This window comes from Epinephelus fuscoguttatus, linkage group LG7, assembly GCF_011397635.1.
Source record: "Epinephelus fuscoguttatus linkage group LG7, E.fuscoguttatus.final_Chr_v1".
In the NCBI taxonomy this organism is placed as follows: Eukaryota; Metazoa; Chordata; class Actinopteri; order Perciformes; family Serranidae; genus Epinephelus; species Epinephelus fuscoguttatus.
Window position 1 is genome coordinate 43,683,112 of NC_064758.1, and position 121,896 is coordinate 43,805,007.

Below are 121,896 nucleotides of genomic sequence, written 5' to 3' on the forward strand. Positions count from 1 at the left end.
TGTGGGGGGGGGCAGCAGGAGAAATTTAGCTCGAGTTTGGCCCACTTGACATGCTGCTGTGTTGTGCTATGGTCTGTTCAAGTACTGGAATTTGTTATTTACGTGACAACACCTGAACGCAACACAGGCTCCGCTCCAATTGACTGTGTTCAGTGCTGCGCTGCTGTGCGAACAGCGTGTTACACACTGTCCATAACAATAACTATGTCAGGTAACAAACTGCGTCGGACTCAGGTCGGGTTCGGTCAGGAAAATGCGCACTCACCTCTAAGTGCGTGCACGTGTCTGTGTGTGAGTTTACAGATACAACAAAGAGACGAACCATCGACTCAAAAACTGATTACAAACTTCACAATGGTTGTTTTTTTTAGGGATTTTTATTTAATACCTTAAAAACACAAGATACTGTGTGATTGGTAGTAAATGTGTGTGTGAACAATGCTTATTTTCCCCTTAAATGTCTTTTCTTCTGAACTGTATTAGTCTCTATTTTATTCCCTCAGTCGCTCTTTTCTATTCCTCCTCAGTTAGTGTGTCCCTCCTGGAGTCTCACTAAAAGCTCACACACAGTCAGAAATAGTTGTGAGCTGTAGGCAGTCTGTTTTCTGAAAGCAACATGTGCCAGTGAACTTCTGACAAGTGAACTTCAAAAACCTTCACAGGAGTTCACAGAGATCACAGCCTTTGCTCGCTGTTTGTCAAACAGACTCAGCTTTTTCCTTTTAAGAGTTTAGTTCATTTTATCTTGCACGCATGAAACAACTCAGCCTGTCAAACATGTCATCAGTCACAGTGTGAACATCACAGCCAACGCTGGATTATCAGCTTTGAATGTGTGTGTCGCGACATGACCCACCAATAGCAGCTCTATAAAACAGATAAACAGAAAGATCATGGGTTGTTCTGCCGGCTCTGAGCTGTAGAAATTCACGGGATGTGTGATTTTCATGTTGATAGTCAAGAAGAAAACAACACAAATGCAGTGGCGCCCCCCAAGGGGGAGCTGGGGGGCTATGGCCTCCCTGATACAATCATTCCCCCTGTTAAAAATATTGGAGGCTGATATTTAAGAAGCTGTGACGCCCTCATTTTTTAAGCTTGGAAAATAATGGTATCTTGGTAGCGACCATCTCGGAAAAGTTTGTTGAGAAGGCAGCTAAATAACGTTCCAAAGTTAGGCTAAATTTTGGCAAAAATTGAATGCTGATTTTTAAAGGTCCTCTTAAACTCACCGCAAGATACCTCAATGAAATGAAAATGGGTTCTCTGGGTACCCACGGGTCTCCCCTAAACTAGGGAAGACGAGACTAAATGTTTCGTTCCTCACAGTCAGGGTAACAGAGTACTGGAATTCAAGTAACAGTGTTGTGTTACAAAAAACATTTTAGAGCTAATATCCAGTAATCTGTAGCGTATACGTTTTGAAAGTTACCTTCCCAACACTACTTGCAATCAATGCTCCTTCAAATTAAGGGGGCGATCACACCTATAAGGAGCGCTAGAAACGAGACGCCAGCAAAACAATTGATTCCCTATGATACGGCACGTCTGACTGGTTTTCAAGCATTTTTATGACAAGCGTCTTTCTGGCGTCTTTTTAGATGCACGTTCTTTTTCTTTTGTTTGTAGACACTGAGGGCTCTAGTTTCCCGGCGCGGCGCACGGTGGTGCAGGGTGGCGAACCCCGCGCAGAGCTAGTTTCGAGCAGCGCAACCTGAGGCGTGCTCAGTTTGGTAGTTTGGCAGACCGAGGTGCACTGAGATGGGTGTGGCGGCGCAGCAGGGGGAGGTGTCGACAGATCCAGCTTGGCGCAGTGACAGTTTCGTGCCAAAAGGCTTCGCTGAAAGTGCGCTTAAAGCTCGCCAGCTGAAATCAGCCAGTGTAGCCGAAGTTTGGCTGATCGGTGGACAGTGCGCACGTCACCAAAACCTCACAGGCAGGTTTCCAGAATATCAGGCACATTAACAATGCAATAAATACCCACAAAAACCCTATTCAATGCAACTATCTGCAGTCAGCACATAAATGTATCTCTATATCAACTGTCCCGTCACATCTGATGTCAGATCAAAGGGGATTGGCACCATTTGGCAGGTTTGGCACGCGTAATGGAAACCCAACCTGATTTGATTAACACAGCTGCAAACTAATGAGTTCACATCCCTCTCAGCCAGCCACAAACAGCCACAGCATCAGATAGGGAGTATATATTCAAACTGTGTGCCAAACTTGCAAAATCCGCCTGGCCACACCCAGTTGGCGAAGCGCAGGTGCGCTGCGCCCCCACCTCGCCTGGTCTGCGAAATTAGAGGCCCTGAAAGTTGAAATAATCTCAACTTCTGGGCATCAGGCGCCAGTAGCACCATAGCTCCATCTTGGGTCCATTTTCAATGTTTTGATCGCCCGGTTGCACACACACCCCCACTCTACAGGCGCTCCTCGTAAGGAACGCTCATTGAAAGGGTCTTTGAAGCCTCCGTGTTTCTAGCACCATCTGTAGGTGTGATCAGCCCTCAATGTTAGAATGGTCCTCTGGATCATACATGACTCGGTCCAGTGTTTTGTTGCCTCTAAAAGTCCCTCATGCTTTCTCTGACCTTGGGAAATTAGCTTTCTCCTTTGATGCCCCCAATTCTTGGAATGTTCTTCAACATTCTTTAAAGTTGGAGACTCTTCCTTCCCTTGCTAAATTTAAATGGATCCTATCTGATCACTGTGTTTCAATTTGTAATTGTTTTAGCTGACTATCATTTTACTAATTTTATCGATTCTATTTGTTTTAATTATTTCATGTTATGCCTGTTGTGTGTAATCTCTCTGTTATTGTTTTTTGTTTGTAAACTCGTCTTCGCTGCAAATGAGGGAAACCTCAGAGATCAACGAGTGTAAATAAAGGTTGAAAGAAAAGCTGTAACTTTGTCTTTTTACGGAAAAGGACAACCAGCCTATTTGTAGAACAAAGAATCATCTACATGTATAGATATATAACACATACATATACTTAAACAGCATTATCAAATTCCTGAAATTCAGTTAAGGCTTTTGGTTTTGGTGTGCCATCCCAAAATTTTCAGTGACTCCATTTGGACACCCATATGAAAACTTTCAGTGACATCCGGCGTCAGACACTGACAAAAAAGTCACATCAGCATGATATGCAGTGGCGTTAGGAGCAAACACACTGGGACAATAACAAAAGTTAAGGTGGTGACAGTCAGAATAGGGCGGACGGGCGGGAGGGGTGCTGGAGGCCGGTGTTAGCGTCCCGTAAGATTGTAAAGCCAAACCCTGTTCTTTTTCCCCAGAACGTCAGCAACCAACAGGGTAAAGTCCACAACCAAACGCTGATATGTGATGAGGTCAGAGTGAGAATGTGTTGACTGCATATATGACTTGCAAAGTAAAGCTGACCCTCACATAAATCAGCTCGCATGCACGTGAACAGCAAAGACGGCCAAGCGAGCTCCGACAGCAATGCAGCAATTTAGACTGATGGGAGCTCAGAACAAAAGCAAAAGGCACAGATGCCCATATTTTTCTGCTCTGTTGTCTTTAATGTCATTGTTGGGAGGCTTGTGTGTTGATCTGACAGACATATTATCAGCCTCATGCAGGTGAAGTCCCTCCTCAGCCAACAGAAGCCAAAATAAATTCACAATAACAGAGGGGTTTACTCCGTCCTGAGCTCAAACTTTTGCTGGATGTTATTTGCTGGTCCACGTTGTTGCTTCTTGTGTAGTGATGACTTATTCAGTTGCTGATTAAACTTGACACTGATGTATTATTCTGTGGCTGAGTGAGTGCTTTGGGATGTTCCCGTTGTTATTATTTTTTCATATTCTATTTGATTGACCTCAAAGACCCAAATGACCATGAAATTCAATTCAGTCCTTTTTAGCTCCCAAAAGAGAACTCAGGCAATTTATTATTGTGTTCCCAGCTGCACTTTCAAAATTGGGAGGACTCAAAAGAGACGGCAAATGGTAAAAATCAATATATCTTGACTTTTAGCTCTTAGATTGGGTCAAGAGTGGATACTGTGCTTCCCATAATACAGATATGTGGTTTCTTTTTGTTAGACAGTTTCATCTGGTAAAAGCTCCTGTCTTTAAAACTCCAAGCCCACAGTTTGTAATGAAGGTCTGCTGTTGTGAGCGCGTGGTCTCCGAGCTCAAGCCTCATTTCATCCTGTTGGGTCCCATTGGGCTGAGTCAGGAACGATCATGTTGGAAATTCAGCCCAGTAACCCAAGGGATCCATAGCGGAAAACTTTCACAATATCCATCCACTGCCAACATTGAGCGTCAGTGCAGGAAGTATTTTATCTTTTCTGTAGCAAGGTGGACGTTCAGGATGTGCAGGTCGGGGTGATGGCGAGGATGGACATAATTTTCAAGCAGGACACCAGAATCTTGTTTGTACATAACCATGATGTTTCCGCAACTGTAACCAAGAGTATCAGTGCGAAAAACCTGACCATCCCAAATCCGTCCTTTACCTTTACCCAGGGGTCGACAACCTTTACTATCAACAGACATTTTTGGCCCCAAAACAAAAACTTTACCATAAAGGTAACTAAGTCAACATTACTCATAGGTCTTAAGTGAGTTAGTCATGAATGTTTGGTACTTTGACTTTGCAGCATTGGCAGTGAAAGCAAACAGATCTCCACTTCTCTATTTTCCTCTGAGGCTTTTCTTTTTTTGGATTTGGAGTCCATAGTGTACCCAGCCAGGGAGACTCAAGACAAGACTCAAGACAAGCCACGTCTGCTGAGGTTCAGCTAAAATTCAGATGGAAAGGAGCCATGCAGTGGCGTAATGTAGTTACGATGGGCCCCAGTGCACACTTTGTCTTTTTTGAGGGCATATATAGCAAATGACACAATCTTTAATTTAATGAGAGTCTGTCTTTTAACACCATAACCTCCTGCTATTAAGTCTGGGGGCGGGGTTGTGTGTGGAGTTCTCTGCGGTGCTGAACGGCTCTCGGCGGGCATATTTCTGCCTTGATGGTGCACCGCGACCAGCTCTGGGTCAGCTGGGAAAGGCTTGAGGCGAAGCAGGCTCACGGCTTATGTGTTTGTCACTTTCTTTTTCATTTTAACCCACACCATGATCTTTTCCTGACCCTAACCAAGTGGTTTTTGTGCCTAAACCTAACCAGACCTTAACCACAGGGGATCATGATGATTTCGGAACAACGGGACTTCTGAACAATGGGTTTAATATGGTCGGAACAATGGGCTGTCGGACCAATGGGCTGTCACAGACAGCCCACTCTCTTTATGGACCCCCGCACCTAAAGAGCCCCAATGCAACCTCATCCCTGCACTGCCTATATTTACTCCCCTGGCTCCAGGCCGTAGAGGTATGGCGCATATTTTAGTTGACAAAATGTGCATGTTTTTTATGTGGAATATGGGCCATAAACTTTTAACAATTGGAATGTCAGAATCACTTAATTAAATTATTAAACAATAACTGTCAGTCATTCCCACAGACTGGATTATTTTTGGTTAAAGTCACAGGGAGACACTTGAGGTGGTCTAAAGAGCTGTTTGTGTCTCTGGAGCCTCAGCTTGCCTACCTATGCCTCAACCATACAGTAATTGTCATGCACAGCTAATGGACTTGTTTTCTGCCTGTGCTGCTCTCCTGTCCTCCGACACCAAAAAATAAGGCCAGTAAAGTCTGCCTCCATGTCTCCAGCTCATTATCCCTCATTACTATCAGACAGCGTGTGAGAGTAAATCTGAGTAACTCAGCCACACGCTTTTAAGAATGTTGACAAAGTTTTTACCAAAATCGTCCTTCTGCTCTGCTCGCTGCTGTGAGCCGCTAGTTAAGTTTTAGAAGATGGGCAGGATAGCACATTCATGTTAATCCCTTTTCAGTCAAACAACTTACGTTTAAATGTTTATTTCAACAGCAGACATAGTTAAAGTTTGGTGTCTTGATCCCGGCCTCATCGTTCCCTCAGAGATGTTTACGAGAGACACTGGGGAGTTGGGATTGGGAGATGATTAAATATTTCTCCCTTAACTGGAGCCTGCAGGCGGATGTTGGGGTGGAGGATGGGCTCAAAGAGCGAGCAGCAGTATGAGATTTGCTGATATAGACCGCCAAATTGGGAGGATCTAGATGACATATGGAGAATGATGTATGAGGTGTGGGTATGAATCAGTGCAGCTCGAGCTGACTGCCTAAATTAGCTCACAGGCATCTTTCTATTTATTTGCGTTGTCAAAACTACTTTAACGTTTTCCAGCACATGAAAAAGGAGAGACTCAAAGAATATCACAACACAACAAAGAAATATTGGAACTGCACAGGGACACGTGACTAGAACTTGTGTCTAGTGCGAACCCCAATGCATTGTTTATACCCACCATCGTGTCCCCAGCATGAGGTTCGTGCACCAGAAAATGACGTAATCACCCCTCTCGTCGAGCGGGAAGGCTCTGAAAGTCGTCACAGCTTTTGTGCACGCTGTGCTTTTCAGTTCAACAGGAAGGACTGGTCGAGCAGGTTCGCCTGTACAGACGTCTCTACGATTCTTCATTCAGAAACCACAGGGATGGTCAAATGGCCTTAAATTATTGGACAAAAATAGCCAGCACACTGGAGGATAGAAGAGGCTTTTTGCCACAGGGTGTGGAAGAACATAAGAGGTTACTATAAAAGCTAAAAAGCGATTGTGGAAAGAGTGGCAACCCTAGAAAATAAAGTGGTTTAAAATAATATTAGTGATAATAACAGTAAGCAAATGCAATGTTTGGCGGTATGTTGGTGTTCACAACTGTTGCCGGGCAACGTTCCTCCTGTTGTTGCTTCTCCACAAAATATTTTGTGTACACTCCCTGGGGTTCCAGAGCTTATTGCAAAAAGCAACACACTGAGTATAAATGCCTCTGTGCATGCTCTTAGCTTGGGCGCCATTTACAGAGGCCCACGCCACGGTGGCTTGCACGACTGTCAACAAAGCTGAAAGGGAACTGAATGGATCTCTCAGCCTCGGCCCTGAGTGTTGTAACTGAACTTCAGGTGTGAACACCTGTAGAACTCAGTGGAAGTACATGAGCAGAACCAGGTTGCTCTGGGCAGTGTGCGTCAAAGAGAGGTGTGGACAGGTGTTTGTGAATTCTTCCCCTCACCCTGTGCTCACTGTGGGGGCAGAACATCCACTGGGGATTTCTGACTGGTATCATGACAAATACTGTAGAATCCCCCGAATAAGAAGAGAAGAAGACACAGTGCTGCTTCCTCATGCAAATAGATTAAGCACAAGCATGGCGGAATAACCTCCTTAAAGTCAAGGAAACATCACCAGTGTTTGATTGATTTTCCTCTAGGAACTGTTAACATTCTCCCAAAATAAAAAAATGCATCAAAGTATTGACTCTTTCACTCTGTGTGTTATGTTTGAGTGCATTCTCTACAATCTCAATACATAAATGTGAATTTGATCTGTTTCCAAAAACAAAAAAACGTGCAATGAGAAAAACAAGTGTGCGAGAGCTCAGAGATGAAACAAGAACTGTCGCCAAGTCAACAACCCAGAAAGAAGACGAGAGTCAGGTCTGTGTGTGTGACATGAAGGTTGTGATCTGCTGCTAGAAACAGGATTGATTTTTGTTTTGATGTGTGATGACACAAGTGTGAGTGTGTGACGGTAATATGACGTGTTAAAGCACCACAGGAGTGCGAAGGTCTTTCCAGATGTTTGAGGTGTTTACATGAATGTGCTTTGTGTGTGATGTGTTTATTCTGTCTTCGTTCTCTTCTTCCATCTGCATGCTCTTGAAAACTGTTTTTTTCTTCCTGTGTGTTTTTGTGTTTTGAATGTGTGAGCCTGAAATAGTGCAGTGTGTGTTGGTCTCTTACCCACCTGTCAGTGAAAGAGCCAATTAGAGACATAATCAGTGCAGCTCCAGCTGCGGCTCCCAATCAGTACACCCATTCAGAGTAACAAATAAATGCACATTCACTTTCAATGGTTCCTCTGGTTCCTGGCTTTGACACCTGTTTGACCACAATCACGTGTGCTCTTATGACCAGGGATATTTATGTGTCTGCTCACATTTTTAGCTTTAAAATGTTTCCATTTAATATCCTGATTACATGTGTTTTGTGTCTGAATCATGGTTTTCACCATTACCAACCTCAGGGCTGAAAAATGAAGCCAATATGCCAAAAGCTGCAGTTCCTCTATGTCGGTGAATATTCTCAGTCGTCCAGGTCATGGTAATCCTAAGTGCTACATCATAGGCAACTGGACTTGCTTGAGTTTCTTGAAGACGTTTCACCTCTCATCCAAGAAGCTTCTTCAGCTCCAACGGACTGGTGCGGAGTCGCAGGCTTTAAACTCTGTGTGGGTGTGAACCCTTACAGAGTTGTTGAGGTCACATGTGACTCTGCACCAGTCAGTTAGAACTGAAGAAGCCTCTTGGATGAGAGGTGATAGCAGGTCCAGTTGCCTACTGTATAGCACTTAAGATTGCAGTTCCTCTAACGGCCACTTGAGGCTGACTCCAAAACAGAGTCAATCCCCATAAAGTGTCCTCCCTTAAAACATGGTGGTGAATGTTTTATGACCACTAATCTGCTGCTGCTCCTGTGCTGAGATTTTTCTCCAGGATGAGGATGTTTAGCAAAACAAATATAAAAACTTTTATTGACCAGGCTCAGATGAAATAACTGTTTTATGGCATCAATGGACGATAAAACAGCAAGCAGGTTATTACTGTGGGCATCACAGTGACTTGATGATTATATTTCTGGTCGAAATTTCTTGCAAAAATGATTTTGTAATTTTCCAATAATAAGGCTGAGGTGTTTGGCCGCAAGGGGAATGTTATATGGAGAAAAAGACCGTAGCTTCCTTACTGTACAGTGACTGTGCTTAGTAGAGGGTGCTTAACATGTTCTGCTGATGGATGTTTCCCTGCTGACTGCTGCTCTGCTTGAGGCAAACTCTTTGCTCTTCATACAGGAGTCCATGTCTGTACAAACACAACAATAAACCCAAGATGTGTCCGTTCATGCAGAGAGCTGCATAAACTCACATACCATCCTGCATAACCAGCAAAATGCACACCCGCTAACACCAAACAGTCATAACACACACAGAATATCTGTCTAATATCATTACGGTCAGACTGTGTTGAAGCCATGAAACGTCTTCTCATATTCGTAATGTCTCTTTTCATTAGGAAGCAGCCGAGGATATCTGGAAGCAACGCCAAGGCCAGTTTAATGAAAAGCCTTTTGGTGTCCAGGAGTAAAATGATCACATTATGGAGGCAGTGTGAGAGGTGGAGAGGAGGATGGTGGATGGAGGTTTAAGAGGGGAAGAGACAGGCGCAGCGTGGAAAGTCTTCACAATGCAATCTCACTAGTAATGTTAAGATGTGGTAATGAGGCCAAACAGGTTCGACGAAGAGCGTCCCTGTGTCAGATGGAATTTATTGCATTTATTACCTCCGCCAAGGAAGTGAGGTTTTCTGCACTGTTTGTGTGTTTGTCTGTTTGTGAGCAGGGTCATGGAAAAGTACTGGGCTGATTTTAACGACACTTGGCAGAAGGGTGTGGCATTGGTCAACGGAGCTATCTGGCTCTGTCAGTAATTCAAAAGCAGATGTCCAAAATATATTTTCAGTCAGTAAAACTATTATAAATAAAACATAGTAATAATAAATATATAATAAATATGATCTCACGGCAGCCTTTGACACGGCTGACCATACAGTCCTCCTATCATGCCTGAACCACTATGCTGGCATTCATGACACTGGACTTAAGTGGTTTATGTCTTATTTATCTGATCTCTAGTGCCCCCCTCTCCTGTGGGGTGCCACAGGGTTTTATTCTTGGCCCTATGCTTTTTTCATTATATATGTTACCACTTGGGTCAGTTATAGCCAGATACATAGCCAGATCTCAATCTTTTCACTGCTATGCAGATGACTTGCAAATCTATCTGCCACTGAAGCCAAAAGATAATAATGCACTAAGTTCCTTACTTGACTGTATTGTTGATATCAAGAATTGGTTAACTCAAAATTTTCTTCATTTAAATGAGGATATGACAGAGTGCATTGTGTTTGGGGATACTGGGACGACCGGCTTGGGCACCTTGCCTTCTACATGTAGCCCTACAGTCAGAAATCTGGGGGTAATTTTTGACAACCATTTGAAATTTGATGAACGAATTGACAATGTTGTTAAGACAAGCTTTTCCAACTACGTCTTTTAGCCAGAGTTAAAACATTTTTAAGCCATCATGACCTTGAAAAAGCTATTCATGCTTTTATTAGTTCTAGACACGACTACTGCAATGCACTGTATATTGGTGTCTCCCAGTCTGCTCTTAGCCACCTTCAACTTGTGCAAAAATGCAGCTGCCCACCTTTTAACTAACACTAACAGACGAGAGCACATTAGTCCCATCCTTTATTCCCTCCACTGGCTCCCAGTTCGTTTCAGAATTGATTTTAAACTTTTAATGTTTGTTTTTAAAGGTCTTAATGGCCTCGCCCCATCTTATTTATCTGAGACGCTAACTGTCCGTGAGCGTGGCAGGGCTCTGAGGTCCTCTAACCAACTCTTGTTGGAAGAGCCCAGGTCTAAACACAAACACTGGGATGACCGAGCTTTTTCTGTTGCCACACCCGGGCTCTGGAATAAACTCCCACTGACATACATCTTGCCTCTGACCTGAGCCTCTTCAAATCCAAACTTAAAACTTATTTATTTAGGATGGCTTTTAATACTCAGTAATGTGGTGACACTCCTATTTTATATTATTTTATTGCTTTATCCTTTTATTTGTTGTTTTTTATTCATGACTCTGTTGTGTGTTGTGTTTTTTAATCTCTTGTGAAGCACTTTGATTCACCTGTGGTCGTTGTAAAGTGCTATATAAATAAAGTACATTACATTTACATTACATAAACAATAAAAATAACAGACCGGAATGAGCACTTGTTGCCCTTGTTGTGTCTATTTCTCTGGTGTCCACTGCAAATCCACTAAATACATACAGTCTATGGGCGAGACACGTGTGAGATGCTTCAAGAAGTGCAATGTAGGGCGGGTCTTGCCAAAGAAAACCAATAGCAAAGCAGCAAGCAGAATAAACTGAAGGATAAGTATGTGATGTCATACAGAAGCGCTTCCCTCGTCTACATGCCTCAGTGTGGCGCTGGCGTCAGTCACATGACTCATCCTCAGTTTCATTATCAGAAAGAGCTTTTCCTGGGAAAAAGAGCTGTAACTTTTATGGACGCTCCTGCGCTACTCTGTCAATTAATCAACTTATTAAAAGTTATACACTGAGTATGACCCACCCTACTCTCGCTCTGATTGGCTTGTTCTCATTGCCTTTGTTGGTTGGATTGGTTGGGTTTAGGTAAGAGGAGAGAAGGTTAGAGTAAGAATATCAGGGGAAGCCAATCAGAGGCAGAGTAGGGCCAGTCATGCCTTCGCAATCGCCTTTGGCCTGGGGGGTCTGCTCTCTCTTTGTCTGTTTTATGTTTTCACCCAACAAAAGAGATTACGACACACATTAAACATAAAAACAACATGAACACAAGAACAAATAAAAGGATCCCATTCTCTCCACAACCATGTATCCAAAGTAAAAACATATAACTGTTTAAATACAGGTATCAAGATGTAGCTCAATAAATAAATAAGCGAGAGAACTTTTATATTTGAGAAGAGAGGTGATGCCCTGAGGCAGCTTTAGCAGGAGACATTCATAAACCAGAATAACAGTGTGCTGTGGGTATGACATTTATCTCCTATGATGAAACACAGGGTACAGTGGTAAACTGCATCAAGATGTTTGGAGGGAGCGGTGTGATATCTCCAGAGTAAAGTACAGACACAGTGGTCACAAAGTGAGAGGAAAATGCGCTTAATTCCAAAATAACAAACTCATTTTTTATTTTCAGATTCTGCACCAGACAATTCATAAATTTCCCATTCTTAAAATAGATGTTTGTGCCGTGTCTGAAAGGGCCCTATTAACTAGGGTTTCTAGTTAACACCGCATGGTTGAAGTCTAATCGTTCATCCATGGTTTTCGTACATTGCAGTAAAAGAGCAGTTGGCAATGTATCCACAGCAGATGCAGCTAGTTATCGACAAGTCATGGTTCATGCGTGACTGTATAAAATAATGGATGTAGCCACCATGACGCCACCCACTGATTTGTGGACTGTTGTTTTGAAGCCTCGAGTTTGGCATTTTGGCCGTCACCATCTTGGCTTTTTGGAGCCAGGATTCAAGGTTCAAGGTCTAGAAGCACTTGTCCATGGCGATCAAAGGCATAAAAGCACAAGAAACACTCATAAAATCGCTCAAACACAGGACGTAGGACGCTGAGAAACCCTCAGCCGGTCGCAGGGTGCAACGTCAACAATCAACGCACCCAGGGTACCTTGCACGTCATATGTCGACGTGGAAACTCCATGACACACAATGTCCCAGAATGTCAACAACCAACAGAAAAAGCCATCCTTTTATGTTGGCATGATACGTGGCCAGCCTGGTGGCAGCAGGGGGAAAGTGGCAGGACAACAATGAAAGTTAGGGTGGCGGAAGTCCAAGTACGACGGGTGGGAAAGGTTTTGGATGGGTCCAACAACCACCAATTTTCACCCTGGAGACTGCTGTTTGCCTTGTGTGAGATTCTAAGGTCAGACCCTGTTTCTTTTGTCCTAAACCCAACCACATGCGTGTGTTGGTAAAATGTAACCACCTGTGTTTGTTGTTAAAGAAAGTCAGTTGGTGGTACATTTCCTGTGAAAACAGAAGTGTATTTTAAAAACAGACAATGCATGTAACAGGCAGAAGTTGACATGGCGTCTCAAAACATCAACAATCAACACACCCAGGGTACCTTGCACGTCATATGTGGACGTGGAAAGTCCATGACCAAACGTCAATATGTGACAAGGTTGGAGTGAGAATGTGTTGCTCCCTCTCTCTGTGAATTTCTGAAATTATGAATGAAGGGCTTGATATTACAGTAACAAGGTAGGGTCCAGGACCGTGGGTTTCATCTGATTTTAAAAAATAAAGACAGAGCCTTTGAGTTCGGATATTAAAACTATCTGAAAAGTTAGAAAACTTTAGACCAAGGTTTTTGTACATCAATGGTGTAATCTCCTTCTGCTGCCTCAAAATAGCTAAATTGCCATTGCTTTACCGAAACTAGCCATGGTAGTTGCACTGTGCTGTGCGCCGCTCTGCACCAGGTGTAAGATTGTAACAGGAATGTGATCAAACCAGAACGTCTCCATCTAAAGAGTTTTTATTAATACCGGGTGTACACGTAAAAACCGAGAGATTATTAATTGAATTGAATAAGGAAATGTGATTAGAGAGAGTTTTTGAGATGGGGACTCAAACAGCAGGTGATAAAACCCCCCAGAAGCATCAGTCATCAGTCAGATGATGTTTTGCAGACAGTGACAGTTAAAGAAAGACTGAACAGAAATGAGGAGAGAGAGCAGAGCTTGTAGAAGGATGAGGCTTGAGAGGATAAATGAGGAATATAGAGGAAGAAGGAAGGATGAAAGGATTGTTCATCGATGAGGGGAGTGTGGTGGGCGGAATGAGAGCACAAACAAGGATCAGACAGACAGAGAGACAGACAGAGTGAGATGGGAGCACAAAAGAGGTATGCAGAGGCAGAGAGAAAGAGATCTGTGCAGGTAGAGACTGCAGGATAGAGGCGACAGCGAGGAAGAGGAGAACTGAGGATGACGGAGCAGGATAAAGAGGAGGAAAAATAGAAGATCAGAGTGGAGTAAATAAAAGCTTGTTGGACAAAGAGAAAACTAGATGAGAGCATGATGACTGTCAAAAGTGGAGGATGTTTTCAGATCTTTTATGAAACTAGAAAGAACACAACGTAAAAATACACACAAAAGCTGGTTGAGGAAATGTTTTTAAAAGACAGGTGATTTTCTGTATTTTCTTTCTGTCAACAATTCCTATGAAATGATCAGTGCCAACCTGCATGTGGCACCCAGAGCGCTTTCTCCTGAAGGAATAAATCTTTAGAAACAGGCGAGGCGCAGCAGCTTTATCATGATGATAGCAGAGCCGGCTCCATCCACTGATGAAGATCATTAGATAAAGATGTGAGCTCATAGAACAAACCAGTAAGTGAGGTATTTTCTGCTGGGAACTCTTTTCATCAAATTAATACGACAATGTCCTCCTGAGAAAAATGACAGCATCAGTCGTTTCAGCAAAATCCCAAAAACAACACATTTATATTCAGCTGACAAAGACCTCGAGCAGTCGTTAGTAATTATGACTATTTTCCACCCAAATAGAAGGAGGAAGAAATGTGAGGTTGTTATAAAACGACAGAGTCCACAGAGGGAGGATCAGCCCGATCTCATTCCCAGGTTGTCAAATATCAACACCCTGTCACGCCCCTCCGCTTGAGAGATTGATGCCAAAGGCACCCTTTAGCTTCTTTATGCAACGTAGCCTCATACAAAGGTATGGCAAATTAGCGTCCCACGAATGTTGTATGTACTAAAAGTTACGTTATTCCCAGTCTCACTCCAAAGTCGTCAAAATCTGGTGCTTGTTCTGTGACTTCCGGCATCAGACGCCAACAAAAGAAGCCGTCCTTTCACATCAGCATCATATGCAGCCTGTCGTTGCCCAGCTCAGTGTCAGCACTAATTAAAATGTGCTGCCGTGGGGCGTCGGTGGTTTAGTGGTGGAGCGGGCGCCCCATGTACAGGGCTGTTGCCGCAGCGGCCCGGGTTTGACTCCAGCCTGTGGCCCTTTGCTGCATGTCACTCCCTCTTTCTCTCCCCCTTTCACACTTATCTGTCCTATCCATTAAAGACAAAAATGCCCAAAAAAAATCTTTAAAAAAAAAAAAAAAAGTGCTGCCGTAGCTAGGAGCAAGTTAGCTAGCTAGCAAATGCCACGATAGCCAGCAAGATAACGTTAACGCTCGCATTATTGTACCAAATCATTACAGACCCAACAAACATCACCGACGGCTTCTATTCGACAACAGTATTGGTACTTAGTGCAAAAACACATGTATAACTAACAGGCTTCTTGTTGTCCCCAGCAGACATGTCAAAAGTTGAGAAGTTTGTGGCGGAGCTTCCGCTACGTCACAAAAATGGCGACAGTTGAGGGTGAGAGGTGTCGGTAAGCAACTTTCGGACTATTTTGAATACGCCAGTAGCACAGTGCATTTCCCGACACTATGCAGTGTCAACGCACTTAGCGCACTTGTGCACTCAAAATATTAAGCGTTTAGCACAGAGGTATGTGATCTGAGACACACTGTGAGTCAACAAATGTTCAATATTCAAAAACTTTATTGTCATTATACAAGCGTAACAATGTGCAACTGTGTCTCTCAAGTGGTAGCCTGGAAATCCAGACCCAAATCTAGAAAGATTTAGGGTCTGGCCATGAGTAATGCAAATGGCCCAACTCGAGGGGCGGCACCAAGCATGCATTTGTAAATATCACTGGACGCAATTGGATAACACTACGACCAATCAGAACAATACACGGGGTGACGTATCCCGAGCTTAGCTACCAGCGGAGCTAACTGGTAGATTAGACTGTTGCCGTATCCGGTCGGCAAAACAACAAAAACGTCCTTCTTGCAAAGGAAAGACTCGAGCGCCGTCTTCTGTTCCTCTTTTAGAGAAAAAGCCAAGTCTAACTCGTTCATTGTAGCGGCCAAAGCTGTTTCAAACGACTGGTGTTCATCCGTAGCCATCTTGCAGTGTTTAATGACTGATTCTGGACTTCGTCGTCGCAGCGCTGTCGTCATCTGTTTAGCTCGCCTCTGGCCCGCCTATATCAGATACACCGATGTGATTGGTGCAGCTTGGCTCCAACGGCATGGGTAATGAGCATCATGACTGATTGCCAGAGTGACTCGCTGAGCAAATTCAAATTGTGCTCTCGCAAGAACTCTGGATTTCCAGGATACTCAAGTGGTGCGTTGCGTTAAAACTTTGCACATATACAATACAAAGAATAAAATAACGCATAAATAAATTAAGAGATAATTATGCTACAGTGAAAAGTACAAACTATAAAATATCAAAATAAGTAATATTAAGTATAGTTTAAAAAAAAAAACAACTGTTGACAGCAGTGAAGCTCTATGACCCAGAGGACAAGTTTTATCAAACTTTGGCTCCCAAGAACTTTAAAATATTGAATAATGACAGTAAGAAAAAAAATACGCAGCCATACGCAGCTCCGTAGCTTCTCCGTAGCTTCTCTCTAGCTTCCTCCCCTTTTGATGGTTAAGGCTGCTGAACACTGCTCTGACCTTTCAGCCTGTTGAACAGTAAAGCATCACAATTTCCAATGAAACTAAGATATAACTGTCAAATAAATGTAGTGGAGTCAAAAGCACAATATTTGCCTCTGTGGAGTCAAACAGAATCCAAAATACATTAGCATGATACGTATTAGCAATATTCCAGTAAATGTTATTTATTACGCTTGTCACTGTAAGTGCTGAATTTGATCCTGAAGCAGCACACAGGTCCTCCTCAGTGCGCTCCTCTGCACACCTGTAGCTCATCCCGTCATTACATCATCACCTGAGCTGCCTCCACACCTGCTCAGCATCCCCTCATCACTGCCTGTGCAGATAAAGGAGCTGCTCTCATCTTTGTCCTGCATGCATTCAATGCTGTTCAACATTAATGAAGCAGGGAAAGAAAAGACGGCAGTTTCCTGACTTGAGCTTTAAGTAAAAAACTGTTCTCTTATTTCACTTCATTTTGGGGTTTTTCAGCTCAAGAACAGGCAGTTAAGGACAAGCTGTTGACACTACTGGGAACTCAGCAGGGTGTCTTTTTAAGAATATCCCAATTTTCAGCTCTGTCAGTCTTTGAATCATGCACGCCGACAGCAAGGCCAACCAGGAGCACCTGCTGTAGAGAGCCATTTGCTGAATATGAGCTGTATGTGACTTAACTGGGTGAATGCATAAATAAGCCAGCAGACCAGTGGTGTGGTCACAGAAGAATTTTAAACAAGTCTCTGACAGAATTTTCAAGCTCAAAAGCAACTTTGATCCTGACATTTGTCAAATGTGTGCAGGTGTCACTGCCCAGCTATTACTGGAGGTCAATCTGACATCAGACGGATGTTGGACTCTGATGTCAGACAGACGTTAAATTTTGTTAACATTATGACGTTTTGCTGACGTTATTTTTTTCTCCATACCTACAAGATGACGCTGGTGTGAAATGTGTGCAGGATGTCGTAAGTTGCAACACAACTTAAAACTAACAAAACATCGACATAATATCTATGCCCCTTTTAGTTTTGTTTGTTCACTGGTAAATCCTTTTTTTTCTCCTGCGCCACTATCAGCCATAAAAATACATAATTCTCAAAAAAAATAAATACATTTCTCTGAAGTAAAATCTCCTGCTTCTTTTTTAACTGGCTTTTGTATGAACTTTGCCTGGGAAAAAGTAAACATAGGCTCTTCTGATCTGCGTGCAGAGAACTGTTCTGTGTGATTTTGCAGAGAATCAGACCCGCACACAGGCTTCAAAAACGTCTATACAGATGCCAATGTTCTCACTGATGGTCTTGTTTATTTATGTAGGTCATACAGAGGCATCAGGAGACTGTTTCATAAGCTGTTAAAAACTTGTAGCTGCTTTAACAGAGCTTTGTTTTTTCTGCAGCGTTGTGATTGATTTGTCGCGGAGCTCCTTACACTGAGAGATAAGTCACCCACACCAGGCTGCTGCGAGTCAGAGATATGACACCAGTGACTCTGGAACAAATGGTATCTCAGGAAATCAGGATGTGATTCAGAAAAGAAAATATCTTATTTTATATCCTGCTGCAGCGAGGTCAGAGGTCAGAGATGTTGCTTGAGAACACCTCAGTTCCAACGTTGTAAACACTTGGTCCTGTGCGAATTGGCATCTTGTATTTAGGTTTTTTGTTTTCTGAGCACCTTTTCTGCCTCTTCCAGGTTAAGAAATACGGAGGCTGTGCTGGCAACTATAAATTAAAGTTCTGACAGCGTTTCAGGTGCAGGAGGTTTGTCTCACTTTACAGCATTGAGAATCATTTGTAGAAAGAGCAAGTTCAACTGAACTTTTCAGGCTACTATCCAGTTCTGCCTTCCAAGGTAAGGTAAGGTAAGGTAAGGTAAGACAACACGTTTACATGTCGTTTTCTATATGCTCTCTGACATTTATCCTAACGATATGAGGCGGTCTTTGTGGAAAAAAAGCTTGTTTAGTTAGTCTCGCCACCAGACAATCAGAGATCTCCTCCTTCTGATAGTCTGGGGACACTCCTTTCTAAAGTGTGTTTAACACACCGGCGAAAACGGCCGGCAACAAAGCAACGCCTCTTGCATTTTTGAAAAGGACACGCCGTCTCGGAAATGTGCGCTCCTCCTTTTCTTGTCCGCAAGGAAACAAACACACAGAGAGCTTGAAAATGGATGCCGAGAGATTTAACTCCGTTTTATCAAACGTGTGCTCATCCGTGAAGAAAATATTTTTTCCAGCGGATGTCTTAGTTACAACATGATTGAGCTAACTGGAGTAGTTTCATGTCGTATCCGACAACGGGAGGCTTTTAACAGATGACGTCCTGATGTTAGCTTTGCTGCTGCTGTTAGCTGTCCCTGTCAGCTGCAGCCACTGATGCTTTCTAGACATCGTGACTTCCCAAAACTGAATAAATACCACACATAGCAACACAAAACTGCTTTGCTAGCTCAATCATGTTGTAACTAAGATATCCGCTGGAAAAAATATTTTTTTCACGGACCGTTTAATGAGTTATTACCTATTACAGACACCGCTAATGGCTAACAGGGCTAACAGCTAACGGTTAGCCCAGCTAAACGTGCACACAGAAATAGTAATGTTTATTCAATCATTGTGTTTATAGACTTTACAAACATCGGATTAGTCCAAACGGTGATACAGTGATGTGAAAAAAAAGTAAAAGATTATGTTTGTTTCTTTTAGTTGGCGAGAATGTGTCGCCGCAAATGCGACAAACATCAACACCATTTTGTACCGCTACACGTGTTTCTAGTGGGACTATGTTTACGAGCACAAGAGTTCAGCGAGCCACCAAAGGACCGACCTGCAGATTTACTATTGGTTCTGCAACGTAGGGAGTTTTTTAAACTCTGAAATTGTGTCCGCCCATCTAAACACAAAATCAGGGAGAAAGTCATCAGTCTTTAGTTAAGCAAAGCGTCTAAAGACTGACTTGTGAATCAATTGTTTAGTGGACTAACTTTGCACTTGAAGGTTGCCCATTCACTTATGTTTTAACAGGTCTGACGCTACTATGTGCCCCGGCTGTATGTAGGCTAACAGCTAACATGCTAACTATTATTTTTTTGTCACTAGTCACTTGAAACAAATTTAGGACGATAGGAGACAGGTTGAAATAAACCGAAATTTCCCTTTAACTCAGATTTATACTTGTACATCAGCTCTATGTAGCCTGTCCATTTTAGTAACTTGCTGCTAATTACTGTGGAAAAAAGAAAAAAAAAACACTGTAAAGGTGCAGCATGATAGCAGCTAGCCTAAACCATCTCCATGATAACTGAGTGAATCCATTGATTGACGAGGGCTATGAGATGTCATTAAAAAGTTTGGAGGTGGACTTTGTGTTGAGTTTTAATTTTGTTAAACCGCTATTTCCTGGGTCTAGAACAAACCTTTAAGCTCCACACAAATATAATCATCTGCCTCCTCGGTCATGTTAGTTTTACCACCGAACACACCGTAATGAGCATCAGTATGCTGTCATGAAAATGTGCGAAACCAAGATAAAACCGCTGGCGAAAAAGTGGAGCTATGAGGCCAGCCATATTTAGGCTGAAGCATTCATTACTGTGTTCGGATAATACATCAATCCTGGCTAAAGGCCTAATGGCTGCGTACAATAACGGAGAGATGACAGAAGAGCAGGAGAGGCAGAATCATGCAAGAGAGGCGGGGGATAAAAAGAGAGTGCTAAGGATGAAAGTAATACCAACAATGAAAATGGGGAGGGGACATAGTCTCAGGATGTAACATTGAATTATGCCGTTACAGTTACAGAGATGTCATTTGATGTCCATGAAGGAAACGTCTTCTTTCAAAGCTGTGACACTTGGTGCTTTTTATACCCAAGTTTCTTAACATCAGGGTCAAGACCCCACAAAGAGTTACTCATCACTCATGGTCCAGTTACCAATTAATTTTCAGAGGTTTAATCAGGTCAGCGTCTGAGTTTCTGGGTTCCTAATACTCTTCTCTTCGGTCATTTACAGTATCCAGGCTCCATCTGGATTCTCAGACCAGATGGGTTATATTTCGTCCAATGCACTCTTGGTCTGCCCTCGGGGTATCCATCCAGCTGGAGGTCAGCAGGAAACATTGAGCTCAGACCTTCGTCAACTGAAGAGAGTCCCCTTTGTTTTTATCCAGCAACACTCATCAAAAATGTTGAGCTTCCTGACAAAAATCAAGCTTCACTGTTAAGGCCAAGAATATAGATTTCACAAGGCAAGTCTTGTTAGAACCACTAAAAAAACTCAGATTTTAGCAGTGAGTCACAGGAAGCTTCTGTCAATGCTTGAGCTTATCGCAAGCTGCAGTGACTCAAGTTAAACAATCAGTTTTAACATCTCAGCTGATAACGGCCTTTTCTCCCTCAAAAGTGCCACTCGCTGCCAGAAAATGATGACCAGCCTCTGTTTTTCATCTTCAACATTAGTTCAACTGCCGAGGGAGCTCTGACACTCATGACGGAACTGAGGAATCGTCTGTCTGCTCTCGAGTGCTGCACCAGATAAGATCCTGAATAACTGCACTGAACAGGCAACATGGCTCACAAATCATCTGCGGTGCTTTCACACCTGTAGTTCGGTTCATTTGGTCGCACCAGAGGGGGGAAAATAATGATAGACTCTTGTGTATTAGTTTTGGTTTGGTTCCTGTTCACACTGACTTTTTGCAAATGAACTAAGAAGTGTAAATGTGAAGTTCTCCCAACTGACAGGTAACACATTCATTGGATAGTTTTTGGCATTTGTCATCCTACATCATCAGGACCCATGTAGGGAAATCAAATTCTGCTGACGGTGAGAAGTTTCTGCAGCAGCACTTTAAGGCTTCTTAAGTGCTTATGTTTCTATTCTTTGGTTTTACAAAGAGCTCATAGAGAAATAACTGATTGTGAACATTATTAGTAGGCTGTTATCAGACTGCACACGACTAACACAGAGGCAGGATGAAAACACACACCTTTAAATGGACTTAAAGGGAAATTTTCGTTTATTTCAACCTGTCTCCTATCGTCCTAAATTTGTTTTCAAGTGACTAGTGACATAAAAACAATAGTTAGCATGTTAGCCGTTAGCCTAGATACAGCCAGGGCGCATAGTAGCGTCAGACCTGTTAAAACGTAAGTGAACGGGCAACCTTCAAGTGCAAAGTTAGTCCACTAAACAAGCTTTTTCTCCACAAAGACCGCCTCATATCGTTAGGATAAATGTCAGAGAACATAAACCACATGTAAACGTGTTGTCTTACCTTACCGGTGTGCTGCCATGTTTGTTTACCATTTAGCTCTGCTTTCTAAAGCGTGGCCGAAATATTGCGAGAACAAGCAGCGATCTCATAGTGTGCCTGAAATCTCACGAGAACAAGCAGCAACAGCTGGAAGGCAGAACCGGACAGTAGCCTGAAAAGTTCATTCATTTATTTTATGAAAGATTTATAGAATAATGGCTGACTTTTTGCCAGACTTCAACTTTGTGGAGGAGGAATTTGATTTTGCAGAGTTTGATGGCCGCCCTTATTTATTTGAGCCAGAATACACTGACGAAGAGCTTCGTGAAATTGAAGAATGGAGGAGGAGAGAGAGAGAGAGGCGCAACAGGTAGAGGACGAGAGAGGAGGAATGGCTGCTGCAAGGCTGCGTAGCTCTGGAGATTGGTGGTGTACCTGTGAATGCTGTGCCCCAGTGCCCACAGAAGAGGAATGCCTCTGTTGCAAGGAATGGGACCGGTTGCAGCCTTATTTTCAAGGTCTGGATGTGACCGAGGACGAGACGCCTCCACCTGGAGTAGTATCCAGCTGGGCTTTATCTAGAGCTCGCCAGATATATTTCGGCCGCTCTTTGGAAAGCAGAGCTAAATGGTAAACAAACATGGCAGCTATTATTCGTTTCAGCTGTTGCTAAAATCACATATCTGCTGTCATAAAATCCTGTGGTTGGTTAGTTTTCTTTCACACCACAAACAAACTGCATCAGAGTCGATCATCATCAAAACATCATGGTTTGGCTCTACATTCATACAGGAAGTGAACACTGGTCTCCTGGGTGAAAGTCCGGGGTATGTTGGACCCACCCTCCCGACAGAGATTTTCCAGCTCCTCATTTTACCTTGTTCCTGGCAGAGTTTCAACCTGACACCCTCCTCCACGTATCGTACTGCTGTAACAGGTGACATCCCGACGACCGGCGGCAAAACATTACACCCAGAATGGTAACACCCAGTTATGCTGCAAACTTGTGTTGCCTGGCGTGATGACAATTGAATGTGTGCTTTGTGAAGCTTCTCTTGTGTCAATAACCTTTTTAGAAATGTGAGACAGTAGTAGTAACAACAGAACATCACATTCATTTTCTTTGTCTCTCTCTCTCACTCACACACACACACACACACACACACACACACACACACACACACGTTCATGTCAAGTGGGACATTGTATTGACCCACGCTTGTTCCCTGGAGGGCTGACGTCTCAGTACACTTCAAATGAATGCGATTGTATACCGCAGCATCTGACCACATTGAAAGGCAGAAGTATTTGTCTCTGGTCCAAATGGCCACACTTGATGGTGGATCGAAACGGCCTGCTGTTACAGAGCAAGGCGAGGTGCAATGAATTGCACAAATGGGGATAACAGTCTCTCCTGAAAGCATGCGTAGTGTTGCACTCATTTATACACAGAAAGCATATAGGATGATTAGGTACACAATTATATTTTTTTCTACCTTTTTATTGGTCCAGCTGTGTTGTCTTTGTCCCAGGCTGTTATGTCAGTGTATGTGAAAGTACACTGAGAGAAATGCAAAGAAACAAAAGGTCAATAAAGATTCAGATTCTGAATAAAAAGTCTGGAGACAGAAAGTTTGAGATGGAAGTTTAGTCCCTGCTGACAAGAACGCACTGAGGAATTTATCATCACCTTATCCACATCCCAAGTCCTTAAAATAAAGTTGTTTATTTTCTCCTCATGGTAGATCATCCATCCTTCCATTTTCATCCACCTATCCAGGGCTGGGTCCCAGGGGCAGCAGGCCAAGCAAAGCACCCCAGACATTCCTCTCCCCAGCAATGCTTTCCAGATGAGATGTGTGCTCCCTGCAGCATGTTCTGGGTCTGTCCCGGGGCCTCCTACCACTGGGACGTGCCTGAAACACCTCCAGTGGGAGGTGATAGATGATAGATGTGACTGGCTGACGTTAAAACCCAGAAGTTTAGCATCGCGCTGGTTCCTGGAAGAGAAAGTGAATGTGATTTTTGCATTGCGTTTTGGATTATGTCAGAAAATAAGCTCTGTGGCTAACACAAGTTTATGATACTTACAGGTTTTGTTCAGTGAGATAATCTTCACATATGAACACCTTTCATACCGCATTTGAAGCTTAAATGCGATCGCCAGAAGTAAAAAGCTAACGTTAGGCTTTAACGGACTACATGACTACTCCACGGTCACATGACTCTTGACGTCACCGCCACTAAGCTTTCAACTGATTTCGGCCGCTTTATTTTAAAAACATTGTATAATGGGGAAATCGGACTGTTTAAGCTAAATAAGAAGCTGTAATGGCGGACTGCCAGCACTCTCGCCTGTTCGGGGGTGATGACGTTTAATGTCCCCAACAGGGTTTGTAGTCGTATTGAGCAACTTGTTAGCAACCGCCTTTTTTACGACACGTAAAAGCTTCAAAATTCACAAGTAGAGTATTTACTGACGTGTTTTATTCGTAGAACAAAACCTGAAACTCGCTTAAGCTTTTGTTAACCACAGACCTTATTTGAGGCATTTTACCAAAATCCCATTCAAAAAATGGATTGACTTTTAAGCCCAGCATACACTGTACGATTTTTAAAATCTTGTTGTTAATACCAGCTCACACTGTACGAGTGAATCGTCTGCGATGTGCAGCCAAAGCTCATGATGTACAGTATGTGCTCACACTGTACGTTCCAATCGTCAAGCACGATCAGAGAGCTCACACTGTACGGGTGAAAACAGCTCGTCGGCTGCTGCTGACTGTCCTGCCCGTTGACAGTTGTCAATAAAGATACATTTGAAAGCTCCGACTTGTTCCGGAAGTGCCGTTGTTGTCAACGAAGCAGGACAAGCAGTTTGCTTTGATGATTTGCGCTATACTGTGTGCCGAAACGTCCAAAAAGAAGAGGTGTCGGCACATATGGACTCGCAGATGGCTTGAGAGACGTGGACAGAATGGTTTGTCCGTTTTACGAGAGTTGGAGGTAAGCCGGCTACAGCCGGGTGCACCCTCTGTGTGTGTGTGTGTGTGTGTGCTGTACCTCGTCTAGCGCGCTAGCTTGTATGTTTGTTGCGCTTGCTTGACAATGAGAGCAGAAAAACTTACCAGGCAGCTGAAGAATATTGGCTATCTCCTGCCAGCGTTTCTCTCGATAGCGTTCGTGGTAGGTGGAAGAAGAAACGTCGAACAGGCACTCATACTGTTGCCACAGCTCAACCAACCTGGCCTCTATATTTACAGTCCACTGACGCGTCGCCATGGTGATCTATGTCTTCGCGCAGGCGCAGTGAGGGATAAATGCACAGACGTTGGCGTATCGGCTCATGGCTCTGCTTCAACTGTGCGAATGTCTGTGCCGGCCGACCAAAAATTCTGACATGTCAGAAATTCATCTGACCGTCTGACCGTGGTTCTGGAACAGATGATCAGCCCCCCCCCCCCATTCACTGCACGGCAAAAGACGCACGGCGAAGCGGAAATCTGGCCCGAGCGCTAACGGAGTTCCAGGTTTACTGGCACACTCCGCTGTATAGGTTAATGTTCATAAACCTGTTTACATACAAAACTAATTTATTCTTACCAACACCTGTATATTTAACATGCAAAGCACATACTGTACATATTTCTTATTTCTATTCTATTGTTGTATACACTAAACATTTTAGCATGATACATGTTTTTATGAGGGCTTTCAAAATAATGTGTTAAATTCAATTAATTAATCACAGACAAAACATTGGGTTAACAGATTAATGTTGATTCATCCTGTTCTGTGGTGCCCTATGACGCGGTGTGTCTTTGAAGGCCACAGTGTCTCTGTCACATGATGGAGGGAGACGAGACGACGTTGCTCGGCCCCGTGAACAAAACACGTACATTTAAAAAACACCCAGATGGAACTGTTGAGAGGAGCACTGTTCTCTGCAGGTTGTGCAGTCGGGTTGTTGTGTCCCGACATGTGGCCTGCAGGCAAGAGTGCCAGGTGGCCTGCCAGACATTTTTTAAGTCACAATTAAAACAAATTGATTCACACTTGTTTTGTTTTTGGGGTTCTTTTTACTATGAATGTAAATAAGGTGCCAGGATGCATAGAACAGCATCAACTAGAGTTTGTTTATCAGATAAAAGTGCCAGGTGAGGATCCTCCAGTCTCTGACTGAGGTCTGGCTAATTATTTACATATGAATTATTAATGTTTGTTGATCAACCAGCCCCCAGTCATTCGTGGCCCTGGGCAAAGCAAGTTTCCCTGCCTTGCAGCATAACCACCTTCACATGTGAAAGCTAGACTTTGTAATCTTTGTTGTCGCTTAACTTTGAAACAAAGGAATGATTGTCACAGCTCATTATCTCACAGCCATCCTGTTGATAACACATCTACACAGACAGTGTCCATACTGCACATACAGCACACATACATACGCTGTCTGATGCCATTAAATTGTCTCTACATCACACACACCAACATTAAACTCCTATCCTTATGAGGACCTCGATTTAAAATATTTCACTCTTGCCTGCTCCCTCGTAAAAATCTGGAGAATGTGTCTTTGTCTTTGTGTTCACGTCATATCGAGGTTATTAACCAGCTTCCATTTAGAAGGCAGCTGCACACTCGTTTGACATTCTGATTGTTTCACAGAGAGCTTTATCATTTAGGAGAATAAAAGAAAAAGATTTGTCTGTGTGGAAGTGATGGTTGGTTAAATGAAGCTCAGCGTAAATTCAATCTGGAAACTTTTGTTCTGCTTTATTTATTCCCAATTCTCTCTCTGTCCCTTTACTTCCACTTCCTCCAATCAGCTGATTATGAGCATGCACTCTCCTAATTAGCCATCAAACTTCGCCACGATCTCTTTCAGTCATTCATGTTACTTCTGTCAGACTTTAAATGCTAAATATAATAATAATAATAATAATAATAATAATACATTTTATTATAGGCACCTTTCACACTCAAGGTCACCTTGCAGGCAAAGAGAGAAAATAACAGCAGATAAAAAGTCAACGAGGTAAGGAATAAAGTAAAATAAAATAAACAAGTAAATAACAACAGTAAAACAAGTTCACAGTGGATAATATTCTGTGTGTGGCTCGGCAGATGGGAGTGAAACTGAATTGGCTGTTTGAAAGAGGTGAGTTTTGGAAGAGGCAGACCTGAGTGCGTGTGGAGGTGTGGATGTGCAAGAGTTGGGAGAGGTCTTGAATCTGTTCTCCTCTCTGCTCCTGTCAGCTGTCATTTTAGGCAGAATCATCGCGCCCACCTCCACCCCATTCTCCTTCAGTCACTTTGTCCAGAGCCCAGGATAAGCTCAAAAGCCACCTTATATTTATATCCAGATCTTCAGCTCTCTCTTCATCATAGCACCACATGACATCACGATGGTGTCTAATCACCAAAGACTTTCTCATAGTTCTCATAGTTATGAGTACATGTTAACAGATATTCTTGTCTCTCAGAATGATTCACTCCTGATTGAACTAATATCAGGTGAAATCTACATGAAGGCTTCCATGTCTTAATATGCACCTATAGTACTTAAATGCACTATATGTCATTTTCTGTCTCTGAATCAACACAATAACAAAAGACAGAGTAAAGCCAGTCTGTTTCTCCTGATCAGGAAATGGACCCGGCGACTTAAACCAGTAAAAACACTGAATAAAGCTCGAAATAAAATCAGTGTTTCTCAGTGCTGTTTGGTGCGTTGCGTAGGGACAGTTAGCCCAGCTTCTACAAATGTGTGCTCACCTTTTTCTCAGATAACTTAAAGCCGCAGTGTGCAGGAATTTCTCCCATCTAACCATAGCGGCGCTGTTAGCAGCACTGTTATGGTGCGTTCATTTTGTACTCGGAGGTCGGAAATTCCTAGTTCCCAGTCGGCAGTTTAAACTCGAACGCACCCTGAGATCGGATTTCCAACTCGGAAACTTGGAGCAACCGCATCAACCCTGACTTACGAATTCAAGATGGCTGCAGGTCACATACATAGTGAGTAAACGATCTGCTAAAGTACTGTTTATAGCAATTTCATCTTATTTGTTTTACATTAGGTCAGCTTCATCTGCGGCTTTCTTCAGTTGGAGTGCATGATGGTTTTGAAGCTGTCTGTACTCTGAAAGTGCAAGGGCTTTCTTACGGGTGTCCATGTCTTTTTCTGACTTGTCCACCGTCGTCATCTAGAATGCAAAAACTGTTGTCAACACGGAGGTGACATCATTCCCACTTCCGATTTATGACCTCCGAGTACAAAACAAACGCAGGATTAGCTGTTAGCGCTGTTAGCGGCACTGGTCGCTAACAGCTGTGATTCTGTCTCCCGTGACGCTGCATATGCCTGATCCTGCATTACACTCAAACAGTGGGACTTTGTTTCAGATTTGCTGGGGTAGTAGCGAAGTGCCTCTTGCTCCTCACCTTCAGCTTCTCAGTCACGCAGCGCTGGCCCGGTTCTCAACGAAAATGCAGAAGGCGGGGCTGTATGTCCCTCAAGATGGCGAAATGTTATGGAACCCCCCAGACGATTTACCCGCACAATGTACAAACAAATCTGAAATTCTCCTTTTACGAGAACAAGTCCGATTATTGGTGGAGGTAATAATACACCAATGATGACATATTTATGAATGCAGCCATCGATTTTTGCCAATAAACAACTGAAAATGTTACACACTGTTCCTTTAAGATCCAGGCGTTCAGGAGGTTTTTACCAGGAGCCGAATTGTCCCCAGAGGTTTTGTGGTGGCGAAAAGCAGAATATGTGGTGTCGACTCGAAGACATGAGGTCAGTTCACAGCCTTTCGCAGGTATTTTATTGTAGGACAGCTTACCAACTTCACACACCGCAACAATGGAACAGCCCCCCCGACCAGTTCAAACATTCTTACATACTCCTCCTTAGACAGACATCATACCTAACTTTCCGTGTGTATGTGAATTGTTTTGGAACATTCTGCTCTCATTATCCTGCCCCACTGAAGGTTGTTCAGTCGAATTTTTTTATAATTTTTGCTTCTAACCTGACCTTAACTGTCTCATATTCTTAAGCCTTTTCGCCACCACAGTTTCCTCCTCTTTAAAACAAACAGACTCGATGGTTTTAACTGATAAAAAGATTAAATAAATCACATTACCCCAGAAAATCTGTGTTTCTCCGACAGTGTCCGGCACACCAGGGGCTGCAGCCGAGCTGCCGCATTGGCTCAGCTTATTTCTCTGATCCTTGTGACTTAAATCCTTCATCCAGTTAAAACACATAGTTATAAACAACCAAGACTGACAAATTGTACCGTAACAATGTGACTATAAACTGGACAAAGTTATGACAGCAGCCACAGCCCTGACACATGCTCAGAGGGGATATGACACCACTGAGAAATGACGGCAACTACTAAGTCAGATTATATCTTTAATGCTTCATGATTGATGGGATAATGACTTGTAGACTAGTGCAGCACTTGAACATTGTACCAGCGTCTGACGGCGTCTTCAGGTCAAACTTTAAGCCTTTGTATCACTCTTAAGTAATTTTAAATTAATAAGGATGTCTCACTGTGCTGCAGTGTTCTCACTCTGCATGAAACACCAACCAGTTCTCACAAGTACACAAGCTTCCATATCCGACCTTACCAACTCAGACACACACACACACACACACACACACACACACACACACGCACAGAGAGAGAGAGAGACCACAGGCACGTCTAACTTCACCAGCACTGCCATCTGTGACAAAAGAGGAGGCGGAGAGGCGAGAAAATGAAAGTAACCACAGCGCCTCTGGCTCCATTTTTCTCCCTGTCTGTCTTTAAAGTTTCTCCCTGAAGCCATCACCTCCGTCAGCTCTCTGTGGAACAAATTACCTGAGCATTAATAGACCAACACACACATACACTCTCACTCGACGCCTTCCTTCAGCCTGCCATGGAAGGAAGATTATTAAAACCTTGATATGGTTTGAACTCTGCTGAGACAACATGTCGGTGCGTCTCCGCCCACAGCTGCACTGCAGAGCTGCCTCCACTTACATGTGTCACTGCGTCTCAGTGTGTCACTACATCGCTGTCTGTATGTGTTAAAGTACCTGACAACGTCCAGTCACTGTCATCGCCATTGTCATCCCGCCTCATATTTATCATCTGCAGGTTTTTCTTCTGTAACTTATTAATACCACATTATGTCTACGTGATGCAGTATCAGTAAAATTACTGCATGCAAGAGGGATTCATAAAAAGGGAGTATTTTATTTTCTGTGAAAAATTATTCTGACGATGGGATGCAGTACATTGGGTGATATTTTTTCCACTGTATGTTCAGTTCCACCATAATTTCTTTCATACAGAGAGCTCCACATGCAACTCTAATGGAAAACACTATTTGTAGCACTAATATAAAAGCTTCCCTGACTGGGTGGCAGTTATACTGGACTTTAAGTTCTGGTTCAAATGGTGAATCAAAAACTTGGTGAACCCATGTAAACCAGTCCCCACAGTAAATGTTGGGACTGTGCAAACCAGAGATAAGATACAGTTGTATGTTGCTACGCAAGGAAAATGTTTGGGCTTAAAATATCTGCTTTTGGTGGCACAATCCTGCCTGGAAATGCAGGCATCCATGCTGTGTCTGACTTATCAGTGTCATTTCTGTTTGTCACTGATGCTGCTCTCTCTGCCTTAGGCTTTCCATGTGGGCGCATGGAAGGGCAGGGAGGTTTGCTCTATCTGTAGCGTAACAGAGAGAGGCCCCAGAGGAGTCGAGCCGCCAAATATAATACTGCAATGGAAATAAAGTTTTCTTTGGCAAAAGTGGTCCTGACTGAACAACTGGTTTTGTTGTTTGCTGGTCTTGAACTGTGCTCTGCAATTTCGCAGGCGTCTCGCCTACAGGTGGAGCAACATCCCAGCCCATTCTCACTCCCAGCTCATCAAAAACCACCGCTTTGTCAGTGGCTCTCAGCATCAGACAGGCGCACAGAGGCACCCTTTGTGGCGGTATGATACAGATAGCAGTTGTTTGTGATGCTGCCGGCAATTAGTATAAAAAGCAAGGAAGTCCTTTTATGGGCAGGCAGGAGGGGAGGTGCCAGTATGTGTGTGACGTATGTGACGTGACGAGACGTTATTGACAACTGTATTTGTTTATTGTGAAAAAAACTGAATGCCTCTAAAAACCAGAAACTGTACCCATGAAAACCGAAATGTATTTTAAAAAAGACACAAGCGTAAATTGACACGTTGTCCTTGAGCGTCCAAAACTGACGCAGAAGGGTACCTAGCACATCATATTTTGACATGTGGGTGAACTGACAAAGCAGGAGTATCTGACAAGTTGGGATATTGGCTATCCAAGTTCCCTTCCCCCTCCAAATGACAAAGTAGCTGGTATATGACGTCACTTTAGAAACGTTGATATGATACATATGAAACGCATAAATCTACCATATCTATACTTTGCAGAGACGTCTAATGTCAGAGTTTTCTTCTGGTGACTGGGCTGCACCATGAGTACAAATGTCAAGAAGGAAAGGCTTTTCCAGAGCACATCGTCTTGTTCTTCCCATCTTGTAGCCTTCTCATTCAAGTAGGGCACTTTATTCAGACTGATATAAATCTGCACAAATAAGTACACGTTTTCGTACACAAACACACACACACACACACACACACACACACACACACACACACACACACGCACACGCACACGCAAGCAAGCGTTCACATTAGTCTCAAGGTCACAGATTGGCAGATGGCACAGAGTGTCTGCCATGATCAGTCAGGATGAAACATGACGTGAATCTGTCAGCCCTGGTGTGTGTGTGTGTGTGTGTGTGTGTGTGTGTGTTTTTTGTGCACCTGCCATGCCCTCAATTTCAGCACCAATCCTCCGTGGTGTTTCCTTTTAATTGACCTGAAAGTCAAGGAAATGCGTGAGTCCTGGTTTGACTGTTTGCATAACATGCTGTTGCATACAAACACACACACACACACACACACACACACACACACACACACACACACACTCAGTATAAGGTATATGTACCTGAAACGTTGTGGGTTGAAGTGATACTGCCCCCAAAATCTTTTTAGTATCACTCTCGCTCTAAAAGTGAAAAACTGCCATCACAAGACACAAGGCGGCAGTCCTTATACAGAGATATTGAATTTATAATGACAAATAGAGATGAGAAGCAAAACACCAAATCTGAGAAGTTTAATTCATATTGAATTTTTCCTTGATAAATGACAGGATTACTCAGTTGTCAAGATTTCTGACTTTCTGACAAGACTTGACAATACTCTGCAGGACAGTCATCAAAACCCCCACTGGACTTTCTGTTATTTATTGGAGACTTTATTACTATTTGCATGTGTTTACACTGTGTGTAAACACATGCAAAAAAGCAGCCAGGGCTCAAGTTTTTCATTGTGTGGCAAAATGTCTGCTTAGAAAAATTGAAACTGTTAATAACCCCTGCCTCAGAGGGTCTGTTGCAACCAAACACTGGAAAAGTATTTTTTAGGCGACCAAAACTTTACAATTAACTTTCATGAACTGAAAACACACTGAAACAGTAACAGCTACAGCTATGCCCATACTGAATCTGGGGTTACACCATGGTTACGTTACCTAACCAACATTGTCGCCGCGGTAGTGGCTTGTCAAGAGACAGCATCCACCTGTCGCTCAAAGTGACTATGCCCTTGCATTTTGTACCAGACTGTAAACATGTTTATTTCTCGCTCTTGGAGCCAGCCTCTAGTGGCCATTAGAGGAACTGCAGTTTTTGGTACTTCGATGTTGGCTTCATTTTACAGCCCCTGAGGCTGGTGCTCAGAAAGGACCCCTGCATGATGTCACGCATAATGATCATGGATGTATTTGGAAAGCTCAATACAGGACAGTTAATAAGCCTTGCTGACAGTTGGTCCTGGTGGCCGTCTGTGGTACTGTAGCAAAAACAAACAAAAAGATCCCTGCAGCCCAAAAGGCATCTTCCACCTGGAGCCACATTATAACAGAAACATCAGCTGGTTCCGCTCACTAACTGACAAGCTAGCATGTATTTGTATAAATAATTTACCTTTGGACGAAATGCACTTTTGCACAGATGGTCTTGGCCTTTTCAAATTACAGCCTCCTCTACCTTCACAACTGTCAGCTGTTCAGCCGGTGTTCTATCAGGAAACACTGGTGATGGGCACCATCTGTGGACAGTCACGTTGACTACTCCCTGGAGTGCACTGGCTCTGCAACGTCTGAGCAAACCAGACCAAGTAAAGCTTTTCTTAAACACCTCCTGCTTTTTCTTTCTGTATTCGCCCATTCTACACGACTTGGCAAAGGTGGCCTATTGCACGCTAAAGGTATGACTTGCATCATCCTGCTGAGTCTTGACACAGCCCTAACTTTCAGAGTCACATATATCATTAGGAGTTTCACTGTAAGTCACACAGTCCACATGGTAAGACTGAAAAGCAGTTTTCTTTCTTTGTTGAGTAACTGTACAGTTGCTGGGTCATGAATATTGTTTTTAATATCAGTGGACAGACAGTGAGTCAGTATCTCACTCCAGCTGATAATTTAAAGATGTCATCTCACCAGAAAATTGGGACGTATGCTTTCACAGACAAAATCAGCAAGGACTCTGTTAAGGCATCTCAAAGATGAGGGATGCAGTCTGTTTTGCCAACACAGTGAGTAATGTGTAACATGTTACATTTTGAAATGCTCTCAGTCTGGTGTATTGACATTTCCTGACATTCAAGTTGAGTATCTTTGTCTGTGCACCGAAAACAAGCTGACCTGATCTCACAGACTGGAAAAAGAGCCGAGAGACAGAAACAGAGGGATGGATTAAAAGACAGACAAAAAGAGCAACACTAGAAGGCAAAACAAACAAGCTGAGTCAGTGAAGGAGAAAGACTGATGGTGAGCCCGGGCCGTTCTGAGCTGTGAGCGAACCCAGCAACTGGTTAGGGTTCTTCTTCTTCTGGATGTTTTGTTGTAATTCAGATATTTAAAAGGTAACATAGGGATGTTTTGGAGTCACAGCAACACATATTGGAACAGATGAAAAGGTCAGATTTATACTTTATCAGAGGTGTTTTCGAGTCCCCGTCCGGACCAAAATATGGAGCCTGGACTGGTGGCTGGAGAGGGGCTAGTTCACCTCCTGGGCACTGCCAAGGTGCCCTTGAGTAATGCACTGAACCCCCCAGCTGCTCGGGGCGCCTCACCAAGGGCAGCCCCCCCACTCTGAGATCTCTCCACTTAGTGCATGTATAGGTCCTGTTTGTGTATGTGTGTGTCTTTCGGACCTGTGTGTAATTGACAAGCAAGAGTGAAAACATTGAATTTCCCCTCAGGGGGATTAATAAAGTAATTAAACTTAAACTTAACTTAAACTTAAATGTGTTAATTGTAGTCAAGGTGTTACTCGAACAGCCCTGCTGCTGAAAGAAAATGTTGGTATTGTATATTTCTGCACAGCCCAGTCATACACCACTCCTCATCAACGACACTGCGGTGCAGGTCGTCAGTAGCACAAAGTTCCTGGGAGTGCAAATCACCAACACACTAACCTGGTCCCTCAACACCACCTCCCTGGTGAAAAAGGCACAGCAGCGCTTGCACTTCCTGCGACGGATGAGGAGAGCCTCCCTCCCCCCTCCCATCCTGACTACATCCTACAGAGGCACCATCGAGAGTCTGCTGACCAGCTGCATCTCTGTCTGGTTTGGGGCTCGTAAGGCCTCTGACTGGAAGGCTCTGCAGAGAGTGGTGAGGACAGCGGAGAAAATCATCGGGTCCCTGCTCTCCTCTATCCGGGACACTGGGCATAAGCGCTGCCTGACCAGAGCCCAACGCATCTCCTCTGACCCCACCCACCCCCACCATGGACTGTTCTCCATGCTGACCTCTGGCAGGAGGTTCTGTAGCATCCGTAGCAGGACGTCCAGATTCAGAGACAGTTTCTTTCCCTTGGCTGTAAGACTATTGAACACTCACATACCCCCATGCACCCCCACCGCCCACCCTCCATGGGATCCTCACTGGACTATAACATGCTGCTACTTCTGATAGTGCAATATCATATCACTAGGTCACTTTATTCTCACATTGTACTGTGATGCACTGTAATTTTAATTTTAACTATTTGAAATTTTAACTTTTTTTTTTAAGTTATACCAGTGTTTTATATTTTATTTTATTGTAAGTTACACTATGTATGCATCTACTCATGAGCCAAAGTAACGAAATCTCGTTTAATATGTACACCGATGGTGTATTTGTTGAATGACAATAAAGCAAGTCTAAATCTAAAATACTGCAAACAGGAAAAGAATCCAGACACTCCAAACAAAAATGAGAATGAGGAAGGAAAGATTAGATTAAAAAGCCTTTAATATAATGGCCAACTCATTAAAAAGCCAACATGTTTCGACCACTGTTGGTCTTCATCAGGGCTGGAGAAACAGATGCACCAACGTGTGGTTTCATCTATAAAGCAGCAGCAGCCAATAAGAAACTGTCACATGACACAGTTAATGACATGACAGGTGAAGCCAATGAACCATGATAATAAATCACAGAGAATGAGAAAACAAGAAAAACACACAAAACATAACCAAAAGAAACATCAATCAAACTTTTTACATCAAACAATTTACATCAACAAAACTTTTAGTTTGCAGGACATTATCACAGTGAGGGCACCGCATACATTTAAAAGTACCCACCGGCTTGGTCAGCCAGGTGCTTTTTTTATCTGCTGGAAGACATGAATGCATGAGCTTATCCCTGAGAGTGGGGGCATGTCTAAAAGAAATGACAGGTGGTTGAGGAAACACTTGACTCAACAGATTGTCACTCTCAATAATGGCCCAGTTACTTTTAATAATCCGTTTAATTTGTTCAGCATGTGTACTATATGTAGTAACAAAAAAAGAACGAGCCTGATGTACAGGTTTGTGTCTATTTTTATGAAGAAGAGTATCCCGCTCAAGTAACTGAGCTCTGTCAAATGCCTGTTTGATCACCCGAGGTTTGTAAGCTCTATCTAAAAACCTACTGGACATGGCCTCTGCTTGTTCACCAAAATCAACCTCTCGATCACAAATACGCCATAGGCGTTGGAATTGACCATATGGAATATTTTCTATGAGGTGGTGAGGATGAGAAGAATCTGCTCTAAGAATAGTGTTGCGCAAAGTGCTTTTCCTGAAGAGAGTGGTACGCAACTGTCCTTCAGTTCCCTTAAAAATAGTTAAATCCAAAAAATGAATGCTGTGTTGAGAGTAATCAATAGAAAGCTGAATATTGGGATTGATGGAATTCAAATATTTATGAAAATCCAAAAGTTGAGATTCACTGCCATCAAAGACTATAAATACATCATCAATATAACGGCCATACCATGTAATGCAATTATGAAATGGATTGACAGGATTTAAGACAAATTCCTTTTCCCACAAACCCAAGAATAAACAAGCATAATTTGAGTGCCTGGATTCTTTTCCTGTTTGCAGTACTTTGGAGTTCCCTCCTTTTTTCCAAGAGCACCCGATACATTTTTGGATCTACACTCTACAACACAGAGCAACCAGTTATCTGGGTTTTTTAAGTCCAAGTCTAAGTGAGTCATCACTGTGTTTCATCAGCTTTAAAGCAACTAAACATGGGTATCTGGTGGCAATCCGTCACTGTTTTTCCACCGGAAATTGTGCCACCAAAACCATGTGTTTTCAGCCAAAACATCTCTGACTGTACCCAAGTGGATTCTGTGCCTAAATCTAACCACATGTTAAACCCAGTGTTGTTAAGGCTAAATGCTTAACGTAAAGTTTCAACATATCCGTTGAATAATAATGTGTCATGCTACCTAAATTCGTGTTTATTTGTCATCCCTGTGTTTCCTGTTTTATTTTGGTAACCGTTGTCTCGTCTCATTTCAGATCACATGTCCTGTCAAGTTTCCCTCCTTTGTGATTACTTTCTCCACCCTAATGTGATTCACCTGTGTCTCATTGTTTCCCTTGTCTTAGTTTGTTTAAGTCCCTGACGTCCCCTACTTTGCGGCCATGTCGTATTTACCTTTTGAGTGAGAATTCCAGCGTGTTTTTGACCGTTTTTGCCTTTTGACCACCCTTTTCTGTCAAATTAGATACCTTTACCTGAGTTACTGATAACCCACGGACTGACTTCAGCCTAATTAAAGACCCTGAACTTTTATCCAAGTCTGTGGGACTGCTTTGTGAGTCCTTCTCTAGTTTGTGCTTGACATAATGTGCAAATGCAGTGTATCCATGATTAACAGAAACGTACAATACCAACACTTTTTCCTTAGATTGGGTTGACTCTAAAGGTGCCAGTACTCCATCAACTGAACTTGTCAATTGGGTGAAAAGCTTTGGAATCTACCTCCACTTTGCAATATCTCTTTCATCTCAAATGATTATTCTGTCTCGCCTTTCGCTATGATGGCTGCCTCGTCAAGCATGACATTTAGAACAACTGTAAACACTTTCCTCTTCTGACCTGGTTGGACAACACGTCGTACAGCTCTTTTCGAGCATAACCCTACTCTGACTTTTACCCCACCGTAATTTTAATCCTGATCAGCAAACCCAGCAAAATGGAGCCCAGCAAGTATCAAATAATACCCTTTAAAACTAACCTCAAACTACAAACTTGTGCCCAGAAAATACTTTGTTCATTCCCTCAGCTGAATGGCGTTTGGTTAATTTGGCAGCAGGAAATGAGGGCACAGGTTTTTATGGCTAGTCAGCTGGAGAGAATCCTCTAAAGTACGCCATTAGTGTTTTACCAAATTAAAAAAGTTACATAATTGGATCAGTTAGAGCTAAACTGGTGGTTGTTGTGGAAGGTTAAGCCAGGTTGGAAGAGGAGTGCTAACAGCAGACTAACAGCTGTGTAGAGGTGTCATGAAATTGCCTCTCTCATCTCCTTTGTACACAAAATCCCCCCTCGATACCTCCGCACAAATGCCACTTTATGTTCTGCAATCAGCTCTGGATCACAGACAACATCCTCTCTCAGTTTTCTGTTCTGTTGAGCGCATTTGGACACTGCGGTGACATTAAACAAAAAAAGATGGTGCACTCACACACAAAAGAGCAGGAGTGTCTCATAGAAAGGTCAGTGCTACTTTGGCAGTGGTAACAGGAGAGAAGAGGACAGCAGAAGAACAAACAATAGATGTGCCGCAGCAGAAAAGGTTAAGAGAAAAGGTTTTTCAGGAAACTGGAAGGCTTATAGAGTCTACTTCATGTTTATCTTTTAGAACTGATATTCACTGTGTCTTAATGTTCGACTGTTTCAGAGATATTGTCCAGAAATCTGACATCAATATTGTTTTTTGCTAAGGTAAGGTAAAATCTCCACCACTAGAGCTTAAAATAGACCTTGAGCTGTCCTTTGTGTCTCATCTGCTGCTCCAAACAAAATCCAGCTAATATTTCAATTCAGGAAACACAACTCAAGAGCAAATGCAGAGTAAAATAGAGTTTACTATTTGATAGTCTCACGTAGCCAGACCTATCTCCACAGCGCTGCGTCAGTGCTTGAGAAAGGTCTGGAATCACCATATTACCAGTCCGTTATAGCAGCTTATTCTCATTCTGAAGTCAACGCTTTGTCAGTGATTACGGCGTCAGACACCACCGTGAAAAGCCACCTTTAGCATGTTATTGTTAGGATTGCACTTGTGTTTTTCCTTTCCTCCTGCCCCCCCCCCTTTTCTGTCAGCAGGAGCAGGCAAGGCATGGCTTCTTCTACTCACCTGCAGGCAGTCAGCAATCATCCTCTCACCTGCACACATTCTGCAATCACCCTGGTGTATATAGATCGGCTCTTCCCTTCAGTCGTCGCCAGTTCGTTGTAAACCCCTCGTGGTAATGTTCTCGGCCTTGGCCTCGGCCTTGTACCAGCTCTGTATGAGTTCTGTTCTTGTTGTACGTTCTTGGCTCCTGACTCCGTTCTCCTCTGTTGCAGCCGCCTTCACTCCGCTGCTGACCTGCCTCGCCTGCCACTGCCTTCACCTGCTGCACTCCAGCCTCAACCAGCAAACCCCTCAACTGTCTGCCCTGCTCCAACTCCGACATCCAATCCTGGAATACTCACCCTGCTACTGCCAAGCTCCAGCTTCTCCCCTCTGGACCTCCCCTGCCTCTGTCAAGCTCCGTCCGTCCGTCCCCCCCTCCCTCTGGACCTGCCTATCACCGGTACCCGCCATTGTCAAGCCAGCCAAGCTCATGGTCCTGCGGCAGCGTTCCCACCTTTCATACCAGAGACCTGGGTTCGAAACCTACACAGGACACTAGTTTCAAGATTTTTTTGTGAACAAATTTGTTGAACTGAGCTCTGTGGTTTTTGCATTTTTGAGTCCTCCTTTCGTTCTTGAGTTTAACAGTTATGATACGTGTCAGTTTGTAACCATTCGGATGGAACCTTTCACAGTGTTATGACACACTGCCGGTAGGGCTGTACCCAAATATTTGGATTCATTTCTATGGGTAGGTATTTGTTATGAAAATTTGCTATTCAATATTCGATTTTTTTTTTTTTTTTTACTTTTTTTTTAAAACATTTTTTTTGGTGCTAAATGTAGTCTTTGTTGTTGGTAAATGTAGGTTATCAATAAAAATCAAAACTTTTAAATTGCATTGTTAAAAATGTGAAAATATAGTATCGCCTACCAACTGAGCTTGTGTGCACGGCACGCTTGAGCGCATCCGTCTGAGGCTGTGGATCAATGCCAAGTTTTACCACTTTATCACTATTCCCTCTAACTTGTAGCTGTTTTTTCGTTATCTTTTGAATTTAATATGAATTATGGAAACGTTTTTGTCAACGTTTGTTTCCCCCGTTTTGTACAATAAATTATTGTTTAAAGTTTCAACAAGTTTCTTTTGGAGTGCGTGACACAAGTGTGTTTTGAAAACTGTCACCTGCTCAACGCATCAGTACCTTCGGATGCCATGACAGTAATAGTCAATAATGTCAAAATATCATTTACAGACCGATTTAACAGACGATCACTGCTGCCCGACCCGCAGGTCCATTTGCAGGTCCCGCAGGTTATGGGTCGACCCGCGCATCACTACTCAGCTCAGTCTATAAGGCTGTACACAACAGTAAGGCTATAGACATTATATTCTAATGTCGGCGGCATCAGTTCATAATGCGCCCAGATAGCACCTGTCGCAGCTGTATAATATGCCACTGATGACGATATAAGGAGCTGGAAAGTCCCTACAGGGTGGGCGGGTCGGGTGGTGGATGGGTCCAACAATCCCCGAACTTTAACCCAGGAGCACGTGCTGTTTGCCTCCCGGATTAATATAGAGCCAAACCATACGTTTTTGTTTTTTTTTTACTAAACCTAACCACGTGATTTTGTTGACATCCCAGCGTTGGTTGCGGCATCCTTGAATGTCAACAGCAGACGCAGGAGGATACCTAGGGCATAATATGTAGATGTGAAAGTCCACTGAAAAAAGCAGCGGTATTTGACGACTTGTGATGAGAATGTGTTGTCTATAGGGGGAAAAACACTCTAGCTTGTTTTTGTTTCTCTAAACCAACCAGTCGTCCTGGGTGGCACGAAGCCCAGAATCCAGTGACAGTGCCCTTGCAAAATTAGGGGAAAGACGCACAGTGAGAGGGCTAACTGTTAGCATCACACAACTGACATAACAGTTATTAATGTGTTTAACGGCAGAGGCGAGCTGTTTCCATATCAGTGTGAGTCTGTTTGGATTGTTTAAAGCCCAGTTTAGACCAGAAAGTTATGACAATCCGAAACCGTCTTTGAACGATGCAGAGAAAAGAAACTGGCCAGTCTGAGCACAACTCAAGCCGGCTAATGGTGTACCTGCATTTCTGCTGGTCAAATTGCGGCGGCTGGTTTTAGAATGTAAGGCACATCACCTGTTTGCTACAGCCAGTCAGCTTGTAGTGAAGTCCACTGGTCAAGTCAAAATGACTGCAGATGGCGTGTTTGCTTGCTGCGGAAGGAGGTCTGTCAGTGCTGCTGCTCGCTGTATGTGCTGATGTCCCCAACACACATTCTCACTGACTGATGAACTGCAGCTCCTTACTGATATTATACAAACATAAATTGATACGCCATCCCTGAACATAAGAACAGACACAGGAGGGTACCAAGTAAGTCATATTTTGACATGTAGATCCACAGACATAGCAGCAGTGTTTGATATGTTAGGATGAGGTCGTGTTGAGATATCATACTATCTGTTTTATGAAGATAAGTTGAACCAGAACATTGTTAAACCAAGTGTGTTTTGAAATATATCCTTACACTGTGGAGGCATGAATTACTACACCGAGACTGCAAACTCTGGATCTTGACTGACATGTTTCCCAGTTTGACCTTTGCAGATGACAGCATGCATGAGGGTAAGGTGACAGGAAACAGGAAACATCAAAATGCTTTAATACAAAGCAGTGCCCTTGTATCAGATGTTAAGTTAAATTAACTGCAGTGTTGCTTTTGTTATAACCAGGGTTGTGCTCAAAGGTCTGCAATAAAAATGTTTGAGATGGGAAGTGTCTGGAACATTTTCGTGTTTCACCCCAAGACCTCTAGATGAAAAATTGTTTAATGATGTGTCTTGTTCTCTCTAATTTAGTATCCTCTACTATTAGAGGCTGATATCTTGCCACGCCACATCTTTGTATGCACTGTACTAACACACACACACACTGTAAGCTGAGTGTGTAACCTTGCAGACAGCGGAACGTCATTTGCAGCACCGTTTGACAGGAGTCCACAGAGGACAAAAAGAGAGATCGAAAAATCACTTTGTGCAAAATGCTCCTTGCCCCCAGGCTTGAATAAATAATCATTGAACCAGCTGAACCTCATGAAAGCCATTTACACTTTTTTTAATCCACTCTTTTCTCTTTAGGTTCTTAACTTGGAAACCATTTAACGTCCGTAAATGAGACCCAGATAATTTAAATCTGCAGGACTTGGCCTTTCAAAAGCTGCTGGAGGCTTTGTTCTACGACATCAAAACCTTTCAATGTCATGTTCAAACTGCACCTCATATTAGACTCTAATATCTGTTTTTATTTGCACTAAAGACAAAATTACATTTTTGCTTCAATAGTCCAGACCAGTATTACCCAGTCTGGCTCCATGATGCAGTTACAAAAGACATGTGTTGAAGCTTCACAGTCCTCTAAATCCTCCCTTTTTTAAACAATGAGTGTGTTTACATGGACAGTTTAATTCCCTTTTCTTTTGGAATGAAAGTTCATTCCTATTAAAAGTGATCTTGTAAACACCTAATTCAGAATGAAAATGGCCAATGCGATTGAAAATTCAATCCGATGTAAGGGGCTGGAATATTCCGTTTCTAATTCCCAATGAAAGAATTTCTTGCACTTGTATACACTCATTCCTCTTTAAGTTCATTCCAGTCTTTCTGCGCGTGCTCGTTTCCTTGCCCTTCTGGCGCCATGACGTATATAGCGCGCACGACTGATATGCAGCAACTGGCTGAGATAGAGCAGTTGGACTTGTTGCACTGACCGGTTTCCATTCTCCACAGCACGGTCTTCTATCTCCCTTCTCCGACCTTCTACCTCCCTTCTCCTCCTCAACAGACGAAGAATTAACAGAACAAGGTTGTTGTCGTACTGCTGCTTCAAGAATATAAGCAAAACAAGCCCAAAAAAGGCACTAAGAACGGCGTCGTCAAGCATCTTGTTATCCGGAGCGAGGACTACAGTGTTTTCTTCTGGTAAATATAAACACGTAACATCCGCCCCGCCCCCTATCCAATTAATTTCGAATGATTTCATTCAGATTTATTTCATTCTGAATAAGAAGCCATCATGTAACCGCACCCAATGTCCCTGTTCAACAGGCAGATTTTTGCACATAAGCTCCAATATTGCTGTAATCAGTTGTACCATCACATAGAAAATGAAATCTGGAGATGTGGTTATGAGCTTTAGCTCCATGGCAACAGCTTTTAATTTATGATAGAGGCAATGCAAAGCATGGACACAGTCATGGGAGTGGGGGTCTAAAAGCCCTGACATACCAAGCTGACAGTTGGCTTGTTGGTAATTGTTGGGCTGTCTGTCGCACTGTTGTGTTTTCCAACACTATTGCAACAGTCGGCCCTTGTCGATGGCTTTTCAGCTGATTCAGCATGCTGAATTGACGGTGGAGACCGTCGGTGAGAGAAATCGCTAGGTCATTCATAACGCAGCATTGGGCCGGCTCAGACCAGGGTCAACAACACAGCTGTGCTCCATTGACTCTAATAATCGTTTCAGATTTCCTTCATTTTCAGGCTGGTTTTGTGGATTTGGAGCTAAATGTTGTGCCTTGGGCACATCGTGTGTTAATGATACTTGTTACCTGGAGAGGTTGGAAAAAGATATATGTTTCTTCCCTGTTCCTTAACCAACATCAGACCCTGAAAAGTGTAGGGTTAGCTAGCTAGCTACTGAAGCTACAGCCTACTGAGTGTATACACATGCTGCTTTTGCTTTGTAATGATTATAACAGTGGAACAAAGACCGACCCTGCTGTACAGGAACCAGTGAAGGGAAGCAGGGAAACTTTGCTCATATTGAACCAGCTGTGTGTCATCACAGTGTGTGGAGATGAACGTTGTTTGACGTCCCCCAGAGATCCCCGCCCGTCAAGCAGCAGAGACGGAGACGGAGAGAGTGTGTTAAAAACACTCTTTCACTGTTACTTTTTGTGTGAACTTTGTTTACAGCATCAGGTGCTCTGATACTCTGAGAGGCCGACACAGAAAACGTATTCTGATAAATGTTCGTATGATATCCTACGAATTTGTTTCCCACAAATAATGTTAATTGGCGTGAAGTTACTGTGGTTAGGTTTAGGAAAAGAGACTTGGTGATGTCTTGACACGGTTCTAAACACAGTCTCCTGAGGAGGGTCCCATGTTTTGTGACCCATCCACCGCCCCAACCTGCCTGCTAACAGGACCACTTCCTTCTCTTCTCTGTGCATTGGTCACATGATCGCAGCCTTCCTAACAAGTGTGTGTCTGTGTGTGTGTTTGTGTAAGTGTCACGCTGTGCACTTAGTGCCTGAAACCTGCCATCACTCCCATATGAAATATAACTACTTCTGCACACATGTTACACATAACTCTTGCAGCCCACATATATGTGTTCTCACTCTGTGTGTCAGGTGACCTGGAAAATGTAAAGAACATGTATGTGGGAGTGTGACTGTGTCTGTATGTGTTGGCTGTGTGACCGTTGACCTACCCACAATGATTCATGCCTCCTGTCCAATTTATGCTCGGATAACGATCTACCCCCACAACCCTGAACAGAACGAGTGGAATGAAAAAATAAATGGATGGCTGTGTTTATGCCAACATAAAGGATGTATTGAAGTCGGAGGGGAGTGACATTTTCAACATTTGAAACGGAAGTATCTATTTTTGTATGTAAACAGTATTGAGTGGGAGTATCGTACGTGTGCATGGATGACATTGTGTTATATATTCATGAATGTGCAGCTGTGACCAGAGGAATGTGTCGGAGGAGGAGAAAATAAGTAGGTGAATGATTAATAATAATAATAATAATAGTAATAATGTTAATAAATTAGTTCATATCATGTCATAATTTCATACAACAACTACAACATATGATATTTAAAATAATTATAATTCTTTTTTGAATTCTTTACTTTTGTTTGACGTCATTACAACACTCACTGAATGAATGACTGAATGCATGTTGCAGACTGTGCTGAGGGTCTTCATGTTCAACCACGTCAAACAAAAACATCAAATTGCCAGCTGGAGATATTAATATTAAATCACATGCAAGCAGTGGCGCCTCCAAGGGGTGGCCAGAGGGGACCACAGCCAGTCTGATGAAATCACTCCCGTTCCAGCACATCCCAAAGGTGCTCTATTGGACTGAGATCTGGTGACTGTGGAGGCCACTGGAGTACAGTGAACTCATTGTCATGTTTGAGATGATGTGAGCTTTGTGACATGGTGCGTTATCCTGCTGGAAGTAGCCATCAGAAGATGGGTACACTGTGGTCATAAAGGGATGGACACGCTCAGCAACAATACTCAGGTAGGCTGTGGTGTTTAAACCATGCTCAGTTGGTACTAAGAAAATCTCCCCCACACCATTACACCACCAGCAGCAGCAGCCTGAAGCGTTGATACAAGGCAGGATGGATCCATGCTTCCATCTGAATGTGGTTTTTCCAATCTTCTATTGTCCAGTTTTGGTGAGAAAACCCGTGTGAATTGTAGCCTCAGTTTCCTGTTGTTAGCTGACAGGAGTGGCACCTGGTGTGGTCTTCTGCTGCTGTAGCCCATCTGCTTCAAGGTTGGACAAGGTGTTGTTGCTTCAGAGATGCTCTTCTGCACACCTTGGTTACTAGAGATGGTTGTGTTGAAAATCCCAGTAGAACCATGCCACGTTTCAAGTAACTGAAATCACCTCTCTTCATCATTCTGATGCTCGGTTTGATCTTCAGCAGCTCGTCTTCACCATGTCTACATGACTAAATGCACTGAGCTGCTGCCATTTGCTTGGATGATTAGCTATTTGGTTAACGAGCAGTTGAACAGGTGTACCTAATGAAGTGGCTGGTGAGTGTACATACAAATACATAACACGTGAAATCAGGACTGTTGTGGAAGGCAACATGTTAAGGTTTTCAGTTGCCCCATGTGGTCCTCCCTTTGAAACATTTCTGGGGACATCATTGCTTGTTTTACTTCCAGGGCCGAGGTTGGTGATAACCAGCGTCACTCCACCCAGCAGCTGAGAAGCAAGACACAGGGACTTTACTAGGGTTGATCTGAATGCTTATAAGCTTCAAAGCTTCGATCACTCCCACGATATTCGACGTCCAAATCAGTATTTGAATGCTTGTTTATTTTTTTTCACCAGGGAAGGAAACTAAAAGGAGGTGACAAGTGACAGACACACATGACGCAAGTGTCCTCAGCACGGTTACCCTTCAAGCAATAAATTAGCTGTCTGTTGGGGAAAAGGAACAGGTGAGACAAATTCTGGACGGTTATCTATGTTTGGCAACTGTAGGGAAGCACTTGCTTTGCGTATAATGAGGCGGCCCAACCTGCGGCATTCCAAGTTGTCAATCAGTACATTTACATGACACTTGAAAAAAACGAATTATTGCCTTAATCCGACTATAACTGGACAACTGAAGTGCATGTAAACACGTTACTCCGACTAATATCAGAGTTCTCCAGCTCCGATTAAGACACCCAGATAATGCGACTGGAATTCGATTTTCTCCGGCATGTATACGCCTTAATCGGAGTTAAACTAGACAATGCATGTACGCATGCTCCACACCCCCCGCGCTGGCGTATGACCCCGGAACAGACAAGACATGCTATTGTTGTAGCCCTCCAACAGCATACAGCGTTCTTGTCTGCCTCTCGAAATCACCATGACCACGAGGGATAGCGTGCACCTTATCGACACAATCAGTAACGTGTACATTACGTAGGAGATGAACAAAGCTGTACGATTATCCATCTTGCTGTTGTTCGAAAATGTCGGTCTGCCGTCTGATTCCAGTTGTTTATTATTAAGTGATGTAATAGGTCAACTGGAAAGAAGGCCGTATTAACCCGCTGAAACGACGCATATCGCCACCTAGTGTTGAGGAGGAGGACACATTCCCGACAGTAATTCGATCTTCTCATTTGCATGTAAACTGGGACAAGGACAGAAGTCCGATTAGATGCCAAAATTGAATTTTGAGCATAGCTCGATTAAGCTGTGCATGTAAACGTACTGAATGACTCGCTACTACCAGTCGTGACCACTCAGTGAGGACACTCACACTGAACAGTGAGTGTGACAGTTCTCACCAGACACAGCCTGCCCTGCGAGGATCTTGTCACCATCTACACTGCTGTGCTCAGGCTGCATATGGCAGTGTGCTCCTGGTAGGGTGCAGTAGAAGCCAGGATGCACTGCAGGAGAGGGTGCCAAAAAGGGCCCTCGGGATCATCTCCAGAGGGCTGCACCCTACCAACACAACTCTCATCTCTTCAGATCAGGAGGGAACAGGCAGCCGCTCTGCTGGTCAAAGACATGACACATGTACCACATCTGCTCCATGATTTGCTCCCACAGACAAGAGCAGACACACACACATCTATGGAGCAGCAACATTACACACAGCCAGTGCAGAACAAATAGGTTGAAAGCAGCCACCCTGTCGACAGCAATCACACTGCATAATGCAGAACTGAATAAAACAAAAGATAGATACCTGAAGCTTTGGGGGGTTTCTGTTGTATAATGTTTGTCGCGTTGAATATTGTTTTTATGGCATTTTAAATGTGCTCACGGTTGTATGTAAGTGCATGATGTAAGGTGTGTAGGAGGATACATGTATGGGTGCATGTCTGTGCATAGATATTTATATTTTTTATACATGTTTATGTGTATTTTTGATTACATTTTTTAATGATGGAAAATCATAGATATAGTTTTACTTTTTTAATGTCAATTCTGCATTTATTCAGTTGTTAACTGTGAGCACGAATGTTAATAAACTCAACTTAACTCAACAACTAAAAAACCCTGAGTCCTACTAAAGTCGGGATGATTAGCCTGTGGGAATATAACCCTTCTCCCCTCCCAGATCCCATCACGTCCTGTCGAAGCTTCAAATACTTGAGTTACGGCATTGAATAATGGCCAGAGAACTGTTTTTGCAGAACATGATGTCACAGTGAAGATGGCCTTTGACCTTTTGGATATTAATTGCACTACACCCTCATTTTATAGCAAAACCGCCTAAAATGACATACTCAAATTAAAATGACTGTAGCTTCTGAACCGCTCTGACTACATGCATGCATGAGGTCTTGCCAGAAAGAAAACTCCCTGAAGTTTCTTGTGAAAGTGTCAGAAACACTCTAGGTGATACAGAGACAGAGTAATGGGCCTCTGAAGTCAGTAAAAAACTTGAAAATAAAAATAAAATAAAAAAGAAAATGTGTTTCAGGATGAATAACTGTCTGTGGCTTCATCTGAGCAGGTAAATGACACTGTGGGGCTGTAGGCACACTATCAATGAACACTTGTTTCAAATTTGAAGAAGACTGCTCAAAGTATGACCATTCTACAGTGTTTTTACCATGAAAAGATCCAGGCGGAGCTCCAAAAGACAAGTTGGTCACTCGGCTTCAAAACAGTACTATCAGTGATCAAACAACACTCAGCCAGCTTCAAACATTGTACCTTATTGAAATCAGGTGTGATTATGATAGCTGATGTTGTTTATGACACAGAAACACCATAAAATATCACCAAATAAAGCCATATAAAACGTGAAAGTTATGATCCCACTTTCTAGACGGTGTATCTCAGCCAAAAATAGTGGTAGGAGTGAGACTCTTACCTTTTATAAAACAGCTAAGTCCCTGCTAAGGGCTCCACATAAGATCACAAGTAATACTTTAACTTTAATCATGGAAAAACAGCATGACATGACTTGTTACCACTCATTGCGATTTTGGACTTTGTGTGTTTAGGCTGCTCTGGTGCCAAATACATAATAAATAAAAGAAAAACAATGTCATTTTTGAAAAGTCGAGAGCTTCCTGAATCCGGCAATACCAAACATCACATGGTTTGATGACGTAGTGCGCCTGGGAGATACCATTTAACAGAGGAGGGGAGCGAGGACATCAGCGTCCTGGCGGAGTTAGAAAGGTTTTAAATGTCATCACATCACCAGATGTCAGATTTTGTCATAATAGCATAAGAATTCTTGGCCAAAAACATGTTTTGAGAGGTCCCAGTGACCTTGTCCTTTGACCTTTGACCACCAAAATCTAATCAATTTATCCTTCAGTCCAAGTGGATGTTTTTGTCAAATTTAAAGAAATTCCCTCAAGGTGTTCTTGAGATATTTTGGTTCACGAGAATGAGATGGATGCAAGGTCACATTGACCTTGACCTCTGATCACCGAAATCCAATCAGTTCATTTTTGAGTCCAAGTGAACGTTTGTACTAAATTTGAAGAAATTCCCTCACGGTGTTCTTGAGATATCAGAGTCACAACAATGAGACAGACAAGTGAATGTTTGTGCCAAATTTAAGGAAATTTCCTCAAAGCCCTCTTGAGATATTGCACTCATGAGAAAGAGGTGGTCATAGTGACCTTGACTTTTCACCACCCAAATCTAATCAGGTCATCATTAAATGGTGCACAGAAGGTGAGATATGGTGCCCACGAGAATGGGACATACGTACATACATACACAGTACGGACGGATCCAAAAGCATAATAGCTCTGGCCACAGCCAGTACACTGGACTTTGTGGACGACATATTAAAGTTGTGGTCATTTATTTAATCTACACAGCTAGAAACTGTGACACTTGAATATGGAACCCAAAAGAAATGTGGCTCCAGTCTCTATAACTTGCTGCACTCTTCTTCTCTGGTGTTCCTACCACTCGTGATCACATAGCTGAATATGAGCAGCTGTCCAGACATCATTCTGTTATTGCTAAGCTTTCCAAGTATGCTGATCTACTGGCTGTTAGACCGAGGCACCCAGCAACACGCCGGTGTTTCCAGGAGTGCTGACGTGGTTTATTTGGAAGGATCTCTGTGATCATCTAGCAACCGTGTCCTTGTTTGCTTTTTTTTGTTGGTTGTGTTTTGAACTAATAATCAGAGGCTGCTTTATTGGGCTTTTACTGGGAATTCATTGCTTTATTAGGCTTTCAGCAGCCATTTATTTTTGTAATTGGCTCTCACTGGCCTTGTATTAATTTTATCATGTTGAATATTTTACTCAGGGGAGGAGGCTGAAGCTGAGATTGTGTTCTCTGCTGCCAGCGTAGGCAAACTGGGGCCTGATTCATCATCACTGGCCCACCTCTGGGCCTGTGTCAGGACGTTTATGTTCTCTGGAAGTCTCCCATGCTCACGGATTAAAGACGGGGTGGCATGGAAAACAGAGCAGTCTGCTGCTGGTGGAATTTACCATCAGAGATGTTATCTATCTGTCTCCTCACTGTTTCCCCCAATTTTTGTCATGTTGAAACAACACTCTATAAATAAGCCACTTAAACTGTTCCTGAGTGTGAGGTCACAACTTGAAGAAAAATCACGTTCACTCTCCGACATTTCTTTAGTTCATGCATTTTTGCACTGTATTATGAGGTACTTTCACTTTACTTTAGTGTATTTATTTAATTCCACTACATCAGAGGTTTTCAAACTGTTGGCTAGGAGGCACACATACATACTGGTGAACTGAGAGCAACAGAAAGTTAGTTATTGTCTTTTGGTTTGTTGATTAGGCCTGTGTATCATCGTGATCAGCATTTAGAGCTCCCGCGTTGGCCGTGACAGTTTACAGAGGCTATCTTCAAAACCATTAGCGCCCCCGACGGCTGCAGTTAGTATCAAATATTCTATTACTCCTCCGAGTCATTACTCAGTCAAATCTGTGGTGTACGGAGAAGAAATTATGAATATAAGATTTACTGTTAGATAAATTGTTAATAGACTGGCAAATTGTTTTTGTACTCTTTGCCCCATATTGAACCTTGTGTTTTAATGGCAGCACATTCTCACTCTGACCTCGTCACATATTGACATGTGGTCATGGACCTTCCACGTCCAGATACGACATCAAAAGGTACCCTGGGTGTGTTGGCTGTTCACGTTCTGAGACGCCGTGTCAACTTCAGCCTGTTATATGCATTGTCCATTTTGAAAATATACTTCAGTTTTCACAGGAAATGTACAGTTTGCATACAGTCTCTTTCAAAATAAAAGCACTACGTCAGTATAACACTGCCAAACACGCATGGCTACATTAAACCAACACACACAAGTGGTTTGGTTTAGGAAAAAAGAGCAGGGTTTGACTTGCAACATTACAATGAGCGGCCAACATGAAAGGATAGCTTTTTTCGTTGGTGTTGCACTATGACTTCATACCAAAGGTAAATTTAGAAGGTTTTAAGAATAGCAGTTTAGCAATTCAGTTTGTCCGTGAGGGTTAGAAATACAGAAGGGATAAGTTAATAAGGAGGCAAGGGTGTGGCCGCCTAGAAGGTGCTTGTGATTGGGAAATGCAAGTAGCATTTAGGGGGAAAGCTTGTTGTTCCCCAGGAAATAGTTTGTACCAAGCAGAGGCCTGACTTAGTGTTGTGGTCAGTGAGTCAACGGATAGTCTATTTCATTGAGCTGACAGTTCCTTGGGAAGACTCGACTTGTGGAAGAAGCCTATGAAAGAAAAAAGCTTAGATATGCAGACTTAGGAGCAGAAGCTGAGCAGCGAGGATGGAAAACTAAGATTTGTCCAGTGGAAGTGGGGTGTAGGGGATTCATAGCAAGATCAGCTGTCTCACTCCTGGGGGAACTCAGAGTGCGGGGACAGAGTTTGAGGAAGACAGTGAAGGAAATGTCAGATGAAGCAGGTAGAGCAAGCCAATGGATCTGGGTGAGAAGAAATCATGTCATTTGGGGGCCAGCAGGGGGAACTACTAAGCAGGGTACATAACTCCTTGAGATCAGGTGGAGAGATCCACCAATCAGTCCTCTCAGGAGAAAATCCAGGAAGAGGAAGGTTATTTAAGTGTGGGAGTGGCCTATTTGAATCCCATTTGTTTGAGACCATGCTGCAAGGTGAGTGTGTTTGCTGATCCTGTGAGTTTATCTATCTCCTTTTAACTTTAGCTTATATTGTAGTTATGCTATGTAGCGTGTGAAATAGAGTATGGTGAATGTGCTAGGAAAGGTAGTATCAGCACTGTCTCTACCTGGAGCTCGCATGTATGGAGCCTGGGTTTGGTTGAAGGTGGCAGTGCTGTTTGGGCTGAGAAAGCCATGTGTAAGTAAGGTAAAGGAGGTTGTTGGGTTGGTGCGGGAAGCAGTGAGAGCTGGCATTAGGGGAGTGTCTCTGGGACTCCAGAGATCACTGTCTAGCCTCCTGGAGGTGTCGTGGGACCAACTAGACGAAACACTGGTGAAAGGAGGTTCCCACCTGATGACCCCAAAGACATGCTAGTTATCACTGCTCACTGGTCTGTATAGTTAAGCCTTGCCATAATAGCTTATCATAGTAGCTTTCTCTAGAGCACAAACTTCTTGTGTTTATTTGAATTGAACAAAAATGTTCCCCTAACTTCTGACAATGAGGTCTGTGGATTTTTCAGTGTATCTGTGACCTTATTTGATTGTTCTACTTGAATTCAATAATTAGAAAAAGAACAAAGTCTTTTTGTTTCATGCCTTGAGCAGCGCAAAATAAAATCCCATTGGGTTTGGAGTGGAGGCAGAAATCCAAGAGACAGAAAACTCAAAAGACAAATAATTCCAAAACTATCTACATGGATGGATACCGCTAGGTGATAAAATGTGCTTCTTTGGAGTTTAGGAGGATTTACCATTTAAAGGTAAGGCGGAGGTATTCTCACCTCCACGATTTGTCTTTACTGGGAGACTGAACTGAAAGAGTCAATTCTGAGGAAAAAACACACTGAAAAAAACAGAAAGTGCATGTTGTTAATGCCTGTTCATCTCTCACACACACACACACTCACACACAGCAGGTGAGTGTATTATGTGACCGTTGCCGTGAAGTCCATCCATCAGCTGTTGTTGACAGAGCTTTTAAGACTGATACCGGCACCTTTCAGTATTTGAACTGTCGCCACCTTCAACACATAAAACATATTTCATTTATTCTGAGCTGAAGGAAAGATACAGGTGAAAGTCATAAATGTTCTGCCGTAAATATTAGCTGCTCTACAGACCTGTGTTCTCAATTCAGTCAGTACTAACACATTTAAGAGTGAGCAATCATATTAAGGCAAACACACTCTGTGGAGCAGACATTAGCAGGATGGGTTCTTTTGTGCAGCGTTTGTAGCTTCTCCATCCGTGTGTGTGTGTGTGTGTGTGTGTGTTGCACTCTCAGGTGATCTGGTTTCCTCCCACACTCCAAAGACATTCAGGGTAGATGAAGTGGAAAGTCTAAATCGCTTGTTGGTGTGAATGTGTTTGTACCCTCCCTGCCTCCGTAGACTCTGCTCCTCCTGTGACCCTCAACAGATTAAGTGGAGATATATAACTGATGGCTGGCAAATTTTTGAGTCCAACCATAACATGAACTGTAAAGAACCACAGAGACGGTAAAATAAAATGTTACGATAAAGAATCTTGTGAAGCAAAATAATTAGTTGTTTTTAATGAATGACCTCTCAATGCACACAGTATTTTGCTATTTATTGATATGAGAAATTTTTCTGATTAGATATTGCTGCTAACCACTGAAAACTGCACATCCCTTAATTTATTGATTTTGTTTATTTCAAGTTAAAGCAAAGCATTTTCTCAGCCCATAAAAAAGCACTTACCCCTCCGGCTAAATAAACCAAAGCATTTTTTAAATAGATTTTTAATGACATTGACCAACTACCCAAAAAGAGAGACAGACTGAGGGAAAATTAAAGATTACAAGACTCTACATCACTCTGGAATCTGTTGCAAACTAGTGATGTAGCAATTTAGACTGAAGATTAATCAGTTGATGTCAGTAGGAACATTCCCATGTTTCTGCGTGAATGGCGCCCTTGTCACTATCCTCTTTTCTGTGAATGGTGACCTTGTCTTTCTCCCTTTGTGTGAATGGTGCCCTTTTCTCACTGTCTCTGTGTTAACAGTGCCCTTGTCCCTCTTCTTCTCTGTGAATGTTGCTCCTTTCCCTCTCCCTCAGTGTGAATGGTGCCCTTGTTTATTGTCCCTCTGTGCAAATGGTGCCCTTGTCCCTCTCCTTTTGTTTGAACAGTGCCCTTGCTCCTCTTCTTCTCTGTGAATGTTGCTCCTTTCCCTCTCCCTCAGTGTGAATGGTGCCCTTGTTTATTGTCCCTCTTTGTAAATGGCAGCCTTGTCTCTCTCCTTCAGTTTAAATGATGGTCTTCTCACTCTCTTCCTGTGTGAACATTGCCCTTATCTCTCTCTGTGTGAATGGTGCCCTTGACCCTCCTTTCCTTTTTGCAAACAATGCCATCGACTCTTTCCCTTTGTGCAAATGGTGCCGTTGGCTGTCTTCCTATTTATAAACGTTGCATTTATTTCTCTGCCTCTGTGTGAACAGGGTCTTTGTCTCTCTCTTCCTCTGTTTAAACATTGACCTTATCTCTTACATTGTGTGAATGGTGCCCTTGACTCTCTCTGTGAACAATGCCTTTGATTCTCTTTCTCTGTGCAAATGGCGGCCTTGTCTCTCTCCTTCAGTTTAAATGATGGTCTTCTCACTCTCTTCCTGTGTGAACATTGCCCTTGTCTCTTTCCCTCTGTGGGAACATTGCCCTTATGTCTCTCACACTGTGTGAATGGTGCTCTTGACCCTCCTTTCCTTTTTGCAAACGATGTCATTGACTCTTTCCCTTTGTGCAAATGGTGCCGTTGGCTCTCTTCCTATGTACAAACATTGCGCTTATTACTCTGCCTCTGTGTGAACGGGGCCTTTGTCTCTCTCCTCCTCTGTTTAAACATTGACCTTATCTCTCTTACATTGCGTGAATGGTGCTCTTGACTTGACTCTTGACTTGACTCTGTGAACAATGCCTTTGATTCTCTTTCTCTCTTTCTCTCTTTCTCCGCCCTTGACTCCCTCCTTTTGTGTGATTGGTGCCCTAGTCTCTCTCCTTCTCTGTGTGAATGGTGTCCTTGTCTCTCTCCACCTTTGTGAATGGTGTCATTGAGCTTTTCGTCGTGTGTTTGTCTAGTCTGTTTTATTTTCAGGTATTTGTGAGAGAGAAAAGAGTTCAGTTCTTACCTGTTGTCCTTCTTATGGTTTCCTTCCCTTTTTCCCTTTCTATACCGTTTTTACCTGAACCAAAGGTCTGAAGAATGGATGGTGTCATATCCTGTAAACATTGTGAGGCACTTTGAGGCAAATTTGTCATGTGTGATTTTGGGCAATATAAATAAAACTGACCCAACTTAACTTGACAGGTACACGAGGATCAGAAGAGGCAAATTCATCCATTGAAACATAAATGCATCTTGAGTAAAGGACAGCATTATGTTTGAGCGTTACTGGCACTTCATTATGTAATCTTTTCACATCCTCTTGAATATATTAACACAACTATAATTGACGGAAACACAAATTCACACTTTATTTTGCAAAATTTTCAAAACCTTGCAGCAACATTTTATCAGGAGCATAACTGCAGCCACAGAGCAGTGATTACAGGGCATTGATTTCACTGTACAAGTGTTGTGCATCCATTTCCTCTGCCTGTACAGTATGTGTGCCACTGGTACATCTGTGGCAGAATAGTGTTTAATGATTTATACTTATATGGTCGGTCAGTGGGGTTTTTTTTATATGTGACGTGAAAGTTTTGTTTGTGTTATTGATCAGTATGTTACTACATCAATGTCGCCCAGACCAGTTCCTCCTGCACTGAAGCAATGGCATTGATTCTGACCAGGTCGGGTGGTTTGTATTGATCATTACATCACTTTGCTGGAATTATTCCCTGTAAGACACTTTATAAATATCACTGACCGTAAAAGTCATGCCCAAGTCAACAGCAGTCCATTTTCAAACTTGGCTTTACATCAAAATTGATTTAAAAAATGTGTTTCACTTGTAAACAACACTGCTGTTCTCCTTTTTCCTGCCTGAGGAACTGCTGAGTGGCTGTATGAAGGATGTGTCTGCCAGATGTTAACATGTAGAGAATTAAACAATGTGTTGTGTACTTAGATACCACTCCCTGGACAAATAAATGTAACTGCTTTACGACCTACTGTTCTTCTCTCACTGCCAGGAACTGTCTTACAATGGAAATAGTTAATACTAGCTACTGTCATCACTAGGGCTGAATTATCCAAGTCGACCGATAGTCGTCATTTAGGGCCATTAGTCGACTAGTCGCCCACATGTTTACGGCCTGTTAATGACGCTGTGGGCTAATGGGCATGTAGCTACTTCCATGTTTCAGATGATACGTCATGTTTGTAGTCGACCAATGAAGATGAGTTTACATATCACCTTGGGTTCGTCCTTCACCTTCTCAAAATGATCCCACACTTTGGATTTCCTGCCCGACATGTTATTAACTAGCCTGTGGAATAACCGCAGGTACCAGCCCTGGAGATTAACCTGACTCCTGTCTGACTGCTGAGCGTGGACACTTCCTGTGTCTGTCCTTTCACATTAAAGTCCCACATGGTCCAGTCATATAGGTTTGGATTTATTTTGGCGAGATGCAGCTCCTGATAGACTTTCACAGTTAATAGTTTTTTTTATTGTGTGTGTGTGAGACTAAGCAAACACTGAAATCTTGCCAGCTAATGACCTTTCTGGTCGACTAACGTTTGGTCGACTATTAGGGGGCAGCTTTATCTCAGTAACACAACTGAAGATTACAGATTTTTTCTTTGTCACCACGAGGAATGATTGTTTGACTCTCACCAGCTGAGTGACGCTGCTCACCTCTCTTAGCTCCAGCTCATTGCCACTCACATTTTTGTGTTTGTGGCTCCATACCTGTAAAAGCTGTGGAACGTAAACCCTTCATTCACGTCACATATACGGCCGCTGTTCTTCTTCTTTGAGTTTGCCGCTAACTGCTAACGGCTACTTTTTGAATATCCCCTGGTGGGTCACAGGCATAACATGTAAAAACATCACACCAATGTCACAATCATCCTGCCAGCTGTCCTGTTTATTCAGACATCATTTTGACATCACAGTTGAACCTTATACACAGCTCGGCAAGGCGGCATAACTGTGCGCTATTCCCACCTTAAACAGGCAGTGTGAAAGAGGCTTCAGAAATTACCTGTGATTGGCCAACATCTCCCACCAAGGCTAGACTTTCTAAAGACTGAAGAATAGGACGCACGGAAGTAGTTTACTCTCTGTCCAGTTTGATCACAATATGCTCAAAGTTTATTATTGAGTTTTTTGCCCAATGAAGCCAAAATTACAGTTTTTCTCAATTGCTGAAACACTGAAACCCACTGGCTGAACAAAGTTCGCAGTTGCCTGAACTCATTTAGCTAAGTGTGCAGTCTGTTGTCAATACCTTAAACCATTTCACATGGTAAAACACAATTTGCAGATCTCACTTAGATTTTTCAGCAGAACTCTAAACACATTCTCATTCTCAAAACACATTCTGCACTCTAATGCACATGTCATCCATACTGGTAAACACAAGTGGCAACAATCAAATACAAATCGAGAACACATGTCATTGATTAAACACAATCACTGAAAATTGATTTCACTTGTTTCAAATCATGTGACACAACCAATATAAGCCAGTTCAGAGAGCAAACAGGTTGTTGAAGGTGGGACGGAGAAAGTCAGGAGGGAAAATATTGCCTGACCCAGCCCAAAGACAAGAAGAAGCACATTGATCACATGTTTACTCCTTTGATTTTTGTATTGTATACTGTAGTACAGTGCATTGCTCAGTTGCCTGAACCCAATGATTGAATCAGTCACTCTTTTGGCAAAACAAAAAACCTGTTTAGACACAACTTGCCAACACATTTTCATTGTGATGCACCTGTGTTGCAAAATGGTGAGCACAGGTGGCAAAAGTCAAACACAGTTAAAGCACAGGTGTCACCGGTTGAACACAACAACTCAAAATTGATCACACTTGTGGCTAATGATGCGAGGGAACATATATAAGCCAGTTCAGAGAGCACTGGTTTGTGAGGCACTACAATGGATAGAAATCTGAGAGGAGGAGTTCGTGTGAGAGGTGGTCGAGGAGGTCGAGGAGGTCGAGGTGGTCAGCGAAGACAAAGAACAGTAATATCTGATGAAATCAGAGCTACTGTGATTGACCATGTTCTTGTCCATGGTATGAGCATGAGGGAGGCCGGACAAAGGGTACAACCAAACATCAGTAGATTCACTGTGTCCACCATAATCCGAAGATTTAGAGAAGAGAACAGGTAATTACCTTTTTTGACATTATAGTATGTAAATGTTGACAGCAATGACTGTATGACTATACTATATACTGTACCACAGTATACTTAAATATATGTTTCAGTACATCACTGTACCAATGTACTGTAGTATTGTAATGGAGGGTTAGTCTAACTGTTTGTAGGCCTAGTATTCCATGTATATTTTTGTAACTGCATGCTCTCTTTTTGTAGAATTGAAAGACTGCCACATGGGGGTGGGAGGACAGGTATGTTCTCCCCACACCAAGAGAACCTAATTGTCAACATGGTCCGTGAGAACAACACCATTAAACTGCGTGAAATTCAGCAGAAGATCATTGAGGACCATGTAAATTTTGAGGGTATCAACAGTGTCAGCCTCTCTACTGTTGATCGTGTCCTCAAGCGCAAGAGACTGCGCATGAAACAGCTGTACAGAGTGCCCTTTGAACGCAACTCAGACAGAGTCAAAGAGCAAAGATTCCAGTATGTACAGGTTGGTTTATATCCAGACACATTCAGTGTTGATTACTGTAAGTAGTGATTTACTGTAGTGGCCTAAATCACTTTTTCTGTATCACTTACAAAACTATATCTATTTCTACAGAGAGTTTTTCAGCTGGATGCAATGGAAAGACCCCATGAATACATCTACATGGATGAAGCTGGGTTTAATCTCACCAAAAGGAGAAGGAGAGGCCGTAGCGTGATTGGCCAGCGGGCCATTGTTGGTGTCCCTGGGCAGCGTGGTGGCAATGTCACATTGTGTGCTGCCATCAGCAATCATGGGGTTGTCCACCGTCATGCCAACCTGGGGCCCTACAACACTCACCAGCTCCTCATTTTCCTCAATCACATGCGAGATGCTCTGTTAGGGCAGCAGGATGAGCGTCCCATCTATGTTGTTGTTTGGGACAATGTGAGTTTTCACAGAGCCCTCCAGGTTAGAGAGTGGTTCAATATGAACCAAGGTTTTATCAATCTTTGCCTTCCACCGTACTCCCCTTTCCTGAACCCCACTGAAGAATTCTTCTCCTCATGGCAGTGGAAGGTATATGAACGCCAACCTTACACCAGGGTAAATCTCCTGCAAGCCATGGAACTAGCCTGTGGTGACATAGGTGTGGAGGCATGCCAAGCCTGGATACAGCATGTCAGGGGTTTTTTCCCCCGTTGCCTGGCCAGACAAAATGTGGCCTGTGATGTGGATGAAGTCCTGTGGCCTGACCCAGTACGGAGAAATGATGCTGTGGCTGAGTAATGCACTTCTCATTTGTATATTTTTGTACTTTATTTTTACGTAGGCTTACTGTATACAAGTGCTAAAGCACTTGTGCACAAGATTTCTGTTTGTTTTTGTACTGTACAAGTGCTACGTGTAAATGCACAGGATTTCTGTTTTCTGTACTTTTTTTTTTTACTATGTACAAGTGCTAAATGCACAGGTTTTTTGTTTTGCAACATGCATTTAGCCTACAGTGAACAATAAACATTTATTTCTACAGCTTCATGTCCTGAGCATTGTGTTTTCTATTTTTCTATGTAGTGTTTAGTGACTGCTCAGTAGTGTTTTTAATTTTGATTGACTCGGGGCACGATTTGACAGCATAGTTCAGTTTTGAGCACAGATTGAACTGTTTTGAGGTGAAAGTTTGGTTTTGTAAGAAGAGTCTGAGGTTTTGTGAATGTAGCTTGAAAACTGGGTTTTGTGTTCACAGTTTAGAGAAAAGGAGAGCAGCTTTCCAGAAATGTGTCTTAGCAATCGAGAAAAACTGTGAACAAATTGGTCCTGAACATCGTGCTTTCCATTTGTTTACAGTACTGACTGCTCAGTAGATTTTGACTGGTTGCAGGTTCATATCAACAAAGAACAAGAATTACAGTATCACAGAAACAAAGGACAAGTTTGTGAGATGCAGGGTACACTACTGTAAAAACAGGGGTACAAGGAGGAGGAAGAACAAAAAAAATTGCAAAGAGCAAAGCAGAATATAATTTCTGATCAATTTTGAGCTACGATGATAGAACATGTTTTCATTCATCAAAAGACAATGACGGAAAAATATGAAATTTGTTTTGAGATTAAAAATGTACTTCTCCCTGAGAACTATATGTTTTGAACAACGTGTTTTCTATTTTTTGGTGTATTGTTTACTGACTGCTTGATAGTGTATATCATTTTGATCACTTTGTTTATGATGAGAGCAGTGTTTGGTTTTGAGCACAGGTAAATCTGTTTTGAGGCGAAAGTTTCATTTTGCACGAGGAGTCAGAGGTTTTGTAAATAGTGCTTGAAGCTGAGGTTTTCTGTTTAATGTTTTCAGAAAATGGAGCAAGGTTTCAGAAATTGTGTTTTAGCAATTGAGAAAAACTGTAAACTGAAATCTCAGCTTGAATTATTTTGTCAAACAATAAATACGAATATTATTTTCTATTATAGGATATTATAGAAATGAAAATATCTGTACATAATGTTAAGTGTTTTTAGTTTAGTTAAAGTCAGTTTCCATAGTCAGGATTGTGAGGAAGAAAGCAGTGAAGTTGGAGGACTGCAGTGCAAAAAGAACAGAAGAGCGAGTGAGTGAGTGACAGGGTCACAGCAAAGAAAACTAAGTGCTGCTGAGCTTGAGGCTGAGGTGTTGGTGAAAGGAAAGTTCTATTGTGCTGAGGTGAGGGATCAGAGTGTGCAGGACCAGCGGCTTACAGGAGGTGAAGAGAGGGGGGTGAGGGGAAAGACGAGGATTAAGACAGAAGTGTTTACTGAACTGAGTGTGTAAAATGTTGGGGCTGACTGGCCTCTCCATGAATCCAGATGAAAGTGATGACCCTTTGTTGAATTCAACCCATTTAATCCACTTTAGCAGTGAAGAGGATAATGAGATTAAAGGGAAAAGGAAGGTTATGAGGAGGAATCATAAACCCGAAGGCAACTGAACCAAACGTTGGGGAAATGGTTTTTTGAAAAGAATTTTTTTAGCAAACTGCGTATCACTTTTATGTTGGTTTGCAAATCATTTTATCCAAAATGATTGTGATGATTTTAAGATTTTAATTGGATTTAATAATTTAATTGCAGTATGACAGGATCCCCTTCGGATACTGACTCAAAGAGACAAAAACAAGAGCTGAGCGAGACGTGAGACAAAGACAAAGAGAGAGTGTGAGAGGAGGACGTTTAGCTGGAGTTGAAGTGAAGCATCAATCCCATGATCCCTAATTTTCAGGCTGTCATCTCCTGTAGAGTGAAATGAAAGAGGAGAGCCGGAGTTGGAAACAAAGAAATGAGAAAAGCAGATGGATGATGCAGTCAGGAAGGATATTTTATATTTGCTATGTGACGCATGGTCTGTCGGAGTCTTTCAGGCATTAAAAACTGTCTCAAACTTTCTGGAAATTTTGCACTAATGTGTTAGACAATTTCATCCATCTAACATGTCATAGAGGAAGTTTGGAAAGTTCTGGATTTGCACAGAAGACGTCAAAGTGCCTCCCTCCAGGCAGACCGGCTGACTTTCCTCATTTGATTCCAGTCCTTCCATCACTGAATGAGCTGAGATCAAAGATCCAGTTTGTTGGATTGAGGAAACTGACAGAAATGGAACATAATATAATAAGTATGTTTTCTTTAATGCAAAGTCACCTGAAAATAAGAATCATATGTTGGCTTAGAATGAGCTGTTTACATCTACACTCCCTGGCCACTTTATTAGGAAACTGTCAGCTACCTCGTTAATGCAAATCAACCAATCACATGGCAGCAGCTCAGTGTATTTAGTCATGTAGACATGGTGAAGACGAGCTGCTGAAGTTCAAACGGAGCATCAGAATGATGAAGAAAGGTGATTGAAGTGACTCTGAACGTGGCATGGTTGTTGGTGCCAGACGGGCTGCTCTGAGTATTTACTGGGATTTTCAGCACAACCATCTCTAGGGTTTACAGAGGATGGTCCCAAAAAGAGAAAATATCCAGGAGGCCAAAATGCCTTGTTGATGCCAGAGGTCAGAGGAGAATGGCCAGACTGGTTCAAGATGATAGAAAGGCAACAGGAAGTCAAATAAGCACTGGTTCCAACCAAGGTGTGCAGAAGAGCATCTCTGAAGCAACAACACCTTGTCCAACCTTGAAGCAGATGGGCTACAGCAGCAGAAGACCACACCAGGTGCCACTCCTGTCAGCTAACAACAGGAAACTGAGGCTACAATTCACACGGGTTTTCTCACCAAAACTGGACAATAGAAGATTGGAAAAACCACATTCAGATGGAAGCATGGATCCATCCTGCCTTGTATCAACGCTTCAGGCTGCTGCTGCTGCTGGTGGTGTAATGGTGTGGGGAAGATTTTCTTAGTACCAACTGAGCATGGTTTAAACACCACAGCCTACCTGAGTATTGTTGCTGAGCGTGTCCATCCCTTTATGACCACAGTGTACCCATCTTCTGATGGCTACTTCCAGCAGGATAACGCACCATGTCACAAAGCTCACATCATCTCAAACATGACAATGAGTTCACTGTACTCCAGTGGCCTCCACAGTCACCAGATCTCAGTCCAATAGAGCACCTTTGGGATGTGCTGGAACGGGAGATTCTCATCATGGATGTGCAGCCGACAAATCTGCAGCAACTGTGTGATGAAAAAATTTTAGCCAAACTAATTTTGTTATTTTCACTATTATTCTATCTTACTATATAATAACAAAAACTCTGTGTGTGTGTGTGTGTGTGTGTGTGTGTGTGTCTGTTCCACGTTTTTCTCCTCACTGACTTGGTCAATCCATGTGAAATTTGGCACAGTGGTAGAGGGTCATGGGAGGATGCCAATGAAGCAATATTACTTCAATTGGCCAAAGGGGGGCGCTATAGCAACCCATTGAAATGTCAAACTTTGAATGGGCATATCTCATGCCCCGTATGTCGTAGAGACATGAAACTTTGCACAGAGATGCCTCTCCTCATGAGGAACACATTTGCCTCAAGAACCCATAACTTCCGCTTATATAGATTTTCCACCATTTTGAATTTTTTGAAAAACACTTCAAATGGATCTCTTCCTAGGAAGTTTGAGCAATCTGCATGAAACTGGGTGAACATAATCTAGGGAGCAATATCTAAAGTTCCCTCTTGGCAAAAGTTGGAAAACTTCCTAAAACTGAGCTTCTATAAGGCAATGAATATTGCGGAGGGCGTGGCTCATCACATAAAGGTGTAGAACATCTCAAGGGTTTCACCCATCACCACGCAACTTTGTAGGCATATGACCACACATAATCTGAGGGGACCCCTCCATTATTGAGCCCATCAAACAAAATGGGGGCGCTAGAGAGCTCATTTCTTATCTAGGCCTAACCGCCATATGGATTTTTACTAAACTTGGTAGATATGTAGAACAGGACGCCTCAAGGTGACCGGAGAAATTTAACTCTAATTGGCAACTGGGTGGCGCTATAACAACAGAAAAATGCTTCAAAATGGCTAAAATGCGACCGATCGCTGTGGCTCCCCCTGTGGACCAATGTTGGTGTTGTTTTTTTCCCAATATTTGGTATGACTACGTCATGGTATGGTATGCCGCTGCAACAAGGGCTAGCCGCACCTTTCCCATGTGAACTACCAGTGCGCCCCACTTTTAAGTCAATACAACATATAAACACTTTAACTATCTGCCTTTCAACGTGCTACCTCAACTACTAATGTACAGTTTTAGCCCACTAACTATCCCACTATTGGCAATGGTACTACTGTACTTTCAATAAAGCAATCATACTATCACATTCACAAACACTCTGTCTGAATACATTGCTCTTCTTAATGGGTTCAGTTGACTATTTAATCTGCAATTTCCTATGACCTGTATCCCAAACACACATCATGTGAAACTGGCAACTGTGCACTCAGTGGCTATGGACTAGCACATATTTGCAGTTATCCATGTGGCAAAGTATAAATATTTTCTTTGCACTGGCAACACACTCGACAGAATGATGGAGAGTACAAGAAAAATAAAGCTGCAGGTCTAGATCAATAAGGTGCAGAGGCATTTTTAGAAACTACAGGAAGGAATTTAAACTTCACAGAGATGTTATACTCTGATCTGTCAGAGCTGTCGCTGTTTTCAAACGCACACCTTTGTGCAAAATGCCCACAGCATCTCTCTTAAATGGTCACAGAGCAACACATCCACATTACAGTGGACATTTATAGTTCGTTAACTGAGCAGTAAAAGACAACATTATGCTGCATTTGGCTGGACTTTTTATGCTCTTTGTATCGTGCACTGAGCGTTTCATTCTGCACAACTTTCTCACTCTCAGAACAGCCTTATTCAGCCAGTAGTATGGGACTGTGTCTTTAATGTAAGAGATAACATCTCAAACACAGAGATACATCTCCTTTGTAGGAGATAACATCCGGTACACAGGAGATTATATTTCACACATAAAAGGCAACATCCCATATGTAGGAGATATTTTTTTCTATGGCAATGTTGGCAAAAAAAAACCTTTCTTTTTTTGTTTTTACCTCACAGACCACTCGAGTGACACGGGGATCTCGAAGTGACGTCAGTCGGTGTCACAGCCTTCTAGGAGAGAGACGGAGGGAGAGACGGAGCGGAGCAGAGGCTGGAGAGCAGCGCGTCTCCCTCAGAGGTAAGACCGGAGGACAGTGACTTCACCGGGGACACGGAGAAGGGTAAACCTGCCTAAACTCTTTGTGCACTTTAATATCTGTCACATTGGTTATTATAATACATTTTGATTTGTCATTCACTGCTTATGTTTAAGTGTTTCTAATGTTTCTAATACGCGCTTTTTAATGTTGTGAAATAAAAGTGAGTTAACCAACTTTCCCGACAAGAAGAATTTATGATGTGTGGCTAAATCATTCTAATTTGCTCTTACAGGCTTAGTTTTTGTCAGTTTATGTGTTCATGATACATGTCATATAGAAAGATTAAAAAAGACGTAGTCTGATCTAGTTCTGCCTGTCGAGCGCTGACACCTGGACATATGGTGTCTCTTCATCGACTCCAGGCTGCTGACAGTAAAAGCTGCACCTGTTGTCTGCTGAAGCACATTCACTCAGTCTCCTGTGATGTTTCAAATGTGTGCAAGGCAACTAATTGATGTCCACATCTCTCTGTTGTCCAGGTCTAGGGACGCGCCACTCGTGCGTAAATCCTTGGCGCGGTCTCCGGAGCGCACATGAAGCACGGAAAGAAAACATCACCACCCGAGACCATAAATAACCATCGTTAACCTTATCTTGGGCACGTTCAGCCTATAAAACTTATTTAAATTATCTGCAACCGGGGGAGGAGAGAATCAGAGGAGGAGGAGGGAGGATATCTTTGGCGAGGATAAATTCAACACCGGCAGACTGGAGGTGATTTGGAGCCCGACATAAGAACAGCAAAGTGACGGGATGGATCCGAGTGGAGATACACAAACTGTCAGATGTTTGTGAAGAGCTGGAAAGCTGCGACACAAAGCTGAGAGTGGAGCGCTCATTCAGTGAGCATGAAGCGGAGCGTCTGGCGCGTTTTCACGGGGACGCCAAACAGATCCACGTTGTTCCACGGACGAACTCTCCTAAGGTGACATTTTCTCCGGAGAAACTCCATCTGACAGGATTATTATTTAAGCATTTGGCTTCCTTGCGTCACTCTGTAAGTGTCTGTCCAGTGTAAATCGGGGAGGTAAGAGCGCATGAGAACAGCTGCTTTTTGTAACATCACAGAAACTGAAACAAAAGTGAAACTAATGACTCTAAATTAACAAGTGTGCCCGCTCTTATCTTCTCAGTGACTTGCTGGTGGTCCCTGGACCTCAGATTGAGAACTGCTGCTCTAAAGACTGGGCTGTTCTCTGTGGTCTGCGAGTGGTCAGAGGCTGAGCTTGTTTGCTGAACTGTGCATTACTAACTTTTAAGGCTCACTGACAAATGACTGGTGTGTCCTGTGTGGGAAGGTGTCTAAAACGGAAAACAAAGACAGTGATGTTGTTCTTAAAAACTGATATTTAATTATTTGACATCAGTGTATATTTGTCTCAAAATACTCAGAGACTCTTAGCGTCTCTTCAAACATGGAAAATGCGTCAGTGCCCATCGGTGCACTGCCGGTCTGCAACGACTCTGTGGACTTCTACTCAGGAAACCGCACTGACCTGAACTGTACTCCTCCCCCTGAGTTTTACTTCTACGCTGACCTTTATGTCATTTTACCAGTCATCTACTCTGTGATCTGCGCAGTGGGGCTGACAGGCAACACGGCTGTCATCTATGTAATCCTCAAAGCCCCCAAGATGAAAACAGTCACCAATATGTTCATCCTGAACTTGGCCATTGCCGATGATTTGTTCACTTTGGTGTTGCCGATCAACATTGCTGAACACTTGCTACACTACTGGCCTTTTGGTGAGGTTTTGTGCAAAGTCATCCTCAGCATAGACCACTACAACATCTTCTCCAGTATCTATTTCCTGACAGTTATGAGCATTGACCGCTACCTGGTCGTTTGGGCCACGGTGAGGTCCAAGCGCATGCCTTACCGCACCTACCGTGCAGCCAAAATCATCTCATTATGTGTCTGGATCCTCGTCATCCTCATCGTCATGCCTTTCACTGTTTTCGCCGGCGTCTACACAGACCCCAATGATGGGAGGAAGAGCTGCGTGCTCAGCTTCCCCAGCCCTGAGAGTTTGTGGTTCAAAGCAAGCCGGATCTACACGCTCATCCTGGGCTTCGCCATTCCGGTCTCAACCATCTGTATCTTATACACCATGATGCTCTACAAGCTGAGGAACATGCGGCTCAACAGCAACGCCAAGGCGCTGGACAAGGCCAAGAAGAAAGTCACCATCATGGTGTTTATCGTCTTGGCCGTCTGCTTGTTCTGCTGGACGCCGTTCCACCTCAGCACCATAGTTGCTCTGACGACCGACCTGAGGACCACGCCACTCCTCATCGGGATCTCCTACTTCATAACCAGCTTGAGCTACGCCAACTCCTGCCTCAACCCGTTCCTCTACGCCTTCCTGGACGACAGCTTCAGGAAAGCTTTCAAGAAGATGTTGGAATGTAGACCGGCCTGAATGTACGACACATGAAAGCTGTCGCAGATGTTTGCAGAGTCTTACTGAGTGAGAACAGACTGTGGTGGAAGGACACGACTGGAAAAATCTGGGTTTGAATTTTAACTCTCAGTGTATGTGATGCAGATTTAATATGTGTATGGTTTGGTTAAAGCTGCACTGGGCAATACTGTTTGCACATGATAGCAATAGGTAGTACGACCCTATGATTCCCACGATGCGAAAAACACGGATGTAATCGTAGAATATGACAATAAAAAGTTAAATCAGCTGTAAAACGCAGAAAATCATGGAATTTGCCAAACTGTGGATGCAGTTTGTAAAAAACAGGGTTTTCCCTACCTTGATAAGTGTTTCGTAGCACCTAAGATGATTAGACAGGGAAAATACTATTCTGATTTGTCACTGTGTCATTTACAGGCTCCTTGCTTCTCTCCTCCTGCACACACACACACACACACACTGGGTGGAAAAATTTCTGAGCTGTATACACCCAGCTTATCAGGCTCATCTGCAGAACTTCGCCCTGCACTCTCTCAGACTTTAACATCAGCTAGTTTGACCACGAAGTTGCGAGTGACAGAGTTGCGAGTCATAGCGTCTGATGTTTCTGCAGTCACTCACATCTTTTCTGTCAAATGCATTTAAATGGCCCAGGATGCACATATGATAACTTTTGTTTTTCAAGTGTTACAAAGTAAAATTACATGTATGGAAATCAGATTACATTCACAGAGAGAAAAACAGTTCCCTGCTCTCCTTATGAATTAAGAAATCCAATCAATTGTAAGCAAGATTACTTAATTTTTTTATGTTGGGTGGACAGCGTTACTGTTGGGTCCTGCAGTCAATCAAAAGGCTGAGCACTTCACCAGTAGCAGCTAAACTGAGAGCAGAGCAACATGAAGCTCAGATGTGGAGCTTTTATTTTTTAACAAGAGGATGGTTTTGTTTTTTAACTGTATCAAAGCACTTTACTGATATTAAAAAAGTCGTACAATGTTTCATTACATCAATTTTATTGATATTAATTACATTTTTATTATTTTTATATTGAATAGTTTAAATTTTATGTATCTATCACGTGATTGTCAGGCCCAACCTGAATCTGCAGATTTTTGAATTGTGTTCAGCGGTGATCCAAAATGCAGAATTCTGCAGACTTTTTTTTCGTTTGCTCGTAATGTGATAAATATTAATTTATGATAACAATGGTTTTTGAACAAAAATAACCTCACATAATACAGTCAAATCTAAAATGGCCTCAAGCAGGCTAAAAGAACAACTGTCGATTTTAGAAACTTTGAATCAGAAGGTTCATTTATTCATGCATACTTACAAAAAAATTTAAACATTTGTTGGAAAAGTTAATCAACAAAATGTGGGACACATGGCCATTAACAACCCAGTCTCACTCCTGTTGAAATGTGGCGCTTGGGCACTGACTTGCAGCATCAGACACTGACGAAAAAAGCTGTCCCTTAACATCGACAAGATGTGCAGCTGGTCGCCGTTATAGTTTAATGGCGTACGGCGGTGTCAGGGGGAAACACAGCAAAACATGAATGAAAGCTAAGGCGCAGAAAGTCCGAGTGGATGGGTCAAACAACCACTGACTGTTGAGCTGATTGGGTGTCACTGTAGAGTCATCACTTCCTGTGGGCGGAGACTATCTCCTGCCAGCACCAGTGGTTTTTGTCACAGCTGGACTGTTTGTATTTTTGCAGAATTTGCCTAGTGCAGTTTTTATGGCTCTGAGAGCACAGTGTGTGTGTGTGTGTGTGTGTGTGTGTGTGTGTGTGTGTGTGTGTGAGTGAGAGAGAGAGAGAGAGAGAGAGAGAGTCATTAAAGTTAATAGAAAGGGGCAGTGCTGCTGCAGTAGGTAATGATAATGGTCGACATACAGGACAATAACTGCATTAAGAAAAACAACAGCTCGTTAAGCAGTAACTTTCATCAGAATTGCCTATCATCACTGCGTCTGAAGAACTGGCCGTGAAATCTGTTTTCCAAGTTAAGACTGCAATTATAGTGTCAGCCCTTTTTTCACGACGGTAAAAAATCCAATTATGAGGCAGCGAGCTGAGCCGGGTTGCTGGAAACAGTCGTGACCTTCACTGGACTCCGTCTGAACAGAGGAGCGCCTCTGAAAGGTGGAGAAAATACAGTTCAACACAGTGTCATTGATTTGCACGCTGTCAATCAAATCAACATCATGCGAACAGTCAGGGTTGGAGGGGAGCAGGATGCACGTCAGGGGATGACGGGTGATCGTCCGTCACAAAAACTGAAGAGAAAAAGTTTTTAGAATCAAAACTAGTGGGACTTGAGAAATGTTGTGTGATCATGTATGCAAACACTTAAACTGCCTTTAAATGACGTTGTGTTTTGAGGAATCTCAAAGGAACCAAATGATGCATTTTGTGGATTGCTTTTTGAGTTCTGTTTTTTGGGGGGCAAATAAGCAGGTTACAGAGATCCATTTGCAAAATATGATCTGAACAATGAAAAGGTTGAGGTCTTTAAATGATGGTACTGTTTGGATGAAGATGTTCTTGTACACATTATTTTTCTCCAGAATGTATATGAACCACTTAAGAAATGAAAAAGGAACCTTACCAACCCTGACAACAGTACTGTAGGCCTGATACGAGACAGGCATGGGACAGGAGGGCTATGTAAAATGTAATGTTTTTCGTCACCTCTTATTTTTTTGTAAGCTTGTGTCGCCCCCTGCTGTCAACAGGGTGGTGCTACCTTAACATGCAGCCAGAGCCATTTACAGAGTTTGTGCAAAGACTCACCTGAGGGGAGTTACACAGTTTCACACATCGTGTGTCAGTGTCTGTGACATCTATAAAGATTATCTACAATTTCTGTTTTCATTTCATGGAGATTTGTGAACAGCATCTTTTCTCATATCTTGCATGTCATCAGTTAATTCCCAGCTGTAAAGTCTTTTTTAAGAGTCTCTGCAGTTCAGTGAGATTCACGATCTTCCTGTGCACATTCAGCATTTATCTCCACCCAGAGTTCCTGTGTACAGTTAAACACACGAAGACGTTGAAAACATGATGGCATTGTGCCACGGAGAGGAAACAACAGATGGATTTGAGGCCTCACAGCGTGAAGTTACAGTATCAATTAAAGGAGATACATGTGGGTAAGAAACCCGCAAAGAAAACTATTTTCAGAAATAATATAATTTGATAAGATGTATGAGTATATGGGACACCTACATTTGGTAGCTTGCAAGAGATCTGTAGGACTTCAAGCAGGGTGTCCGAACTTTTTTGAATGCGGCCCAGATAAGATAATGTCAAAATGCCTGGGGGCCAGCTGCTGCTTGCATCACATACAGATGAGACAAACTCAACAGTGAAAAAGAGTTTACACGACTTTACACCTGTTAGCTGTAGCCATGTCTGCTGCCTCACAGGAAATGTCTGCTGTACTTTTGCTTCTTTATTGTCTGTTAATGAAAACAACTCAGTCCTGTCTGTGTAAGTCCTACTTGGTGCATGTCTACAAACTGCTGACAAAAAAATGCAAAGAGATCTTGTTTGATTAATCAGTACTGCGTGGTGGGCCACATTTTTAACAGCAAGCCATAGACCATTAAAAATCATGCCGTGGGCCACAATTGGCACCCGGGCCAGACTTTGGACATGCCAGACTTAAAGGAATACTTGACCCACAAAATAACCACTTGTATATCAGTTACCGACTGTATGTTACAAACAATTTGTTAAGAAAACTTTGCTTTTCTCGCTTTCCTCCATGGCGAATGGAGAATCCAAAAAGACAAACATTTTTTACATCTGTGGACAAACTGTCACACAACCCGTGCAGTATATCCCAAGTCTCATTTATCCAGTCTTAGGATCAGTGCTTTCCAAACACATGCATTTCCAGCAAAACAACCCGTCAGTACAAACAGTCTCATGCCTGGGCCGATGTTCGAACTCTCCTCAAGCACAGCTCATATGCATGCGTGTGCTCAGAGAGCGCCACCTGTGGTGTTTTATAGTGTGTTTGGGAAGAACTGAGCATACGAGTAGATTAATGAGTTTGTGAACAGATGCTTTGATATAGTTTTGCTGTTGTTAAACTCAGTCGCTGTTTACTTCAGTACATGAAGAATGTTTGCTTTTTTTGGATTCTTCATTCACTGTGGAGGCAAACAAAGCTTTATTCACAAATTCAGGGTTAAACACGGTGTTGAATTGATATGTAAATGACCCTTTGGCTGGTGACACATTCTTTTAAATGCATTTATTTGATGTTTTCTTAATTGAAAAATGATTTACGGTCTTTACCACCATAGCTATGTAATGTGTTTGAAGCTTCCTCTGGGTGCTTGAACGTTGCACACAAAACAACTTCATGCTCAAATCTAAAAGAGGGATTCAAAAATCTTTTGAGACTTTTGAGAGGTGGAAAAAAAAAGATTTAAGGCTATGGTTTAAGATTTATTTTAGATTTGACCAACCAGTAAGATGTAATCAGATTACTCACTAATTTCCACTGTTGTTGCTGCTGCTCTCTGCAGTATCTTTTATAAATTTCCACAATGACAATTCTACCTTTGAAACGTGTACATGCAGGTAACACGTAGATGATGCAACGTTTAATCACCAGTAACAAACATGCTGCATTTAAACTCTTGATTTTAACTTTGATTTGACCATAATTTTCTTTTCTTTTAAATCAAATTGTAACATTTTTTTTTGTTTCTGCTTGTCCCAGCACGTCACTGCTGGCATGTGATGCTCTTATTGAGACTATACCATGCCGTCAAACAGAAATACTCAGATAAATGTCAACATGTGTCATTTTATGAACATTTCTCCAAACATTTGGTTTCTTTGGTTATTTGAGATCTGTTTTGTGAAGCCTGACAAAACACATTTTTGTGAAGAAGGATAAACAGTTAGATCTTGTGCTCATTTATCCGTCATTTATCTTCTGTCTCCAGTGTTGTACAATTTAACAGTGCAGAATATTACAGTCAGTGTACAAACAAACTTCTTTAAATTCTTTGAATGCTTTTGAATATTACACACTATGCGCTTTAAAATGTAAATCTTCACAGTGACAGTGTAACTCCTCTGATGGCTATGAAATGAGCAAACACCACTTCCTGTCATAGATGACATCAGCTTGCAGCAGCAGTTTAGTGAGTATGTGATTAAACATCAGCTTCGTCTGTATGGCTCTGACTGCAACAACAGAAACTGTTGTGTATTTCCTGCTGTACATAGATCAGTTCTTTTGCCATTTAACTGTACAGTCATAGGAATGTAAAGTCAAATATTCTTCATAATAAAAAACTGGTGTGACACAAATGAGAACTGTTGTAAAATTTGAGTTAAATATTCTGAATCATTGTCTTTTATGCAGCCTGTAATTAAGAAGTATGACATCTGATATTTGTGTAAATGTTTCATGTCTGTCAATCCCTGTTAATGAGTTCATAAATATAAGTTTATTTTCCCACTGGTACTCATGTGTTTTTGATATTTTAGAGTCGACGTTTTGTTTGACAGACACAAATACATAAATGTGCAGAAGTTTTCACTGACAGATTTTTACTGTGCTGATGCGCATATAAAAAAAATAAAAAGACAAATGTATTATTGTTACAATCTGTATCATCAGTGGTTTGGGCTGATGTCAGGGTCACTGAACAGATTCATTACATGGGCGACTACATCAGCGATCAGCTGCAGAGCAGCAGGACGGATTAGTGTTGAGATCTTCTTGTCAGAAAAGGTCAGAGATTCAATCTGCTGAGCTGGCCTTAAATGCACCAGAAGGGTGATGATGCACTGCAGCAGACACTGAGTGGCTGCTTTACAGTAAGATGGATGCATCTCCAAACAAGAAGCAAAATGAATGCATTAATCAGTGTTTTTATATTAACAACAATTCAAATGAATGATTAATGCAAACAAAGAGTGCAACCTAGAAACAGAGAGAGACAACTGTTTGCTCTGAATATACAAAAGTAGATCAAAACCTCGTGGAGAACAGGAAACAGCAGGAAGACAATCCAGGCAAATATTAAAACCCTTTATTGTAGTGGCAAAATCATAAAAGAGCCAACATGTTTTGACCACTGCAGGTCTGTGTCAGGGCTTTAAAAATCCAGTAGAGTGCAACCTTCCTGCAACTAAATGCCAAGCACAGAACAGCAGACAGAGAGTTAGCCACTAGCTGGTGAAGGAGGTGGAACATCTCGCAGCTAAAGATGTTTTAGGTGCTGGTGGAGACCAAACCAGAGATGAAAGCAGAGTTAAAGGTCTCGTGTGGAGGATTTAGTGGCATCTAGCGATGATTTGCAGATTGCAACTGACTCCCGTGTGCCACGCGTGTAGGACAGTGATATTCAGGTTGCAGCCTGTCGGCCAAATCTGGCCCGCAATATGGTGACTGGTGACCAGACACCAACACCAAAAGCTTTCACGGTGTTATGATACACTGCTAGGTGGCATCAGTTTGTGACACAGCTGATGGGAACCTTTTGCAGTGATATGATACGCTGCTGTTTGGCCAGACGGCACTATCGCAGTAGTATGACATGCATGGGGGCAGTGTCGGTTCATAACACAACCAGATGGAGGTTGTTGCAGCAATATGATGAGGCGCTGGATGGTGTCAGTTTGAAACTCTGTAACAATGTAGTATAAAGATCTGTAAAGTCCCTTTACAGTGGGCGGGAGGTGTTGGTGGATGGGTCCAACAAACCATGGACTTTCACTCAGGAGCCCAGTGCTTGACCAGCTGGCGTTGGTAGGTGGAGGTCGCACTAAGTTACGTTATGATGCATTCATACTGTACTCCTTAAAAATTAGTACTGGGCAAAGTAAATTATAGCGTACTCTTGAGGTGTTTAATGTCATCTTGTAAAATGTAGGTTTTGGTGAGAAGTGTGAATAAATTGTTGATATTTTCACCGCAGTATAGAATAAATATTAGACAGGGAGTTATGATATATCATACATAGTGAAAAGGACTTTGATGCAGTTTTTAATATGTTTTTCATGTGAAAAAAGGATATTTTAAAAAATATAATTGAATTTGTGCTTATTCAAAGGAAGTGCAGTGAAGTATTATTTTTTTTATAATGAGGATGTTTTCCTGGCACAAAAGGGGAAATAAACAGCATCAGCACTGGCCCGCACTTTCACAATAGATGCATCCTTATTAAATATGAATCTGTTGCTAACATTACAAGATTTTGGTATCAGAAGTGCTTGTTTACATTTTTAGTTTGAATAGTGTATGTCTGACCATGATTTAGCTTTATATTAGTTTTTTTAAAATTTAATCTGCATTCATATGCAGATATCTGTTTATAGAGATTAGCCCAAATGTCGTCTGGACCTACAAAAAGTTGCTAATCAGACTTAAAATAATGCCCGACACACAGAAAAGGAAGTCTTGGCACAGATATCTAACCCTTATCCTTATATCTGCTGGGGACACCAGACCTGAAAATATTGTCCATTGCCCTCAGAGGCTTATTGTCATCAGACCGATAGGTGATTGGTTCTGAGGTTGCTGCTTGTTCCTTTTTGGTTTCTACATTTGTCTTTAATGTGTTCTGGGTATTAAAATGGACCCTCATCTGAACAAGGGCACTCCTGACATGTATCCCGTATACACTATGGACAGTATATAAGAATGATGAATGATTTGATTTTATTTTAGTGTCATGCCACTTAGTGGCCCATCCCCCACGGGATTATATGACACCTTTGCAAAACAAAATAACAATATACATTTCATATTTCATTACATAAGTTAAATTTCCAGTTGTGCTGCTCAAGGTAGGTAGGTACTTTATTAATCCCCTTGAGGAGAAATGTCAGCGCCACAGCAGCCAATAGAAACAATACAAAACAAGAGACAATAAAAACACAAGTCATATTATAAAAATACTAACAAAAACACAGTGACACAAGGTGCAAGCAGTAGAAACCAAAGTGCAGACTGTCCGTAGGAAACAGAAAAGGGAGAGGGGGGAGGTCAGCACATGGATGAGTTGTAAAGTCTTAAGGCAGTGGGCAAAAAGGAGCGTCTGTGTCTCTCTGTGGAACACCGAGGCAGGATAAACCGGTTGGTCAAAGAGCTTCTCTGCCTGGTCAGGGTGTCATGTAGTGGGTGGGAGGGGGTGTCCATGATGGTCAAAAGCATCTGTAACATCCTCCTTTCAGTCACCACGCTCACTGGATCTAATCTGGTCCCAAGGACAGACCCGATTTGATAACAACAGCAACAGAAAACCAATTTACAGCAGTACAAAAGTAAAGTTATACATCTACTGATACAATGCTCCCTTTCTCATATCCCAAGCTTTCTCCAAATACTTTGCCAGCCCAAATATTTCTTTTTCAAACAGCCAAGTCAGTCGTTGTGAATCATCCGCATTTATCCAATCTACCTTAATCTTTGTATTACTAAACAACTCTTCGCGGATCTTCCAATAAAAAGGACAGTACAAGACAAAATGATACTCATTTTCTACTTCTTTAAGGTCACACATTGAGCAGATTGGACTGTCTTCTTCCAACCCTACATACCTCCCAGTTTCAATATGAAGTGGCAATATGCCTGCTCTAATCTGTGCACAGAGTGATCTTTGTTTCTTTGACAGGTTATACAGAGCATAGTTTTCAATAAAGTACTCATATTTCATGTCACGGTAGGTACGTAGCTTTGGTTTACTCCAAATCTCATCTGCCCACTGTTGCTGAACCTCATAAAGCAGCCTTTCCTTTAAAGTCACAATGTCAGTTTTCTCTGTTCTGAGGAATACTTGTTCATATCCATTATTACAAAACAAATCACACGTATCCATTATCCAAGGTCCATTCCGTTGTATGTCCCATTTGAATATTTTTTTTGCTAATCTATTATCATCCATATTGAGTAACCTATTCCATAATCTGGCAGCCCAAACCTTCCAACGGACTTCACTGGGTTCCCAGCCCGTATCCCCTGTGACCACCAGCATTGGAATATATCTGTGCACACTCAAACAATATCGAATGGCCTGATTATGTACAGCTGCACTCTTAGGATAACCACCATGACCCCAGATCCCAGCCCTGTAGTCCAGGACTGGACAGACACAAGCCTGAAAAAAGTTTGGTCTATGTAAGGAAACCAATATCTTTGAGTATCTTAATTTAGCCAATAACTCCCCCTAGTGCTCTACCTGCCGATTCAGAAAGGACTGTTGTGCCTTGAACAAAATTCATGTACTCATCTACATAAAGACCCAAGTATTTATAAGAGCGAACAAAATTAATTTATATATATGTGCAGGATGAGACGTATCCTGAGTACTGAGAGGAGGATGGTTAAATCCACCTTTGACATCTCTTTGTTTTTCTCTAGAAAGCACTGCCAGGAAAACAGCTATTTTTTCCTTCTGTCAGACTCATGTAGTCTGTGTTGAATCGTTCTCCCTTCATAAATTTTACCTTTCTCCATGTCTCTCTCTTTTTATGAATTCTTTATTTCATTCTCTCTCTCTGTCTCTCTTTCTCTCTGTCAGTGTGGTGTAAACAGTAACACATGACACTGTTTCCACTTTAAACGGTGCTGGAGTTAAATGGGACCACGGTGACTCAGGATATCAGACAGACACTTGGCTACATCACATGTCAGCATGAAGGGATAATACGTTTCATTCACCCCCCAACTATTAAAAGCAAATTCCTTTCGGATGGAGCGGAAATCCAGCTGTTTGAGTCGAACTGTCAGAAACATGTCTGCTTTATGTCCTTCTCTCACAGCTTTAAGTAAGTGTGTGTGTGTGTGTGTGTGTGTGTGTGTGTGTGTGTGTGTGTGTGTGTGTGTGTGTGTGGCTTTGTCTGAAAGAATATGGCTTGAGCACCTCCAAGTGGTCAGTTTGATGAGGAGATTTAAAAAATGTTCAATTCAGTGTTTGTGATACTTAGAGTGACCTTGTGACCTTATAGCCACTAGAGGGCAGTGTTGGTTCGTGTAGAGCCTCCTAGTGTGTGTGTGTGTGTGTGTGTGTGTGTGGACCCTGAGGCTGACTTGTGTTGGCACCACTCCGGTCCATGGAGCGTCAGATGTGGTGAGTGATGCAATTCTGAAGATCCTGTTTTCATTCTCTGCTCCAGCAGCTCAACGTGCAAACCAAAGGTGGAGACATACACACACGTGCTGACACTCTCTCTTTGTCTCTTTGTCCTGTGCCAGTTAGTAATGAGTTAATGTCGTCAGCGTTTGCCCTGGCCTGCACTGTACCCTCACTGACCTAATGTATTCCCTCGCCCCTTACCCTGACCCTAACCATCACATATTAACGTCTAACTCCAACCTAACCTAAAGCCCAGTTTCCACCAAACACTCTCTGTATGGTACCTTTGGAACCAACAGTAACCCTTCAGACATGGTACCTAGACCCTAGTGTTCCCACAGCAAACTGCACTCTTAAATGTGGGCAGAGTTGCTGTCACTCACTGCTTCGTCCAGCACTCACTGTATTTCCTCCTCTTGTTGACATACTGTGGTCATACAGTTACAGGCGGCAACAAGCATGGCTGAAATTATTACGTACTCTGCGTTGGTTCCAAACAGAGGAGCAGCTTCAGTAGTGTGGAATAAACTGTGGTGTCCTGAATGTTTTACTTCTCAGACTCTTGAAGCAACTAAGCGCTCAGAGGGAACTCATTCCGCGGCTCCTCTGGCAGCAGCACAGCGTCTCTCCCTCTCCTCTCTCGACATGTCATCAAGTGATTTTGTCATAAACCTGGGAATGTAATAATGTAAATCTCACGGCTCGACAAAATATACACAGATAAGCCAAAACATTAAAACCACTGACAGGTGAAGTGAATAACTTTGATTATTTTGTTCCAGTGCATTGTTCTGCTCGAAACCTTTGGCTCTGGCATTCACGTGGATACCACCTGACATGTTCCACCCACTCAAACACCGGTGCAGACTTAACAGTTAAGTATTGTTCACATTACTTTTCGCTAAAATCACACAGCTTAAACAATTCTAATTTAAAGCAACACAATGGAGTTTTTGAGCCCTCAAAATATATATCCAAGATCCTTGTGATGGTACATCAACTCACAATAGGTTGGATGAAACCTCCGTCATTGCTTGAGAGCGTCTGTTTCACTTGCGCTGGCACTATGCAGTTTCGGGGTTCGGGTAGGAACCCGGACACAAAAAGGACTACAAAATTTGGCTGTTTTACGGCACACATCATATCCTCCTCCTCTCTTTAGAGTAGCGTAGCCGAACCGAGGTGAACGAAGTTAGACAGCCATGGTTGTCATGGCTGAAGCGACAAAGAAAAGGAAGAAGGTGAAGGTGTTGTCCGAGGAGACAAAGAAAAGAAAACGGGAGAGCGATAAAACAAGAGCTCGAACAAGGATTAATATTGGCCCGGCTTTCATACTCTGGCGAGAGCTGAAAGAGGAGGAGGGACGCCCGACAGATGGTACTGAGGACACTCACTGTCTGCAGGTCGCTGCCTCAGGTGCATGTTCAGATAAAGTGTTAGCCTACACACAGACAGCTTTCACTTTAGTTTGTCTTTAACACTTTGCTGTTAGCACCGTGAGCGCGATGTGCTTGTGTCGACCGCGATCGTAAATCATAATAGCGGTGAATGAGAGACTGCGGACAGAGCAGATTGAAATATGGCTTTCTACATGCTGATCACATGTACTGATAAAGTACTGGCTTGGCTGGCAGAGGTTTTATCACACTTACTCACAGTAACACGTGTAGCTGTCGTCAACTAGACTGATCTTGAAGTTATATTCCCTTCATCTGCACCGTGGCCTCTCTGCTGTTGTCTGACCTCACTCTGTTGTGTGTGTGTGTGTGTGTGTGTGTGTGTGTGTGTGTGTGCACGTGCTGTGAGGAGGAGGTCAGCCCTGACATGCAGAGAGCAACTCATTTCTGAGTTTCGAAAATGAATAAATAAATAAAGCAATCGGCCTAATCATGTATGTACAAAATGCTATAAGGATACTTTACCTGTTCTGAAGACATTACCATTACACGGCCAGCTTCAGGAAGTTCACTGGTATCGTTGGCTTGTCAACAAATGCACATGCAGAAAGATTTTTGACAGTTGTAACAGACAATACCGTTTTTTGTCTGTAGGGGGACCCCCTGAGGTAAAAAGCGCAATCCTCCATTGCGTTGCTTTAATTAAGTTAATCTAAAAACAGCTTGAAATATATCAAATGACAGCAGCGCTGCCAGGTGTACGATAATTATCATATTTGTAAGACATTTTGGCCCTCTGTATGATGTACGATCAATAATCCCAAAAACGCCAAATGTACGATAATTTGACCATTTCATGAATGTGTGGTTGTAATCAGTATGCCAGAGTTTTTTTGTGAGCCCTGAAGGCATCTGTTCCCATGTGACATGTTTCCAGCCAATCGCACTTTGCTTAGCGTGAGATATGGGTGATGTTTGTCTCTGAACAATGAGCATGATTGGCTGAATGGTCAGCTGTACCCGCCCCACGAGATGCTAGGACCCGTCAGGAAGTCGAGCGAGAATGAGATTCCAAACGGAAGAAGAAGAGTGACTATATTTGCCTATAGCGCATCAGTAGGATTGTTATTTTGGTTATGACGGATGTGCGATAATTTCCCTCAAAATACGATAATTTTGAGTCTCTGGTACGATAATCCCACATTTCCCACCTGGCAACGCTGAATGATGGTGTCTCTGGTGGTGAATCATCTTCTCAAGTATTAACTAAAATATATACAGTGGTGGAAAAAAGTTTTCGGACACCCTTAAAATTTTACACAATCTCAAATATTATCATGAAATATTTGTGGAAAAATCTTTTTTGTGTTTCAAAAGGTGTGGCTGCATTAGACAGATACAAACAAATGCAAATTATATTTTTTTGTTTATTGTTTACAAGAAAAACTAACAAAACTAAATTCTTGACAGTTTCAATATGTCAGTTCTCAACATTGTCGGTATCAAAGTCAACAAATAACAGAGAATGTGTTCAAAACTGAACAAAAAATAAATAAACCATCACATCATCAAATTAATATTTAGTAGTCCTGCCACTGGCACGTAGTAGAGCTCTAATCCTGGCTGGCATGTTCCCCACGAGCCTTTCACACTGTTGAGGGGTAATCTTGTCCCATTCTTCTTGAATTACTGCTTTTAATTCTTCTAAATTCTTTGGTTTATGCTTTGAAACAGACCTTTTGATAATCCACCACAGATTTTCAATGGGGCTCATGTCCGGGGATTGAGCTGGCCACTCTAAGACCTGGATACTGTGCTCCTGCAGCCAAGTTCTACTGGCCTTGGATGTGTGGCAAGGGGCATTATCTTGTTGAAACATCCAGTTTTTACCTCGACGGAACAGTGCACGCGCAGAAGGGAGCATGTGGGTTTGGAGAATGGTCCAATACTTGGTAGAGTTCAATGTGCCATCACAGACAGTGAGATGACCAACACCAGCAGCACTCATGCATCCCCAAACCATGATACTGCCTCCACCATGCTTGACAGTAGGTACTGTACATGCTGGAGATAATGCTTCGCCTGGCCTTCTGCGTACCCTCACATTAGTAGGAGGAAGATAAAGCTGGAAACTGGACTCATCTGACCACAAAATCTTCTTCCAATTCCTGGCTGTCCAGTTCTTGTGTGCCTGGGCCCAACGACGCCGGGCTAACCTCTGTCTCTCATTGATCAGGGGCTTCTTGATAGCCTTGTAGGACCTTAAGCCATGATGTAAAAGTCGGCCACGTACAGTGCGGGTGGAACACTGGACACCAGTTTGGTTTGACCACTGCTGCTGAAGCTCCTGTGATGTCATTGGGCGGTTTTGCCTGCACATGCGGATCAGGATGCGGTCATTTCTAGCTGAAGAAACCCTTGGACGCCCAGATCTTGGTTTGTCTTCCAAGCTGTTGGTTCGTCTGTATTTCTGCAGAGTGTATCCAACTGCTGAAGGACTGCATCTGCACTTCCTGGCTATCTGGCGGCAGCTGTACCCTTCCTGGCTGAGAATCTTTATCTTCAGGCGTGTTTCCTGCGTTAGGTTCCTTGTTTTAGCCATTTTTGTGTCTGAAGAACTTTCAAATGTGCTGGCTTTATGTAGACACGAAGCTTGGCAACAAAAATTGTGTCTTTTAATAAAAAGAACGACCTTCATCACTGGTACCAAAATGACCCAATACTCAAAATTTCTTATGTATTTTTATGGAACCAATCAATTTTAAGTTTTTAATGGCTTTTTTAGGATTTATTTAGTATTTTGGCTGTGACTGTAATAAAAGAAATTGCACTTGAAGACCTAAGAGTGATTCTTAATGCAATATTTCACAAATGCATGAGGTGTCCGAAAACTTTTTTCCACCACTGTATATCTTACTTCTTCTTTTGTCAAGCACAGCTGGTTGCTAAGTAGCAGGAACGCCAATGGGTCGGGGCGAGAGCAACTGGTGATGCAACCAGGAATTCCTCCACAGACCAGACCGTCCCATTTCAGAGACCATTTGGTTTTGGCTGATGCATTTTTCAAAGGACGTGACCGACGTCAACCGCGAAGACTGCGTCCTTCAAAGGCTGCAGGCCCTGAATTGTGACACAGCTATTGATTGCTGTGCATTTTGTTATTGTGTACCAGTAGTGTGTGCAGTGGGCTCATTTGCTGTCATCTAAGTAGTGTGTGCACTGTTATTCTTATAGTGTGAGCAAAGTTTATCCTAACTCACTTGCAGTGCTGTGTGTTTTAGGGACGTGGGATGACTGGCATGGAGTTTTATATTGATTGACCCTTGTGGGGCTTCGTACGGAGACCGGGAGGTGACATGCATATGTTATTTTTTTTAAAACGCACGCACGAGTTATTACTTTTATTTTTTTTATGAAAACAATAGTTTAAAAGGCTGTGCGTGCAATATTGGGCCATTTGGAAGAGGGAAAGCTATGGAGCAGAAGGAAGTGTTTGTTTTAAATGCTCAGGTGGACCTGATTAATGTGAATGATGAGGGAAGAGTGAAGAAATAATGAAACATCAATATGTCATATGAAAGTTTTTTTTCAACATATTGTACCACAATAGCCAGAATTACATTTATAACATTATTACTTTTATTTATGTTGTTGTAAGCTATTGTCATTACTGTCTTTCCTGTCTCTCTCTCTCTCTCTCTCTCTCTCTGTCTGTCTCATTGTGTCATATGGATTACTGTTAATTTATTATGTTGATCTGTTCTGTACGACATCTACTGCACGTCTGTCCATCCTGGAAGAGGGATCCCTCCTCAGTTGCTCTTCCTGAGGTTTCTACCATTTTTTACCCCGTTAAAGGTTTTTTGGGGGAGTTTTTCCTGATCAGCTGTGAGGGTCTTAAGGACAGAGGGATGTCGTATGCTGTAAAGCCCTGTGAGGCAAATTGTGACTTGTGATATTGGGCTTTATAAATAAAATTGAAAATTGTATACTGAAAAGCTACACTCAAATCCAGGTTACAAAACCTAGATGCTTCTGCCAGAACCACAGTATAAGAACATACATGTCAAACATGTCAAACAATGGACTACACAATGAATTAATGGTATCTGTCCTCTTGATGTCCGTCCTCCTGCTGCAGTTGGTGGGAGTATGACGCGCTGATAGCCAGCGAAATAGTAATAAATCGCGTGCGCGTTTTATAAAGCACGTGTACGTTTTAAAAAAAAATAACATATGCATGTCACCTCCCGGTCTCCGTAGCTTCTTGTGTGAGGGGGGCAAACACAAATTTGTATTTTCAGTAAGGGGTATTTTTGTATGATACTCAAGCTAAGCTACTCTTCATAGTAAACAACTAAAATTTATTATAGTACTTTTTAAGGGCAGCTGCAGTGTCCACTAAAATTAAAAAGAAAAATTATACGATTTGGAACGCACCCCAAGGTAGATTAGCTTTATTTAAATACTCGCCCCGCCCCCTCCCGCTTTCCTTCCGCTCTGAGCGGCCTCCGTGCGACGTAGCTGTTACGTCATCACAAGGGCAGAAGTGCGTGCCAGTTTGAGCTCCTAATTGAAAAGCTGTGAGTGTTTTTATTTCCGTCCACTTGACTGACACCGGCGCGAATTTACTTAAAATGTTGCGGACAACTTCATTTCCCCTTCAGTGGTATTATACTTTTAACTTCTGTCTCATATAATACCATTTTATATCAAAGCTAGCACCACCTGCTAGCTTAATTGAGCTAACAAGCAACACAGCTAAGTTAGCTACAACGGTAACTGCTAGCTGTTTGAAAACGGTTGTCAGTGAGCAGCAGGAAGATAACGGTAATATCGGGGAATATGAAGTTTCACCGCCAACACTGGAGACTGTTTTCAGGACAAAGCGGATTATTTTTTTACTCTGCAAAGCGGAGCACAGAGCAAACACAAGAGTGACAAGAAGACGAAGGTGTTAATATTCAAGGACAACTGCAACCAAAATGGCGACGGGTCAGTTTACCTTTTTCTGGCCGCCAGTTGGCAACAGGGTTACAGTCACGTTATCTACAGAACCTGAACCATGGAGAGCAATTTAAGGGACATCTTCTGAACAGATGCGTTGGAGGAATAACATGGCGTCCCTCCTTAACACCTCTGACAGCGGTTTATTCGCCGCATTGGTTTTTTTTTAAGAAAATACAACGACCTTTGAGGAGTCCATCACAATTCAGGCAGAAGATTAATAAAGAAGCTCATCTAAAGGTAGGACCTGCACTAATTAACTGTGCTGTATGAGGCTTGTTTTGTGACTGTGTGTGTGTTAATTGGGTTTTCTGTCAAGCCTGATTTCTCCTCTATTGATGTGCAGTAGATGCACAGTGGGGCAGTATTTAGCTGTGACAAATGGATTTTGTGTCATGAAGCTGTGGTGGACTCTTATTAGGGATTCACGATATTGGATGTTTTGCCAGTATCTGATATGCTGAACAGATATCAATATATTATCCACTTTTTTCCTTTAATGATCTTCAAGTCTCTTCTGTAGTGGAATTAACCTCATTATGCATGCATACTCTTAAGGTGCAGATGGAGACTTGAAACAGAATGCCTTATTGTATGTAATATTTATTCATAGTGCAAATAAGAAAAAGCATGCTGGCTGATTCTAATAGTTAATTTTAAAGCTGATATTGATACCGATGATGTGCAGGTATTATCTTGCATCCCTAAATCTCGTACTACTTAACATTTGCAAGGCTGAATGTGTGTGTGGGAAAGCACTTTTCCCGCCATGCTACGCTGACACTAAACCTGAGAGGGAGACCAACTTTATCACAACAGTTTTGAAGCTTGTTTTGATTTCAGTACCACAAAGTTGTTTCTTTAATTATTAAAGACCTGAATGGCAGTTTATGCCTATGGACACACACATACTGAGAAGGAGAGAGGGAGGAAGAGAGCCTTGCAAAATGTTTGCTTTATATTTGCCTATGTTATTTCCCAAAGCAGGTTGAGTATCTATTGAGTTTTTTCCTTTTATTTTTAATAATATGTTCATTTCATCTTTATTTTAGACTAAAATGATATCATTGACATCAAAACTGCTTTTCTAAATGATAGGAAGATAAATAAAATAGTTAGGGTGGTGTGCTTTTCTTAAAAATAAAAACATGAAAAGTGTAAGTTGCCAGTACCACATTAGTGTAAATACAAATAGATCATTTATTAGATATTCACAAAGTGTGATTTTTGGGGGCTATTTGAAGATTATTCAAGATTGCTGCTGTTAATACCAATTGTTAATTCAGAATGAAACTGCAGAAATTCTCAAACACTAACCTATCTTTATGTGAACCTAAAAATGTTCTATACTGATACATACATCTACATCCAGCCATTATTACTATGTATAAGACCTAACCTGAGACCCTGGGACCAAAATGTCCCTGATAAAAGGATTCTCTTGGATTGTGTCAAAGTTAAAATATTATTGGATGGAACAAAAATAAATATACCTTTAAATTGATAAATTAATCTTTCTGTTACAATAGCAATATTAAGAAAGCCTTCACTATCCTCTGAATAAAGAATATGTTAATTTATTGTATACTTGCATGTGACAGACTTCCTAATTTTTAATACAACCCAACTGCAGGCATCAAATTCAGAATGACTTTGGAAAACAGTAAAGTTGATCAGATTAAACATTAAATATCGTATCTTTGTACTGTAGTCAATTAAATAAAGGTTGAAAAGGGTTAGTAAGTAAATGCATTCCGTTTTCATTTACTTAAAATTTTATTTCACAAAGCGTGCCAACGTGCCAAAAACTGCAGGTCCTTGAATGACTACTTGTTTTTAACAGTGAGTCAGTCCCCACAGACCCCCTTGTTAAAATGCCCAGCCTCACCGCAGAAATAACCACGATAACAGCCTGGTACAGAAAATGTTTTTTTTCCCCCCACAGCCCGAGCCCTTCCCGACCCGGCCAATCAGCTTACATTTTTGGCCCAAACCTGGTCCGACCTGTCGGGCTTTTCAGGCCCATCAGGCTCAGGTTAAAATTGAGAACTCTTATTCTATCTATTTAAAAGTCTGAATTAATTCACAGTAAAAGGCTGTTTGTCCCAGGAAAGCTCAGGTGAGGTAACTCAGAGATATCAAAGGAGGGAGAAAATGCAAAAATTTGGGTGAAACGAATATATGTAGTATGCATAATGTAGCTTGTGAGAAAACCTGACCTGACAACACCCAGAAAAACATGATGTCAGTGCTGGGTTGAGGCGTTGCTTTAACATAAGGTTGACTACCTCCCAGGAATGTGTATCTATGGAATCTGTGACATGCATATTTAGTAGTGACTGAATAACCAACACATTGTGCGTGTGTGTGTCTGCATGAGTCTGTGTGTCTGTGTGTCTTTGTGTCTGTGTGTCTGTGTACTGGCTATCACAGCTGATAGATGTGTTCTAGTGAGTCATCGCTTTGTTTCTAGTGACAGCCACCAAATGCGACGTGATAGTGCCACAAAAAGCGGTTATATTAACCCTAAACATGATTTTGGGCTAACCTTACTACACGTCAACTACAACTAAGGCTGTGCACGTCAGGGCCAAACTCTGCCGTGTGCGATACAGAGAGCAGAGGAGAATTGTAAACGTGCGACCATGTAGAGACTAGGGCTGCCACGATTAGTCGACTAATCGATGACCAATCGACTATTAAAATAATCTGTGACTATTTTAGTAGTCGACTAATCGGTTTGAGTCATTTTTCATAGAAAAGTGCTATAAAAGTACCCCAAAATACTCTTACTGTAGCTTTTTACAATCAGATATTGGCAGCTTTACACACTCTCCTGTGACAGTGAACTGAAACCCTTTGGCGTGAGTATGAAACTAGACATTAGATGATGTAATTTTGGGGTTTGGGCGAGACAGACCGACATTTTTCAACATTTTAACACATTTTTTGATGAAATGATTAGTCGACTAATCGAAGAAATAATCGACAGATTAGTCGACAATGAAAATAATCATTAGTGGCAGCCCTAGTAGAGACAGAAATGACATGCCGTCATGTAAACAATATAAGTCATCACGTACGCCCCATAATCGTTTGCATAATCGTGATTTCAATTTTGACCAAAATAATCGTGATTAGGATTTTTTCCATAATCGAGCAGCCCTAACTACAGCGTTGTAGAAACATAATGGACAAGGCAGAATTTCAGAAAATGTGCTTATTTTCAAGCACATTTTCAGTGGTGCTGAATCCAAATCCGCTCTATGCCCAGCACAAAAATGCCTCATAATGCCTGAAAAATTGAAAAATCCAATATGGCCGCCATCGCCCGGCTGAAATCTAATTTAAAGACTTATCTTTTGACTTAAACCAGATAAAAAAACAGCACAAAATGTTTTTGGGGGTTTTCGTATATGGGGAATTCAATTCCATATTCAAATTTATGATATAATGTAGGAAAACTGCTTAAAATTCATATAGGTAAAAATCATAAAGGTGTTTTTTTGGCAAACAAATTGCTGATTTTTACTGGAATATTTTAATTTTTGTATTTTCAATATGCTATACTATGATAAAATGGTGCCCCATACCCCTACCCTAACCACACACACAGACTCTCACACACATGCTCACAAATGTAGTCGCATTACGCTTCTCCTGCAGCTGCAGCATCGACTCAGGCACCCCTTGATACAAGCGCAGAAGGTGATCTCAGTAATTTTGGAATAGGCGGTAGAGAGGATAGCTGAGGCACTAAATGACCATCCAAGAGCATCTGTCCCATTTCACTGGAGAGAGGTTGGGGTGTGGCACATGAGCTTGATTCCAAACATAGGCCTGATAGTGTGCCCTCATGATGTGGAATTTGGCTGCATCTGAGGATGGTGGCAGAGTCTCCTGTGTGCGGCCTGCACCAAACAACTTCACTCTTGTTTTGTTGCAAGTGTCCACTTCAGGCACACCATACAGCCTGTAGATGTATGCCTCAGTTGATCTCTCTATGTCCTCTGTTAGAGGGCCCTTGCCAAGGCCAAGGAGGTCTGTGTGATGATATTGAAACAGCACACGCCAGGCTTTTTTCTTACTGTGGCCACTGAACTGAGACACACCATCACAGCCAGTGGCCCCATGGAAGGCAAGTAGTGTGTCCAGTTGATTAGGGGATAGCAACTTCTGAATTTCATGCAATGGAAAATACTTTGGTGCTTTTGATGTTCCAGCCTTCATATAGAGATATACATCCCATTTTGTCATAGTGTGCCAGAAGTAGAAGAAGCACATCAGTGTCTCTTGCTGACACAACCATTGTCTTCATGTGAGCATGGATGCAGTGCAAAGTCAGCATAGTATCCGCTTACTCATGGTCAGCCTGTAGAGGGGAGACTGTGAGATTTGGATCTGAAGACATGACAGTGGTCGCTTCAGCAAACCCCCCCGCCACTACAATCACTGGTTCCCCTTTTGGGCTGTGTTTAATCAGATGGTTTGAGAGGAAGAGAGCAAGATCCGCTTTGTTATCCTCAAGTGCCATAAAATTGGACCAGTCTGTTGGAAGAGCAACTGACTCACTTTCAATTTTACGTCATACTGGTTGGTGGCGCCATTTTCATTTGATCCTTGTACCTGCTTTAACTGACTGCTTTTGGTATCTGTCAGAGACTACATCAACCCTCTGGTATTTTGCACCCATCCTTGTGCATGGTGTTGGAAAACATGCACAAGGATGAAATGCCCTCGGGGTTCACTTTTTGGGGAAATTGACCCTGACTATAAAGTTTCAATGTATCCGCTAAATAATAACATAGAAATGTGAAGTATCCACAGCGTGCAAAATCATAGAGTGCTTGACATTAACTCCGGTCACTGGGTTGATACAGTGCACAGTTGAAGGTGTACAGTAGGCCAAGATAAAGCAGCAGTCTGTTTGCTCTCTGTCCAGTGACACGTTAACTTTGAGCAGACATGATCTCCACAGCTCTGTGTTTATTAACACGTTTCTATAATGACTGATCATTACAAGATTTATACATGACGTGGCTGACAGAGGGATTACACAACCAGGATGTCTGTTAAACAGTGTCTTCATAAGTAAACCCTCAGGGGCGTTTGTTCAGAGTTAAGGTATTTGGATGTTTTGGCTGTACTGACAGAACAGACAGTGCCACTCTCACACTTCTTATCCTCTCAATACTTTGACATCAATGTAAGGAGGTTAATAAAACAGTATTTCCTGAGCTCTGTGGCAGTGAAGATGCTCTTAAATTAAGTTATGAGGTCAATATTTAACACAGTTTTACACACAACATAATCAAGAATAGAGACGTATTAAAAATGTGAAAAAGATTGAATTACTGCAATATTGTTCTTTATATAGAAACTTCAACTTCTTTCAATTTGTGATACTGATGCTGGTAGCTATGTACTTTTTTTATACAACACAGGCTTCAGAGGCAAATCTCCCAGATTGTTGAATTTTCTTCTCTCACTCAAGTAAACAGCCATCTAAGCTTCATCTTTCAAAACCTCATACAAGTTGAGATTTGTCCCTCATAAAGTCCTACATGTTAAAAATGACATGAAACCTCTGTTTTTGTGAGCATTTTATGTAGTCACATTCATGGAGTGCAAAATGCAGACTGAAGTCTCTAACATTGACAGAAAGACAGCTGACTCATAAATGGGTCTAATGCAGTTGAAAAGCTCATGGGCAGTAGGGCTGTAGTCTCCTGGTCGACTAGTCCATCATTTGGTCGCTATCCTCCGACCAAATTCTCAGATGAATAATCGCCGTGTTACATTCATAAGAAGAAAAGTGCTACATCAACAGCTTTCCAGTATTAATCCATTATTTCCTGCGGCAGGGGGACAGGCTAAGTTACCTGTGAAAATGGGGGTGTTTTCAAAACACCCTCGTTGTTGACAGAAAGTTGAACTCGCCCACCCTCACACTCAGCGTCGCGGTGACGCAGACCTCCTGTCTGTTTCTGTATACTGACACCATTTCCCTCAGTGGAAACGAAACTTGTATTTACTTGTATTTCACAGATAAGAAACAATAAATTGTGGAGACAGTAAAGCCTCCACTAAAATAGCATTATAAGTCATGTGTGTGATTTATCCTTCGGGGATTTATACTTCAGGATTTAAAATGTGAAATGTGTCCAGATAAAGACAAGTGTTTGTCTGTGAATGCTGCCATTTATAGTGAAGCCAGTCTGCGTACTTGTGTTTGAAATTGTCTCCATTAAGCCATGTTTAATGTGTGTTTAATGTGTGTTTTGAATCAACTATATAAAAAAAGTTTGATTTGAACTAATCTTTACAGCACTTAACACAGCTCTCCACCGCCGACTAGTGTTTTGGAGGTGTAACTGCAGAGTGACAGACACACCACCGCAGAAGTAAAAATAACGTTCAGATTTTTTTTCCCAAGACTAATCGATTAGTTGAAGATTATGTGCGACTTTAGTCGACCAAGATTTCCCTTGGTTGACTACAGCCCTAATCGGCAGGTCAGTGTTATATAGGTCTGGTGTATGAAATGTTTTTATTGGTAAATGGAGTAACCGGAGTTTTGATAAATCTTTACCTCAAAGGACATTTTTTAAAGAATCTCTTGTTTTAGGGACCTAAAACTCATTTTGCGTGTGGACGAGAGGCCCAAATAGAGGAAAATATAAATTTACAAAAATATCTTTGTGTATAGATAGGGCCTTAATTTTAGTTTTTATTTTATTTTTAAATTAAAATGTGTCTGACAATCCACATTAACATGAATCCAACATGTTACTGGCAAAGACAGTATCACCTATTCATAAAACCCATTTAATTTACAATACACAACATTAATGAGCTAGCTAAGGCTAAATCATTGTGCAGCACTTGTTTTTCTTTCTTCACTGTGCGGCATGTATCCATAACAGTGAGGTGAACTAATTGACCAGCTTTTACATTCTGTTGAAACACATTTTGCCAGTTAGCTATATCATTATTCATCCATATTCTTGGAAGCCCCAGACAGAGGAGAGATTCACACGAGCATGGCTTTTCGGAAGAACGGCATTATGTAATGCAACTTGACCCTATGTCGATTTAAATGGCATTGTCTGAATCTATATCTTGTTTGAAAATATATTGATATATTCTACTTAGTCATTAGACCATAGGAATAACATATGAATTTTAAAATGGGCATAGTTCCTTTTAAGTACAGAACTGCCACTGGCCTGTTGACTCATGCCCATCCTCTCGTTCAAAGTTAAACTGAATCATCTTGATTCAACAGCCCTGAGGGATTTGTTCAAGAGAGCTGTCTTTTCCTCCTGTTAATGCTCAGTATGATAATGCCAGTGTGCTAATGATTAATACTGTATTGACTCATGTTGATTATGACCCAATGATGTTTAAACATTAAGGAAACGGGCTGTGTTGAATAAAAAGTTGCACCACTGGCTGCCATTTTCTTACGGTATATATCATATATCTTGTGCAAGACTAGTTTTGTTGTTGCTGCTTCCAGGCAGTGTTAATTTCATTGATGAAAACTATGACAAAAAATTCCGTGAACAACCTTTTTTCCATGATGAAAACAAGACGATGTCAAGCTAAAAACAGATCTTGATAATAAAAACTAAGATGAAATATATGTTTAATTTTTGTTGATGAGACATGATGAAAATGTTCACACTCGTTGCAGCATCAGCCGTTTGTGTGAGTTAGAACTTTAACTCAGCAGTTTAGAAGCAGCCTTGTGTGTCTGACTGTGGATTTGTTGTTTGTTTGTAAGTTGCAGTGCTTGCTGTTAGCAGCTCTGCTTGTTAGCCATGAACAGTAAACTACTACTCGACTATTTCCTCGCTATCCGCACTCATTCTTGCTACTCACTCCATGCTGTGTTGTGTTCAGTGTTGCCAGATCTTGGGAGAGAAACAAGCAACCAGGACCACAGACAAAATTACTTTACAAATACATTGTATTTACTGCCCTTGAACTCTACCAAACCAACTAGCCAACCAAAACGTGGAAAGAATAAATGAATGAATGAGAATGAAAGTAAAGAAGTTGCAACATATTGTAGCGGTTGTTGGCCTAATACCGGGTTGCCAGTCAGAGGGTCATTCTGACAAAGAAAATATGATCTCTAATTGAACACCAGCAACCCTGCAAAGGAGCTGGCAGAGCCTCCAACTCCCTCACCAAACAATTGTACACCAGAAAAATGAGCAGCAAGCCACAAAACACACAACACAACACAATTCAGCTCCCCCTCAGTGTATTATACAAAAGCCCAAGTGCAAACAACAACCAACAGCAATGCAAACAATAATAACAACGTGCACAGTTCAAACCCCAGAGTCACTCTCTCAGTCTTTTTACCCCTTCCCCAGTCAGTCAATATTTATTCAAAACGAGCCTCTCCAAAAGTGTCACGAGTGAGACCTCCTACTCGTCAGGGCATCTTTGCACATGAAAGCCAGACCGGCGTTACCTCCCCTTCAGACAGCGCTCCGATGCAGAGGAGACGGCAGCAGGCTCCCGGGAATTGTCGTCCAAGGCGTTGAAAGGGCGGGTTATGGGTGGAACGGCGGGATGGAAGGGTGAATCCGGATGGGGTGAACAGGCGGACTAAAGAAATGGCGGACTTTACACGCTGCCAGGGATTGACAGACTGAAACGCGGACACTGGGACGGTCTGAGCCTCTTCCTCGTTGAGTCACCCGGTGAGTTCGCGCCATCTTGTTTTAAGCAGCCATCCATCCCATTGGGTGTGCGTGTGTGACGCAGGAGAGGTGTGTACTTAAAGGTGCCGGTCGCCACAATATAACGTGCCATTTTACTTTCGCTGACAGTGCTGGTATGCTGAACAAGATCTGAATGATGAGTTCATATTTCACACAGAATCTGAGTCTGCACACTGCCCTCTTGAAGTCGAATATTTTAATCTTCTCTCTTTCTACAAATCTTTATTGTATTCTTTCCATATTTCGCCCATAAGCCATCTCCAAAGGCGTTTCAGACAATTTGGCAGTACATTACCATGTGTAACCACACCAGCCCAGGACCTCCACATGCAGCATGTTCACCTCCAAGATCGTCTGAGACCAGCCACCCGGACAGCTGCTGCAACAATCGGTTTGCATAACCAAAGAATTTCTGCACAAACTGTCAGAAACCGTCTCAGGGAAGCTCATCTGCATGCTCGTTGTCCTCATCGGGGTCTCGACCTAACTGCAGTTCGTCGTCTTAACCGACTTGAGTGGGCAAATACTCACATTCGATGGCATCTGGACGAACTGCAGTCAGGTCGAGACCCGACGGGACGGACGGACGGACGGACGGACAGACAGACGCCCAGACACACGTGCGTAAAAGCGCACACAATCCTCTCACCACGGATGCTGTGATTTAATGGCCCGGTACTCATTGTAGCCCACTCTTATAAGACCCAATAATATAATAATAATAATAATAATAAGTTACTGTGGACCTATATGCCATGCCTTTTCTTAAAATTACCAGAGGAGTTCGTTGAAAAAGAGGTAATGTCAGCCTGAATTACTCAGGTGCGTCCCTGGTGAAAATCGCTGACATGCATGGGAAATACGGCTTTTACAGGCTCACCATAGCTTACTATCAGGACTCAGGGACCAGAATTCGGGATGGCGGACTGTCGGAATGGCGATATTTCGGTGTGGCGGCCTGTAACCGTCAGTTAAATGGCCCGTTCGGTTGGTATTCGGATAACTGGGGCTTTACTGGTATAATGCAATAGCACCACCCAGCGGTGAAACTCGTGTACACGTGTACACAAAAAAAATGACCCACTCTAAACGTTTAGAGATTTTTGTACACAAACTCACCCCTATGGAAAACAGAACGGAAGTACAGAGAGTTGTTGACTAGAGATGATACACCATCTCATCTAGTTGCATTGGTGTGAACTGGGAGGTTTGTAGAACGTTGCAGAGTGGCGCATCCCAAGTAGTTGCCTGTTTCTGCTCACCTCGTCATGGATTTTTGGTCTAAACTGGGCATTAATCTACGAAGAAAGGGATGTCTCTGAGGCAGCTTTGCACACAGATACTCAATGTGGGCACTCTATTGCAGTTTATTGTCTATTTGTATGCCCAAGTATTTATAGGAGCACACCTGCACAACTCACTTTGACCAGTGGTTATGTCGTCCTGGACTCTCCCTTCCCTGGGGTCAAATATCATTTGAGTGCCATTTTCTAATTTGTAACTGTTTGAAGAACATTCTGGTTTTTCTTCAAGTCAGAGCCAATAAATTAAACATCAATTACAATAATTAAACATTATCTTGAGATCAAAGAAAAACACATTGCAGGTGTTGGAGTCAAAACAACCAGAGAAAATATATAAACTGAGGCGTTCCCTCTCAAAGACACCCTGCTACCTGCTACTGCTGCAAGTGCAACCTCACCTGATCATCACAACAAGGTAAGGCTCTCATTCCTGCCTGTCATCACTGCATCAGCTGTTTTCATTCATAGCTACAGAAAATACTTTTTATCTTTTCATTATTACATTTAATTTTCACTTTAACGGAAAATCCCCTTTTTTACAGTTTACTGTTCCTGTAAAATGTGCTCACTTTCTTTTTCCATATCACTAAAAAAATAAAAAATGCTGTAAAAAATAATATTTCAAAAGTTCATTTTTGTAATTTAAGTTAACAGTTAGACAATTAATATACTGATCTATGGTGCATACAGTTTCATTAATATACTGTGTCTTTCCACAGATGGCATCAAGTCTTCATTTGATTGCAGTCCTCTGTTTGACCAGTGGACTGTGGATTGGAAATGTAAGTAATATATACATTCATTTCAGAAAGATGTTTGTGTTATAACACCTGATCTTTAAACACTAGTAGCGTGTCTCTGAGCCCAGCATCATGATTTCAACATATGTCATTTCCATACTTTGTCTTCACACTAACTAACAGTGTGATGAAATGTAGTGAGTAAGGTAATGGATACTGAGCAATAACATACACAATAAAGCTCAAGTCTTAAGTTAGAAAAAAGAGACAAGTTCCAGTTGAGTTCAGTGCCAATGATCTTTTCTTTACGTTCACAGGCGCAGTGTCAAGGTTGGTACTTCTCAAAGTTGTATGGTTATAATACAGCAGCTGGCACTTTGTGACTGCTGTTCAAACTATTATAAGTTTTCAAATGTTTTTCTTCTAAGATTGCTGCTTTCCTGAGCAGACAAGTACAGCTTTATTGATTTATAATATCTATAAACTTCCACTGTCTTCAAGCACTTGTTCACTTAAAGGATAGGTTCACAGGTTCTGTCTTAAAACTAGGGATAGACCGATATGGATTTTTTAGGGCTGCTGCCGATACTGATTTTTTTCCATCACCCTTAGCCGATAACCGATTATGGACTGCCGATTCTGCTTTTGCTCCCTCAGTTTACATCAAAAAAAAAAATGACACAATGATAACAAATATTGCAGGTCTCAAGTTTAAAATAAGAAACATTTATTGAACAGTAAAAAATACTAAAACAAGATAGAAAGTTGAGGTAGAACAGGGAGAATATTATTATTATTATTATTATTATTATTATTATTATACATTCAAATAAAAAAAAGAGTCCAGTGCTCTTAAATCTTCCAGTAATGTCTTTATAAAATAAACAAATATTTAAGCTGAAGCATAAATAAAACAACAACTACTGTACACAGTAGGATTCAACAGCTTTGTTCAACTTAACCACATACTTTCAAATGAAAAAAAGTGCCAGGGAAAAATAAATCCGCGAACCCACGCGCATATCGGCCGATGCCGATACAAGTAAAAAACTCAAATATCTGCCCGATATATCAGCCAGCCGATGTATCGGTCTATCCTTACTTAAAACAATAGTCATGTGCCCAATTAACACTTGAACAGGTTTTACTTTCTGTAATCATTCTTCCTTTTCATAGTGGCCATTAACAGATGCCTTCTTACTGCACTTTGAGTGTCCGTGATGGGGAACAAAATCCACCGTCCTCCCTCTGTGCAAAGATTTGTTCAAAAGTTAATCCAAAGCTAATTTGAGGCTTCAGCAGTCTGAGACAGACAAATCAAGTTGGTATCTTCTTAAAGGATAAGTTTGATATTTTCAACCTGCACTCTGTCTCCCTGTGTAAATTGGACTGATGTGAACATAATGTTTTGAAATTGGTCCAGTATTGAGCAAGCGGGCAGCAGCTGGCAGCTACAGGATGGGCTGCAATGGAAGCAAATGGGGCAATTAAACACTGTCACACTATGACCATTAAAAGTGGTTATATCTCATCTGAAGTGTCTTTTTACCTTTCACTTGATCCGGTCTGTTTGTTGTTGCCTCATTGAGCGGACATCTTGTTCTGAAATATCATGAGATATCTCTTGTTGTTGTCCAACAACAGTGGAAACATGATTGAGATTTAAAGAGAATATAATAACCATAGTAGTTTACAGAAAATGTATTCCAGTGTTATCTGAAAGATTTTCAGTATCATGGATTGTAGTGTAAGATTTAACCACTAATCAGGTAAATGTTTCATTTTGCATAAGTTGATTAAGGTTGGAGTTCATGTAACCATGTTTTATGTATCCATGTATGGCAAAGCACTTTTACGCAAGTTTGCATATTCATATATTGAAAACACACATACCATACCATATATTGCCTGGAAGTGTGATAGTAGACAGTAGTAGTAGGCCGGGAGAAAAAGATTACACCATTAGGACATGCCTGGGCATGTCTGGGCATGTCCAGACGTGTCTGAACAAAGGCAAAAAGGCCTGCCACTAGAGGGGGAAGGACTAAAAAGTGCTGAGTCAGCAGAAATGTGACACCGATATGGTGGGAAGGACTAAGACTCAGCAGAAATGTGACACCTTTATGATCAGCGCCCAGTGGAAAAGTTTAAGGAAAAGAGATGACTCAGCAGAAATTCTACGATAAAAGAGCGAGCGCAAACAAAGAAACTTCAGTCTCGCTCCGGAGCTTGACTCATTGAGTTGTGATGTGTTTGTTGCCTGCGAGCACATTAAGCTCAGTTGCATCTGATTCTACGTGTCTCCAGTGATTTTTTGACCTCTGAGTATTTGAGTTTTTGATATCTAATGGAAGACAAAGAAAGTCCGTTTGAGAGGAGAAGAGCGAGGTCGCGAGCTTTCTGGCACGGCTCGAGACCTTGACTTTTTTGCTTCTACAGGATCAAATATTATTTATGTGATTTTAACAATGTGGATGAGGCCTTTTTGATTGAATTTAATCAGTCTTTTTTCACCAAGTCACATGGGGAAATAGGGTCCAGGTTGAAATATGCCAAAGTTATCCTATAAGTGAAAGTCTTTTTTAGGACAAAACTCCCTCCCTGTATTATTGTTCCTCTACTGCAGCTCAACAGGAAAACACACAGAGGGAACTTTTAACTTTGGAAGATAACCAAATCAAGTGGTTAACTGTTCTTCCACATATTCGCAGTAGATACCTCTTCTCCTGGGCTGAAGGCACTAACTCCTCTTTGACTAAAGTGATAAAAAGACACTTTGCCATTTTTGTGTTTTTGTATTCACCTTAACCTAGATGCTGCTGCGGTTTATTGATACTTTACATGGACAGTTAAGACATCCTTGAAGATATTTTTGAATATTTAAAGTCTATTTTAATACAGTATTCACATGCTATATGCATACTGGAAAAGTTAGTCATCACTTGTCCATACTGGCTAGTGAACCTTTCCTATTTTGACCTTACTGTAAAAATGGGTTAAGCTAAAAAAAAAGTTGGAGGCTTCAGCGATGTCAGTTCGCCACATCTTCGTCCTGTCAGTCACCGGAATAAATCTAAACCTATCCTTTAACATTTGAAAATGGTCACAAGCAAACATGAAGAATATTTTTCTTCTGTCACACTTGTATCATACTGGCCAGAATAATCAGTCTTTGTGTTACTGTTGTTCTAATCATCTACAACTGTGTTTCAGACTGCTGTGACCCCTGTAAGACCTGCCCTTCTGGTTGGACCCAGTATAAAGATAACTGTTACATGTACCACCATGCTCCAAAGGACTGGGCTGATGCAGAGGTACTTCATGGAATAATATGAGTTACAACTGCCAAACTGTGTTCATTACATATGATTTAAAAGGGACCCATTATGCTCGTTTTTAGGTTTATACTTCTCTTTAAGGTTTCTACTAGAACATGTTCACATGCCTTAATAGTCAAAAAACACCTTATCTTCTTCATACTGTCTGTGCTGGGACCTGTGTTCACCAAGCCCCCAGGAACAGCAGCGGCGCTTGAAGCCAATTTTATATAGTGGCCAAACCTGGAATTACAACATCTGGGTCTGTGACGTGGTGAAATATCACCAGTAAAAGCTTCTAATCAAGACCGGGTTTGTTCCAACAGGAACATGAAATTTATAACATTGGCAACCAAGTTTAAAAAGTTCTGTGACGGTAGCATGTAGCTTCATTTAGTGATGTAGGTTAGCTGACACGCTATGACATCATATTCGAGACAGAGTAGAAAAAACAGCTGGAAACAGTATTCAGAACGATCTGGGGCCTGAGGTTTCAGCTCACTGGGATTACTTTTACATACATTTACCTCTTTATTTGACACGTTGACCATGTTTATAATGAACATCCTTCATTGTAACTATATATGTATATATATATATGTATATATATATATATATATATATATGTGTGAAAAAAAATATGAAAAATAATTATAATAGGTCTCATTTTGATTAGTGTGTTCTTACAAGAATCTTTCAGTAAAAGAAGCTTAATTCACTTCTTCTCATTGAACTCATTACATCTCTGAGTGATTTTCTCTCACTCCCTTTATCTTTTTCACTTCACACTTTGTCTCTTTTATCAGTGTGCCTGCATTGCCCTCGGTGGGAATTTGGCTTCGATTGCTAACCTAGGTGAGCACGACTTTCTCAAAGCCCTGATCAACAGAGTGACTGACAGAAATGACCAAACTTGGGTTGGAGCCCATGACACGGCAAAGGTGAGTGATTTGACAATAAACATGATGTGATGCAACTGTTCCCTGTGAGCCTGATACTGATTCTGTTTTCAGTGTGGTAGCTGCATTGATGAGAGTCTGACGTGTGATTTGGACTACATGATGGAATAATATAATTTTTGTGACTGGACTGAACTGACCCTGAAAACTTTATTTCAGGAGGGTGTGTGGATGTGGAGTAATGGTCACAAGTACATAAACTTTAAAGGTCTGTGGGGCCCAGGAGAGCCCAACAACGGTCGCCGGAAGGAACACTGCATGGAGATGAACTACAGGGGTACGCACTGATTACCTGTTATAAGATGAATCAGTAAGTAAAATTATCATTCTGTGCAACCCTAATTGTTTCTTTTTTTAACTTTTTAAATTCTAGGTAAACCTAACGACAATGTTTGCACCATAAAGAAACCTTATGTTTGTGGAAGGCGGCTGTGAAGATCCCCACCATGTCCATGTGCCATGGTGATGTCATATCCCCACTGATGATGTCACTTCTGCCAGAGTGTCAAGCCTCGATGACATCACTGCAAGAAGATATATTGACACTTCTGATTTATGAGTTGATTCAATAAACAGATAAATCCTGTTCAGCAGTCTGTCTCACCTCTTTATAAAAGATCAGTATTTTCATGTGGACATTTTGAAAATAAAAATCAGTTGATCATTCAACCGGTTCACCTTCTGCTCAGTCAGTGGAGGAGTGTCGTAGGAGTGGCAGAGTATAGTATTATGACATACAATTCTGAAAACCTTTTTTTCCCCTTTCAAATGAATCAAACATTCCGTGTTCCCTCACTAAATTCTGACATTATTGTGGACCGTGAATGCAGCGCAGGCAGAGCTCTCCATGAATTCTTTCTTTACTCATCAGCACTTTGTGAGTCACTGACTAGATAATTGATCTGTCACTCCATTCAGAGCTGACCTGACCTGATCAAAGCAGATCGATGGAGCGGAGCAGCTGCTGCGGAGGCAAGTTAGACCCAGTACAATGAACGATAAACTTTTACTTTCAGTGTAACTAACTTTCTGCTGCTCCATGTTTGCCAAGCACTCCAACAGTGTGGTGCTATAAGTAACCTAACACACACACATATTTCAGCAGGGCTCCTAATGAACGGTTAGCGCCAAAAATAGAAAATCTATTTGTGGTGGCATTTGTTTTGATTGTGGCAGGTGGCCACAAATAAACAAATGTGTGGGGAAAACCTGAGATAAACAAGAATAGAGATATTCCAGCCTGTCTGAATCTGCTGATGTAAAGTGTCAGATTAAATCTACCTCCTTAATCTGCATGGTGTGACAGACATCCATTTCACAAAAATTCTGAGTATTTTTCAAGAAGCCTTCATTCTGGCTTTGGTTAAAATTGTCCATCCATCTGTCAATCCATTTCTCCAAAATAGTGTTTCCCAAACTTCTTACAGTCCTGTACCCTGTGCCGTGTATAGTTAGTTTGATTTACACATCCAAAAAGGAGGTGGAGGAAGTATGAATTCATTAAATCCGACCCCCTCTCCATAAGTCATTGAGTAAAATAAAACAGACCGCTTCCTTAAACAGATAAACCTATACCTAAGACTTTTCTAAATATACCATTGTGATTACCTTTTAACTTTGTCACACACACTGGTTCTCTTTTTACAGGGATAAATCACCATCATAACTTGTGCTTAACAGCTAACCTGCCCCAGAGCCAGTTTTGTTCAGAGCATCAGATCAACCTGTCAACACCTTGACCTCTGACATGTCATATCACTGAGGAAAAGGGTATCCATGGACAAAAGTCAGCAGTCCCAGGTAAAAAAAAAAGCGTAGGCCCATATATTGTTATAGGTCCGTAGAATCACTTCATTGTTCACAATAATACAACAACAACCGAGGTTGTAATATTGTACCTTTTAAACAGAGGCAGCGTTTTAGACTCAGGAGGCCTGTGCACCCACTATATACCTCCTTTAATGAAGTAATTTCTCTGCTTCTTTTGTCCATTTAATGTCAAACAAAGTCATGTAATGACAAGTACAACGCTGCTGCTGGCCATATTACTCATGATGATCCTGGGCCTTTCTCAAACCAACCCCTCCACCCTCTCCCTACTCACTTTCAATCAGTTTCTGCCTTCACGCGGAGGGTCTGTCAAATTGAGTGCCATCCCAAACCAACTAAGGAATGAAAGTAAGTTTTAAAACCCTCCAACAGTGAGTCTGCATCGATGCCGGCTTAAGCCCCGTTTCCACCAAACACTTTCTGTATGGTACCTTTGGAACCAGCAGTAACCCTTCAGACATGGTACCTAGACCCTGGGTCTGTTCAGACAGTCCTCTTAAATGTGAGCATGGTTGTTGTCACTCACTGCTCCGTCCAGCGCTCGCTGTATTTCCTCATCAGCAGTGACACAGATGGAAGTCTGCACCTGCAGTGTTCAACATAACATTTTTTCCCCACTTGCCCCCCGAGCCAGTAGTTCAGAGTTTTACTGGTCCCTTGTATATTCCCAAGCGGGCCTGTGACCTGTCAGTCAACTTACCCGACATACTTTTTGATTGGCCCCGGGCCATCGGGCCATGGGTTATGTCGAACCCTGACATGGTTTATCGTCCACAGAACGAGGCTGCACGCCCACATTTTCAGAACAAAATAGAACAGGCTGCAGTGAGAGCCTCTCTCCATGGGATATTTAAAAATAGCAGCTTTGTGCATTTAGTCCTTCTCAGGCAAGCTCAGGGGTTTAGTGTTGCTGTAGCCTAACGCTACATGGCTCTTTTTTTTTTCTCAGTGTGGGGATTGCAGTTCACATAACCCGGCAGAAATTAATACATATAAACGCTTGAAGATCCGCTCAGTACTAAAGGTATATGTTATATAAAAACTTAAGTAATGGTCAAAGTTGTCATATAGAATACTAAAGGTGTGCTGATGGATTCATGTCGTCAGCTCGTCCATTGAGTGACATTACAAGCTAATGTTCCACCTTAATAGTTGCCGGCAGGCGGCCCACAACGTTACCTGCTCAAACTAACATAGACATTTATATGCCTACTGTCATACAGAGGTTAACATATAAGGGTCGTATTACATAAAGGATAAAATATATCTTTCTCCAGTCGCTACAAAACAGTCGCGCTCATTTAATTGTAGTGCTAGATATTTACAACTGTTAACAAAAAGCGAGCAGCTTATAAACAGAGTGAAAAGCCAAAAGATGTTTACAAAAAAAAAAGAAATGCTACCAAAGAAGCTTAGGAGTAAGTTTTATTTTTATTTATTTATTTATTTATTTATTTATTTATTTATTTATATATATATCAATGTATCAAGTTATTTTTTTATGATAAAAACATAATATACAAAAATTAAGGTAAACAATAGCAGCACACAGATTAAATATAAGTAATACATATGATGAACATAAAATTGGATTAAGCTTTTTTTTTCTCCATGGTTGTAGTTAAGTTATAAGTTGCAGCAGTTCCTCTTTCTGCTGCAGAGAGGGAAGTTTGCCCCAAAGCTTGCTGCTGTGTTTATTTCCTACATTTTAATGAAAGGAGCTTCATTCAGCTGTGAACGTGACTGCAAACGTAGTTACACTCCATGATGGAGTGGGAGTGTGTCAGGTCAGTTTTTTGTAAAGGCCACCTCCTCCCATCTAATAACACATGCTGTAGCACAGTTTGTCCTGTAGATGGTGCCCTCACATTAAATGGATGTCTTCATTCTGGCTGGGTTAAAGTGGCCCCAGTTTGTGCCTCTCGTGTAACAGCACATATGTGCAGTTTGGATAATAAGGTATTAATACTGATATTTGAAATTAATTTCAAATGTAAAAAAAAAAGGCATGGACATACAAACAAGTAGACAGACATAAAGAAAGTAATATTTACAAATAATGAAAAGTAGTTGTCAGGGTATCGTTGGTTTGACTTACACATTCTCTCTCATCCACTGCTGTAAGAAACAGAGCTGGGATTTCTGTCTATCAATATATCGTTCCCTTTTTCAGACGTCCTCGGATTTGGGATTCTCCCTGTGAGCTCAGGTCCAACACTTACAAAGAATTGATTAAAACTGTTAACCACATCATTCATGTCATAAACTTCATTATTATTATTATCAATAAAATACTTTTTAGTATGTCCCATATTCCTCTAATATTGTTTTTGTTATAAGTTAATAATTTCTTACAGAAATCGTTCTTGCTTGATCTTATAAAATTAATTAGTGTATTTTTTAAATGTATTTTCTGCCTCTAGTTTTGTGTTTTATAAAAATTAGGAACTTAATGAACAATACAAGGTGCAATAAATTGTACCAAAAACTGGACACACTGTACTTCACTGCACTGAGAAGTGGCAACTTAGGTTGAGGAGCCTGTTTTCCTTTAGTGCAGTGTTTTTATTGTGACCATGTGTTGTGTTACTGAATACATTGTGTAGTGTGCATTTGTGTAAATTTCAGGTGTTACATAGGTTGTGTTTGCTATTTATGTGACTGTGTGATTTTATGGTATGAACCTATATGAAATCTTTTTGACTGAACCATAATCTGAAGTAAAATCAATTGATTGAAAATGTTTTCGAACAGTTTTATGGAAAAACTTTGGTGGATGAGATGGTAATACAAAGATATGAGGCACACTGCTGAACAGGATATACAGTATGTGTTTATTGATAAGGCTGAAATCAGTTTAGAACTGTCAAAAGATCCTCCAGCAGTGATGTCATGGAGGCCTGACTTCCTCTCAGAAGTGACATCGTCAGTGGGGATGTGACCATGGTGAAGTGTCATGGAGTGGAGTGATTATACATGTCTGGCACAGAGAAAAGAACTCTTGTGATCGCAACTGATGTCGTTGACAACACTCTTTCCTGTGGACAACAGATAATAGCATGTTAAAAGGTTCTGCTAGACGGTATTTACATCACAAAACTTTATTCATATCACACTCTCCTAAACCTGGGTTATTGCTTCACTGTTGCAAATGAAAGTTCATATTAAAAATAAACAAAAAGGAAAACAAAATTCAAAGTATGAATAAAACAAAATACAATAATGATGTAAGGATACACCACATTAGGAGTTACATAAGATCCTTTTTTTTTTGCTTCTCAGTAAAAATCCCAACCAAGAAGAAAACAGTTAATCAAGTTTTACCTTCAAAGTTAATCTCCATGCAGTGTTCTTTTCCACCACTGTTGTTGGGCTCCCCTGTGCCCCAGTCTTTGAAGGTAAATGGTGAACCATCACTATTCAGCCACACACCTTCCTGAAAGACGAATGTGCTTTTTATTTTTTACATAGCCTTTAACTTAATTCATTAATTTCATTTAATGTATTTCAATGATGTTTAAACTGTAGTGCTTCTTATCAAAGATTGGGTACAACATGTACGTTAAAGAATAGGTGGACTCACGCCTGATGCATCGTAGCCTCCAAGCCAAGTGGTTGTATGTGCACCAGTCAGTCTGAAAATCATATTTCTGAGGTACTCGTAATCAGCTTTGGTGTGGATGGATGCCAGATTTCCACCAATAGTGGTGCAGAAATGCTGATAAAGGAAAATGAAATGTGGAGCAAAAAAGGACAAAGAGTGAGAAAAAATAGGACAGAGAGATTAAAAAATATTAGAGACAAAGTCCACAATAAAATTCTCTGTGTTTCAAACCAATAAAGTGTCATATCAGTAGCAGATAATAGTGAAGCTGTGTTATATGAATGTCTCATTCGTGTAGAACGCTACAGCGGCTGTGGCTCAGAGGTAGAGCGGGTCGCCCACCAAAATTCACTGGGTGAATTTCAAAATGTACCTCGGCGTGAGACCAGGTCTTTTCAGTGTGGTGGAACTGCAAACACCGTTCGCCAAAGTGAGCCCAACCAGGAGGGCAACTTTTGCAGCAGTGATCTGTAACACAATTGTAGATGAATAGGACAATTGTGCAAAAAGCCTCCAGCTGTTCAAAGCCAGAGAGGATGTGAGAATATTGTTCCTCAGCTCAGTCTTTATAGACAGCCCAACAAAAAGAAGCTGTTGAGTACAGAGCAATCTTAAAAATGAAAAAAAAAATTGTAGTGCTATCAATAATCTGATGTGCAGTGACAAAGTGGCAACTACAGTATTTCCCCTCCACCATTCTGAGAAATACCAACCTTCACATGATGCCTGTGGAGATAAAGACATCTTTAGTGTCAGACTCATCTTAGATTTGCCTCCATTTGTAACTTTAGATTTAATATGACAAATGTGTTTTGTCCACTTTCTTTTTACAAAATGTTAATAAAACATTCATATTTCATTTTAGAAGCATGTTTTTGGGCTGGAAGAGCTCCCACGGGACTGGTTTTATGTTAAAGTTTAGGTGTTATAACACCAAAGATCTTTTTAAAGTAAATGTACATATTACTTACATTTGCTCCAATCCACAGTCCACTGGTCAAACAGAGGACCACAATGAGAAGAAGACTTGATGCCATCTGTGTAAAGATATAGTATAATAATAATGCAAAATGTGAATTTAAATTACAAAACTAAAAGCTGAAAAATTCTTCTTAGAGCGACAGTGTTTGGTGATACAGGAAGACAAAATAAAACAAGTCCTGGTAATGAACTACACATGAAAAAGTGAAAGTGAAAATTAAATGTAATAATGAAAAGATGACAAGTCTTTTCTGTAGATATGAATGAAAACAGCTGATGCAGTGATGAAAGGCAGCCTTACCGTGTGATGACTAGGTGAAGTTGCACTTGCAGCAGTAGCAGGTAGGAGGGTGTCCTCCTGAGAGGGAAACCTACTGTTTATATACTGCCTTTGGGTGCCTTGACTCCAACACCTGCGCATAGGATCATGTTTAATCATCATAAATAATAATGTCTTGGCTCAGACATGGGGGAAAACTGGAATGCTCTTCAAGGAAAGTCATAAGTTATGGATATACTGCCTTTTTGCCTCTCAGCTACAGGATGTGCTCCAGATATTCAAATAAAAATTGTTATTCATATAACACTTTTAATTTGCTCCCGTTTTTCCCAGGTTCAAACTAAAGATCTGATCATTTTTCTGTTCGCAAAAAAGACTTATTTCTCTAAGATATTTTGTTGCAACTTTGTGTCACTGTGTTGTGTGACCAAACTGCAGATTTAACAGTGGCCTTTTATTTTGACCAGCCCAAGGCACACCTGTCAGGTGAATGGATAATCTTGGAAAAGGTGAAGTGATCACTGACACAGATTTTAACCTCCAGATTTTTAACCTTAAGTCTTAGATCTTTAACTTAAACCTGTGAAAAATGTTAATTTTAAATTGTGTGTATGTGAACGTTTGCATTTTACTAGATAAGGTCACTACACAACTGTTTTAAATATCTTCCTAACAAAGAGTTACTGTCAGACATATCTTCGTTGATGTCCTCCTGGACAAACACAAGGAGTGTTAATGATATCCCCAATAAATATTCTTATTCATTTTAATGACATATTCTGTTGTAAAATAGAAGAAGATGAACAGATTCCAAGAGATTAATGAAGGTAATGGTTGGCAATAACAGGCTGCACAGTCTCACCTGTGAATTTATGTATTTACAGGCCTATAAATTGTATCAGACACATTAAAATAACCAAAAAGTTTAAAAAAAAAACATAGAAAAGAAAGAAACAAGAACCAATATACATTTTTTGTCTTTAATGTTTATAATTGATTAGCCCACTGCTCTGTAATGAGAACAATAGATAATCAATTTTTACCTTTAAAAGTTCCAAGTTTGACACACGGTCATATCATCCAAGTAAGGTTATCATTAAGATACTGTAAGAGATTCTTCCCATAAGCCATGCGGGCAGTCTAAAACTGACCTTATTTTATTCTCTGTGACTCTGTCCGCACATTGCATACAGTTTATTAGTTATCAGGTCTTTACCCGCATCCGCCGATGAATTCTTTTTTATTTTCATTTAAGATCAGTTTTTACTTAACTCACATTTCACACATACACAGGTATGCTACCCTGTATTGCTGCAGGTAAATGTTTAGGGAAAAGTAAACTGACAGACACCTCTCAGAACAAACCTCTCAGGGGTGTTGAATTAAGATGATTCTGTTTAAATTCAAATATCCTGATTGAAAATGGGGAGAGGGGAGGCCAGCAGCATTTGTCTTGTAATTACTGTATCATCGTTTACAGTAATATATGTATAAAAATGTGTCTTCTTCAAGCTCAGGTCCTCTACCAGAAGCTTGAGGGTTCTGGGCAGTATCTCAGCTGTTCCTAGGACTGCATTCTGGACAGAGTAGGGATGTCACGATACCAAAAATTCAGTAGGCGGTGCAGATACTAGTAAAATTACACAGTTCTCAATACCAAAGTCGATACCACGGTAAAAAAAAAAAAAAAAAAAAATCCTAAGCTCCCATGTACTTAAACAAGAAACACTCTATTAAAATATTTGCATATAAAATAAAATTTCTATCAACAGATTGATATTACTTATATTTTTTCTTTTTCTCTTTTTCTCTTTACCTATTTTTCATTGTTAAAAACATTGATCAACAACCGCAATAAACTCAATAATCTATTTAAATATTTACTATTTAAATCGGCTGACAGCGTTTAAGCCAACCCCAAGAATGAGTGGAATTTCGTTGGTTTCATTTATTGTTTGTCCTGTTCCAGTGCAAACGTAGTTTTTTGACATCTGTGATCCAGTTGTGGAAAAATCAGACGTCCCAGTACAATAAATCAAACGCACCCCAACGGCTGTGTTTCGCAAGTAGACGCACATGCGCTGTCACGTGCTGCTGAGAGTGAAATCCATGATCGTTAGCTCACACACAGGAGACCACCGGACTTGGAACGAGTTAAAGCAATTAATAAACAGACAAAGTGGTGTTTAAAACTGCATTGTTAGCAGATCTGTTTTCTGGCCTAAAGTGCAGCCGTGACTGGTTTTGAATGTGGGCTTTCGCAGGCAGCCGCTCTCTCCTCTTCTTTGTCACCCCCTCGCTCTGAATGTAGGCATGGACTGTAATGCTGTATGGCGTATACTGTCCCCATCAGTTCTGGAAGAGTCATAGCACCGATTCTTACGCTGGTATCGGTTCGTCCTGTTTTTCAAAAAATGAGTATCGCCGGGGTTTTTTCATCATGGAATCAAAAGGTATCGCGAGTATCGGTTTTCATGACATCACTAGGACAGAGACCTCAGATGTTGTACCTAGATTCTTCTGGAGCCACTCTCCCAGTTTAGGAGTCCCTGTCCACATCTGCTCCAGTTGATCCGTCAGCCCCTGGTACTTCTCAGTCTTATCACGCTCTTTCTTCCTGGTGTTACTGTCAGCTGCCACATCTACCACAGCTGCCCTCTTCTGCTTCTTGTCAGTCACCACTGTGTCTGGTTGGTTAGCTAGCAGCTGCTTGTAGGTCTGGAACTTGAAGTCCCACAGGATCTTAGCCCTGTTGTTCTCATCCACTTTAGGTGGTGTGTCCCATTGGGACTTGGGGACTTATAGTCCATATTCGGCACAGGTGGTCCTGTATAGTATCCCAGCCACTTGCTTGTGCCCAGGGTATGAAATTAACAAAATATTTTGGGGGCAATCTTGGCCACCCACGGTCTAAAAAATGGGGGCATTTTCAAAATGTTTGGGCGCCATCAAAAAATTGTAATTATGTTCTAACAATAAGCACATGAAAAGCAAAACCAGCTAAGATAGTGTCTTCACTCTTTAGTAGAAACCACTATAAATGAAATAAATGATGGGTTACATAAAGTTGTGGTTGCAAAATATCACTCAGATTTCCTATAATTCAGCCAGTTTAAATGTGATGATTTAACCATTAATCTACTGATAGCAGTACTAATGTTTCACCACATTACAGTTACTTTTACTGTTTAAAAGGCCAAATTACTATAAATTCCTTAGGTGCAATACTGAAGTAAGTTAATTTAAAATTTAACATTCATTCTACCTTAATTTGTCATTGTGTAGATACAGATTAATGGTTAATTTATACTTATGGTACAGCAAAGCCCCCTCCCCTTCTCTGTCAGATTACTCTCACGTAATCAGTGCAATCTCGTTGATTATGTCTGGAAAATAAGTTGTAGACGTGACGGTAAATTAATTTAATGAAAATAAAATTATATTTTAATGTCAGATTGTAATACTCTTAAAAATATAAATACATATAGTTGTTCGAAAACTTGGGGGCAATTTTGGCCCCTGGAACATGGCTTTTGGGGGCATTCTTGGATAAATTGCGGGCCAAATGGCTCATGGCCCTTGCTAATTTCTGACACTGCTTGTGCCTCTTGCTTTCCCAGCTTGCATCTTACATCCTGCTACTATGGGCTGGACTGTCTCAGGGGCCTCTTTGCACAGCCTGTACCTGGGGTCCTGTTTACTATGGTGGATCTCTACCTTTATGGATCTGGTGCTCAGGGTCTGTTCTTGTACTGCCATGATCAAGGCCTCTGTGCTGGCCTTCAGGCTGGCTTTTTCTAGGTGCTTGTAGGATTTCTTGATGTCAGCCACTTCCTCTATCTGCAAATGGTAGGGCTGCTCTCTTGCTCTCCCTCTGCCATTTTCCGCACACTGTTTTTGAAATCTTCCACAATCACCTGCCCCTCGCATTATTCGTAGTTCACCTACTTGACTGGCTCGTGGAGTGAATAGAGGAGGGGAGGGGCAGTATTGCATACGTGCAGTTTCCGTAGAAGACAAAATAACATCTCCAGGTGTCCGTTACCAAAAATTGTTTACCTTCGGTTTTGTAATCGCAATCACCAAACAATTAATTGCACAGCCTTAGCAAATGGCACAAGTTTGTTTGATATTCTTTTTATTATTCAAATTTTGGTCAATTTCCACAACAGTTGACACCTCACTTGAGCCAACAGGAGTTTCTATGTCCTCTCCACAGCCCACAATAGCCAACAGGGGCTTGTGTTGGAAGGGAGTCTACCTCATTCTTCAGGTTACAGAGCCAATCAGTAGCAGGCAGTTGGCCCAATGATTTATGAGTGTTGTAGTCAATGACACTCCTGACCTCGACTGCAGTTTTGCAACTGGTTATTGGCATCATAGAAATGTGTCTTCACAGCAGCTTCATCATGAAAACCATGTACCAAGAACTGCAAGATGTCTCCTGCTTATCATCATCATCATCACCATAATCATCATCCTAAGCACTGAAGTTTGTAAACCACAGAAAGAGAGAGAGGAGAGGAAAGGAAACATCAAATTGGGCAACTTCAGCTTCCTGACTGATTAGACAGACAGACAAATAGAGTGAAGTGACAGAGACAGTTCTCCTCCAGGTTCATGATTTTTCAACATCAGGATCAACTTCAGAATGAACATCCAACATGTTGTGCTCTTCTGCTTCTCATCAGGTGAGGACTGATATGAATTGAACCATTCAGCATCAGTTGTTAGTCAGTGATGTGTTTGATATTAGAAAGTATGGATATTGTAAAAATAAAAACAAACATGAAACTAGAAAAGTGCACTCAGAGTGCAGATCTGCTTACTACCAGAAGCTAATAAAGTACATGCCTCGTCTATTTTTGACAGAGCAACAGCACGTTGCACAAAGCAGATCGATTTCTCCTGCTAACAGGCACTGTATGTGAACTATAAATACAATGTAAATATGAAGATTAATGTATTTTTTATTACTAAAACACAGCCACAAATCTGTGATCAATGTCAATCACAATTGAACTTTTATTGATATTAGCTTTGTCTGTAGGCTACAGCCCAACAAAGGAGGAATGAACAATAGACACAATTATTGCCTTAAATTGCCTTTTTCTGTGAAATGTGCCATTTGAATAAATTTGCCCAAAACAGATGAAAAAACAAACCATCTACTTCGACTGCTTACTCATGGTAGAAGCATAAATATCAAGGAAAGATTACCATATCAAACTCTGCAAGTTTGCAAAATCAAGCAGGCAAAACGCTATGCCTCTGAAATGCTCCTGGTGTGGTGTGACGCCGTGCGGTGGAGGAATGTTGTTGGACCGCAGCCCAGCTTCGCCCAGTGGAATTGTCCCTCCTGGCTCCCCTACAGTCAAGATGGCGGCAAAGATAACAATTGACTCTTTTATCTCTCATTGGGCCTTACTCGACTGGATCATAACATATCTGTTATGGAATTATCCTGCAGATGTTCTGGTTAAAAGTGAGACTTAACTCGTGTATGGATGTCAGTTTTTGAGCCATGACAAAGGCCAAAACAGGCTTTAAGGTTTTTGTTATAGCTGAGAAGATTTCCAGAGAACTGCAACCCCTACTGGCCAGTTAGGGGGAGTAAGGAGTCAGCAGTCAATAACAGTCAGTAAAACCCATTTTTCAACAATTGTTCATCACTGCAACAATGAAAGGTCTTTGAGCATTCATAAATGTGCTCAAAAAACATTAAGCTGACTGGTCTAGTCGTTTCGAGATTAGCTGCGGACCAACTGATTCACATGCACACACACCTAGTGTAGATAAAAACAAGGGGGAATTGCCAGAGGCCCACCGCTGCGATGATATCATGCTACTTTGGTCACAATAAAATATTACTGCGATATTAAATGTATTTGGATATGCTGAGTATTGTGGTAACATACGCTGCAATATTAACATTAGCATTAGCATTAGCATTAACTTTTTTCATCTGTAGATTTAGGAAAAACTTTGTCAAAATCTGTTTTTTACCTAATAAGATAAAGTTTTTGGTCTGTTCATCTCACTCTAGTCATTTTACAGCAGCAGCATGTATCTAGTGGACTGAAAAGGCAATTGATTTTATTATTTTATCGGGCTACCAGAAGTTTAATTTGAATTTGCAATATTAAAAGCTTATACTTGGCTGTGTCTGTGTATTGATTAAAAAAATTGCCAGGCAAGACATCGCTGTACTATGCTTTATCCATTTTTTCCCTCACCCCTAATAAAAGCATATGTTGCCCAGAGGCAACATACGTCTAGAGCTCTCCCACTGCAGCTGCAAGGACAACAACAGCTGCTGCAAAGTCAGTGAAAAGTTGATCTTTGCTAATGGCTGCCTCTGTATCATCTCTGCTTCTCTGTGAAGTGATGGATTAGCCTTCATTAATCTACAGTCTGTTTCACAGTTAGTCTGTTTCAAAGAAAGCACTAACCATTAATGTCCATGTTTTCTACAGCACTGTGTGGTGGGAACACTGGGCTCGTCAGTGCCAAACTCAACATTTACACAGGAGCTGAAGGAGGAACTGGTTCGATTAGTTGCCACTTGACTCTGACTGGAAACATGAAGTTCTTCTGTAGGAACGAATGTAAAGGAGAGGATATTCTCATTAGAACAGATGATGTCACAGCTCAGAACGGCAGATACAGCATTGCATACAGCAACGGATCTTCTGGAATAGGAATTCTGACTGTGACCATCACACGTCTGACCAAGTCTGATGCAGGACGGTACAGGTGTGGTTTAGGCAAAACTTTGGGTTCATATTTATACCAGGACTTTGGACTCAGAGTTTCAGATGGTAAGTTTCTACTGAAAGTTATTGAACCTCATATATTTTGTGTATTCAGTATATTTTGTGTTTTCTTAAGTGTAGGAATTAAAATTAAATTGTGATAAGAGTGTGAGTTGTAGTTAAAGGATAACAACCAGGTTGAAAAATACCAAACTTATCCTTTAATGTATGAACACTCATTTTATTGATGTTTGATTAAATCATTCCTCCACCAGTCACAGACTGTGGTTAAACTGGGCAGCTCCCGATGTGACTCAGTGTGTCCGTGTTAATGTGAAGCAGGAAATGCTCTAATCAGACTGCAGCATCTTACAGGAAGTACAGATAGTAACCAATGATTGTTTATTTTCAGTGGGACTGTTGGATGTAGAGTCTGGCTTTCACTACACAAAGACTGAAGGAGAAGAAGTCACTCAAGGATGCGGCAATAGTGCCTACAGAAGTTGGAAGTTCTTTTGTAAGGATGAATGTAAAAAACAAGACGACGTTCTCATCGAAACAGATGGCAACAGAACTCAAAGTGGCAGATACAGCATCGAATATACAGAAGGATCTCCATATGAACTGCGTGTGACCATCTCACAGGTGACCAAGTTGGACACTGGACGGTACCGGTGTGGTTATGGCAGAGCTTTCTCCCCAGAGGTCTACGTGTTGTTTCCGATCATTGTCATAGATGGTGAGTTTGTAATGAAAATTATGATAATGTTTCTTCATAATCCACATCTTGTTCACTGCATCAATCAGTTTTCACAGTAAAAAAAACAAACAAACGATTATTAAAATATGTCTTGTTTTTGCTTAAAATTCCAAAAATGTAGTGGGTGGAAACAATATGACAGATACAAAGATGCTCTTTGTGACTTGTGACATCAAGAGGAGGGTTGAGGTTGTCAGAGAGTTACAAGGACTGCTGGTACGGGCGCAAAGGCGTTAAAATAGATGCAGCTGGTTTTTAACCACCAAGTAATATTTCATGAATATATTGATATTGATTGATTAAAAAAGTACCGTAATGTTGTGTATTTTACCTGCAAATGCTCCGCATGCAGTCTACATGTCCACTTTAATTAATTAAGTATATATAGGTAGAGTCATTAAATCACCTGCAGCCTTTTCTGTATCTTTAATAACTTTAGATAATGTAGACAGAGATGCTGTCTCTGTTTCCTGGAAGGATCAGGGTGGTGGAGTTATGGCAGTACATTGGCAGAAATGGAATATACTCTAACAAGTCTGTTTTATTTAGTATATAATCACCTTAAAATAAGAATCATTGTGTTTTTCTTACCTTAGAATGAGAATAGAATATCTATGTAGGGAGCAGACCCTTGTTTACTTGGAGATCGCCATGATCACTGCCATGTTTCTGCAGTAGCCCAGAACAGACAAACCAAACACTGGCTGTAGAAAGGTTCATGGCGTTTACACATTTTCACCTCAGCCACCATAGCTTGAAACTCATCTGCAACAAGCAGTGTCTCCTGCTAAACATCCTGTACAATGAACACTGAAGGAATTCTACACATAACGTGACATCAAACAAACAGTTAAAACAACAGTTTCCTCCTGAAATGCAGGCGAAACGTTGTGAAAAAAAGTCGGTCGGGAGTGTTTTCACCAGGAGTAGTGGGCCTAGAATTAGCTTAACGTTGAAACCTGTTTAATTTGAGTACAAGGCTGAAGAACAACAACATCACTGAGTACAAAACTATCAGTTCTTCTTTCTTTCATAAATCACAATATTACAAACACATCCTGGGTTGAGGTTGGCTAAGGCAGGGCAGTACTGAGCATCAGCGGAGCCGATACGTTTCAGTTCTAGTCAATGTGTGTGCTTCCACTGGCTGCGGCTGTGCTGCCTTCCGGCTCCGTCACAGCTGTGGCGCTCCGGAGCCCTCCACAACAGATACGCAGCAATTCCGCACAGAGCAGATCGTGCGGGGCAGGAAGTCGTGCACAGAAACAAAATAAAACATCCGGTTAATTTTCAAAATAAAATACACAGTGTTCACGGCTGATCATATTTCCCTGCACTACACCTTGAAAACATCATAATGGGCAGAGGCAGGCCTGAAGTCAACAGGTCAGAGATTTCCAGACGTCATTTCACCCCGTTGACACCATGGACGAGGAGATGTTAATCATGGAGGTGCACCGAGATGTCTTCCTACTCCTCTGGTTTTATGGTTCTGTTTATAGAAACGATATCTTGTTATATCGCGCGACTATGCGTGAATTCACAAGATCTCGTGGGTCCTCGTGACTCCCGCTGTCCTGCGGCGCTGCACCGCTCCGCAGCAAACGCAGCCGGTGGGTGTTGACGGACTGCGGAGCACACAGCAGAAAATCAGCGCAGCCGTTCCGCAATGGACACGCATCCAGTGGAATTCCAGCGTAACGCACCAGTGAAACAGTGGAGGTGGCAGCGGGCCGACCCCTTTTCCTGGCCAGGAAGCGGTGGACATTAATCTCACAATGGCCATTTTGATGTTAACCATGCATAACGTAACTAACATGATAGATTTCTATTTCCCAACCTCACAGAGAGGTACTGTATTATCATCTGACATTCTTCGAAACATGTTGGCTTAATAGCTGTGGCGAACATACACTTCTATTGGCATTGTCAGCACAGAGGGTTACTTACCCAAGGCTGGTAAATTAGCTAGTTAAGTTACTTAGCTCTTGGGCAGTCTGTAATTAACTGCACAGTAAGCCATAATATTGATTCAATATTTTCATGAAAAACTCTCCCAAAGGCACCCACACCACAAACACAGCCAAGATGTCATGTTCAGTGACCAGTGACAGTCAACTGTCTCCACCACCACTGTTCACCTTTATAATGATGAAGTTTCCTAAATTTATTCAGCAGAAAACAATAATATTTATAGTGGTGTTTAATTCAACAAACCTACTTCAAATATTTCTAAACATTAACTCTGTTATAATACTCAACACTGCATTTTATTTATTTATTTGTACTGTTGATACTATTAATGCGATCTATGCTATAAACTGTGTCTGTTCATCTTATTTCTCTCATCAGGATTCATCTGTGTCTTTTGTGATTCACAATCTGATTGTTTTATTGTGTTTTTGTTTTTCACAGCTCCAACCACTTCAAGCCCAAACTGGAGTCCTCCACCTTCCTCAGCGTCTGTCCCATCAGCCCCAACACCAATAACAAGCTCCAGTGCAGGAAGTTTCACACCTTCACCAGTTTTCCCTGCAACCACCAACCAGCTCACAAGTACAACATCATCATTTATTAAGTACTGCAGAGAATAACACTTTACACATCACACACGTTAAAGTTGAAATGAAAGACACCTTTTTAACCTTTTTAGATACCATGCCTGGCCGCCTTGTGCATATATTTAACAATCTGTGACTTTGTTTTTACAAAAAAAAAAAATCAATTTCTTCATAGTCTTATATCAAAATCCAATCATATTTTTGACCTTACAGAAGCTTGTACCTACAAATGATATCATGACATCCATGCATCAATCAGTCTCTCTTCAATGCCTCTTGCAGCAGCTGTAGACTTAGAAAAAATAATTTAATTCACCAGGCCGTCTGCCAGCAACTTTTAAGGTGGAAATTTTACTTGAAATGTTGCTTAACTCATGAGTTGACGACATTAGTCCATCAACACAGCTTCAATTTCAATATGATAACTCTAATAATAATGATAATAATAATAATAATAATACATTTCATTTATAAGTGCCTTTCAGAACACTCAAGGACACTGTACAGCAATAAAATAAAACAATAAAAGCACAGATAAAAGCTACACAGAATGAAATGGAACAATGCAGTTACAGAGAGTATGATATCTTGAACAGGCGGGTTTTGAGTCTAGATTTGAACAGTGGAAAAGAGTCGATGTTACGGATGTCCGGTGGGAGTGAGTTCCAGAGTTGGGGAGCAGAGTGACTGAAGGCTCTGCTCCCCATGGTACTGAGGCGGGTGGAGGGCACAGAGAGGTGGATGGAGGAGAAGGATCTGAGGGAGCGGGAGGAGGTGGCAGTGTGGAGGAGATCCGACAAATAAGGAGGGGCGAGGTTATGGATGGCCTTGAAGGTATACAGAAGGATTTTGTAATCAATTCTGTGTTTAACCTGGGAGCCAGTGGAGATGCTGTAGGTTTTTTGAGGGAGACCGAAGAGGAGAGAGTTACAGTAATCAATGCAGGAAGTGACGAGGCTGTGAACAAGGATCGAAGTGGTGTGGGAGCTGAGGGAGGGGCGGAGATGATTTATGTTGCATACTCTGATGACTCTTTGTTTTTATTGTCGCTCTTGGATGACACAGACTTTTAGTAATGAGTGGATCTTCAGGCGTTCATAAAATTAATATAAATTTCAACCAGATTATGTGAACTGTATATATTCTAGGGGTGTAACAGTACACAAAAATCACGGTTCGGTACGTACCTCGGTACAGTAATGGAAAAAAATAGACAACTATTAAATATCTTTTACTTATTGGTAACCTTATTAAAACGTACCACCACAGCAGTTAACTCTTTTTACACAATTTTTGAATGAAACAAATATATATAAAATCCTGCTTTTTCACATTGTTTGAATGAAAATAGAAATATAAAAGTGAAAAATAAAATCCTGCTGTTTTTTTTTTAACACATTTTTTGAATGAAAAATATAAATATAAATTTCTGCTTAAACAATTTTACTCAAATAAAATAAAAAGTATAGTGCAGCTGGTCAGCTTTAAAGCCTGCTCAGATTCAGTTTTACTAGGAACTTACTTAGCTTTCCCACAAGTGCAGTGAACAAAACATGCTTATATCTAAAGTGCAGCTTAAACAATTTTACTCAACTCCAATGGCGTTGGTTATTTCTTTAGCACGATGGTCAGGGAAACGCTCTTTCTTTTTAAACGACGACGATATCGTAGTTTGTACCAGATTGCTTTTTCTAGTCGTGCCGGTTAACGTTCAAACTCGGGTGGTGTCGCTTTAGATGCGTTAGCATGTTAGACGTGTTTCCAAGTACATACCCGACCGCTGTTCTGCAGTGTCGGCACACTTGTCCATTTGTTTATTTCCATCGTCGTATTTTACCCTGAAACCAAAGTGTTCCCAAACAGAGGACTTAAGGTTTGCGGGTGGGTCTTCAGGTTCGTCAGGCTCACTTGCCATATTGTCAAAATGCGAGAATGCACTGCACAAAGTGAAGGTGGAGATTTACGGTCGAACTCGGTCCGTCACTCAATTATGTCCGTCAGGGAACTAGATATTTTAAATGGTTCGGCTTGCAAAAAAGGAATTAAAATAAAACAAAATAAATTAAAATAATATCCTGCGCCCAATAATTCGGTACAGTGTCATGCCGAACTGAAAGTTCGACACAAATACACATACTGTTACGGCCCTAATATATTCTAATCCTCACTTAGAGAAAACAAAACACTAAACCCCTGAGCTTGCCTGAGAAGGACTAAATGCACAAAGCTGCTATTTTTAGATATCCCATGGAGAGAGACTCTCACTGCAGCCTGTTCTATTTTGTTCTGAAAATGTCGGCGTGCAGCCTCGTTCTGTGGACGATAAACCAGGTGCAGACTTCCATCTGTGTCACAGGTGAAGTGGAAATACAGTGAAAGCTTGACAGACCATTGAGTGACAACAATTCCGCCCACATGTAAGAGTAGGCCTACTGTCTGCAATGGAAACGCTTAACCAAGCCAGAGTCTAGATACATGTCTGATGTTGCACTGTCAGGGCCTAACTGTTGACAAGCCCATTTACCATTTATCTTATTGGATCGGTTTAAAGTATTTCAAATGTTCAATACTTTTTTTGTCTCATAAGGTTTCTGACCAATAATAAAATAACTTCTTTCAAATTCCTTTCTCCCCTTTTCCCCACTCGCGCTCTGTCTTTCACCCAGTGTACATCTTTCCTCTGGTTGTGTGTGTGCTCATGGTGGCGGTGCTGTCGGCTCTTGTAATGCTGCTCCTCTACAAACAGAAGACAATGACTTCAAACGGCACGAACGTGGAGGTGACTTTCTTTAACCCTATCTATATCTGTTTAGTCTTTCTCTGGGCTTCTCTGATGGCCACTAATACCAAACAACTGTTAAGGACTGTAAAATTAAGTGGTGTATTGAAGCTGCAGTAGTAGACTTTAGGAGGGCAGAAAAGACATCAAAACAAAAAACTGGATTACATGACCACAGTGCTTTATTTGAGTACAAATAAGAAAAGAAAAGGTCTTGGCAAATAAACAGTTGTTTTAATTTTCAGTGTGTTACCTATGAGAACCATCCGCCAGCCTCTACATATCAAGACTCCGTCTACCAGAGCCTGGATCCAGCCAGCAGGGATCATGACCAAATCTACGCTATACAACACGAGACTGTTTGAATTCAGACCAGAGGGGTCTACGACGAACCAAAATAAGCATGTTAGGGAGGTATGTTGACCTTAAAGCCAGAGTTGTCAATGTTACGAAGATTGCACAGTATTGACATCAGTAGTAGGTTGGATGTGACTGTTTTTTCATATTGCTCTTTGTACTGCAGTGCTAGCTCAACTGACTACGTTGCTGTATTGAGGCCTCCTAACCCCTACATCTGTATCTCCTCACAGCAAATGCTTTTTGTTCTGTAGGTCATTTCTCACAAACATACCTGTAAAGACGAAAATAAAACAGTGTATATTTGCAGTTCACAGAGTGTAAATACTGAGCTATTATGTGGCAGAGAAACATATGTTAAATAAGTTGGTAAATTTACTGTAGCAGAACGTCAGGGAAAACAGTAATCCTGGTTCCTGATGTTATCACTTTCTCCCAAATTTTGTTTTGCTGTACATGAAGGGTTATGGAGAGTTTCTTTAAGAAACCAGTTATTTGGTAGGTTTTCACCATTAATGTCTCTCTTCTGCTGATTCAACTGGCTGCGGTCACTGTGTCTCACTGTGGAGACTGCGACAGCGGTCCTCTTTGCCCATTTATTAGATCAGCAAGGAGTTAGGCATTGCTAAGATGGCGATGCTTGAGACTTCCACTGAGCTTCAAAAGGTCTTTTTTAGAAACCTTGGGAGTGTTTCTGCAGAGCCTACATTCATTATTTTTACTGTCTGCTAGGTTCAAAGTATTTCTGCCTGGCCCTCCATATCACTGAAAATCTCTGTTACAAAGTCCTAGTGTATGTTGGGTGGCTGCTGCTCCTTAGCAGCTCCAGACACACTGCCACTAGTTTAGTGTTGCACGGTATACTGGTACCAACCACGGTACATATCATACCATAATGTTGGAGTACCGTAGTACCACGGTACCTCATGGTACACTACTGTGGGATAAGTTCAAAGTCCAATCACAAGAGGGTGAGTGTGATTTTGGAGATGCTCCTTAATTGACAGAAAGAGGACTGAATAACACTTGTCATTTGTTTTCAAAGGTGAGGTCACTGTCAAATATCACACCAAGGGTTTTGGCTGCAGACTTCAGATTTTCAGATGAAAGGCCAAGATGGTTTTGTAAAGTAGTCTGACTGCAGTACATGTCATAAAGTGTGTGTGCGTAAATATACAGTATATAGCTGGTGTAGCTGGTGCTTGGCTCCCCTGGTATTACTATGTATTGGGCCATGTGCCTATTCATCTTAGCCGCTATGATGCCTGACAGGAGCTTCCATGTTTGCTGCTCTTTGTTTATTTTAATGTGTGACGTTAGACCTGTGGCTGCTGAAAGAGCTCTTTGTTTTGAACAGCGTACTGTACCGCGGTATCATTTGACTTCATGCAAAGTGGCCACAGGCAACATGTTTTTCTTTATTCAAATGTAATTATTTTTGGGATCATAAACTCACACTGTGGTCTGTTTGTTCAGGTGCACCAAACGTCTGGGTCAGAAAACAGGTCCGCTGAGACTCCATGATGAACGACTGAATGCTGATGGTGATGAACCTGTCAGTTTATTAGTTTATGATCTGCTTTCACAGGTTGTGTCCCTTTGAAGGGCCAGTGTCCCGTGTTCAGGATGATCTCTGGCTTTCATCACAGACAAAGAAAATTACTTTTTAATTTAAAATTAAAATAATAAACTTGTTATGGTGAACTCACACAGTAAAGGCTTTTGTGCACCATGTATGTATTTTTAATATGCCATCTGATAAAAATCGTTCTTCGATCTTGCTGAGTCCGATGTGATTTATTGTTCTATCCACTGTGATAATCTGGAACACGAGTCAAAATGAAAAGACACATTTGCTCCCTTGTTTCTCTCCACTGGAGTTACCTTCCTATAGGCTGTCAAGCTTTCAACTTCTCTGTGTCGCTAGGATCAGAGTCAGACCTCTGCTCCCTGTCGCTCTCAGTTACTCAACCCTGACTAAAATATGCATAAAGTATTTCCTGAATTCACGTCTTATTACAGCATCACTGACTACGTTCATAATAATTCTGCTCTAACTAGTCTTCTGACTTTGTGCAGGTTGTGTCTCATCAATACTTCAACAATAATGCACAAACTACCGCATGCTTTACTGCTTTGCTTTTTACTCTGTCAGTTCAAATCTTTCATGAGATGATCACAAAGTAACAATAATAGATTTATGATTCAAGCAATTCATACCAATGTTTGAGTAGAAGAAAAGCATCACATTTATTTGTAGGAAGTTGATAACATTATAGCAAAGATTCTATTATAGGTTCAAGATTTGTTGCTCTGTGTATTTGAAAATGGAATTCAATTCTCCTCTAGAAGTATAACATTGCTTGTCCTACATTTTGTTTTTTTCAGTGTGACACACTGAAAAAGACTTTCCGTCGAAACGTCTGTTTCTGGTAACGCCACCCAAGTTGGTTTATTAAATTTACCAAAAGGACATTTGTGAGTGCTGGCTTCTTTTCTTTTTTTTCTGCTGCTTTTGGCCGTGCACCTGTTGAGTGGATTTATTTTGAGAGTGCTTGCTTCTTTCCTACGTGATTCTACATTTTGTTTTTGCCATGTAAGAAATTTGTTGGTGGGCATAAAATGCTGAGTGGCAAATGCACTCACACCACTAAATCAGGCTGCTTCTGTGTCATTTATTTGCTTCTAAGTTATATCAAGTATGGGTGGGGGAAAAAATCAATACAGAATAGTATCACAATATTTTGCATGGCAATACTGGATGAACAGGGAACAGGTGAAGGTGAAGAGGGAGCTGAGCCAGAAGGTGAAGCTGTCAATTTACTGGTCCATCTAAGTTCCAACCCTCACCTATGGTCATGAGCTCTGGGTAGTGACCAAAAGAATGAGATCGCGGATACAAGCGGCTGAAATGAGTTTCTTCTGTGGGGTGTCTGGGCTCAGCCTTAGGGATAGGGGGAGGAGCTTGGACATCCGGAGGGAGCTCGGAGTAGAGCCGCTGCTCCTTTGCGTCGTAAGGGGTCAGTTGAGGTGGTTTGGGCATCTGATCAGGATCCTCCTGGGCGCCTCCTGCTGGAGGCGTTTTGGGCACATCCCACTGGTAGGAGGCCCCGGGGCAGACCCAGAACATGCTGGAGGGATTATATATCGTATCTGGCCTAGGAACACCTCGGGGTCCTCCAGGAGGAGCCGGAAAGCATTGCTGGGGAGAGGGACATCTGGGGTGCTTTGCTTGGCCTGCTGCCCCCACAACCCGGCCTAAGATAAGTGGATGAAAATGGATGGATGGATGGATACTGGATCAGTACAGGGATGCAGTATCGATTCTTTCATTATATAAATTCATAATATTGGAACTACAAATTAAACTTTGGTAGAATACTAAAATAATAAAATCTGTTGCATTTTCGGTCCACTAGATACAAGCCTAAGAATAAATGTTGGTGTATTACTGTAACATGGAGAGCAGACAGCCTCAAAGCTGAGAAAACAAGTTGCACGAGTTGTTTGGACAAAATGATGAAAAAATTACATCTTCTTTTCCTGTTACAGTTCTGCAGAAGATCACAAAGTGTTGACAAATATCACTTCCTCTGTGGATGGAAAGTTCTTACTCTATCTTTAAGGTATATCTGATAAACATCA

General features: G+C 41.7%; 3 protein-coding genes and 1 long non-coding RNA gene across 7 annotated transcripts; 3 read left to right on the forward strand and 1 right to left on the reverse strand.

Moving 5' to 3' along the window:
• The first annotated feature begins 64,212 nt into the window (after positions 1–64,212).
• On the forward strand, positions 64,213–72,282 carry npbwr2b (neuropeptides B/W receptor 2b). Of its 2 annotated transcripts, XM_049582191.1 has the most exons (3): positions 64,213–64,351; positions 64,810–65,357; positions 65,464–72,282. In XM_049582191.1, the coding sequence occupies exon 3, from the start codon at positions 65,746–65,748 to the stop codon at positions 66,751–66,753; it is 1,008 nt and encodes a 335-aa protein (XP_049438148.1). In that variant the 5' UTR covers positions 64,213–64,351; positions 64,810–65,357; positions 65,464–65,745; the 3' UTR covers positions 66,754–72,282. The 2 variants fall into 2 exon arrangements, with proteins under 2 accessions (XP_049438148.1, XP_049438149.1); XM_049582192.1 differs by having other exon boundaries at positions 64,217–64,308; positions 64,810–72,282.
• Positions 72,283–82,822: 10,540 nt separating this feature from the next.
• On the forward strand, positions 82,823–119,998 carry LOC125892268 (polymeric immunoglobulin receptor-like). Of its 3 annotated transcripts, none has more exons than XM_049582184.1 (7): positions 82,823–83,520; positions 111,516–111,860; positions 112,207–112,533; positions 114,970–115,110; positions 117,782–117,894; positions 118,140–118,308; positions 119,728–119,998. In XM_049582184.1, exons 2-6 carry the CDS (start codon positions 111,623–111,625, stop codon positions 118,257–118,259), a joined length of 939 nt encoding a protein of 312 aa, XP_049438141.1. In that variant the 5' UTR covers positions 82,823–83,520; positions 111,516–111,622; the 3' UTR covers positions 118,260–118,308; positions 119,728–119,998. The 3 variants fall into 3 exon arrangements, with proteins under 3 accessions (XP_049438141.1, XP_049438140.1, XP_049438142.1); XM_049582183.1 differs by lacking the exon at positions 82,823–83,520 and adding an exon at positions 109,621–109,730; XM_049582185.1 differs by lacking the exon at positions 82,823–83,520 and adding an exon at positions 110,590–110,676.
• LOC125892283 (galactose-specific lectin nattectin-like) lies at positions 93,679–98,930 on the forward strand. The gene is made up of 7 exons (XM_049582225.1): positions 93,679–93,743; positions 94,048–94,110; positions 94,386–94,398; positions 97,282–97,382; positions 98,192–98,326; positions 98,504–98,621; positions 98,718–98,930. The coding sequence occupies exons 2-7, from the start codon at positions 94,048–94,050 to the stop codon at positions 98,777–98,779; spliced, it is 492 nt and encodes a 163-aa protein (XP_049438182.1). The 5' UTR covers positions 93,679–93,743; the 3' UTR covers positions 98,780–98,930.
• LOC125892296 (uncharacterized) lies at positions 103,106–103,857 on the reverse strand. The gene is made up of 3 exons (XR_007449727.1): positions 103,758–103,857; positions 103,499–103,610; positions 103,106–103,212 (listed from the first exon to the last, which is right to left on the reverse strand). It is a non-coding gene; the product is annotated as an uncharacterized LOC125892296 (long non-coding RNA).
• Positions 119,999–121,896: the final 1,898 nt, after the last annotated feature.

Coding starts and splice junctions, on each gene's coding strand:
- npbwr2b (XM_049582191.1), top strand. CDS start 65,746: ATGGAAAATGCGTCAGTGCCCATCGGTGCACTGCCGGTCTGCAACGAC.
- LOC125892283 (XM_049582225.1), top strand. CDS start 94,048: ATGGCATCAAGTCTTCATTTGATTGCAGTCCTCTGTTTGACCAGTGGA. Junction 98,327..98,503: donor GAGCCCATGACACGGCAAAG/GTGAGTGATTTG, acceptor ACTTTATTTCAG/GAGGGTGTGTGGATGTGGAG. Junction 98,622..98,717: donor CATGGAGATGAACTACAGGG/GTACGCACTGAT, acceptor TTTAAATTCTAG/GTAAACCTAACGACAATGTT.
- LOC125892268 (XM_049582183.1), top strand. CDS start 109,691: ATGAACATCCAACATGTTGTGCTCTTCTGCTTCTCATCAG. Junction 111,861..112,206: donor TGGACTCAGAGTTTCAGATG/GTAAGTTTCTAC, acceptor GTTTATTTTCAG/TGGGACTGTTGGATGTAGAG. Junction 117,895..118,139: donor CAAACGGCACGAACGTGGAG/GTGACTTTCTTT, acceptor TTTAATTTTCAG/TGTGTTACCTATGAGAACCA.